At 41.3% G+C, this 142,299-nt stretch overlaps 9 protein-coding genes and 2 long non-coding RNA genes across 16 annotated transcripts in view; 6 read left to right on the plus strand and 5 right to left on the minus strand.

The window, feature by feature from the left end:
- The window catches only part of LOC138583683 (3',5'-cyclic-AMP phosphodiesterase 7B-like), a 12,102-nt gene extending 11,852 nt beyond the window's left edge, over window positions 1-250 (minus strand). Inside the window, exon 1 of the mRNA XM_069655641.1 lies at window positions 1-250. This exon is cut by the window's left edge and continues 72 nt beyond it. Coding sequence (XP_069511742.1) covers window positions 1-250 — 250 coding nt within the window.
- A 10,984-nt stretch (window positions 251-11,234) lies between these two features.
- On the minus strand, window positions 11,235-14,836 carry LOC138585229 (uncharacterized). 3 transcript variants are annotated; one of them, XR_011305588.1, is made up of 6 exons: window positions 14,578-14,836; window positions 13,501-13,535; window positions 13,360-13,397; window positions 12,595-12,636; window positions 11,815-11,909; window positions 11,235-11,511 (listed from the first exon to the last, which is right to left on the minus strand). It is a non-coding gene; the product is annotated as an uncharacterized lncRNA (long non-coding RNA). The 3 variants fall into 3 exon arrangements; XR_011305587.1 differs by having other exon boundaries at window positions 12,595-13,397; XR_011305586.1 differs by having other exon boundaries at window positions 12,595-13,535.
- Window positions 14,837-22,916: 8,080 nt separating this feature from the next.
- On the plus strand, window positions 22,917-26,181 carry LOC138585419 (uncharacterized). 2 transcript variants are annotated; one of them, XR_011305597.1, is made up of 5 exons: window positions 22,917-23,156; window positions 24,151-24,200; window positions 24,307-24,366; window positions 25,348-25,407; window positions 26,093-26,181. It is a non-coding gene; the product is annotated as an uncharacterized lncRNA (long non-coding RNA). The 2 variants fall into 2 exon arrangements; XR_011305598.1 differs by lacking the exon at window positions 24,151-24,200.
- Window positions 26,182-28,628: 2,447 nt separating this feature from the next.
- mtfr2 (mitochondrial fission regulator 2) lies at window positions 28,629-35,421 on the minus strand. Its single transcript, XM_069657611.1, has 8 exons — window positions 35,302-35,421; window positions 33,696-33,878; window positions 33,462-33,566; window positions 32,983-33,107; window positions 31,123-31,331; window positions 30,708-31,005; window positions 30,376-30,559; window positions 28,629-29,066 (listed from the first exon to the last, which is right to left on the minus strand). Exons 2-8 carry the CDS (start codon window positions 33,765-33,767, stop codon window positions 29,022-29,024), a joined length of 1,038 nt encoding a protein of 345 aa, XP_069513712.1. The 5' UTR covers window positions 33,768-33,878; window positions 35,302-35,421; the 3' UTR covers window positions 28,629-29,021.
- Window positions 35,422-36,129: 708 nt separating this feature from the next.
- On the plus strand, window positions 36,130-38,023 carry armc1l (armadillo repeat containing 1, like). The gene is made up of 6 exons (XM_069657372.1): window positions 36,130-36,287; window positions 36,376-36,467; window positions 36,670-36,853; window positions 36,959-37,075; window positions 37,236-37,310; window positions 37,404-38,023. Exons 1-6 carry the CDS (start codon window positions 36,135-36,137, stop codon window positions 37,596-37,598), a joined length of 816 nt encoding a protein of 271 aa, XP_069513473.1. The 5' UTR covers window positions 36,130-36,134; the 3' UTR covers window positions 37,599-38,023.
- A 129-nt stretch (window positions 38,024-38,152) lies between these two features.
- Window positions 38,153-62,424, minus strand: map7b (microtubule-associated protein 7b). Its single transcript, XM_069655964.1, has 19 exons — window positions 62,250-62,424; window positions 52,837-53,007; window positions 52,662-52,739; window positions 51,879-52,042; window positions 49,959-50,076; window positions 48,931-49,041; window positions 46,966-47,061; window positions 45,588-45,707; window positions 43,769-43,941; window positions 42,899-43,038; window positions 42,396-42,625; window positions 42,153-42,303; window positions 41,875-42,043; window positions 41,671-41,775; window positions 41,538-41,588; window positions 41,414-41,447; window positions 41,207-41,321; window positions 40,930-41,114; window positions 38,153-39,941 (listed from the first exon to the last, which is right to left on the minus strand). The coding sequence occupies exons 1-19, from the start codon at window positions 62,422-62,424 to the stop codon at window positions 39,931-39,933; spliced, it is 2,397 nt and encodes a 798-aa protein (XP_069512065.1). The 3' UTR covers window positions 38,153-39,930.
- Window positions 62,425-77,046: 14,622 nt separating this feature from the next.
- On the minus strand, window positions 77,047-100,547 carry ppp1r14c (protein phosphatase 1, regulatory (inhibitor) subunit 14C). Its single transcript, XM_069655927.1, has 4 exons — window positions 100,233-100,547; window positions 81,809-81,892; window positions 81,595-81,627; window positions 77,047-79,558 (listed from the first exon to the last, which is right to left on the minus strand). The coding sequence occupies exons 1-4, from the start codon at window positions 100,464-100,466 to the stop codon at window positions 79,484-79,486; spliced, it is 426 nt and encodes a 141-aa protein (XP_069512028.1). The 5' UTR covers window positions 100,467-100,547; the 3' UTR covers window positions 77,047-79,483.
- A 2,970-nt stretch (window positions 100,548-103,517) lies between these two features.
- Window positions 103,518-105,599, plus strand: iyd (iodotyrosine deiodinase). The gene is made up of 5 exons (XM_069657711.1): window positions 103,518-103,716; window positions 104,548-104,745; window positions 104,866-105,025; window positions 105,169-105,325; window positions 105,417-105,599. The coding sequence occupies exons 1-5, from the start codon at window positions 103,518-103,520 to the stop codon at window positions 105,597-105,599; spliced, it is 897 nt and encodes a 298-aa protein (XP_069513812.1).
- Window positions 105,600-106,424: 825 nt separating this feature from the next.
- sec63 (SEC63 homolog, protein translocation regulator) lies at window positions 106,425-119,785 on the plus strand. Its single transcript, XM_069657398.1, has 20 exons — window positions 106,425-106,634; window positions 107,468-107,567; window positions 108,821-108,935; window positions 109,155-109,267; window positions 109,410-109,471; window positions 109,745-109,803; window positions 109,924-109,974; window positions 110,071-110,179; window positions 111,327-111,421; window positions 111,509-111,641; window positions 112,180-112,272; window positions 113,048-113,193; window positions 113,279-113,426; window positions 113,553-113,635; window positions 113,792-113,860; window positions 113,979-114,134; window positions 114,220-114,393; window positions 114,473-114,673; window positions 115,784-115,888; window positions 117,414-119,785. Exons 1-20 carry the CDS (start codon window positions 106,511-106,513, stop codon window positions 117,549-117,551), a joined length of 2,274 nt encoding a protein of 757 aa, XP_069513499.1. The 5' UTR covers window positions 106,425-106,510; the 3' UTR covers window positions 117,552-119,785.
- A 5,883-nt stretch (window positions 119,786-125,668) lies between these two features.
- scml4 (Scm polycomb group protein like 4) lies at window positions 125,669-138,131 on the plus strand. Of its 3 annotated transcripts, none has more exons than XM_069657225.1 (6): window positions 125,669-125,729; window positions 130,846-131,048; window positions 132,570-132,699; window positions 134,807-135,019; window positions 136,045-136,190; window positions 136,358-138,131. In XM_069657225.1, exons 2-6 carry the CDS (start codon window positions 130,851-130,853, stop codon window positions 136,481-136,483), a joined length of 813 nt encoding a protein of 270 aa, XP_069513326.1. In that variant the 5' UTR covers window positions 125,669-125,729; window positions 130,846-130,850; the 3' UTR covers window positions 136,484-138,131. The 3 variants fall into 3 exon arrangements, with proteins under 3 accessions (XP_069513326.1, XP_069513325.1, XP_069513327.1); XM_069657224.1 differs by lacking the exon at window positions 125,669-125,729 and adding an exon at window positions 129,919-130,051; XM_069657226.1 differs by lacking the exon at window positions 125,669-125,729 and adding an exon at window positions 129,919-130,051 and having other exon boundaries at window positions 134,810-135,019.
- Window positions 138,132-138,979: 848 nt separating this feature from the next.
- LOC138585379 (mitoregulin) lies at window positions 138,980-139,814 on the plus strand. The gene is made up of 2 exons (XM_069657690.1): window positions 138,980-139,247; window positions 139,494-139,814. The coding sequence occupies exon 1, from the start codon at window positions 139,047-139,049 to the stop codon at window positions 139,215-139,217; it is 171 nt and encodes a 56-aa protein (XP_069513791.1). The 5' UTR covers window positions 138,980-139,046; the 3' UTR covers window positions 139,218-139,247; window positions 139,494-139,814.
- The last annotated feature ends 2,485 nt before the right edge of the window (window positions 139,815-142,299 follow it).

The following is a 142,299-nucleotide window of genomic DNA, read 5'->3' on the forward strand; positions in this document are numbered from 1 at the left end:
TCGCCGGAGTCCTCTCAGGACCCAGCGGCCCCCCCCTGCGAGCCCTCCAGGCCGCCCTGAGCTGCCGTATGAGCGCTGGAAGCTCCAGTGCCAGCGACAGACCCCCGCAGGTAACTGGAGGCATCCTGAGAGGACCCCAGACAGGCGAGCGGGGAGCCTCGTCAGGACATACCCCGACTTCAACCCCGACACCGAGACCAGAGTCCCGCATCCTTATATCCGGGCCCCAAAGCCCCTCTAGCACTGGCATCCTCACGCCGAGAGAAAACGGACTGATGACAGTAAAGAGGGGAGAGAAAGCAGAGAAGAGTGGAGGAGGAGAGACGGCGGAAAGGAGAAGCTCACTGTCAGGTAGCCATAGGTGAGGAGGAGGATGAGGAGAGGCAGAGATAGTAGCAAGTGAGATGTAGGACAGAGGAAGAAAGAGGCAGAATCAGTAGCAGGGAGGACAGAGGGATTGAGGGATTGACAGGAAATGGGAGCAGAATGATAAAAGACAGAACGAAAGAAGTGAAAGGAAGAAGAAAAAAGCCAGAAGAAAGAAGTTAGAATCTGTCTCTATCCCTCTCTGGCAGAGCCGGCGGCCACTGACGGTCTGCTCCCTCCTTCTGCCGCATTCTCTCTCCCCGCTACAGTCTCACTCGTTTCAGTGTTGTTGTGGAGTCTAAAAGCCCCTCCCCTCTCCCCTCTCCGCTCTCCGCTCGCTTACACACTCTCTCACTCTGCCTGTATGCCGCTACACTGATGGCACACCAATAGGATGAGTGTGGATGACAAGTTGGTAATGAAACACTGAAATTCATACTGATGTCTCTATATGACCTCCAAAAGACAAACGAGAGGAACAACATTGATAAGTTCTATATAGTGATTTTACTGCCTGTCATGCTGCCACTAGATCGATTACAGACGAAGCGATTTTCAGCACGCTGCCAACATTTACATTTTACATTGTTACGGCGGAGGCAGTGTGATGCGTTGGGCAATGTTCTGCAGGGAAACCTTGGGTCCTACTATTCATGTAGATGTTACTTTGACACGGACCACCTACCTAAACATTGTTGCAGAGCAAGTACACCCCTTCATGGAAACAGTATTCCCAAATGGCAGTGGCCTCTTTCAGCAGGATAATGCACCCTGCCACACTGCAGACATGGTTCAGGAATGGTTTGAGGAACACGATGAGTTCAAGGTGTTGACTTGGCCTCCAAATTCCCCAGATCTCGATCCAATCGAGCATCTGTGGGATGTGCTGGACAAACAAGTCCGATCCATGGAGGCCCCACCTCGCAACTTACAGGACTTAAAGGATCTGCTGCTAACGTCTTGGTGCCACCTCAGCGCGCCTTCAGAGGTCTTGTGGAGTCCATGCCTCAACGGGTCAGGGCTGATTCGGTGGCACACCAATACCAACCTACACAATATTAGGCAGGTGGTCATAATGTTATGGCCGATCACTGTATGACACATTGTGACACGCAGATTGCACAGACACATAACAGTCTGTGCTAAAATTGGTGGCATCATTGTCAGTTGTATCGTACGCCTGTTATAATGTGCTCATATTAGTGTGTGTGTATTTTGCCTGTTAGAGAGTGGCTGTAGTAGACAGAGCTTGGTGAAATCTCAGGCTGGGTTAGCTTGAGCTAAAAGTTTGTGGGTCATGCAGGCCACTAGCAGCAATACAACAAAGCTCCCTGAGGTGAAACAGGCATGGGAGCAATGAGCGTGTCCTCATCTTCTGGTATCACCAGACCACTGGTCATGCTCAAAAGGCATATAAAAATGTCAGGAGATGTGGGGGGAAAATGCCAACTCTCTGTTCCCTGTCCCATCAACAATTTCATTTTACTGAGGTTCTATGAGCAAACGCAAGCAATCCATTTCTGCTGCCTAAAAATAGCAATGTGCCAAGTACCAACAATGTGCATGACCGCAACTCATTTTAGGACCAAAATGTTGATGGGCGTAAAAATGGGTGTCTGGTCATTTTTTCCTAAGCACCAAAGTGCTTGATCTAAAAGATGTCTGCAAAAAACAACAACAAACAAGTCCATCAAATTTTTCCAGAGCCCAAACTAACATCTTCATCTTAAAAACTGCTGAAGTGATCTCTTAATTGTGTAACTGTTTCAGTAAGAACTGTGCTCAAATGTTACTTCACCTCGGGCGAAAACGCCCTTTTACACAAGTGCCTTGTTTCCAAGTACACAGAATAAATAACACAATGTCACAGGAGCAGTGTCTAGAAGAACAGAAAAATAAACCGACTCTGCTTGAAGGTAAAACCAGGAACATGCTGCCAATCAACCTTCAACGAAACTTCACTGCTATAGAAACACTTCAGCCGAGTCGTTTTGATGTATTTGTTCTGAATTCTCCTGCCCAGTCCACTAAACAGCCTTGGGCCGTGGATGTTCAAAGAACAGCCAAAAGGAAAAAATTATGAATGTCAAATTCAGGATGACCATTGCATGGAAACTAACTGTATCCAGAACTAATCCAAACTAAAAAGGCAACTTGTCTTGTCTGGCACCATTTGTGCTCTGCAGAGACGTATTAAAAGAAGAGATTCTGTTGGACTTGAATGAATCAGTTCTAACTCAGAAGAACTAAACATTCATTGGGGATTGAAACACTCTTACTGTTATCCTTAAAAGTCACACACATCTCCAAAGGATTTTCTGTGAACGCTGAAAACCAGATATTAATTAAAATTAAATCAATTAAGTGAATGTAAGTAAATTCGACCCATGTGTTGCTCTTTAAATGACTGTAATCATTAAGGAAGTCGTGCTATATCCATTACACTTTTCCAGGCAAATGTTCCCTTGAGAAACAGTCACATGCAGACACAAAAGTACTGACACACACACACACACACACACACACACACACACACACACACACAGGAGGACGACAGAGACAGGCAAATAGCCTTGAACGTCACATATGACATGCAATAAATGTTGAAAGAAATCAGACAAAGCGAGCGTGAAGATAAAAGATACATGCTGTGACGAACTGTGAGAACAGGAAGTGAGACCTAACGTACAGCAGGGTGTTTCAGTCAAAATGTACAACGGCTTTGTGCTTAATGTAATGAAATGACTTGTTAAAGCTTGGATGACGTGTGCTGTGTCATGGTATTTGGTTTGGTGGTTGAACTTGGTAGTGTTTGGTACCTTTTAGCATTATGGTATTTGGTCATTATTTGGTTGTTTTTGCGTGTTTGGTTTTGTTGGCGTATTTGAGTGTGAAGTGGTAGTTTGTTGTGTTTTGTGTGGTCAGGGAATTTAGTTGTGTTTTTGAATGTGTTTGTGTTTTGGATTTGGTTGTGTTGGATTTTTTCATGCAGTTGTAGTATTTGGTTGTGTTGTGATGGTTAGTCGTGTTGCTGGATTTGGTTGTGTTGTGATGGTTAGTCGTGTTGCGGTATTCGGTCGTGTTGCTGGACTTGGTTGTGTTGTGATGGTTGTGTTGTGGTATTCGGTCGTGTTGTGGTATTTGGTTGTGTTGCTGGATTTTGTTGTGTTATGATGGTTGTGTTGTGGTATTCGGTCGTGTTGCGGTATTTGGTTGTGTTGCTGGATTTTGTTGTGTTATGATGGTTGGCCGTGTTATGATAGTTGGTTGTGTTGTGGTATTTGGTTGTGTTGCTGGATTTTGTCATGCTATGATGGTTGGTCGTGTTGTGGTATTCGGTTGTGTTGCTGGATTTGGTTGTGTTGTGATGGTTGTGTTGTGGTATTTGGTCGTGTTGCTGGATTTTGTCGTGTTATGATGGTTGGTCGTGTTGTGGTATTCAGTCGTGTTGTGGTATTTGGTTGTGTTGCTGATTTGGTTGTGTTGTGGTATTTGGTTGTGTTGTGGTATTTGGTTGTGTTGCTGATTTGGTTGTGTTGTGGTATTTGGTTGTGTTGTGGTGGTTGGTCGTGTTGCTGGATTTTGTCGTGTTATGATGGTTGTGTCGTGTTGTGGTATTCGGTTGTGTTGCTGGACTTGGTTGTGTTGTGATGGTCGTGTTGTGGTATTCGGTTGTGTTGTGGTATTCAGTCGTGTTGTGGTATTCGGTTGTGTTGCTGGACTTGGTTGTGTTGTGATGGTCGTGTTGTGGTATTCGGTCGTGTTGTGGTATTCGGTTGTGTTGCTGGATTTGGTTGAGTTTTGGTTTTTGGTTGGGTCTTTGTATTTTGTTGTTTTGTGGTATTTATCGCTGTTTTGGTAGGTGTGTTGAATGGTGTGTTGGTGTGTGTATGAATTTGGTTTTAATGTTTTTTTATGTTGCAATGTTTTGTGGGATCATGGAATTCTGTTCCGTTGTGGTATTTGGTTATATTGCGGTATCTGGTTGTGTTATTGTATTGGGTTGTGATGTAGTATCTAATTGATTGCAGTCTGTTGAGCTTTCCTAGAAATGTAAACCAAAACAGCCAGGCAGGACAAAATCTGTATCGGAGCTGTAGTACATGGAAATAAAAAGCTGCAAGAGAATAAGAGGGGCAAACAAACCAAACTAGGGTTCATAAGTGTGTGAATGTGTGAAAAGAAGAAACAGTGAAATTATGATAACAGAGGGTACGTGGGCAGTGGGAGCCTGGATGAGTAAATTTGAAGGTCCGCCAGTGGACTCCAAAAGATCTCTCCCTCCCTCTCTAACACACAAACACAGAACAACTGAGAATCCACTCCGTCTCTGCACTTGAGTGTGTGAGTGACTCTTATTTTTGATTCTCTTTAATGATGCCACTGGTCACGTTTTCTGGCGGGTCACTGTAGAGAAGTGGGTCAGCCTTTGACTGAAATGGCCTGCTTAAAAAACAACAACATTGCCAAGTGTTTGTATCTACACTTCTGCCTGCTTGTGTTTGTGTTTGCGTACGTATGCGAATGGGTGCATGACAGTTTTGTGCAACCAGGCCCCCTGAACCTTTTTTTATCTTCTTCAAAGTTGGACATGACGAGGAAACTTTAAAACAACTTTGACAGAAATATGGAAAAAAAAAACTATATTATCACGGTCTGACACTGTTAGGATAAGCAGCTATGTTTTAATGTCTCCGGTCCAGACACTTCTTCTCCGACTTTTTCAGAGTTATGAAACCTACAGTATTGAGCCATTCAGCTGTACAGTGTTGAGCAAACACAGAGATAGCAGAAAAATGCCTCAGTGTTTAACAGAGATTACACTGTGCCAAAGGTTAGTAAAAACTTCAAGCACTTTTACCAAATATTTGGACACCTTTTGCTCCATCCGTTTACAGCTGACTACATAACTAACAACCTTTTGCACTGAGGTATTCAGGTCAGTTAGCTTTCTTACCCAGCATGCGAACTTGTATGGCATTCTGCTCCGACCTTTTAAATGCGACTGCTCCACACCTCTGTGGAAGAGAGAAAGAGAGGGGGAGAGAGAGAGAGAGAGAGAGAGAGAGGATGAGATTAATATTACAACACCCCAAAATACACTCGGCGATCAAAAAAGCATCGATGAACATCGATAATAAATAGAAGCTGTGCGAGAACTGGCCCTCTTTGCAAGGCTTCACACACGGACACCTTTTTTTAACAGTGATGTGTCAAATCTATTCTTGTTAAAAAATGTTCAGACACACTTTCAGACACAAGCAACATTAAACCATAAAAAACAATACGTATTTTAAGATAAAATATGAACAATTCAAAATATGGGACACTAATTATGATTGTATTATCTGTTGTTATGTGACTATTCTTCATCTTGGTGAGTAACAAAAGGGTCTGTGCATTTTAGCGACAGTGTCATCTGCCGTTCCAGTAGCGACATGTCTCTGTGTCTGCCAAGCATTCTGATGAAGTGGGTCAGACAGCATACTGGCATAAACTGGCATCGATTTGCACATTAATGACATGCCTCCACATGGCTGGTCCTCATGGTCAGGGCTCTTAAGTCATCTTCTTAAAAGCAAGCCCCATTTTTTCCCTTTTATAAAAATCTGGTATCTGACATTTGATATTATAAAAACAGGACAGCAGGTCACACTAGGGCAAGAGAATTGCAAAAATAGTCACCGTTATACAAAGTTGGTGAAAAGTGGTTGAGGACCACCTTAACTATGAATTTGAGGGGGGTTAAAACTAACAATTGCTTACAATATTGTCTTTAAAATATTAATTTGGCAATTTCCAAGAGCACTTCTGTTCAAAACACCAAGTATTAAAGGAAAAAATACCCTCCAGTGAAAATCAAGTGTTTAAACTTGTAAACATCTCCATGTTATGTTTCTCATGTGCTACAAGACATATCAGGGACAACATCAGCAGTCATCTCCATGGCTGGGCCTGTCTGCTTTTAAACTTCAGTGTAGCAAGGACAGGCTGAACAACACGTTTTCAGACTGGCAGGTTTGAGACGTCACAAACCTAAGGAGCCAATCCCGTTAATGGGCGAGGTGACGCTATGCATATCATTATGTGTAACCTATGGCAACCACTTCCATGATGCGCGAGCCAGCTGTAACCGTCATCGTAATTTAGCAAACTCACTACTGACTACTGCCACTAAACGATGGCAGAGACGTGTTTTGTTTTCTGCTGTAATTTTACGAAAGGAGGGACGCAGCACATAGTGGGCGGGGCCTATGCAGATTAGGGAGGTTTTAATGAGGGAGAAGGACGAGATGCCTTAGGAGGATTTTTACAAGGTAATTAAACTTATTTTGCAGAAAAAAACATATCAGATAAAAGTTATTATTTCAAGCAGAGCATTTTATATGTTTTAAGACATGACTGGAGCTGCTCTTTAACTATCTCATGACAAATAACAGGAGCAAATCTTCTCGTGAGCTGCTGGAAATGATCACAGTACCTGTAACATCCAACATCATGGCACTACTTTTTGTGCAGCATGAGCAAAGGAATTTTTATATCTTATACAAAGTCAACTTTGAATTAAAATCAGTAGTGTAATGGAGAATCAACACATGAATATTCCTCTGTCCCTTCCAGTTTTTTTTTGAAGAAACCATTAACTTCTTATCAAAATTGTTCCATAATAACTTTTTTGTTTATCTCCAGTAATTGTTACACCTGATTCCCATCAAGCCTCTTTTTGTGAGTCCTGACTTATCAAGACTTCACTAAAAGCCCCGGCGGAGTAATGCGAGCAATGACACACAAAGTATTTTCCATCAAGATCAACACGGTCAATCTCTAACCCATCTCTTCCTGATGCGTCATACTTGATCTAGTACAGCAGCACTGTGGTAAACTGAAGTTGTACGCTGATCTGAGTTCAGTTCCTCGGTCTAATTGCAATTAGAGTGAGAGGGGACTGAGTTCACAAAGCAGCGTTGGTTCAGAGAAACATGAGGACAAAAACATGCAGACATTTAATAGAAACCTGGTACTCCAGCTGACCTGACTCATAAGAAATAATCTTTTGCCTAATATAACACAATGTTCTGGTGTCACCCCTCTGGAGGAAGGCAGTCGTAGAAGTGCACTAAGAGTGGGCGCCGATGTTTACTGGCGGGCAGGAAACAGGTGGATGGAGACAAACCAGAGGCGAAGAGGATTCACTCATCCAGCCCACGAGGTTACAGCATGTTTACAGGATGCTCGATGTCTAATGTTTTTCCATGATGCTTACATCTTTATTCACCTAAACAGGACAGCTCACTATTCAAAAGTTTCTCTCTCTCTTTGCTTATGGCTTCCTGCTGTCAAACTGTTTACATTGGGCAGCTCTGTTCACTGTCTCTTGTGTGCTCTCCGGATTAGATGCAGGAAGTCAAAGTAATTGGAAACCTGAAGAAAATGTGCGTGTAGCACGAACATGTCAACGCCATTTTCTGCAGGATTTACTGTACATTGTGACTGTGATATATTGGAGCAACTGCCCATCATGCTTAATTTCCCATCATGCAATGTATGCGTGCATTATTATTCATCTGTTTACACGCACAAAAAACACACACACACACACACACACACAACGAATGTATACACAGGGTTCCAATTGATTAAAAATGTAAAGAAAAAAGACCCCATTTTAAAGCTCTGCATCTGTTCAGGAGATGAATGTAAACATATTACATAACATTCACTAAGGGGCTAAGCAGAAACGAGGGAACAAACAAGAAAAGAAAAAGGGGAAACTAGCTCTCCAACAGTCAACATGTGTATATTTAAAATTCAGACAGTAGACACAAGTAAACACATCATAGTACACAATACAGTTTGCAACTGAGCCAACCTGAACCCATTTCCTGTACTTTTTTCCGTGTATTAAAATGTCATTTTAAGCAGTCCTAGCAGTTTTTAATTAATGTACTGTAGCATATAACCAAACACAGACCCCTCACCTTCTTAACAATGTAGCCCACTATCATAGCTGAACACCTGCCCCCTGTCTACATGTTATCTGCAGTGTCCTGCAGGCTGGCTGCTGTAAATCTGTCAATACACTGACGTGACACATTGCAATAATACAAGAGGCCTACGTTAACCCATTACTGCAGATAATATGTGAGGCCCCACTGAAGAAGTCTGCACCAAATAAAGTATTCCTAACATAAAAAAATCAAGGTCATGAAAACTCACTTCCTATAAACAAAACATTACCACATTCGTATATAGCATGCTAACAGCACAGAACATGAAAAATAGACTGAAACACGGTCATTGTAAACTCATTGAGCCTTACACTGACTTTAAAGGTTCTTTCATGAACATTATATGAATGTATAGTTGTTTTTGTTAGCTTTTACAGGCCTATTACAAAACAACTCTGTGTGTACAAGCCTGTGAGTCTGTTAAGAAGCTAGCAGCAACGCTGTAAGGTTACAGTCTACATACCTCGACCATTAAACAGGACATTTAACCATCGTGGCCGCTCGTGGACAGCAAGTGTGCGACGGAATCAGGCGCGTGCGGAGTGTTTTCATGTCACGGGAATCGCACGAGCGAGCCGCATACAGCAGGACGAAAGGTGACAGTGCCCTGGCTAACAGCTGTTTAAAATAAACTAACACTTCATCCTCCTCAAGCGGCTGTGTTTGACCTTACTCGTACTGTAAGGAAAGTGTCGGCTTCTTTAAAGGTAAGGTGAAGTTGCCATTTCCCGTACACCGCTACTGTCCGCGTGCCGTTTGTATGACTTCTTGGTTGAGCCGCAGAGAGAGGTGATGGAGGGGGCTGGTTGTAGCAGGAGGGGCGGGACTTGTTGAGATTGCACCAATGAGCGCTGGATAAAAATCACTGATTTGAGTGCAATTGGTTGTCTTATATTAAACAGCGCTTTAATTTGGAATATATTACTGTTCATCAGAGTGTTGGGGATATAGTTTGCAAAGGAGTATGTCCCAAATGAAAAGTTGTTACTGACACGGAAGAAGGGCTGGATCAAACCTCTATGAGGAGGGCAAAAGAGGTATAGGCTCTGTATTAGTTACTTTCCCTTCTGTTATGTTTAAATGAGAGGAGAACGTTTGTCATTATAACTTCCTGCTTAATTAGCTAATAACTCACTGTAATATTGTTTTACTATTATGCAGTCTGTTGTATTTAACCCATTCACTTTATATTTTATATTTCACCTATATTTGAGTTATTTTGTAATACTCTTATTTTGCACTGTAATTTTGTAGCAATGTGCAGGTCTAGTAATCTGCCGAGTCTTTTCCAGGTTCCTCTCCATACCAGACGCAGTCAGGGGCGCCTCCACCTCTGATCCTGTTCGGGAGTAACTTCTCATTGCAGCTCACATAGATTTACCTTGGACATCGATTACTACTGCAGCTAATATCTTACATTTCTTTTTTTTTTGTCTGTCCTTTTGCTTTGTTTGTTTTACATGAACAAAGTGATTTTTTTCCTGTTAAATATCTCTTTGTTGGGAGGCTTGAATGTATATATTATATATTCTTTTTGTTTTTAAAGAAATAATGTCCTTGAACAGGAAGGCTAGCTTGTAGCTGTCTGCCTTAATGTTTCTAAAGCAGGGGTCTCCAACCATTTTTTTTTTTTTACATCTGAAGGCTACTTTGAAAAAATGAAAGTGGTCAAGAGTTACTTGCATTACATCGCTGTAATTGCTGGTGGCGCCCCATGTTGATACTTTTGTCGACTGAAACGCTGGCACCACAGATGAGGCACACACACTTGTCCTTCACATTTGTGAATAAAAACTTTTCCACTCTCCTTCAAAATAGTATGTTTTCTGCTTTTTCTTGGCGTGGCCACCTTCACTGCCCATCACAAATCTGGCGAAACAGGCTAATAGCACCAAACTCCTAACTTTAGCTCAACTAGCACACAGCATAACTGACCCGACCTGTCGATGGAGGTTGCTGCAACATTGTTGTGATTGGTTCGGTTCAGACGATGACAAACTTGCCAGGAGCGTCACCGTTTTTTATTGACAGCTGATATCCTATTATTTTGTATTGGAGGGGGTGGGACATCTGTGTATTTGATTGAATTGAATTGAAATTTATTGTCACCGGATTTTTTGTACAGAGTCTGTGAACCTCCTGGCGAGCTGCTAATATCCAGGCCGCGAGCTACTTCTTGGAGACCCCTGCCCTTAAGTCACTACGTGAAGCCTTAATTCTTACCTCATCCATACAGTCTATGATGCAGACGACTGTATGCGGATGCATAGGGCCCCTATAGCCACTAGGGGGCGCCCCAAGCTGCAATTCAGCCTCAATAAATATGGGGAAAATTAAATTACCTGTCTTTATTTGAAACCAGCCAAGCCCCTCGTGTGGAGCGAATATAATGTAGAATATAATGCACGGGGAGAACATGCAAACTCCACACAGACAGGCCCACTTTGTCCGGGGTTTGAACTCGGAACCTTCTAGCTGTGAGGCAGCAGCACTAACCACTGCAGCCTCATTTTAAAATCATTTTCATGTTTTGGTGTTTACTTCATGGTAGCATTTTACTTCATGTCCCACCTGTCCAGCATTTGTAGGCAGTATACATGCTTTATAACACACTATAATGTAGTTTTATGCAGCTATGAGGACATTTTAAACTGTTTATAAACTGACAAAGTTCTTAAATGAAGTTAATTATATATTATAATGGCTTTGCTTATCATGTTATTAATGGTCAAATTACAAAATACAAATACATAAATAAACACTCGTATCTGTTTACAACTACTTTACACATTGTTATAAACCATTTATTCACTGTATACATTTTGCAAATAAAAGATTCATGTGTGATCAAATGTTTTATTTTTAATAACGGGGGTTAGATCAAACATGACAGCAAATCAATCATCATTTTGCCCCCCAGTCTTCCAAATACACGATGTCAAATAGTAAAAGTCCAGCTTAATGCAGGGGCTTCCATATTAATGCTAACAGTGTTGTATAAGGAGTTGTTATTAATAATCTGGTAACTCTAAAAATGGAATCCAGCAAGTTTGTGGGTGATTTCCTGAAGAATTGCTTCTGTCATGTCTTCACTCTTCCGTGTTAACAGGTAAGGCCGATAAAGATAATCTTCCCCCTTAAAACAAACACATTAAAACACGGTCAATAGTAACCAACAGGTCAAATGAATTCAGAGTCTGCGCAGCAAAACAAAATAACCATTATTAAATTGACAATTCATAATGAAACTAAATGACTAAAACTGTACATTAATACCACTATGGCCGAAATGCACAGCAAAGGTCCTAAAGAAAAGCTGATTTTGGCAGCCTAATGAAGTCGCAGGCACATGGTCATGTTATAACTGTAACAACAACGTATTTCATCCTAAATCCATGCAGGTTACAATCGTATATTACACAAACCTTTGTAGCATTACCTTGCAGCCTCCATGGCCTGAATAAAGGCTAACCATTCCTTCAGTCCACGTCCATTGGAGTCTCCTCCGTTGTGTCAGGTTGGGATGACACATTACTGCAATGAGAATCAATGAGAAATGTATTTATATTACATTTATCATGCATAAAACACAACACACACATACATAACACTTTGACCAAAAGAAATTGTACAAACTCATTGAATTAAAAAGATGTTCAAACATCAGACAGAATGGATTCTGCTCTCTACTGTATCTCTTTATTGTGAAGATCCTGCAGAGTTTTTTTTGCTGCTGTGACTTTAACCACCTTATTTTGTGTATTTTTTGAGTTTGATCTTGTGAGGTTCAAGGTTAGAGGTCTTCATGAAAGTCATATAGCCACCCCAAAGAGCCACAGAGGCCCGAGTGTTTGCGACTCTCAACAACCATTAGCATACTTAAGCTATACATTAGCTTATATTTCTAGCTCCGTCCACGAGTCAGTTCAGAACTGGAGAAGCCTTTTGGATGAGAGGTGAAACATCCTCAACCAAGTCTAGCTGCCTTTTGGATAAGGCTTCGATGTACCATGAACTGGTTGACTGAGAACCTTCACAGACCAGGGGCTAGTATATGTTAAAACCTAATACTGTCATTTTGATGTCATTGTGGAAATAACCTTGTGACATTTTTTCTAAACCAGACAGATTTGACCAATCAATCAGTGTTCACTAACGTTAGTGATCATTGCTAAATTATAACTACACAGTTTCTGACTTAATACATGTAGACTTTTACCTGGTTGTCTCCAAGTCCATCTTAGAGTATTCATCCTCCTGCCTGCAATTTGGACATATATGATCAAATTCTGATTCCAGGGAAAATGGCACACATTGCATATTTAAAAGAGTAGTGCTGATCATAGTGTCAAGATATGGCATTATTGTAAAATAAAAAATAAAACTCATAATATTTGATACAAGTAGTAAATAGTAAATATGAACAACAGGTAGTATTAGTCTTGCATGCTTGATAGAGATCCCAGTAAATGGATTTCCCCAAACCTTGAGCTTAAATAATGTTCACAGTTTTCACAACTTTTTTACATTTTATTTGTTATAACATGTTTCAATGATTTTATATATTTTTGGAAAGTATTAAAAATGAAAAGTTCAGAATGGAAGTCTGTGAGAGCCATTTGTGAACATTACAACTACATGTGTTACAGTATGAAACCCAATCTGAAAGTGCTCATCATATTGAAAAAAGATACCAATAGCAACACCACGTGTTCAGTTATTACATGTTTTTTGTTTTGGCTAATAACTCGAGAACCGTAAGATGGAACAAAACAATATTTGCACAGCGTGTTCCTTGGATGAAGCATCATCTTTGCCACACTGCAAACTGTTCATTTTATTGAATTATACTTAATCCAACTGAATTTTTCCAAACCAGGCAGATTTTAGAGTGCAAATCAATCAGTGTTCACTAATGTTAGCGATCATTGCTAAATTATAACTATAACACACAGTTTCTGACTTAATACATGTAGACTTTTACCTGGTTGTCTCCTAATTCCCCGCAGGGTATTCATCCTCCTGCATGCAATTTGGACATATATGATCAAATTATGATTCCAGGGAAAATGGCACACATTGCATATTCAAAGAGCAGTGCACCTGAAAATAAGGCTATATTTACCCAGGAGGTCCTTTGACAGAGCCGGTCGCCTTGTTCTGGAATAATAGACTAAGTTAGATATAAATCCATCACTACAGACAATCTCAACAGATAGCAACCACTTCAATTACCAAAACACTTTACGGATATCTGCAAAATCCATCAAATACACACTAGTAACTTTTCCAGGGTAAGAAGAATGACTATAAGTGAATGCTAGCCAAGTAAGGCTAACCAACGGCACATCAAGTCAAGTTTTCCACATCAACATTTGCATGGAACATGAACTTCCTCGACTGCTGACAACATTGCATCACTAATATGTGTTATGTTCATACTCAACACTTTTACATTTTTGGTTATGTGTGCTAAAAAGTAAAAACTCATACCTGCTGATTGAACTTCATGTTGTAACAGAAAATGGACGGTCCGTTTTAACTACCTATGTCTACCACGTGTCTTACCTACTAGCTTACTAGCTACCATGTGTCTTACCTACGTGCCTACGTATCTTACCTACGTGCCTACGTATCTTACCTACGTGCCTACGTATCTTACCTACGTGCCTACGTGTCTTACTTCCTTGTCTTACTTCAGTGTCTACTATGTTTCTTTTACCTACGTGACGGTAAGAGACACACAGTACATCCATTTTAGGACACTATTACAAAAAAGTCATTGTGGGGTGTATGAAAATAAAAACATACCAGCTCAAAATGTTTTTGAAGAGGCGCACTGGTTTAGCTCAGTTGGTAGAGCAGGTGCCCCATAGGCCTACACAGAGGCTACAGTCCTCAGCTCACTTTGTGAATTTTTTTAGGTTCTGCAATCTCTATGTGATGTTGTTCTGTTCTGATTTACACATAAACATTAACGTTGTTTTTATTAATACTGATAATCTTTTGTGGTTTTTAAAGGCAAGTTCCTCAGTACTTTACATGTCAGGCAGGTACATTTAACTTAAAAAAACTACATAAATATAAACATAAGGGGAAAAAAAGAATTAGTGACACTTTCTCAGATGGCCACAATATAAAATAACATCACAAAAGCAAGTCTTTTTAAGTGGTAGCAGAAATATCCAGATCATGTACTTACCTTTCAAGTTAAGTAGAAATACCTCCATGAAAGTACAATCTGTTAAAAAGCAGGTATATGAAATAATTGGAATTCAAGTGCCATTGTGGCTCTGCTTTGGCTCCTTTTTAATTCCCCTAAAAAGGGCTTTAAAAATATACGTCTCTCTTTGAAGTTCTTGAACAGAATTGTAATTATTCCGACTTTTCCTTGATTCATGTTGGTTCCTGTTGGTTCACCACCTCTGAGAAGAAAAACAGACACTGTTGTTCATCCTTGTAATTTGAAGAAGAGCTGGAGAAGATGAAGTTACAGTGCTTTTGAAGGGAAGAAATTTACCTGAACAAATGTGATTCCAATCAAGCTCCACCCCTACCACCATCCAAAAGTTTTGTCTGGTTGAGCACAACAAAGCAAACGAAAGCGTTTTCTATCAAATCTGATATGAGCTGAAAAATGTGCTGATTGATTTTAATCAGAAGCTGGAGACACAATGTCTGACCTGTCAATGATATCACATGACAGGCTGAGTGTTGGGTTATGACTTTGGAACTTCAAAACTGAGCGAATGTGTTGTTTGTCATTTTAATGGTGTTTAATTAAAGAAAACTGAGGCATATCACAATCCCAGTACCAATTTTCCATTGGTATTGGTTTCTAACTCCAATACTGTTGGTAGTTGTCATAACACTGGTGTTATGACTGTAGGTCATAATGTGCCCTGCCCACAGACTGTATACAAAGATGGACGACATGACAGCCCCCTTAAAGTGAAGTCAAAACCTCTCTATCGCCCCCTGCTGACTGGCTGCAGTATAGGTCATAAAACCCGCCTCCTCCATGTTATCAGATGGGACATGAGTCAAACTATAAAATCAAAATACACATCAAATTCATTATAGCTAGTTATTATCATGCTGATTTACGTCCAAGTGTTCATTTTTCTGACAAGTTTAGTTTAAATTAGTTATTTGATGCTGTAAAAAGGATGATTGACAGCTCTGTTGACCAATACGGCTCCTGCAGCCGATCTGTTCCTGATTAGCTGAGTACAGGAGGAATGGCGAGAGGAGACATAACTAAAACAATCACTACAATCATTGAAGTTTAAATATCTGAGAACGTTATATATTCTATCTACCAGTCACATTTTCATGATGCTGAGGACAACAGAATTTGACCTTTGACCTCTAACGCAAATGAATGTTAAACAGGGTATAATAATGAATTCATAACTGGAATTAACCAAAGGGTCAATTTCACTGTGATAATGTCCTGGGAAAAAAATATGTCTGGTTGAATGTCCCTACTGGGAATGATGAACTGTAGGTTTAAAGGTTTTTTTCCTTTACAAAGAATCACATTTGAGGTTCAAAGGTTTGCCAGCAGGTTCACATTCAAAGGAATGCGCAGATTTATCATCCTATATGCCGAATATTCAAATATTATACAAGGTCACTCCTGAATAACATTTCACCATATTTGTCAGAGATGTAGTGCATTTTCAGAATCAGAAATACTTTATTTATCCCCAGGGGGAAATTTGGGCGTTACAGTTGCTCTGACACAGAGAAATATATGGCATTAAAAGTTTAGGTAAATGTTTTAAAATATTTTAGGGGAATTAGTTTTACTGCCAGAATTAGATTAAATGGTAAAACCATTGTCCTGTTTATGAATCAGAACATCGCTCACCTGGGAGATGAAGACTTTAAGTTAGCACCAAGACTGGAAACAGGGATTCAGCTGTCCTGGCTCTGTCCAGACGTCCTAACACCAGTCACACATACAAGATTATATCATTTTCATTAATACATTGAAAAACAAAATCTATAGAACCAGGCTTTCAAAAAGACTTTATTAGGTTGTTCTCTGCCTCGTCATCTTCTTTACCCTCCTCCTCAAGACTGTGGGGAAACAACAGAGAAGTTTCACATGGATCAAATAATATCACTGATTTTATAATCACAGGGATTACAATCAATATTCATCATATGTAGCTTATGAAATGTAAAACACCATGAACTGTTTAATAATAAATACATGCAAAATGTATTCAACACTATTATACTATAATATTAATTATGGTAATTAAATGGTAAAGGCTGGAAAAAAACCCATAAACATGAAAATAAATCATTTATAATGACTTGATCAACACTGCTTTTGGACTGACAAGTTGTAAAATACTTAACTGTGTACTGTGAATTTCACTTTTTGGCAATTATTTTGTTAGTAAAAAGTTGAATGTGTAGTATTATCAGATATTAATAGGAGTGTTACTAAAATAATTCCACTTATTGCATGTACCAAGTGTATAATTTAACCTTAACATGATTATAATCCTTCTAAATCATATTCTTCAATGTTCAACGTTTTTGTAGAATCGTCCTGTTGAAGAAAGACGCTATGCAAACACATTAGCCTTGACTCACCTGTAAGATCCTTGTCCATCATCAAAAGCAGTCCACTCCATAGCATCCTGAGCATGCTACAAAACATAAAACATAACACATTGTTGTTACAGCATACAAATGTATTGAAAGTGATTTTGACTGTGCACATACAGCTAAATTTAATAAATATTACTTGTGGAGGAGGAATAGGGATGGTTAGGTCATCATAGACGATAACAGCAGGAAATCCATCAGCATAGTCCACACACTCGGTGGAAATCTGCAATATCAGAAAAAATGTATCAGAAAAAATCATATTCCGATAAAAATTATACCACTTCAAATGGCTTAAAGGGACAGTTCGGATTTTTTGAAGTGGGGTTGTATGAGGTACTTATCAATAGTAAGTGTACTACGTACAGTAGATAACAGTCAGCACGGCCCCTGTTAGGGGAAGCAGGCCGGAGTTCCTACATGGAAGCTAAGCTAAGCAGTCTGCTACAATCTTTTTTATGCAAAACCTAAACACCGAATAATCCAGTTAGACTCTTGCTTTCTCTTCACGATTGAGACAAGAAGATACTTTTATGATCCAGAGAACACAAGGAAGTACTTTTACAAATGAGACTGGCCGGCAGAGAGACAGGGGATAATCTGTTGTTGATTGCTGAGTTGGTTCATTTATTTATTTGTTAGCACTAGCTTTCCTGATGGTTAGGTACAACAGTGCTGATTTGTAAGAGTGAATTATTCTGCACTGGTTTTGCATAAAAATGATAGCTGGCTAAAGTAAGTGGTACTCGCCGGTGCTAATCGTCTTTGTCTGTACCGTAATTTTGGAGCAAAGTGAAACTAGAATTTCCTTCGGGATTAATAAAGTTCTTTCTTATTTTATCTTATTCATTAAGAATCATATAGTGGGGCAGATAACCAAAACAACTGTTCAGTTTGTGATAAAAGCATGACATTTGGTACACTTATAGCCAAAGGCATTCCCAAAAGAACTGGATATGGAGGCATCACAAATTTTCAACATGCCGCCCATAGCAGCCATTTTTCAAAATGGCCGCCAGCAACAACTGTTTTCTTATGAGTGATGGATATAATATGATATTACAGACAAAGTTAGTTGAATTTATTTACCATACATAGTGCTTGGTAATTGTCTCTTGGATAATTGAAAACTGTCATTGAAAATTCAAGATGGCCGCCATTTTTCAAGATGGCAGCCGTAACTGGTATGATGTCTGATATGGGTGATCTCGGTGTCAAATCATTCATTTTTTATGATGCAGAATTCAAATTTGGAACTTTGGAATTGGCCAGAAGCTTCCTTCTACCTCACAATTGAATATGACCACTGTTTCTTTCAAGATGGCAGCCATGGCATGCATCAAAATTGGAATTTGCAATAAAATAGAGCTAGTATCTATTTTATTGGACCTAGAATTTCGATCCAATAAACTCAAAAATCCCTATATCTGCAAAATGAAATCTGAACCATTGTATGAATGGAAATGTAATAAAGTGGATGCGAAGCACAGCCAGGGCACACTGGTGACACCACTGCTGTGAAACTCAGCATGGGGTTCAGTGCCAGCTAAATACACTCTGCTTAATAATGCCATATTTTCTGTAATTAATGTGCTGGTTGTGGTGATAGTTTAGAGGTAGTGTAGTTTAGTTTCCTAAATGCTATCTAATGTTAGCCCCACATCTAGTTAACAGTTTTCATATTTACATGTAGTTAGATAGCCGCACCTGAATGGACAGGATGTGCCAGCTACCTTGATGCACAAACAGAACTAGCCAAATGGTTTGAAACATGGCTGCCATGGGCGCCATGTTGAAAATTCATGATGCCTCCATATTCTTTTGGGAATGCCTTTGGCTATAAGTGTACCAAATGTCATGCTTTTATCACAAAGTGAACAATTCCTTTATATTTTTGAGCTAAGCTGCTCCACCAATAATTTAATCATCGTGGCATTTTTTTTTTTTGCGTTTTGCAGGTCAATTATTGCAATTTAGTCTCCACTGATTGTTGTGACTGTGCGCCATTTAGGCACCAATGTCATTGGGAAAAAAGGTGTCCACATTAGGTGGATGGATGGGTCTAACTACCACAGGACTTCCACCAGATGACCACTGATGCCCCATGGAAACCATGATTAAGTTCCCTTGTTTAAACTTACGCATTTGACTTAAGTCGCATATGTAACGTAATTAAGCTTACAGGCGCATCTAAACCGTCAAAACATATGTACTTAGTTCAACCCCATGTCATGATCTTTGGTTAAGTTTGGTTAAAGTAGTTTTGGTTCCTGCTTTAACCAAACTCAGCAAGTTAAATAGTGTTACTTTAATGACAGCGGTGACTTTGTCCTCACCTGTATGTCCAAAATTTAAAGCAACGGCATTAAATGACATTTGATGACGTCATGTCCGTGCAAGGTTATTTGTGGTATTTACACAGATGTTCATGGAAAGGATTAGCATATCACCTAGATATAAAAATGAACCTGCAATGCACTCCCTTGGACGTAATTTGAACCTTTTAATTTGTGAAGAGAAAAGACTGGGATAAATATAAATAATGGAACATATTGTGAAGTGATAAACCTGCGTTTATTAAGGTGACACCTGGGTTTGGGTCCTGAGATACATCACACAGTGTTAACAGCACCAGCAATCTTCATCTTTTGTGCAGATTTACCTCATAAATATTAAAATACATTTCTGCTGATGTAACTAATACAGAACAAAATGGTTTCCATTCAAATTCTGAATGCATCTTTGTGCATGAAAATGACTTCATCCCTATGAAACGTGTTTACTTCTGAGACCTTTTAACCTCAGCGTAAAGTGTAATCCCTGGTTAGTGCTGTCAGATTATAGTGTCAGGCTGCTCACAACAAAATAAACCCAATGTCACCATCCTGCTTGTGTATGTGTGTGTTTATGGAGATATATGACATTCATGCTTGAGATACTGTCAGTCCATTCCAATTGAACTGCAGGTAGTTGACTAAATGTGTAACTGTATTTTTTTTAACTTTTATGGAACCAGTTAGTGTTGTGGCGTTTGAAAACGATCCGATTCTTTTGAGTGGCTCGTTGCTGCGAACGACGGGAACCGAGGCGTAGGTTTGAGCCACTCTTTGAATACTGCCTGTCTTAAATCCACTCCCCTTTATGCCGAAAAACAACAGGCAGCTTTTCTCAACTGCAACTCCACTATACTAGGTCTTGTGAAGCAGAAGCATGTAGCCACAACATAGTGCGGACGGTGAGCAAATTTATAACCCTCCACCACAGTTGTATCATAAATTATTGGCAAATCAATCACGTTGATTAATTGTTCCTAAATTATTCAGCTGTTTCCTTTTAAATTTTAAAAGCGCAGAATTTTGTGTGTGTGTGTTGACACAGGAGAATAAATGTTCGCGAGTATGACTACTCTCTACCTCGTCGTGTTGTGACGTTCGCGAATGATGAGCCGTTCCTTTGAATGGCCCATGGAAAGGAATGGAGCCTTAAGATCATGCTCCCTTTAAAGAGCTGTAAACTACACTAGAACCAGATGAAAGAGAAATACAAGGAGACTTGACTTGAACTAATGGATGTACAGTGGAATTCAAACTGTATGTCCTGTTATGCAACTGAGTGAGCTTAAGTCCTACAAAGAACTTAAATAATTGGGTGCTGAGTGAACACATTGACTAAAGATGAACAACGCCTTTCCGTAACGTCTCATTTTACAAGAGTGAAGACAAAATACCCTGTTAATGTGTTCTTTGATTTCATAGTTTGACTCATGTTCCATCTGATAACATGGAGGAGGCGGGCTTTATGACCTATACTGCAGCCAGTCAGCAGGAGGTGCTCAAATGTTTTGGCTTCACTTTTAGGGAGCTGTCATGTCGTCCATCTTTTTATATTGTCTATGGGTGAGTGCGTTGCTCTATAGCAGCACCAAAGGAGGAACAAAGAAAGAGAAACAGAATATGAATTGTGCCTTTAAAAAAAAAGAAAGTTGACTTTGATACTTCAGCTTTTGCTTTAATGGGGGGTTTCTGTAAACATGATCATGCCCTGACATGAAGGGAGAGACGCTGATTTAAGGAACGTTTGGAGTGCTCTATGTATAACAGAGATACTTTTCTGGTAGATCTCCTCAGCCACAAAGATGTGTCAGTAGCAACACTAGTTTGCTTTAATAAAAATAGAAACATTGATATGTGATGAAAACGTTTCTTGTATAGAGTCTGTGGTACATAGGCAGAGGCAGAGCTTAGTATAAAATGACAATACAGTAAATGTAGTTTGAAAGTACAACAGTTACCAAAGTTGACCTTTGCATTAGGTCAAGCAAAAAGGTATGTTCTAGGTAAATGTATGCAGAAGAAACACAAACTATGTGATAGTAAGTGATAGTGATTTTTCATGTCCTTCAAACATCTTCACTGAGTTTCATTGTTGGGTGTAGTTCTTTATTTGTGAAACTGGAGCAAATAGTTGCACTGTCCTAGTAGAGTAAATGTATGCATACAGTAAGTAAGTGTATCATTTGTATGTGTTTTGTTTCCAAACAGCTAAATATTACATTAAAGAGATTCACATTTCCATTCACATACAAAGTTACAGACCACAAGTGTTTACGCCTCTACTGACAGAAAAGATGTGGTTTGCAGTGCATGTCATGCAAAGGTCCGAAGGTCTACCTCTACATACACAATAAGAGGCTAATTCAATCAGAAGAGACAAGTAAATAAAGTCAGGATAAATATTTATTATTCACAGATGATATAGTAATTCAGTAAAGTCAGAAAGACTTTGATTCTTAGGAATATAAGTTAATTTAATAGTAAATAATTGCAATTGCATTTCACTTTTACTTTCGCTTCATGTCAGGATCATCAATTCTAAAAAAGCCTTGTGATTTTTTTTGTTGGTCATGTTTGCTTTAATCTGTATGGACTAATTAATAATCCCATCAAAGCCTTTTGTTAAATCACTTTTACAAACATGGATTAAGCTTTACACGAGTTTGTCGTATTTAATCAATCACAAGGGATAATTATGGTTTGATACAGTTGTCCATAACAGTTGTTAGTTAGTTAATAAAAAAGGCCTATTGTATCATACGTATGTTCATATTATACTGGTTAAGTCAATAACCATCCGTTATATGCACTGAAACTTAGCTACGTGTCCACTCCACCTCCAACAAAACCACAATGAGTGAGTGCGTGAGAAAGGAAATTAATAAGCCTTCTCACCAACAGTTCATTTCCAGTCATCAGCAGATTCAAGCAGGTAGGTTAGACGTGGCCTATGGAGGGTTAATCGACATAGACATCTTACCTAAAGCGAAAGGACCAATAAGGACAGATGTTAGTGATTTTTTCTCTTGTTTAGAGATGTTTAGTCAACTTTTACCAACATGAGGAGAAGAAAAGTAACAGCTCAAAAAGGGTCTGAGAGAAAGAGGTATGATTTTTTTTATTTGTGGGTGAAGAAGAGCAATTGTTTGTACTTATTTCAGGTACAAATGTTGAATCAAGTGTCATCAGCATATAGGGAAATGCTTGTTGGAGTTGTGATTTGAATTTTATGTTTTTCTTTGGGTAACAAATCTTGAATCATCTGAAAATCTGTTAATCACAATGCCTGTTTGGAGTGATTTTTTTAAAACGGCTACACTTTTTGTCACTAGATCCTGTTGAGTATTGACTGTTGAGATCCTGTTTGTGATGTTAAAAAAATCTAGTCCTGCCAGGCTGAATACAGATGGAAAACATTGTCATGAAAGATGTTATCTTTCCTGGAATGTGTTTTTGTGGGCACAACCAGACTAAAAAACACGTATGATTGCGGGCCAAGGATGCGGGTAGAGGTGGAGCATGAATTGTATATAAGGATGAACAACAGTGTTTGTTTTTCTCTCAGAAAAAGGTGAACCAAGGAGAACCAACATGGATCAAAGAAAAGTCGGAATAATTTTAATTCTGTTCAAGAACTTCAAAGAGAGAAGAATATTTTTAAAGCCCCTTTTTAGGGGAATTAATAATGAGCCAAGGGTGAGCCACAATGGCACTTTTTTACCTGGTTGATTGGTAATTATTGGAATTACAATTATTTCATATACCTGCTTTGGAACGGATTATACTTTCATGGAGGTATTTCTACTCACATTGTAAGGTAAGCACATGATCTGGATATTTCTTCTACCACTTAAAAAGATTTGCTTTTGTGGACTTTTTTTTTTTAAATGTTCATATTTATGTTGGGTTTTTTTTTGTTTAAGTTACCACCTGCCTCTGACATTTAAAGTACTTTGAAACTAACCTTTAAAAACTACTAAGATGATCAGTATTAATAAAAACAATGTTAAAGATACAATCTCAAAGATTTTAATCTTTGAGATTGAGCGCCTCCCACTGGTGATAATCGGTAATTACGAGAGTACTCTTCCCAATAATTAACCAGACGTCTACGGCTGGCTCCATTTTGACACGGTTCTAATTCTTGATTTTCCTCACTTTCGTTTGTAAACTGTTTGCCTTCATCTGAGCGTCAAATTTGTTTCTTTTTCTTTGGATTTTCACTTATTTTTTAAGTTGTATCTGTAGTCATCGATCTTTTCCTTGTTTGTTCGGCCATAGTAGATTACTGTTTACTCGTAATGTGAGACGCAATGCTTACAGAAACCCGCAAGTGCAGCCACTTAGCTTCGCCTACAGTGTCTGGCAGACCAACCACTGCTGGGTGATTGAAAACGCGTCACTAAGTGGGCGCCGCTTGTGTGTTTTTTTTCCGCGAATGTTGCTACGTCACTTTTTTAGCAAGATGGTAGGGGTATAAGCATATGTTTTTTTTAAATAATTAACAAAAATTTACTGCCGTGAGTACCGACATAGCATGTTTGTGATGCAATGTTGTCAGCAGTCGAGGAAGTTCATGTTTCTACTTGTAATTGTGAAATGTTGACGTGGAAAACTCGACTTGATGTGCCGTTGGTTAGCCTTCCTTGCCTAGCATTCGCTTATAGTCGTTCTTGTTACAATGGAAAAGTTTTGTAGTGTTGTATGTATTTTAATGATTTTGCAGTCAAGTGTGTTGGTAGTATTGCTGTACAATCTGGTGAGATCGTCTGTAGTGATGGATTTATAGCTAACTTAGTCTATTATTCCAGGCACTCGCAGATACCAACAGGGCCACCGCCTCTGTCAAAGGACCTCCTGGGTAAATATAGCCTTACTTCCAGGTGCACTGCTCTTTGAATATGCAATGTGTGACATTTTCACTTGAATCAAATTTTGATGATACACTGTATCCTGTTACTTGTTAGACCATCAGCAAATGCCAATCAGGAGGATGAAGACTATAAGATGGAGTGGGAGACAACAAGGTAAAAGTCTAAATCTATAAAGTCCAAAATTGTGTGTTATAGTCTTTTGATTGCAAAAGCTTTGCGGGACCCTGATGTAAAGCCTGGCTGTGTATTTTTTTTTTTTTTAAAGATTTTTTGGGGGGTTTCTGCCTTTATCTGATAGGACAGCCAAGGTGAGACAGGAATTGTGGGGAGTAGAGAGTGGGGGATGACATGCACCAAATGATCAGCAGAACGGGAGTCGAGCCTGTGATCAGTGCGTCGAGGACTGTAGCCTCTGTAAATGGGGTGCCTGCTCTAACAACTGAGCTAAACCAGTGCCCCATGGCTATGTACTTTTTCCTGAATCATAAATTCAATTGGATTAAGTATTCAATAAAATGAACAGTTTGCAGTGTGGCAAAAATGATGCTTCATCCAAGGAACACGCTGTGCAAATATTGTTTTGTTCCATCTTACGGTTCTCGAGTTATTAGCCAAAACAAAAACATGTAATAACTGATTACGTGGTGTTGCTATTGGTATCTTTTTTCAATATGATGAGCACTTTCAGATTGGGTTTCATACTGTAACACATGTAGTTGTTAAGATATTTTCTTTAAAAAATGAATTCTAAATTTTAATACTTTAAATGAATACATAAAATCACTGAAACACGTTAGAATAAATAAAAAAACTGTTAACAACATTTAAGCTCAAGGTTTGGGGAAATTAATTTACTGGGAAGTCTCTCAAGCATGTAAGGGAATACTACTAGATATTTCTCATATTTACTATTAATAATAAATAATTTAAACACACCAAGGCTGTGGGGTATTGGAGGGGGTGGGGCGGTTGTGTGGGGTGCTGATACCAAATATGAGGTTTCTACTATATTTGAAAGTTATGTATGGGGGTAGAATCAATTGATAAGTTCATTTTTTTTAAATTTTGCAATATGCAATGTGTGACATTTTCCCTTGAATCATAATTTGATCATTATGTCCTGTTACTTGTTAGACCATCAGCAAATGGCAATCAGGAGGATGAAGGCTCTGAGATGGACTGGGAGCCAGCCAGGTAAAAGTCTACATGTATTAAGTCAGAAACTGTGTAGTTATAATTTAGCAATGATCGCTAACATTAGTGAACACTGATTGATTGGTCAAATCTGTCTGGTTTAGAAAAAATGTCACAAGGTTATTTCCACAATGACATCAAAATGACAGTATTAGGTTTTAACATATACTAGCCCCTGGTCTGTGAAGGTTCTCAGTCAACCAGTTCATGGTACATTGAAGCCTTATCCAAAAGGCAGCTAGACTTGGTTGAGGATGTTTCACCTCTCATCCAAAAGGCTTCTCCAGTTCTGAACTGACTCGTGGACGGAGTTAGAAATATAAGCTAATGTATAGCTTAAGTATGCTAAGGGTTGTTGAGAGTCGCAAACACTTGGGCCCCTGTGGCTCTTTGGGGTGGCTATCTGACTTTCATGAAGACCTCTAACCTTGAACCTCACAAGATCAAACTCAAAAAATACACAAAATAAGGTGGTTAAAGTCGCAGCAACAAAACAAACTCTGCAGGATCTTCACAATAAAGAGATATAGTAGAGAGCAGAATCCATTCTGTCTGATGTTTGAACATCTTTTTAATTCAATGAGTTTGTACAATTTCTTTTGGTCAAAGTGTTATGTATGTGTGTGTTGTGTTTTATGCATGATAAATGTAATATAAATACATTTCTCATTGATTGTCATTGCAGTAATGTGGCATCCCAACCTGACACAACGGAGGAGACTCCAATGGACGTGGACTGAAGGAATAGTTAGCCCTTATTCAGGCAATGGAGGCTGCAAGGTAATGCTACAACAGTTACTGTAATATACGATTGTAACCTGCATGGAATTAGGATGAAATACGTTGTTGTTACAGTTATAACATGACCATGTGCCTGCAACTTCATTAGGCTGCCACAATCAGCTTTTCTTTAGGACCTTTGCTGTGCATTTCGACCATAGTGGTATTAATGTACAGTTTTAGTCATTTAGTTTCATTATGAATTGTCAATTTAATAATGGTTATTTTGTTTTGCTGCGCAGACTCTGAATTCATTTGACCTGTTGGTTACTATTGACCATGTTTTAATGTGTTTGTTTTAAGGGGGAAGATTATCTTTATCTGCCTTACCTGTTAACACGGAAGAGTGAAGACATGACAGAAGCAATTCTTCAGGAAATCACCCACAAACTTGCTCGATTCCATTTTTAACAAAGTGATGAAGATAAGATTATAGAAGTGAGCTATATTATATATTTAATTATATATTTAAAACTATGAAATGATCAATTTTAAATGTTTTCATCGATTTGAGTTGACTCCAAGAAAACACTTCCAATTCAAGATCTGCCATCTCCCTTTTGAACACTATGTAAAACATGCAGTGTGGAACCGTCCCGGTGTAGAAGATGTCAAGTATGTTTTGGTCCAGATTAGCTCAAGATGTATCTGTATTACTGGAGCTAATATTCCTGTCTCACCTAATGTATTACTCCTGAATGAAGATTCAGTAATAAGAGTTACCAGAGCTCAGAGAAAACCTCTCCTGTTAGGTTTGACCGGTGCTATAAAGTTATTATTAACAACTCCTTATACAACACTGTTAGCATTAATATGGAAGCCCCTGCATTAAGCTGGACTTTTACTATTTGACATCGTGTCTTTGGAAGACTGGGGGGCAAAATGATGATTGATTTGCTGTCATGTTTGATCTAACCCCCGTTATTAAAAATAAAACATTTGATCACACATGAATCTTTTATTTGCAAAATGTATACAGTGAATAAATGGTTTATAACAATGTGTAAAGTAGTTGTAAACAGATACGAGTGTTTATTTAGGTATTTGTATTTTGTAATTTGACCATTAATAACATGATAAGCAAAGCCATTATAATATATAATTAACTTCATTTAAGAACTTTGTCAGTTTATAAACAGTTTAAAATGTCCACATAGCTGCATAAAACTACATTATAGTGTGTTATAAAGCATGTATACTGCCTACAAATGCTGGACAGGTGGGACATGAAGTAAAATGCTACCATGAAGTAAACACCAAAACATGAAAATGATTTTAAAATGAGGCTGCAGTGGTTAGTGCTGCTGCCTCACAGCTAGAAGGTTCCGAGTTCAAACCCCGGACAAAGTGGGCCTGTCTGTGTGGAGTTTGCATGTTCTCCCCGTGCATGCGTGGGCTTCCTCCCACAGTCCAAAGACATGCTCGTTAGGTTCATTGGTGACTTAATAATAAATAGATTGAGAAGAATAAATTGCCCGGAGGTGTGAATGTGAGCGTGACAGGTTGCCTGTCTCTGTGCGTCAGCCCTGTGATTGACTGGCTGATCAGTCATGGGTGTACCCCGCCTCTCGCCCAATGACAGCTGGGATAGGCTCCAGCCCCCTGTAGTTTTAATATGTTGTTGTTGTCTGTCTCCAGCTGATCACTGATGGCTTCACCTCTGCAGGTAAAAAATGTAATAATTTTCTGGTGTAATGTGAGGACTGATGAGGCAGAAATATGTTTATGTTATGTAACACTTTGATTCTATTACTGAGTTAACATAATAAATGCAGTGTTTTTAGAGCTTGATCCATACTTGCTGAAGTTTCCTTGTAATATCATACGACAGCTATTCACACAAAGCAGCAATGTGAAAAGACATCACTTACATTTTTTTGATTTAGAACTTTTTTTTTTTTTTTTACCTTTTTCTTTTATTGCATAGGACGGTGAACAGAGTTTGGAAATATGTGCAGAGAGAATGGGGATGACGTGCAGCAAAGGGCTGAGAGTTGAACCCAGGGGGCCGCTGCACTGAGGGCTGAGTCTCTGCACGAGTTGAGCTAAACTGGTGCCCCAGAAAGGGTGACTTTTTAATTGTACAAAAAAGCATAAACAATAGAAACCAAATTAAAAAAATTCAAAATAATATATTATCCTTTATAAAGAAGGTTTTACATTTTATTTGTGCTTTTCTGTCCCCCTTATTTTAATGTGATCACCTTTCTTCCCTTCAGTTGACCGGTCCAGGTATAGTCTATGTGTGGAGAACTCTTAAGTGTAACATGGAAGGCAACTCGTGTCCTTCATAACTATTTATTTTATTGTTTAACCGACCGTATTATTCGCCCAAATGTTGTATTGTCTCTGTAACTAATTTCAACTAAAATTTGATTGACACAGATTCTGAAATATAAGACGCATAAAAACAGAACCACCAAATGTTTTTCAGTGCAGTTAAAACATTTTAATAAAATAAAACCTGAAGCAGCAGTTGCATAGAATAGAGGTAAGAATTAAGGCCTCATGTAGCAACTTTAGAGACATTAAGGCAGCATGCTACAAGCTACAATGCCTTCCTCTTTAAACCCATTATTTCTTTAAAAAGAGATCACTGTATAAAAACAATAAAGAACTGTACCAAAACTCTTCTTAAAACAATCGACAAAGTGACAGAAAATATACATTCAAGCCTCCCAACAAAGAGATATTTAACAGAATAAAAAAATCACTTTGTTCATGCAAACAAAACAAAAGAACAGACAACAAAAATAAAATGAAATGTAAGATATTAGTTGCAGTAGTAATCGATGTCCGAGTCAAATCTGTGTGAGCTGCAGTGAGGAGAGGGATCAGAGGTGGAGGCGCCCCTGACTGCGTCTGGTATGGAGAGGAACCTGGAAAAGACCCAGCTGATTAGAAGACCTGCAATCAGCTTCAATCATCTAAATCTAAAAATGGTGTAAATAATTAAAAAAACAATGGGTCAGTTTTAGTTCACAGTATAGGCCTTCACGGTTCCAAAATGTTGTGCCCGAACCCTCAGAGACCCGCAACTGTGCGAACTGGAACCAAACCGGACCTGTCTATTATTTGAAAGCTGGGACCCGAACTGAGTTATGTTGGACCCGATCCCTGCCAGGCGAAACAGACCTGATCAGCACCGACTTCACAGCTGATTAATATTAAGAAGTTACTGTTAGTCAGCTGTCAAAACAAACCTTTTTGTCCTACCTGTGTGACGCAGCCTTCTCCCCTGTGCCTGTCCGTGCATATAATCCATCCTCTGTCAAGACATTTCATAAAACGCATCCAGGTTCTTTGCTATCCATGCCGTGTTGATAAAAACAGCAACGCTAATCCACTAGTTTAGATTAAAAGTCCACTTGTCTCGTTTAGAAGCCACACACGTGTTACTCTTAACTTAGCTTACTTTCTTCTTGTCTTTGTCCACAATTTGCATACATTTGGTTTTACCTCTTTATACTCATTTTCTTTTAGCTTTTTTGTCCCCATAGCGAGGAAGGTATCCATCATTACCGGCTTTGGCTTCAACTTTTCTCTGAACCTGCAGTCATGTGACACGTCACTCAACTCATTGTTGCTCTTTCTTCTGTTTTTTCCCCTCTTTAATTCCCGCACGTTCTCATGGGAATGACACACTGTTGCATGTTAAAATACACGCACAGACGCACACAGCACTTTAATCATGAACCCGTTCTAATCACATCCGGGTCCACTTGGGTATTACACATAATGCTGAACAGACCCAGAAGAGTTATAGAGCAAGTCCCGACCCAGAACTGTTTGACCACGTAATACGTGGACCTGAACACGTCCGTGTCCCGGGTCCTCAGGTTTCGCTAGACCCGTGAAGACCTCTAGTTCCCAGTAAGCCATGAGTGTTACAGTGAGCCAGCAAGCAGAATACCAGGCCCCTGAACTGAACTGAAGCAGCTAAATGGAATCCAGCCACCATCCATTGTACTATTTACACCTGTGCATAAACAGGTCAAAATGTCTGCTGTGAAAAGAGACGACAGGCATTCTGAGCTGGGATGCAATGAAACCCTAACTTGCTGCCCCTTTAAGGACACCTCACTGCTCACTACTGAACTTTTTACATGAGCTTTATTCTGAAAACCCATTGAAATGTTTTTGAATGCAAAGGTGCCTCAGTGTGGGGCGTGCCTGCGGGTAACAAACCTTGTGAGTTTCTGGACTGCCAAATGGTGAGAGCTCAAGCGAATTCTCTTTGTCTGAGGAATTGTTATGGCGATGCTGCGCGAACTTTCTCTTTAGTGCTTCAGCAATAAGAGCAGCCGGGTCGCTAAGCGATGCAGGACCTCCCTTACTGCGTCTCTTTCTGACTGGTGTTCCCCCTGGAGATCTGCAAAGACAATATGGGGAAAAGTATAGTCACGGGGTGATTGTTGTTAGTTCAACACAGAAAAAAATACAATAAGGGAGAAAAAAACAATTATCATATTTCAGGATATTAATACCGGTATAACAATAGATAACAATCTAACGCCTACCTCTCCACTGAGCGCAATTTAACTTGATTTAAGTCCTTGAGAACATCCAGCATGGACGGCATCCCTTTCACTTCTTCCTGGGGCCTCAGCTGACCCTTGTCAAGTTCGTTCTCGTTCGTCCTGCGCTGTCGGATCAGCTCTATTACAGACAAAGAGTCAGAGGAGGAGCTAGGACATGGAGGAGGAGGAGGAGGTGGTGGTGGTGGTGGAGCACCACAGCGAGGTGTGGAGGTAAGAGCTGGCGGAGGGAGAGGAGACATCAAATGCAAAGCTGGTGCATTGTGCGACTCGATGAGACCTGAGAAAATAACGATAGCACAAAAATGTTATTATATTGACTTGTAAAAATCACTGTATAACATGGTGAACATGTTTTGTACCTCATCACAACTTTTTAACACAAAACATTGCGTACCTGTGGCGGGAGAAACAGTAACAATCATGGCTATCTGAGCTCGTAGTTTGAGCAGCTCGCTCTCCAGCACGCTGATCTTCTTCAGGGCGTCTGGATCAGCGGTCGGTCTTACAGATCTGCCTCCTCTCTGGGCTTGCTTTGTGATTGGTCCCGGGTACCTCAGCACATCCCGATTTACAGTACTTCGCTTTTTTGGAGGTAAATGGTTCCTATGTAGACCACACATGACTTTACTGTTCATATAAAACACATCTATGAAGCATTAAAGCAATGTTGTCAGTGTTCATAATTTTTTGGAGCCACTACCAACATTTGACATTCTTCCACCCGTAAGGCTTTGCAGGTACGCCTTTCTAAAGAGAATTAGGTGGTAGTAAGAGTTTCTAAGATAATGTAAACACTATATTTAGATTATATTTACTCAAGGTTGTAATCTCCAAGATTCCAGTTTCTTTCTCTTTGGCGGCACCTATGGCAATAAACAGTAATTGCGGGAGCACACTTCCCAGATACCCAAACAGTGTCGCATGTGTGACGTCCACGGTTGTCTCCGGTTGTAACTCTTGATTTTCCTCGCTGACAGTCGCTTTCCTTTTTAGACTGTTTGCCTTCATCTGAGCGTCGAATTTGTTTCTTTTTCTTTGGGTTTTCACTTATTTTTGAAGTTGTATCTGTAGTCATCCATCTTTTCTTTGTTTGTTCAGGCATAGTAGATTACTGTTTACTCGCAACACTTGCAGAGACCAGTGTGCATCAAGAAGAGTGCAGATTTTGCCTAGCCTTGCAAAATTCTATCAATGTTTTCTTTATATAGATCAGAGCTCTCCTGCTCAGACTGGCTGCCTACACTAGAGCCCGGCCTGTATGGGATTTAAGAGGAAACATGTATGGTGACCAATACAATTAATTTTTGTTTTATGTGGACTGATATGTCGATGAAAAGGTGCTCAGAGGCTGCCTTCTTAAAGAAACATCGTGAATAGTCAACATTATTATACATTTTCAACTAATTCTGAAGTGGATCCAGGTCTGCTCAGCTGTGATGTTCTGCTCCATGTGCTGCAGACAGTGCTGAGAATACTGTAAACTACTGAGTTGGAGCGAGCTCTGTTGGGCAACTATATAATGCTTAGTATGTTGACTGCATTATATGTTCTGGTCCAAAAGAGTTTATTCTGTGCATATCAGACAACATAAACTGTGACACTGATATATCTTCAACGTAGTCCCATATCGGCCCGATAATGTCGATGGACTGACATATCAGTCAGGCTCAGATATTAGACCCTGCCTACAGAAAGCAAGCCGTTCTGCTTGCTTAAAAAATACTTTGTTTTGTAACTTTACTTACGTATTAATTAATTCACTTAGCAGCTAAACTCACCATGTTTATTACAGCATTCGAAAATTATACACTATACACACTTATACACAAAATTGTACATAAGTATCATGCTAGCCGTGTACAGCTAACACAAAGATAAACTGACAGAAACACTCACTGAGTCATCTATTGCCCTGCTGTTCCTCTGTGTAGACACTGTTTCACACACTCCTTCACTCCCTCTGTGCTGTCCAAGATCGAACTCAGAGCAGCAAAGCACTTGCTGGTTTCCCTAAGTCTTTATTGCCTTAGCTACTCTAGCAAGAAATACTGAGCAACTAGAGCATCACCCTGAGCTTCTCTTTGTTCTAAAGGACTCGGACTATTAAATGCTCTCTTTGACAATAACTTTTTTATAAAAGTTACTCAAAGATTTCTTCTGATAAACAGCCAATATGGTTTCACTTTGTAGTAAGTCTTCACTGTAAACTTGCATTACTTTGATCATGTTAGTACTGGTCCATATGTGTTCTTACCTTGTCCTGGCAAAGCTCTCCCCCTCGTCCTCAAACACCCACAGAACGTCAGCGAATGAGGGGATGGTAGGTGTTTCCACAGTGTTATCATCATTACTATGGGGCCTACAGGCGAGCAGAGGGACCTAAGGATAAAACATGCACAAGGAGGGATTACAAACAGTGACAATAACTAGAACATGACCAAAATAATGGACTGTTATAAATTATAAAAGCATTAATCTCTCTTCTTTAACAATAGGTTAAATTTAGTCAAAATATGAACATGATTCTGCAGAAGAAGGAATGTTTGAAAGGAGTTTGCATTAAAGGAAAAAAAAAGGTTTACACATTACAAAAGGCTAAAATAAGTAAAATATATAAGACAAATATGTGATTTAATGACATACAAATCTTTAGTTATATAATGTACACAGTAAGCTAGACAGATTTTGAGCTATTCTCTTCATTCTGTTAGAAAACACAAGAAAAACAGGTACCTGAAAGTGGACACGTGGTGTCGGTGCCAGTGAGAGATTGGTCCCAATCATCCGTACAATGCTGCGATACTGGCCACACAGCTGACTGTCCCACACCGGAACCAGCTACAGGCAAACACACACAAAAAACTAATTGGGTTAAAAAGGGTCTTTCTTACAAATTCACTACTTTACTTTAAGGGAGTCATAAAAAACAAATAATACTCGTTGCTGAATTAGTAAGAGTATACTCACCATGTCCGGAGGTACTCCAAAGTACTCGAGGACGATGCGCAGCACATCCACAAAATCCTCTACTAGGGACATTGGAAGGACTTTTTCCTGCACCAGCTGAAGACTGCAAAGCTCCTTCTACTGCTGACTGACTTGAGAAGACTCCAACACAGAATGAGAGCCACTAAGTCACATACTTTACACCTGAAACAGAAGAAAACAAGAAATGAAGGTCTTGACAGTAAGAGAGAACAACTAAAGGGTGTTTATTATGCTAAGGTTCTGTAATAGCAGCTTTGCAGGTCTCTGTGCAAAATGGATGCGACAGTTGCAGCTGACTAAGAATGCAACTGTTAGAAAAAACAGACCACATCAGTCCAGCTCTAAACGCATTGAAATGGCTTTCTGTGTGTCACTGAATTGACTTTCTAAAATACAACAGTTGGATCATAGAGAATTGGTTTTATGGCTACAAAACAGACCATCTAAAATCTGCTATGTTAGGAACCTCCAGGTCAGATTGTCTGAGACAGGTCTGTCCCCAGGTCCGCATTACAATACAATAGAGATGCACGATATTGGATTTTTTGCTGATATCCAATATATTTTCCAACCCTTTTTGCAGGTTGCCGATTTCAATACCAATATATTAGGCTGTTTTTTTTCCTTCTAATTGCAGAGGGCAATATAAGAAAAGTACTTAAACTTTAGTGCCATATTTATTTGTATGTAACATTTTCTTTCAAATAAAACTGCAATATTCATAGAATTTAGACAGGCTTGGATTATGAGATTTGGCCCCTCCTCGAATGACCAAACTGAGAGGCGTGTCGCACGCAGTGCGTATGCACACTCACGCCGAGTTATTGTCGTAGCATTACGTCAAAAATGACATATGTGCTGATATTTCATTTTCAAACCTAATAATCTGCAGATACCAATAACGTCCCGATAATATCGTGCATCCCTGCACAACAACAGTATTTATGTAAAACTGTGCATTTTTAATTGCGGTTTTTGGCTGTGGGCATTCTTTTTATTATATATTGCTTAATATCATATTAATATGTTTTTATTTAAGCCTTTTAAAGCCTAGAAACACTTTAAACTACTTTGTTGTCACAAGTTGTTATAGGCTACATATTAACTTCCCTTTTCTATAAAGTTAAAGCAGCTTTATCCCGAAGTAGGTTGCAGGAATTCAAATGCCAGTAAGGCCATTGTGGTTTCCCCTGGATATTAAGAACTAGAGGTAATACATTCTAATAAAAGTGCTTTGGCTGTCATATCTAAAATACAAATCCTCGCAGTCCCTGAAGTCCACTTTGCTGTAACTGTCAAAGTATCACCTGGTGGCATCACACACTGATGCTCAAAGAGGAAGATGTCTAAGCCTGTACCGTTGGAAGCTTTTCCGGCTGTGAAATCAAGTAGACTTGGCACAAAAGCCAGTTTATAGTGGTTTTAGTTTTGACCTAAAAAGAGTAACCTTGTTTTGAGCAGTGCAGGTAGCCCGTACTAGCACCGCAGTGTGTCCCTGTGTAAAACTGCATCGATCATCAAAAGTAAAATGCTCGACGTCAGGAAACATGCGGGATAAGCGTTAATATGCGAGTAAGTTACTTACCGTTGAATCGTTTTCTTGTCAAAACGGGCATTAGGAGCTGTTTTTGTCCGATAATTTCATAATAACTTATGATATAAACTGCTACTAAAGAGAAATACTAGCAACTTACAGCTTCCCCCTGGCTCGTGCATCCAGGCTGCACTCTCTGTGAATCAAATAAAGCCGCAGCAGCAAAACCTCCTCTGATTGGCTGTAAATTCAGAAAAAGTATGACGAGCCAATGGGAGCGGGCGACCGTGCGGCGTAGGCAACGGCTGCTTGACCAATTGCGTATCACGAAAACCTTGCACCAAATTTGTATTTTTGTGCACGAGCTGCTTGTTCTCAAAGGTAAGAAACATCGCAAAACTTTACATCTCTATATTTATCGCACTTTTAAGTCATTTATTTTGTTATACGTTTTTAGAACAATTATAAAAATGCCCGTTCAAACGGTGCATCGAAACAAACGAAAATGCCTTTGATAAAGTTGGCCAACTCCTTCACGTTTCAAATTAGCAGAAGTTAGCCCCTTTAGCCAGCTAGCAACGTTGACGTTAGCGCCAGCGCTGTGGCTTGACGGGATAGCTTGAGCGCTAATAAACAAGCCTCGTCCCTTCAGGTTTTCTACTTTGTAATACCCACTTGTGACCACAACGGTGCCTATAATCTCTACTTTATATTTTACATAACTTACTCAAAACTCTTAACTTAACGTTAGTTCAAATTTGTCACTATTAAATGTAGTCCACCATGGCTTTAACAGTCAACGTTAACCCTGAATCAGGCTTAATTCACACTAAGGTAATGTTGCCTGCCTCTCGCAGTTTTCAGGTCTGTTTACGTTATTAAAGATGATGGATGCATTGTCGGTGGTGAGTCAGCTTCGAGATCTGGCTTCTGAGCCGCAGAACCGAGAGGTGATAGTCCAGGATCAGGGCTGTCTCCCCGGCCTGGTTCTTTTCCTCGACCACAAGAACCCAGAGGTGCTACTTGCTACTCTTCAGGTGGGTGATGTACACATTAAACGAACCTACCATAGTTGCCCCAGTACAGTAAATAATTAATCCCTTCCCTGTCTTCCTTTATCCTCAGACCCTCCGCTACTTGGCTGAATTGTCCCCCAACATTCCCATCATGAAGAATGAACTGGGTATGATGGTGAGCTTGGAGAATCTAATCGTAAGGTGAGGCACTGTTTTTATATATATATATATGTGTGTGTGTATATATACTATTGTGTACTATAGTAGTCTACAGAGTATTTTCCTTCATGTTTATGTGTTCATACTTGAAATTTAAACTCTAAATGCTGATCAAACGCTGATGTGGGTGACACTTGAGAGGTCTGGAAACAGGCTTCATTAAATATCATATTTCTCCTTATAGGGAGGGTCTGTCTGTTGACATCACAGCCTTGGCCCAGGAGGTGTTTGACATCCTGAGTGCACCTGCTAATCCTGTGCCACGCATACCTGAGAGGGAGAAGAAAAAGAAATCCCAGTTCTTTATTAACTACACAAACAAGAAGGCTAAGTCTGTCACTCTGCACATCCAGGGCCTGGACAGCACGGTGAGTAGGCTCACTGAAAGCACGCACGCAGACTTGTATGCATGACAGTAGGGACTGTTATTATAAAAAGTAATTCAACTAATACAGCCTCTCTCTCTTATCAAGGACCAGCGAGGCTTGTGTGAGGAGGCTCTCCTGAAGGTCAAAGGAGTGATCAGCTTCACCTTCCAGATGGCTTCCAGGAGATGCACCGTGCGCATCCGCTCAGACCTGCCCACTGAGGTAACACAGAAAACACAAAGACATTATTTTAATGTCAGACGCTGCTTAAAATGACACTGACCTTTGTGTAGTTATTGAATTATTAAGGCCACTGATGTGGTGCAGAAGCTGATGCTTTTCACTTCCAGTAACCTTCTCTTTGATTCCGTCTAATTTGTAGAGTCTGGCATCCGCCATCGCTGCCACTAAGGTGTTGTCAGCCCAACAGGTGGTGAAGAATGAGGCCGGAGAAGAGGTAAGTATTAGTCACAGAGGCCACATTTATCTGAAGACTCAAAAATATCCATGATTAACTTTAAACTTCTTCTTAATACATTTATTTTTCCAGGTTTTCATCCCTCTGAATCCATCTGGAGAGGAGGTGCAGCAGAACTCAGCTCTCCCAGACTACCTCCCAGAGGAGGAGGAGAGTCCGGAGAGGGAGGTCGACCGAGCGATTTCCCGCACCACAGCTAAGGAAGACCCTAACGGAAGCTGGCTCAGCTCTGCCGCCAGTTTTCTTACCAAAACTTTCTACTGGTAAAACTTGACCTATCTGATTCCTTTGGGGGAAAAAATAGGCTAAAAGACTACTATGGCTGTTTGTGACTATGTTGGACTTAACTGGAAGTTTGCACGCCACAGGCAAACATCCTGGCCGTGTTTGCATGGTCTGACTTATCAACTGTTGTGGGGGAAAAATAGTTATGAACAGGTCTCAGAGCACTTCTCATTTAACCTCTGTTCCGCTCACTTCGTTGAATGGATGCACACACTTGAAAAAACATTCGTCTCTGGACTTGCCTGATGCTGTTAATTCCAGTACTCTCATAAAATGTAAATATTTTCTGTCTGACTTTCCAACTGACACGTTTTCTTTCTACATGCAAAAAAACCCCAAATTCTTTTGCTACTTTTCCAGACAGCTGGAGAAGTACTTCTCTATGTATCATACTGTGTTTTTTGGGAGTGGCGTCAGTTTATACTGAATAAATCTACAACACATTACATGTTTAACTATTTACCCACCATTACTCTGTTTTGGATCAGAAGGGAGAACAATGAAGAATAATAAGAAACACATCAGTGAATATGTAATCAATTCAAAAAGTTTTATTTACCTGCCAAACAGTTCGGCTCCAACAAGTTGTACAATGATTTCAGTTTTACGGTAGCTCAAAGATTTCATCCCACAGCCGCTCCTTCAAAGTGAAGGGCTTGTTGGTTTTCAAAGCTTTGTGGTCAGTCTTAGTAAAATATATCAACTTTTACACATAATTCATTAGATATCTATGAATATTGTTACTTACAAGTGATTCTGCTTCTGTGAAAAAGAAGCTCAGTCAAGGTGGCATGTTGAAAAACAGCCATCGATGTACTACAAGCAGAAACCAGCCCTACATAAGACAGACATGGGTAATCTTTCTGAAGTTTCCTTTCATTTTGGTTGTACTGCAACACTCGGACAAAGAGAACAGACTAAGCGACAGGGTTCTGAACAAAGTGCTCAGAGAGCAGCATTAGTGGGAGATGAACGTTAAAGCTGGGAGTTTAATACCAAAGGAGTGTTGTGTTTTTGTCCCTCTTGTCTGCAGTCAAACTCTTCATGAAAGACCCATTATTTGACATTATAGCTCATCATAATCAGATTTTCTTTTTAAACATAAATCAAGAAAAGAAAGCCACTGGAGATTTCAGGCATATAGCCCGAAATGCCAGAGTTCATACTGGGAATGCATACCTTCATTCTTTCTGCGCTGCGGTAAGGCAAAGACACATCAACATTAGCAGCATCTCTTATTAAATCCTTCATCAAAAAAGATCAAATTTCAAAATTATATTTTTTTTTTTTTACTCGCCTGGCCCAAAGAAAAGTTAACTTCCAACACTGCTCAAATAACATTGTGACAGGATGCAGCATTTGTAGGGGAAATATAAAGGGTAAACAAATTAAAGGGGCGGTACTTTTTTCAATTTGAACAAAAAGTGAAGACAGGAAGAGGACAAAAACAAAGAATCATTTTATCTGTACAGCAATTAAATAAACTAAAAAATCAGTAGTTTACACCCTAATTCTCTGAGAACAGTATTTTCATTTTGTCATTATTTAACTTAAACTCCCATCATGCTCCGACACAGCAGCTGCACCCCATAATAACCTCTAGTCTGAAACACTGTAGACACAGAAAATATATTACATGACACGTTCCAGTAGTCTTAATACAACTTCATGCACTGTTACCATTCCTATATCGCCTCTCGTCTGACACATTTCAATAGAAATGTTAAATTGTGAGAATTAAGAGGTTCCAGTTAAAGAGAGCAACACGTTCATGAAACCTTGTAATTCCGAGTGCCAGTTTTAACGTCACATTGTTTTTATGTTCAGATTACAGTCTGTTCTACAGCAACAAAAAATCTCTTCAAGTATCATGGCTGAAGACTTTACAGCTGATCTCAGTTTACATTATTATCATTCTCTCATTTACACACTCACGCAAACATTACCGGAGTCACAAAATAGAAGAGGCATTCAATGCCTTCCTGGGATTTCAGGACATTCAGAAAGACGAGTGGTTTGGGCTGTGACAGAACATTATAACTGAATGTAATCGTGGTCAGAGATGATGACGGAGAGATCATCTGTTCCCCAGAGGAACAAGAAACTTCTCTCTAAGGGAGATCTTTGGAGACACCATCTTTGGGAAATGGCTGCGGTGCCCTCCTGACGGGTGAGAAAGTAAACCTCTGGAAGGGTCTGGCTGTGTTGCTACTAGTCCTTCCTTTGGTTCAGTCCAGCAGCTCTGTGGTTCCTCTCTCTGACCGCCTCACTTCCTGTCTCTCTGGGTGTGGATTCTTCTCGGTCTAACAGGGCATCAGGCCACATCTAAAAACCAAACAAACAATAGAAAACTTCAGTTGCTATAATGACTATAGTTATCAAAAAAACAGACCTCTTCAGAAATGATCCAGATCGTCTCTTCATTAACACGTGATTTATCTTGTAGTTGTGCCACCTGGTACAAATGTTCTGCAGTAAGCTGTGGTTAAACAAGTTAGTGCAGGATATGGATGTCATGTACCCCGCACAACTTCTTGTATTACTGAATTGCCGGGATGATTTGATTACTGCATAATGTCTGTTTAACAACAGGGTTGATGGGGTTAACATAATATTAACAGTATTAATCTTCTATAACAGAGGAAAAGAAGAAGAAAGAAAAAGAGCAGAAAGACACAAAAATATATTAAAAATAAGGCCACAAACTGAGAAAACAGGGGATGGGGGATAAACCTGCTATTATCTTTAAGTATAGTTTATTGTGCCTGTGGATTATGCATGCTACAAGTGTAGACCTGGATAAAACAAAGACCTCCGTCTCTTTTCCCCTCCATTGTCAAAGATCTTAAGCAAATTTCCGGGTACTTTCAACTCTGTCATCACTTATTAGTGCTTCACAAAGCAGTTGAAGAAATACTCCAATGGTTACATATTTAGTGGACGAGTAACTGTACATGTATGAGTAAACATGTAAAAAGTCCTGTTAGCAAGGTTAGACGCCTCACAAAAGAGGTAACGGCGCACAGCCTGACGTCACGAGCTAAAAACACTGTTTACCACGTCTCTCACGTCTTTGGAAAGCTACAATTAGAGCCACATGAAACAGAATGCAATTTGGAATTTGCAATTTTGGTTTTCAGAGGCTCAGTAACGCGCCGTGTAACTTTATCAGATTATATTTATAATGTTACATGATCCCACCAGAAGCTAACCACAGTGAGCGGCGTCCTCTGTAACTACATCATGAGAATAAAATGAGGCTGATTAGAAACGAAAGCAGCCAGAGCGAAGCGGAAAGTCGATGCTTACTGACCTGGTCCCTGCTGGGCTGAGATATCCTCCATCCCGCTGAGAGGCTTTAGGAGACCGTTCTCCCGGAAGGCTATGACAGGAACTCTCTCCTCCTCCTCCTGCTGCTGCTGCTGCTCCTCTCCCTCAGGAGGAGACAACCTGGAATGTGAAGGCAGTACGATCACCTCCTCAAACTCCCCGTTCTCCCTGGAAAAACAGGATGGAAAGAAGACTGTTTAATATGTTATCCTAACTACAGTCTCCATTTAAATCAATATAACGATTAACATGACAGTTACCCCTGGTCAGGTTGGCTTAGCGGGGTGGTGTTTTGGTTGGAGTCAGGTTGTTGACCATTGCTACTGTGCGTCAGTGACACGGTCACTGTAGATGGACCCGGAGAGGAAGGGGTCACTGGTGATGAGAGACAACAAACAAGATAGTATTTTAATACTCATTTTCTTTAAGAAATAATAAAATAATGTACACAAAATAATTAAAGTTACCTGCATTGTCTCCATTCCTGTTAGGAACGACTTTCTAGAGATGAGACAGATTTAAAAAAGAATGAACGTTCAGGAACAACAAAGATATTTTATGGTTTTGTACCACACGTCTTTTAGCTGTTACCTTGTCTGCTGTGTCAGAGCGCCTCGTTCTCTTCATGATCTCCTCCAGACGCTGGTGGAAAAAAGAGCGTTTAAATAAATTGCACATGAGGAATATTGTTTAAATATTACATGTGTGTGAGAACATGTGTCACCTTTTTTCTCTCCAGGCGTTCAGCCTCTTCTTTCTGGAAGTGTTTCTCTCTCTCCTGCCTTAGTCGCTCCGACTCCTCTCTCTGGCGTGACTCTTCCTCCTCTTTCTAACACACACACACACACACACAGAGTTTTATTTCATGATACGATCGACTGACTTGACTGGGTCTGCAAAGTTTAGTCTTCAGTTTGATTCCTCTCACCTGTTTCTGGAGTTTCTCTGCCTCCTCTCTCTCTTTCTCGAGTCTCTCTTCCTCCATCTTTCTCTCCTCCTCTTCCTTCCTTCTCATCTCCTCTGCCTGACGCTGAGCCTCCTCCTCTCTCTTTGCTCTCTCCTCGGCCTTACGGCGAGCAATTTCCTCCCTCGCTAACCTGTATGGCAAATGAACCGCAGTCAATCATGCAGATAAACACAAACACAGTAACACACACACCCCGCCCTTGCAATGTCACACACATATTTACACGCAGCACAGCTTACCTCGCCTGCTCCTCTTGTTGTTTGCGCTCCTCTTCCTCCTTCTCCCTTTGCTCTCGGGCCAGCCGACGATTCTCAGCCAGGATGCGACTCGCCTCCTCTCGGTCTGTGGTGCCTGCGGAGGGCCTGTGAGCTGGAGGACTGCTTACCTTCTCTACAAGAAAAAAAATTTAATTATGAAAGTAAAAGCCAATTACGGTGTCATGATCATTTGAGTGTGAGAAGGACATCACGGAGCTAACTGACCGCTGACTGCTGGTGGTGACTGCTCACTGCTGCTCTTGTTCTGACCCAGCGGCTGAGGTCGAGGCTGCAGAGGACTGAGGACCTGTTCTTCTTCCTCCTCTTCTTGCGCTCTGGTGGGTTCAGGGCTCTCGGGTGTTATCCTGAAAGGACGAAGGTTTCCAGGGTCATCTGGCCCTGGAGACTTAAGCAGCTTGGGGGTCGGGGGCCGCTCTCCCGGCTTTTGAGGTTGTCTGTGTGTGTGGGGGGAAAAAAGCAGCATTTGGCTACAAAGTACTGGCCAAATTATGACTCGACAAGTTACTTTCATCTGGCCATTTGAGCTTTTTTCGTGGAACCTAATTTACTGATACTCAGAAATCCTAAGAGCCCTCCCAGTAATACTTGTCCAAAACCTTTCAAGGCTGTCACGACCTCTTCCTGCCCCCAGTAATCCATAACTCCAATCTGTCACAAATCTCCTTATGTACCTCATTTTGTCAACTGTCATGGTTATGTTCGCCTACCTGCCAGGAGAGGGCGCTGTCCCTCTGCTGGTCTTCTTGCCTAAGGAAGAGGAGCGCTTGTTGGGGGGTAATGTCAGTATGGGAGCCAATGGGAGTGACAGGTTGCTCCATGACTTCCTGACATTGTCACGGTCCTTATGCTAGTGATCGACAAGACAAAGAGAAATTAGCGTTCAACATAGTGTCAACAAAGTGTTTCTTACATGTTAAAATAATATAATGCTTCACAAGTTGTCCTCTGCAACAGAGTTATCAGGCGTCACAGTAGGTCCCAAGAGTCAGGTTGCCCGACTGACGGCAGCAGAAGATGATCAGAAACCGGATTAGACTCAGACAGCCTTCCTGTGGCTGTACATAACCTCTGGCATCAAGCCATGACAACAACATTAAAATCTAACCCTAGTTGATGCCATCTCTCATGTTATCATTCCCTGCTTGTGAACTTATATGTGATTATAGTAAAGAGTATACTGTATGACTGGATTATTTATTTGTTTGTATACATGTAGGGTCAATGAATATGTTCCAGCTCACTGTGAGGAATACAAAGAACAGAAGACGCTGTGCTTTTAAGACCTTAATGGTTTAAGCTGTGACTCTGTGGCAGCAGACAGATGGACACTGGGTACAGTGTGTGTCTGTGTGTGTGTGTGCGTGTGTGAGAAGCACGTCTACACAGATAATGTGATGCATTGTAACTGACTGATCTGGGACATCCTCAACATGAAAATATGAACAAGAGGAGGATGAGGAGTAAAAAGCAATGAATCACTTATGAGTGTGAGCCAAAAAACACCCCAAAAAATACATGATTATTATATAGTCTAGATATTCAGTCTAACACAGATGCTGGTTGATGACATGACCCACCTGTGTGGTGCCGGTGGTCCTCCTACGAACCGTCTTGGTGGAAGACGTGGCCGTCTCCCTGCTGAGGCTCCTGTCGTGGCTGCGGCAGTGAGGAAGAGGCTGGGCCTGCAGGGCCTTGAAGGACATGGAGCCCATAGGGTGGCAGGACACTGAGCGAGGACACACAGGCATGGCTAAAGTGATGTACGAGGTGGGAGTGTTTTAAGGAAGGTATGGATCAGGGCAGTGTGCGGAGTTATGGAACATCATCAAGGGTTTGAATAACAGGAGCACAGAGCGAGAAAGGAGAGAAAGGTGTGAAAAGGGTGAAATAAATTAGAGGAAGAGGTGAGTTTGGGAAGAGCAGCCAAGGTTTGAGAGGAATGAAAAGATGTTTGGTGGAAAGAGAAAAGAAGAAAAAGAAGACATTAGTGCTACTGAAAGAGCAACTACTCACACACTACAGCTATCACTAGGGAAGTAAAAGACATGAACGTTATGTGTTTAAGAACAGGGTTTAGTAGAAGCGATTGGCCAGGTTAGAGATCAAGAGAAACTAACAGCTTTTAAAACACACCACATGGTGGACAAAGGTCCCTCTCACTTTGTGCTTTTACACTTTAAGGCTTCTACAAAGGAGCGGTTTTGGCAAACCAATCCCTGCTTTAAAAAGTGTCTTTAAAAGGTGAAGCACTTCTATGTGAGGCTGTCATCCAGAGAGAATAAACTACCGACTATGAACACATTAGACCCAACACCACGTAGAATAAGTGAACACGCAGCAAACTACACATAAAACAAGCAACAATCACGCACTGTAGAAAATGTTATAACCAAGTGTGAGTAGCGGAAAGTGAAAGAAGATACAGTGTGTAAATGTGAGCGAGTTCTTGTGTGTGTCAGAGTAACAGTTAACCTACCTAACTTTATCCTTGGCCAACATAGCGGTTAGCTAGCTAACATCACCATTAGCTATGAATTTACTCCTTTCCTACAGTAAAGTGTATACGTTAAATATTCTATATAGGGGAGCCCCCTAAGATATAAGAATGAACTCACCATATTCACATGGCGGCCATTTTCCTTTGACTTCACACTCAGGGGGAAAGCTCAAATGCTGTAATAATGTCGTACCGCTGCGTTCAAGGTTCATCAGTTATATAGTTATTTTCATCATTCATAAAGGGCCATATTTCAACTTAAACAACATATTTGATAACTCAGTAGCGTCAACTACTCCTTAGCTAAAACAACCATTTGATAGTGTAACACAATACAATCGAAAAGCTAACAGTAATGTTAGCTAGCAAGCAGTATTGTTAGCTAACGGTTATGTTAGCCTGAGATTAGCTGAATGGTGTTAGCTTTTGTACATTGGGTTATCAAATGCTATCCATTGTATTTTCAGTTTTTGAGAAGCGCTGAAATTATATCTACTTTTTAGATACTGTACATTTTGCACAATTTACAACCTGAACTACAAAGGTACGATGTAACAGCATTTGAGCTTCCCGCACAGAGCGTGATGTCAGAGGAAAATAGCCACCATGGGTCCAAAGTTTTACGCTCTGCTCCTGTCAATATGAGAAAACATCCGAAACAGCTCACTTGTTTACTGTACGTGTGTGTGCATAGGTGCAAGCTTTGGGTGCCTGACACAGACTGGTGATGGGAAGTTTCAGACGGTGTAATGCTTTAAGTCTGGCCAAATCTGATTAACATCCGAACAGACCAAAATATAACCAACATGAATACTTTTAGCACTATGACCTGCAACTTTCACCTGCTACTGTACACAAGAGCCAGGGGGCGTCTTTCATGTAGGATGTGAGTATGTTACCCGTTTGGTCTCCAGACAGACTCATTGCACTGCGGCTACGAGCCAAGTAGGAGTGCGTTGGCTGCTGCAGGCGGTTCACCACATTGCTCTCCCATGGCGTCAAAGGAAGACGGCGCAGGCCTGAACACACACATGTAACAATTGAGGTTTCATAACAACTAAAACTATTAACAGCCCACTGATTAGCCAAAGCAGATTATAAATTATGCATGATTCTTGTATTTGTTTCATTTTCTTCCCTAGCACTCCACAGCAGCGTAGACAAGGGCTAAAATAATGTCGTTAACATGCACAGGCTGCTCTGTTACACCTGCATGCACCGGTTTGGTAATGATGAGGGGAAGCAAACAGCCTGGAGAGAAGCGCAAATCAAGAGCAAACACATGCAGGAGAGTAAACAGAAAAAAGGGACCTATTGCACCTGCATTTTAAGACAATTGTCTTTTAAACCTGCTTAAAGAAATATACAAATCAAGCATGAAAATTAATCAAAAAGTATTGATGGTTTTTATGCAAGTAAATTACAATAATTGGCCATGCAGAGTCTTGGTACCTGGGTAAGGATGTTGGACAAATATTGTAGCTAACCATGAGTGGACAATTGATCAGTTAATTATTCTTCATGATAACCTCATTTGCCACTTACAGGAGACAAAGGACAGTTTATCAGGCAAAACATGCAGCATTGCTTGCTCGGATAATGAAGCAGAGTTCAAGGTTGCAGGTTTTAGAGTGAGGGGCAAAGATACAACTGGGCTGGTAACTGAGCAAAGAAAGCAGAGTCTCTTCTTATCGTCAACATTTTCAGGTTTCGTGTTACACTTCTATGTGTGATGCTTCTCACAGTGTCCGTTCAAGGGTACGCAGAGTTTGTCTTGGCAGAAATTTCATTTCTATAATAATGTGTGCGTCCCATTGATGAAAAGTGGGTGTTCAGTTTTCAGCTGGGATAAAAACAGCACAAGTGTTCCCACAAAAACAAAAAGATTATCCTGCAGAGGATTAGAGAAAGGGGTCACGCTAGAGGGGGGAAAAAAATCTTGATCCCTCTGGTAAAACACACAAACACATCCACATTTATTGTACATTATAAGCTGTGTGGACACTGGATTTGATCATTATATTGTAAATATTGCCAAACATATCATACACTAAAGTATTACTTCCAAATTCTTTACTCAGACAAAATGTTTAAAAAAAAAACAAACAAGCTAGGATTATCTCTATCAAAGAACCATCAATGATCTATGAACACATGCGAGGTAATCACAATGTCTTTTTGAATTGAACAGTTACCAGCCCATGATCTTGTGTAGCTTCGCAGCATAGTGTCTACCATATATGAGGGACCAAACTGCAAAAAATTCCCATTAGAAACCTGTGTTTTTGTGTTGGGGCGTCTTCCCCTGGTGTAGGCGGGATTTGGACTGAGCTTTGCTAATGACAGGAGAGGAGGCTGTTCTCAAGTGTAAGCCTGTCAGCAACATATGAACATCAAAGAATACGTTATCTAATCAGCAATTAATTAGCACTTTAACAATGTATATACTTCGTAGATTAGATTGACAGTCTAAGAAAATATTGCTCATTCGCTTTCTTGCCAAGATTGGATGAGAAATAAAAACTACTCTGTCCAAATATGAAGAAACAGCTAGCAGCCTGTTAGCTTAGCATTTGGACTGAAGTACAGTTTGCTTAGTTCAGTCCAAAAGTAACAAAATAAACCAACCAGTACCTCTAAAATCCATGTATTAGGCAAGGGATAATGTATATTGAGCAGCTTGTTATCGAGGGATGGAACCCCGGCAAGGTGAGCAGGACCCCGACGCGATTATCCTATTACCCCGCTTATTACACGGCTTTATACTTATTACACGGCTATGTACTTATGACATTAATTATTTGACACAAAATATTGATTTGGAAATTATTTTAATAATTTAAAAATGCTTATATTTCTGTTTTCCGTTTACTCACTCACAGTGAGAGCTGCATCCATAGCAAAGGTTAACTCTAGCCCTCTTAAAATGAGCTAAGCGAGCTGTTACTACTCACATTAAAATTAGCTAAGCTAGCTGTTATTACTCACATTTAAATGAGATAAGCTAGCTCTTCTTATTACTCACATTTAAATGAGCTAAGCGAGCTGTTACTACTCACATTAAAATGACCTAAGCTAGCTCTTATTACTCACATTTAAATGAGCTAAGCTAGCTGTTCTTATTACTCACATTAAAATGAGCTGAGCTAGCTGTTCTTATTACTCACATTAAAATGAGCTGAGCTAGCTGTTCTTATTACTCACATTAAAATGAGGTACGCTAGCTGTTATTAATCACATTAAATGAAAACACTTCTACTGATGTCTGTTGACATTTTCTTTCCACTCACCGTCTTCAAACACCGCCGTATCCCGTACTGTGTTCTGTTTAATGTTTACTTCATGTGCCGTCTTCAGTTTTGCAGATCTCTCTGTCGTAGCCTACAGTTTTTCGTTTTCTTTAACCTTTAAGGTTTTTTCTCTGCTGTTTGTCTCTTTTCTTTTTCTCCACTGTACACAGACCGACATCAAATTTACCGGACTTGTAACTGACTACTGATTGTATGATTAGAGCCGAATCCTTAGCAAAAGTCTGTTCTTCATGGCAATGGTCCGTTATCAAAAAATAGCAGACCTCAGAATGCCATAATTAACATCAGAATCTAGTATTTAACACAGCTGTGTAATAAGCCATTATATCTTGTTTGTTGAATCAGTACAAAAGCTCAGGAGTAAAAGTGATAGGTAGGTTAATAGGTAGGTAATGGTTTTAACAAGGTCATGTGCTAGATTATAATATATCTTCATTGTCTGAAAACCTCACGACAAGACTCCAAAAGCAGAAGTTATTATTGCTAAGCTTTGTTTTTGGCAGAATAAATAAACAAGATTTAATGACAAAAGCTGATAAATAAAGTACTGAGCTTTACAGGCGCTAGTAGAGTCTCTCATTTCCATTTTTTATGCTAGGTGAAGCTAAGCTAACCATGTGCTTCATCTGAACCGTCCAGACATGAGAGTGCTACCGATGTTTTCATCTAATTGTCAGCAAGAAAGCGAATAAGCGTAGCTCCCAAAACATTTTTCTACTTCTACTTTTCACATATGATACTGTTTTGTATATATTGTTGCCACTGTAACCCCAAATCTTATTTAGTACATAAAAGAAAACAACATGCACTTAGATGTTTACAAAGCTTAAAACACACAAATACTTAAGATGCAGCCAAAGGCAGACCATCAAACGTTGATACTGTGATGAATAATGTTGGTTTTTATTTCATTATATCTATTAGTTATTACCTCGGTCCGGTGAGTGGAGGAGTGTGGCAGAGGAGGCGGAGAGACGCTTTGAAATAACAGGGTCCGTATGTTTGGATAAATTCATCGTGGACACTGACCGCCTGTCAGCGTCTGGAAACAAAGAAGAGACATGAAAAAGAAAATGTTTATTAAATGGCTGGACTTAAGAAAGAGGAGGTGGAGGCACCAATCTTAAAGGGTTATTCTAGTCTATTTTAGTTAAACCAGGTTAGAAAAACTACCAACTTGTTGCTAAAGGGGCAAAAACATTAGAAGATGAATTAGTGCTAAATGTCATCTAAAAATGGTTTGAATGAATTATCCTGTCTTTGGGATATAAGTTATAGAAAGTGGATCGCTACACAGAGCACTAATCATGCCTTTAATGTTGGCCTACATCCACACTATTGCCTGTGTGCGTACATATACAGTGCTAGAACCAGCGGTCTAACACTGGCTGTCTAACTGACACAGCGCTATCATATTCACATTGAGAGGTCATTCCGTATCTGCGGTAGAGACTGAGAGCACCCTGCATGTGCTCCAGTCCAGCAAGGTCGAGTGGACAGAGGAAAATCGACTCGACAAAACCTGGACCAGGAAGGGGGGGGGGGGGGGGGAGGACAATGGCAGAGAGACACAGAGCAGAGAGGAGGAAGAGGAAGATCCGAGAGTGAGAGTGAGAAAGAGAGAGGGAGAGGCAGAGCAGGGTGTGAGTCAGCAGTAACAACAGAGGGCAGGGGATCTGAAAAGTTCAAATGCAAACATGGCAGAACAATATTGACACGCAGAGGCAGGCAGACATATTTACACAAGAGACACACAGGCCGACATCAGGGAGATGAGATATCAAAAAGTATTCAATACACCTGAAAGCACTGATACTTTCAGGAGGAGAAGTGTTTTAACAATGCAACAAAAAGAAGACTGAAAAGCAGTACAGTGTGTGTCAACATACTGTAATGACTGTGGGGGAGTGTTGTGAGTGTTGCAGGTATTGTGTGTTAATGTGTGATGTGTAAAAGTACCGGCTGGTGTGCTGGTAGTGTTTGGGTGCAGCGTTCCTCCCCAAGACCAGCGATTGGACTTCTGTCTGGTTCTCTGGCTCCGCTCCAACGTCCGACGAATCACCGCCTCATGACGAGCCTTCAGTCACAAAAACAACAACAATGACAACGTCGTCACTTAATCAGCCTTAAAAAACAACCCAGACATGCAGATAATTCTGCAAGAACAGACGATCTGTTTTTTGCTTTGAATAGACACTAGCAGCCAAGTGTGTTATGTTTAGTCTACTGTCATGAAGCAGATAAAATCAAACCTGTGATAATGCCGCATGCATTCTGTTTATCTCAGTGTTGTGCTGGGAATTTGTGGTTGCCAGGAAAACGCATTTACCTCTACCTCTTCTAAAAATGTCAGAGAGAACAGTTCAATCAAAGCCTGGTTCTGGACACTGTGGCTACAACATCACCAGTTCAGTTCCTAACATGGGCCCAAGTTGCAAAGGCAACAACTAAGTGGGTACCTTTCACGTTTGTTGCATGTCCTGCCACTGCATTCCCTTTCAACCATGAAGGCAAAATGCAAGTCACAAACAAACAGTAACAAACCTGTTCCAAACTTGTTACTACACGACATATGAGTTTAAGATTTCTTTAAAGGAGCAATTTCCCCTGGAAAAAGTCAGTCAAAGCTGGTGTTCTCTGTAATCAACAGAAGCAATAATATCTGAAATTGGTGCCATAGCTGTGGAGAAAGTTGTACAAACAGCTCGTGGTTTCGCCCATTCTACATTCCTACAACACCCAGCATGCATTGCGCCCCTCCCTCTGAAAGGAACGACCCAGCGAGAGACGCTGAATTGAAATACTACCGTTTTACATTCAAGGACATTGATCGCTGCAGGCGATGGCTCAGAGCGGTAAAGAATCCGAATACGACGAGAATATACCGGTGGATTGTCTAATAAACCTTCAGGTCTGCAGTCTACATTTCAAACCTCACGATTTTGAACAAGACATGAGATCGGAGGCGGGCGTCCTAGATAGATAAAAGTTTAGCAAGCTCCCTGGCCTCCGCCAGATGACGCGCTTTACGTAGTCTGATGGAGGTTTTGCAGGGCCCATTGGAGAAGCGGATAGCGTCCTCCAAAGGCACAGAACAAGTGCATTTTTATGGCATCATCATAATGGCATTAGCTCCCCATAATAGCATGATAGGACTGAGGTTGAATATCAGCGAACTGGCCCTTTAATGCTGATAGTTTTTTTTACCCTCTGCAAAGACATTATGTTATTACAAAGTCATCAACATGTGTTTCCTCAGAATCATAATGTGAGTCTTTGACTTATTAGTGTCCCAATACTAAATCAATTTCCTAATAAGAGCCAGAAATACTTCTCACTACTAAGTAATTCATTAACTACTCAACAGGAAACCTGCTGCTGCTCATTTAAAAGGGAAACTGCACATCTATTGGCTCAAACACACCTCTGACTAACATCTCATTTGCAAAGAAACAACTCTGCTGCGTAAATAGCTGCAGTGAGAATTAATGAGAAATCTGCTTGATGGAAAGAAGCATAAGTCTATTAAATTCAGCCATGGTGGTGGTCATGTGCTCTTTTCATCTCAATTCCAACCAGTCCAGGATTTCCTATTAATAGCTTATTTATAACATCCTGTAAGAAATGGCATCACAGAAACTCCATACATGTTTCCCTAAGGTCTATTATGAGGTGTGCAGAGAAGAGCTGGCAATAAAGTTCAAACTCCACCTGACAAAAGAGGGACAGGGCATGGAGCGTGTAAATGGTTCACTAAAACAGATATTAGCCTGTTAATGAGAGGGAGAACTATGTTGTTGTAGTGAAGGGGTGCATGCACGTGTGTTTGTCAAAAGATGATAATGCACATGTGTGTACAGACGGCGCTGTGTGTCAGACCTTGTCTTCCTCCAGTTTCTGCCGTCGTTTCTCCTCCACGGCGGCCCGTCTCCTGTCCTCCTTCATCCTCTGCTCCTCCAGCTTTCTCTTCCTCTCCTCCAGGAGCTTCTCATAGTGCTGCTTGGCCCGCTCCTCTCGTGCCTGCCACTGGGCCTCCTTTACGGCTGATGCACACACACACACACATAATAATGACTTGATGCACATAGATTAGTGTGTTTGCATGTGCAGAAGAGAAGACATAAAAGTGTGCATAATCATAAGCACAAACACATGCCACATGGACACACACACAGGCTTATAGCAGCAGTGTGATGGGTCAGCTGTAGATCATGTGACTCGGCTTTAGCTCTCAACACAAAGCAAATCCCTCAGCCCCTCTCAGCTGGGGCCAGAGGTATGACCACTGTACTACAATATGAACACAAATACGCTTCAACAATGAAAACATACCAACACACACACAGACCACGACTCTGTTAAACCCATCTGTTGTGTTATGTCGCTCACAAACTACTACAAAAACACGCTTTCAAAACAGTAGCCTCCCTTCACCCTGTCCCATGGCCGGACCCATTATGTAACATTGGTGCCATGGCAATGGGGGTGCCTGGCTTTGGCCTAGACTTTTATGTAACAACCAGAGAAACAAGCTCTTCACCACCGACCAAGCTCAGCCGTGATGTGTTCGGGGTAGCACAATAAAGAAAGTGAGGGGAGCATTTAAAGCCCTTTAATGTATAGTCTACTCACACACACACACACACTTTAAGAAGTACACACCGTTCTGTTTCTCACGCTCCCCGCGGCGCTCACGGGCTAACCTCTGTCTCTCGTCAATCTTGTTGAAAAGCAACGAGTCTGCAACAAAAACAATCGTTAATAAAAGAGTCATTTCTGTCTCGCGTATCCTTTTAATATTTCTTAACATATTTTCCAATATTTTGGTGAGACTTGCCTGTTTTGGTGGCAGCATAGTTGCTGGGGCTGTTGCTGGTTGTGGTGTGAGTTAGCGTGGGGGTTGTGTTGGGGGTCAGGGTGGGAGTGTAGGCTTGTCCGGAGCCCGCGGAGCTGGGGCGGGTGGTGGAAGACCCTCTGCCATCCTCAGATTTATACTGGGAGAAGGACGCTGGAGACAAACACAAACAAGACATGTGTTACAGAAACATTAAAGAATAACAATAAGTGCGAGAACGAGAGATAGACCGAATGAAATGTACATGAGGAAGACACAACAAAGACAGTTTTAATTCAGAAATTTGCATAATCGAGTACGACTTAGTAAAACTCATCAATTCAGAAGCAACTTTTTAAGACTTAATTTATATGAGGATTATAAAGGATAAGTGCTGTGGCGTGTCCATTATAGACTCAACTATAAAGAAAACATGTCAGACACCCAAGTCTTGAATGCTTTATAAAATCAACTCCCTATGATAGGCGCCAAGACCGGCTGAGAACATTTTTTCCCCCCATGTTGTACATTTACACCAATAAAAATGTTTGCAATCCCCTTTACCAACAAAGTGACAAATAAACTAGAGCTTAAACTAGGGATGCACGATATTGGATTTTTTGCCGATATCTGATATGCCGATATTTTACAACTCATTTAGCCGATTACCGATACCGATATTTTTTTCCCGCACACCTAATTGCAGAGATCATCAACTCTCTTCTGTATTGGAATTAGCGTGCAGTATAATGGTGATACTCTTATCACATTTGTTACAACGGTCGGGGTGACGGGTCTTGAGATGGTTAATGAAGTTTGCAGTGTTGAAAGACTTTGCCTTGGCTCTTCCTCGCATCACCGAAGCTGAGCAGTCATTACAAATAGCAGTTTTGCTATCTATTTCGGACACATACAGAATAGAAACTTCCACATCAATTTTGGCTTCTAACTCTCTCATGCTGCAGGTAGACACACGTGACGTCATCATGCTGCGCCGCGCAGGTCTTCTTCGCGCCGGGGACACTGCGCTGAGGTCGGGCATTTAATCAAGTATGCAGCAGCCCATTATTTTATCGGTTAATTATATCGGCGGATATCAGCGTGTGGGCCGATATCCGATAGTTCATTTTTAAGCCAATATTGGCCGATACCGATAACGTGCCAATAATATCGTGCATCCCTAGCTTAAACTAAACAGTCAATGTAGCAAGTACATAACAACATGACAGACTCACAAGATACATCATCAAGTTTATATCTTCAGTAAAGCATGATTTATATGTAGAACATTTTGCCAGCACTATTCATATCTTTCTCCCTAATACATGACTCTAAGATCTATTTCTTGCTAGCACATGATTTCACAAATAACTGCCATACAAATACAAGTGTTACTGTTGTCCAGTCACCTCTGGCGTTAACATTATATTTTAATAAAAAGAACACAGAGACTGGATTAACCTCCTGTCTTGGTTTAACTTTTTCTTTCAATATCAACACATGCAAAAATACCCATTTACTAATGGGCTGCCGTCTTTCATAAAGGGTCATGATTTTCTGACTTTGACATGTGCGGTGCCAAAGGTTAATTCAAGGTCATTAGGTTATGATCAGAAACAAGAGTATCAGATCTAACCAAAGAAAAGCTGTAAGCGTGATGTACAAATAAAAACCAAGAGGCAACCTCTGAAAAATGAAGCCAGTATCGAAGTGCCACAAACTGCAGTTCCTCGAGTGGCCACTTGAAGCAGGCTCCAAAGGTGAGTCAATCCCCATTAGGCTCTATAATAAAGTGCCAAACTTTACAGTAGAATTAACATGTTTACAATCTAGTACAAAAAACAGTTTCGCTCTCTATATCAGTTCTTTTTCAAGACAACTGTACAGGGGAGGAAGTTTTATATGACTCACCCTTTTGATTTCCATTAATTATAAAAGTTACGCCTAATTAGGGGTGTGGTGGCTGTTGACAGGGGAGTGGTGCTAGCTGTTCTCTCGAGATCAACTCGGCTAATTCAGTCACTAAACTTAACCTCTCAGCCGTGTTTGTATTGCTGGTGCCTTTTGGGGATCTTTCATTCATAAACTGGAAAAATAAAATGGCTTTCTGTGCAGAATATTTTACTAACAGACCATCCGAGAAGTCTGTGCTCCAGCTTTTTAGTGAGGGAAAATCTGGTTTTAAGTTATTTAAATGTAAGCAGCAATTAGCTGGTATCAGTGTCTGTGCTCACTGTACCTGGCTTGCTAGCTTGTAAGTGTTTGCCATACATGGATGTATTTATGAGCTTTTGTTTTTTCCCCCCACAGAGAATACAGCAGGCAGTAGTGATGAGATACCAGTTACCTGGTAGTGTCATTGACCTGTTGCTGTCATTAGTCTGATAGTTAGCGATGGTCAGCCACTACCACAATTCATTCTGGTAACTAGCCTATTCGCCAGCTAAGGAATTAGCCACAGGCAAAGTCTGTATGGCTTTGATAACTTGAGTGGCGGTGGCCCATTCTTTATACATTCTATGATGAAAGCAAGCAAGAGAGACAAAAACAGTATGCAAGTGAAAGTGAAACAGAACATGGCAAGCTATGAGTGATAAAGCTTCATTAATAATCAGGGGTTAAAGTACACCAACTTCAATGTGACAGTCGGCATACATTCTCTAGCTTACATTCTGGATGCATGCAGGGCTTCTGCAGTGTAGGCAACACAATACAGTGTTCCCTGTATTCTTGAACACTTACAGTGTAGCAGTGTTTCCACTCAGCTCAGAGCTAGGCTGTTGATTAATGACACTACCAGGCCACGGGTGACTCAGCACTTTCACTTTGGACTCCTGCTCAAAGACACAGAGCTCAACATTGAGCCATGTGTAGAAACAGACGACCCTGCTCTAAAATGATACACACTTTTTATTACACACTTGCTTTGGATTGGAAAAGAAAGGAGAAAGAATTGTATTAGTGGGAGTGAACACTAAACATTCACACTTTCTTTCTGTGTGAGTTTGATGATGAGTGAGAGTTTAGTGTCCACAGAGACCAATCTGTCCCAGAAAGTTAAAGACTAAAATAAATCCTGTCCTCCTGACCCAGACTAAATTGCAGCACATGGACTCTACCTGAAATAGCACAAGCTACACACACTCTTCTGAATCGTTCTACATGGTTTCCTTATCACTTAGCTTTAGCGGCATGTAAGCTCAGTCAGGTAACCAACGATGCTGGTGGAAGAGAGGAGCAAAGTGCAAGATTCATATCCACTGTTAGCTCTCTTACGCTGGCCATGGACAAGCTCAAATGTACTTTGCATCTAAATGTTGCAACCAAAACTTTACCTGCTTCCTCCCTTTTTTTTGCACATTTCAATATGACTTTCCTCCTGCAGCTGAGTTTTGTTTGATCAGAAAAGCCAGTGTGATATTTATGCCTTTAACTACGATGTTAAAGTCTTATCTGGCACACAGGACTGAGAACTACTGTACCACACGTGTGAGCCTGTATACCATGTCTGTTAAAACAGCATTCTATGAGTCATACACTGATAAGCCACAACATTATGACCATGTGCCTAATATTTTGAAGGACCCCCTTTTGCTGCCAAAACAACCTTGACCCTTTGAGGCATGGACTATGGCATCCACTAGACCTCTGAAGCTGAGGTATCTGGCACCTGTATGTTGTGAGGTGGGGCCTCCATGGATCGGACTTGTTTGTCCAGCACATCCCACAGGTGCTCGATTGGATGGAGAATTTGGAGGCCAAGTCGACACCTTGAACTCGTCATCGTGTTCCTCAAACCATTCCTGAACCATGTCTGCAGTGTGGCAGGGCGCATCATCCTGCTGACAGAGGCCACTGCCATTAGGGAATACCGTTTCCATGAAGGGGTGTACTTGGTCTGCAACAATGTTTAGGTAGGTGGTATGTGTCAAAATAACATCCACATGAAGGCAGGACCCAAGGTTTCCCAGCAGAACATTGCCCAAAGCATCACACTGCATCTGCCAGCTTGCCTTCTTCCCATAGTGCATCCTGGTGCCATGTCATCCCCAGGTAAGTGACGCACACGCACCCGGCCATCCACATGATGTAAAAGAAAACATGATTCATCAGACCAGGCCACCTTTATCCATTGCTCCGCGGTCCAGTTCTGATGCTCACGTGTCCATTGTAGGCTCTTTTGGATGTGTGTTCTGACACCTTTCTATCAGAACCAGCTTTAACTTTTTCAGCAGTTTGAGCTTCAGTAGCTCTTCTGTTGGATGGGATCACACAGGCCAGCCTTCGATCACCAGTTGCATCAATGAGCCTTTGCTGCCAGTGAGTCTGTCGCCAGTCCACCTGTTTTCCTTCCTTGGACCACTTTTGGTAGGTCCTGAACGTCCCCACAAGAGCTGCAGTTTTGGAGATGCTCTGCCCCAGTCGTCTAGCCATCACAATTTGGCTCTTGTCAAAGTCGCTCACAACCTTATGCTTGCCCATTTTTCCTGCTTCCAACACATTAAGGACAAAACATTCACTTGCTGCCTAACATATCCCACCCACTGACAGAGGCCATTGTAACGAGATAATCAATGTTATTCACTTCAACTGTCAGTACAGTTGAATGATTTTAAAAATGAAGCCAGGGATGAGCCCCAACAGTTGGGTAAAGCATTTTCAACACTCTTAACTCATGTTACAATTACTCACTTTTTACTTGATTTCACTGCCTTTATGTTTTTCTTTCCTGGACTTTGGTGCCTCTGCAACCGACAAAAAGGTCCACTGATTTTGACACTTTATGGTTTGTGATGCAGAAAAATCGAAACCACCAATTCTGCCTCAACCCTTACACAATGACGTGGTTCTGTGGTGGAAAAAGACATGAGGTCATAGCTGAAGAGGTATCACATGTCTCTGTCACTGTAAGGGACATCTACAGATGTGTGTGCACAAGTACTAACAGGTCTCCTCAGGCCTCAGGTGCTTTATAACGGCTATTGTTGTAACAGGAAAGGCTGGGTCGGGCCGGGATAAAATAATGTCTAGTCAACATATTCCTTCTCTTACAATCGTTTTCCTTCAACAAAAGATTGATTCATTGAGGGAGAGCTATATTGTGCCGCGGTAAAATACTACACCGGACATTTGTGAACCGACCGGGCAAAGAACCAGGACCGAGACAAAGAAATATATATCCGGGGGCTTTTTAAAAATCAACACCCACAAAAGATCACATGACCATAAACTTGCATTATAGAGACACATTCTTGTACAAATTTTATTCAAGTTAACCTCTTGAGGGTGATGAAGTGGACCTCCTGACAAGCTGAGTGGGCCTCGACACAGTTAGCCAAAGTAAACTTTATGACTTGAACTTGAACATCATCAGTCTAATATTCTACCAAAGCTATTTGAATAAAAAGGCAGATGTCCACTTATCCTGCACACATGATACATTACACGCTATATTCTCTGATCAGGTAGAAACCACAAGGGCAGTTAATGGATGTCGAATAACATCAGAGCTGTGTGCGACATCTCATTTACAACCCTGAAGCCATTCTTGCTCTGCTCTCAAGTGTACCTAGTTTTTCCCAGTACTTCCTGATATAACAAAGCCGGATGCAGTGATAGTCTGCTTAGGCCGGGTCAAAGGTCATCCTGTTGCTTTGCAATTTTTGCTCAGGCTGGGTGCACATCTGGGCATCACAGGTTTGACTATACGACTAACTAAATGAAGCGTCATGCAGGGACAGAAAGGACAAAGTATTCAGCGATGAATGCTCTGGATGAGGGATTAGATTTGGACTAATGGATAATGAAACTAATGTACTTACAGTTCACGTCGGCTATTTTACTCATCATGTCACTGTTAACCCCCACACTTTGAAAAATAATCTCTAACCTACATCCACTCGTCCCCTCCTACGACATGTTTCTGCAGGCAAAATGGTGGATTTAAAACCACAACAGATTCGATTGCTACAACTAAACTTCTATACAATATCGGTATAATCGTCTTGCTTTAAAAGAATAATGCCGTGAGCTTGATTCCTCCTGCAGCATCTAACAGCCCCGTCCATCTGTCGTTGAGGTCATTAAACAAACCTCAAAGAGCAGCGAGCATATTTGTTTCTGCGTATTAGACAGTCATTAAACCACCTTTGCAAACACATGACGACATTTTTATTTGAGGCAAAGTGTTAACTCCCCGTGATAAATGCACACCAGAGAACCTCCACACCCTTAATACCTTACACCACAGTTGCACATGACAGTACCTCCATTTATTGCATGTAGTGAATGGGGTGAAAAAGTAAAGATGCTTGTACTTCTACAGCAGAGTCAAGTTTAATCTCAAATCAAATGGGATGGAGTGCAGAGCCAAAACAAAGCTGTCCTGAGCAGACATCCTGGGAACAAACCACAAGTCTTTACCTGGATTTTGGTTCATGATTCCAAGGGTGGCAATCCCAGGATGGGACCTGTTTAACCCCTGGCTAGCGTCCCACTCCGACTAGTCAGATTGGAGGGCCAGAATCAACGTTCCTACTTCCTGACAACATCCTACGCAGCGGAAGATAAGCCTGAATCCAAAGTCCATCGTGCAGTGAGTGGGACGGGGAAAAAAATAACAAAATCCCAAACAAGAGAAAAATTGGAACACCCAAAGCTCAACTTTTTGGGGGGTGAAAGGGAAAGCAGGAAGCAAGAAAGCGAGAGGGGTCAGCTTTGGTCGGTGTCACTGTCGTTGAGAGCCGGCTGAGTGTGAGACAGGTTGTGGCGACTCTCCAACCCCCATCCTTTTGTCCATAACTGTGTGTGTGTATATGTGTGTGTAACAGAGACAGAGAGTGAGACATAGGGAGAGTGACTGTTTAATCTGCCCCTCCCTTCCCTAATGCTGTTTGTGTGTGCGTGCTCCCTACCCACCCCCCACCCCCCATCTATCTGCATTCATTTGCGGTCAGATTAAATGGTCAGAGTTAGCGATTAATGCTGCGCTGACCGGGCCAGTGTGTAGCAGGCGAGCGCGCTGTGTGGCTCCTGCCTCCCCTGCAGCCTGAGAGGATTAGCCGCTGCTAATGCTAAGCTAAACGCTAAGCTCCAGCCAACGGGGAGGCAAAGAGGGCAAGGGGTGGGAGTCTTCCTCTCTAGCCCGAGTACAGGCACTCGGGCCCGGATTGCAGGCGCCCGAGAGGAGGGTGGTACTGCATCCGCTGCAAATGACAGTCAAAAGTTTCAGCACAGATGATAGGAGGCATGTCTGGAGTCGCCCTATTGCTTACATACTAGAAAGTCCTGTTGTTCCCTATACAAGATGTTTTTGCGAGGCTGTGATGCTGAAAGAACTTGTCATTGATATTAGCTTGATTGATATGATATGACAAAGTCAGAGATTAAGAACCAATAAATAGTAATTTTCCTCAACCAATTTTCCTGACTCAATGCTACTGACACGATTTACCACACTATACCTGATTAAATAAAAAGGTAGGCTGAGCTTGAACTCAACACAACCATCTCACATATAAGTGTACGAGCTATTTAGCCTATTCCATTTACACACATGACATAAGGGTAGCATCACAACATGACATGTCATTTTAAAATGAAATGCCAAACAGCTTAGCAGTAACCTGATAGCTGGAGATCAGCTCACTGCAAGAGCTCGCAGTCATCTCTTCGTTCCCCCCTCTCCTCTCAGCATATTCTCCTCTATTATTTATGGTTTAAGTGAGTTGTGCATGGATGTTTGCCCTATTGGGAGTACAAAACCCTTAGTATAAGAATTCTGTAACCCACTGAAAGGAAAGGAAATTATTTAGGAGACTGCTCCTTTTATATTTTAAAGCTGGTGCAGAAACAAATTATTTAGTTGCATGGAGGCAGATTAACTCAGAGCTGAGTAAGACTGCGTGTGAAAGTTATATATGTGATCACTGTTTCATTTTCCAGAGTCAAAGAACAAACTCTTCCTCCATCAGTGGGCCTCATGCAAGAAGCAATATACAAACACATTTTCTCTTATTTTTTATCTTACCCACGATTTTTTCTTATTTTGTTCTTAACCATTGGTTTCCAGGATTCACCAGTGTTTTCTTATTTTTTCTTGTCTCGTAAGATTGGTGGAGAGCACTCTTACCAAGATAAGAAAAAACTAAAAAAATCTGGTTTTCACAGTCCACAAATTGTTTGTCCAATGCACAAAGTTTTAAAGGTGAGAAACATAAAAAAAATGCATCATATAATCAATTTTCTGTTCTTCTTCTTCTTACAACTCCTTTTTTCGGTGGCATTTCTTCTCCTTGTGCCCGATTTGCACACGGCACAACATGCACCTGCCCTTATATAGTGTTTAAGGGACCTATGCCAACTACAAAAAATTAACAGTGTGCCTCGAATTTGAGATCAAGTTGGATTCATCATTCAGCTCTCCTGGGTAAGAGCAGATTGGGATGGTTAAGAACGTTTGGTACATCCGGCGTTGAATTCTCTTGAGATTTAAGAGACTGTTGCTGCAAGTGATAAAAGAGTTAAACCTTTAAATAGCACTTAAACTAACCCTTTGAAAATAATCTTTAAAGTAGAATGAATGAACATTAAATACTAAACATTACAAACTGACTAACTTACTAACTAATTGTATTTTCTGGTAAGGGCAGCAGCATGCTGCAGATTCAGAGTAGTTCACTACTCTTGGGACCCTCATTCTGAGCCAGACAAAAGTAGGTTACCTGAAAATATGGCACAACAGCAGTTCTCGACAACACTACATGAGAAAGAAGGTGTGGGATAAATCATTTAATTAATACCTGAATGAAAAACATACACCTATGCTGTTTTCAGATGATTTTGAGGTTCAGCCAGTTGCTGTGGCTGCAGCAACATGCTGCCCTGTTGACTGACCGCTCTGCTTACTGGTGCATTATAACCTCAAGTGTCAAGTGGAACTGCACCTTCACTCTCATCTGCTGTCCTTGTGATGACCCAACCTTGCCTTGTCAGCTGGTTGACTGACACACACACACACACTGCTTTCTCATCAGGCTTGTCAGCTACGCGTCTCCAGATTACTGAGCTTGATGGGTTAAGAGGACTTTTCCTCTCCAAGAACAAACAGTACACAAACGCATACGCTGATGTACATCACTTTAACAACTACTTTTTGTTGTCCAAGCTCCGACACATTCATCGTTTACATCCTCCAAACAAACACATGCCTTTACTGCTTGAAAATTTCAGGTCTATATTTGAAATTTGTCTTCTCCTGTGACTCTCCAGCGAGTTGTAGTTAAACATCTCTCTGCCCCAGATATTAACCCCTCCCTCACTTTCACACACAAACTGAGTTAGTGTAAATAAAGCAGCAGAGTACCAGAGCATGCACACTCATAGTGCTCTCCACTCATGTTCCTTTCCCTCCATACCTTTTTTCTTCTTTCTGCAAGCATCTTTCCGCCTCTGTCCCTCCTCTTCCTCAGTAATGGTGAAGAGTGCGGGGATGGCTGAGCGGCTGCCTCCCTTCCTCAGCTTCCTCTTGCCCCTCGAGCACCCATCGCCTCCTCCACCTCCTCCTCGTCCTCGTGCTTTACTTTCTGGCATCTCCTGCCCTGTTGCTAACCCTCGAGCCCCCGGCTACCTCACCCAGCCCCTGCCCATCCCACCCTGCAGAGGAAGGTGGGGAGGGGGGGGCAAGTCAGTGGCGGACGCCAGAGGATGGAGATGGACGAGGTCACCCCTAAAAGCCTTCTTCTTAGGGAGGACGTAGATGGCTAACAGCTAAGGCTAAAAGCTAACCCCTCTGGCTGCACATTGCTGCTCTGTGTGTGAGACAGCAGAAGGAAGCGAGAGAGGAAGAGAGGAGGATGAGGACAGAGGAAACAGAGCAGGAGAGATGGAGGAAATGAGATTATGAAATGTGGCAGATAAGAGAGAAAGGACAGAGTAGTAGGAGTAAAGTGAAGAGGGATGATGAGGGAAGAGTGAAAGTGAAAGACATAAAAACAGAGCTGCTCACTGTGCCACGTCCATTCAGCCTGCGATGGCACAGAGACAGAGAGTGCGACAGTCTGAGCTCTTGTAGTCTGGCTTAGAGAAGAAGACTTAATCCACAAGACTGGCTCGGATGAGGGCTGGAAAAACTGCACTTCACTTCCTTACTCTTCAAGTGATGCTGCTGCTGCTGCCACTAATGCAGGCCCCCTTTCCCTCCTCGCCTCGCTGTTGCTACGCCTATTCTAGAAATGCAAACTTGTCAGAAGAATCACATCACACAGGCAGTGGCTGTGCAGCACTCACACACACACACACACTCTGGCCTGCAAACACACCGGGTAACAGAGGGCATCAGGGCCGTTAAAATATTCAGTGCGGATCCAGCGGTGGAATGTGAGCCGGTACCGGTGAAGGGTTTCCCTGACAACAGCAGCACATGGACCAATGACGCAGTGGCAGAGTGGGCCGGCACACTTTAATGTAATGTACTCTCTCACGCACACAGACAACTTGGATGCATGCCTAAGCCCACACCAAACCAAACAATGCAGCACTAGAGCTGCCTGTGTGGAAGGGGTGTGTCTATAGAGCACATGGTATATAGCCCCGCCCCTTTCCTCTACTTAAAGAGCCATCAGCTGTTAGACATACCACAGAGCAGTACAGTAAATATGGAGATCTTTCCATTCATCTCCTGCTGGCTCTTTACAGGAAGAGAAGTAACAGTATGCAGTAAATCAATACTCATGTCTGAGGAGTTTGGTTGCAGATTCACTGCAGATATAGATCTTAAGGTGTGGCTCCTTTCCATTTTATACACTTACACTGCATATGCAGAAACACCACAGACGAAAGAGCAGGACATAAAAGGACATGTGCTGAGTCTTTGAACCTGGCAGAGACAGGTGCCATGAAGGCAGAGAGGAATGATGTGGCAATAAAGTTATTACAGCTATCACAGGACACATCATTGGAGGCCTGTCCAATAACGAGTGCAAACATCGGCCTGAACAGCCATGAGGCATGCACACGCTTATCTCACATCTTCCAGCGCAAATACACACAGAGATCAAACAACCAGCACGAGAGACACCTGGACACCTAGACACCTGGGCTGAAACCCATTACAGGTGGACATCTTCTTGTAGATTGCGTTACATTGACATATATGTTGGCTGTAAAAGTAGCCTAATATGGACCATGTTAGAGTATTTACTAAACAACACATCCAATATGTATGATGTAAAGGAATTCAAGACAAAAACCTGCTGCCTCATCTCCTCAGGGAACACATGCTATTCATGAAAGAGCAATCTGATCTTTGTCCCTGCAGGATAGAGTACTGCTGTAATCCTACACTCAGACTTGAACCGGATAGGCTGGGCTACACACCCTTCTCACACCTATTGACTATAGGAGAGACACAGACACGGGAACAGAATGAAATATTACCACAGGTACATTCGGCCATTTATTTATACAAAGTGTTACTTTTAATTCAAATGACGAACAGCTATTTTAGTGAGTGCACACAGGCTGAACTTTTAGCTCAAACATAATAATGAAGTACATCTTGTTTTCTTGTTGCCCAGAACACAACAGGATCTTTTCATCAATGTCAGCAAAATCATGAATGCAAATGTTTAAGTCTGACAATTTTCAGGATTTGTACATGATAATCAGTTTGATTTGAAGCAAGCTAAAGCTAAAAGCTAATCGTTTCCTATGCAGGGTCCCTCACAGACAGGAGGTTTGTCTCCATTGTAGCTGTAATACAAACAGGCCTAACTAATAGTGACGAAGTCACTGACCAAACAACTCAGTATCATTTGATTTTGCAAATGATGATACCTCAAACCCTACATTTCACACAATCAAACAAAAAGAATATCATGCCAGTGCTGCAGGTGAATCAGGGCCTGTGTGGACAATACTGCTGTGAGTACATAGAGTACAGAGCTCAGTATAGGCTAAAGGTCAACACATCAGCATAATGCAAATAAGTGTCCTTTAATTAAAAGGTAAATAGAGGGAAAGACTCTGCCTTTAACTACAAGTATAGAGCTGAATTTCAACACATTCACACCTGGTAACATGACCAAGCTCTGAGGTGTCTCACACAAGCGACCCGTAAAAGATCGACTGGTCAGCTGATATCGTAAGAGATATTACGACTGGTTTTACTGCAGTGGGAAAAAGGTTTAAGCAGCAGTTTTGTGCAGGCATAATGTGGGTCAATTATTTCGATAGTTATATGGCAGATTTGAGATACAGCTGGACACAACACCAGAGCCCGCTTCACTGTTATGATCTGAGGTGCATTGGATTGTGTATGTTACATAAAATAACACAACAGGAAGCTGTGCATGGACAGCTACTAAGCTTGTAAGCATCATTTGATACACTAACTTAGGAAGGGATTTGTGGGAAAGCTGAAAGAAGATGAGAATGGCAAAGCTGTATGGTTTATAGTTAGTCCTTTTATTCAACAATTTGTAGGTTAATCAGCAATTCTATTAACAACTGAACTGGGCTTCCTGAATAAATGCTAGCACTAAAAACACTGATGTCATCCCGTAGCTTTACAACTGTGTTTACACTGTGTATTACAAAAGTCTCTTCAACACATATTTTCTTCATTCTTAACCTTTGATCCCAGACTCTTAACTATAGTCTGTGTTTGTGTAGCTTAACTACGGAGCAAACTTATCCTGATTAGACTAACCACACATGTCACACTATATGGCAGATTTACAGCTAGCACATTTCTCAAACATGTTTGGATAGCTAATAACCACGCAGAATTTGGAAGCTGAATTCATAAGGGCTAAGCTCAAAATTCACCATTTTGTGTACCAACAATATTGTGAAAAAAAGTGGGATACGTATTTAAAAGTAAAATAAACTGAAACAAACCAACAACTGAAAAAAATGTCAATCAATAGTTTAAATATTCCCTTTTCCCCCCAAATTCTGCATGCCAAAACCTCAGCAGCAAACTGTAGAGCATATAGGGGCAAGTGTGTGAGGTATCATCAGCCCCCAATTCACAGGAGAAAGCTGCTATGATAGAAGTAGTTCAGGAAATAATGACTCTGTCACACAGCTGACAACATCCAATCAGTGATGTCACAGCAGCCATTAACAGCTAATACAAAGCACCTGCTGTGTCATTCCTTATTGAAGGATAGCCAGAGGTACAACACAGGCTTTAACAACATAATTTGCAGCAGACACATCAGTATTGAATTACAATAAGGAGATTATCCACAATATGGTTGTGTCTTTGATTTTAGCGACACCACTGGCGATAAGAGGCCTTTTGTTTGATGTTTCCGCTGAACAGCAAATAATTAGACTGACAGCAGTTCAAACACAGCCGAGCACCATTTTATTCTCAGTTTAGTCTTATACAGTATAACATATATAAATTAAAACGTCATAACACCAGACAAAAGTTAACAAATGTTGCTAAAAAAATGTTATGTTGTGAAGCTATGAGTGGCCATTTTCAGTCCTCAAGTTACTCTTAAAAATGACACCTTAAATGAACAGTTTAGGTCACAGGTGTGCGGCAGTCAGGTGTTCGAGAAAAGTTTAGGGAATTACCAAACCAGCCCAAACTGCAGACAGATATAAATGCTTAACGACTCCAGTTAAAGCGAGAAATTGAGAAACTTTTAGCCTGAAGACACATAATAAAGCTCGCTCCTTCTCTACCGTCTGCTCGCGTCCATTAATTCACCTGTCACGTCTGCTGGAGGAGCATTTCGACGAGTTGACGAAATGTCAGCAACAGGTGTCTGTCCCCGCATGAGGAGCTAAAAATGTCTTTGAACAACAGTAACAAAGGTAAAACTGAAAACACTCGTGTACTTTATAACACAGGTGGTGTTTAGAAAACGTAAAGCAACCGGTTGGGTGAGTCGGTTGATAGTTAATCCCACTCCCGTGACCGACCCGGCTCCCAGTAGTTCTTGAGAATTCAGCGTTAAAACACCGACAACAACCGAAGCTTATCCACCGAGCAGTAACTAATAGGTTGAATGACAACTCGTCCGTGATAAAAGTTTGTTAAAGTAAACTTTTCAGTCGGTATAAACTCACCTTGGGACTCTGGAGGAGATGCGTCGCTGCCATCCTGGTCCGCCATTTCTCCTGACGTCAGCTGAGAGGGATCAACTGCAGGAGCTCGAGGGACCTGATTCTGAGCCAGACCGGGCACCCTCCCACGGACAGGTGGGGGACGACACGGGCTAATACCTATTATCAGAAGTACAATAATCTGAAAATAGTGCTCGTTATTCACACACTAAGGAAAGAATAAACGTTTCACACTCTAGTCTCAGTCCGTCAGACTTGATTTTGCCCTGAAGTGCACCCTAAAATCCTTGCCTGTTATCATGTAGCTTTGGTTGGTTTGCCTACCTGGCCAAGAAAGCTGCTGCTAGCTTGTTAAACTCTGACTGACAAATAATATTCGTAGTCCTACTACCTGAAGAAGATTTCCTAAATAAACATGAGTTAGGGAAAGGTGTGCAAGTGCAATGTCTGAGGTCTGTTTTGAGTATTATGCTGACATCTATTGGCAATACGGGTATCAGTAGGCTAATGAAATGATTGCTATGGTAATTTGTTGCACTTGATGGCTATGCAAGTTCATTCAACTGTCATACATTAGCCTACATCACATTTATTAACCAATTTATTTTGTTTAATGCCCAAAAAGAGGAATCACAACTCTCACATTTTAAATCAAATATTAAAATCATGCAGTAGGCCTTTGCATTCATAACACACACATATGCTGCTGTCCAGGAAAAGAAAGGAGAAGCTGAATATTTTAAATAGAAAAGGCCTCAAATGAAGACAAAAACAAAAATTAACGAACTATGTTTTACTAGAGGTTTAAGAAAGGCATCCCAAGGCTTTTAAAAATTCGGGAATTTAGCTTTTCCGGCAAATCCTACAAGAATTATATGATAGCCTACTTTTTAGCTCAGCAAAGTTCTGGCATTTCAAATAAACAGTAGAAATTAAAATTATTCGTACTTTAAGCTCAAATATTTTAATCGCTGTATATTACATCTCGAAGATAAAAAAATATCAAATTAGAGTTGTTGAAATGTTCCTCATTCATATTCACATTTTAGACTATAAAATACTATACTATAAAAGCATATTCACCATAGGATATAACACAAACTTTAACACTTCATACAGTTATTGAAGCAGTTGTTTCATTTCTTTTGTCATTTCATAAGTGCAGAAAAACCTCTTGCAGTGTTATAACATACAGTACCCTTGATGTCAGAACCAGTTCTAGATTTAAAAAGGAATTCATGTTTTAAATTGCACACAATTCATGTGTGTACATGTACATACCTTAAAGGACCTCACAGGTGTTTTCAGCAGACATTTTGACTTGTAATCATTGAAAAAGCCAGAACCCTTAAACTAAAGCCGCTTAATAAAGACATTGGAACCTTTATTGTTTAGCCTATATCTGTGCTTTTCCTACTGTGGCCTTTGATAATGACATTAATATTCCAGGCCTACTCCTTGAGGAAACAAGGAGAACGTGAAAGTGGGAGAGCGACACAGTGTTGGCTGACACATGCGAAGGCTTTTTAATACATTAAATTCTTATTTTTCAGCATAAAACTACTTAATTAGGATACCTGTGGTTCTACCAGACATCCATTATAGAATGAAAAATAATAATAATTAAAAAAAAAACTTGCAACCGACCAATGATAAGCCAGTTTTGTTGTAGGTATTGCAGTTACCCCGCATGACCAGCAGGGGGAGCGCTCTTCTTACATTACTATATTTTGACTCATCAAAACTACACTCATTCCATTTATGGGGGTTAGTGTCTCATTAGTATTCATTGATACATCAATATGATATTTAATTCACAAGATTCAGCTAATTGCAGAAGTGTTATAAATTAATGAGGTATTGTTTTGTGCCTGGAATATTTCTGCATGAGTAACAGTAGCTTTTATGTATCCGTTATTACCACTAATTCACAAGCGACTAACATATGGTGTTCGTAACCAAAATGCCAATAAATAAAAGAGCGTTTTTACCCTCTTAACAGCGAAGCATTTCAATTAGACAAAGTGAGACATGATATTATAAAACAGACCATTATTTGAAGTAACCCAGTGATATTTGAGTAAGGATTTACTGTTCCTGGCTGAATTTATGCTAATCTCCCCCTCATATCGCTGCTGTTTGCCAGACTGTGCAGGCTCACCCCCCTCTGGACCCCCAGTAAAAATGGCTACTGATTGGCGCGCAGAAACCTGCAACCATGGCAACCAGCTGTTTGGCAATTCCTCTGATGGAGGAGGTGGAGGGAGGAAGTGTTGGCCCGCAGGTATGCACACCCAGACTTACACACCATGACAGTGAAATAAACACACACTTCTGGGTATCTCTGTGGTGACATGGTGGGAGATAGAAAGGATGGGGAAAAATGCTGATTGCAAACAGGGAACTTTCCTCATTCAGCCTGTTTAACCAAAGCCCCTCATCCCCCTGACTTATTTTTCAGATTAAACCCCTCCAGACAAAGACACCCCCTGCTCCTCCTCTGTAATAGTCTGTTTTTGTGCCTGCACTTGATGTCTGGGTTTTCTTTTCTGTTTGGCTGCTTGTGTCCGAAGCCTAGAAGGGTTGGTCATGAGGTAGGGGGTGTTCAAGCCTGGGGTAATGTTCAGGGTCATGTGTGTTTGACCACGTTCACATGTGCATGATGAAAGCTGGTCTGAACTGTCTGTAATTGGTTCCCAAGGGAGAGGGATGTTGAGATTCTCCCCACACAGGGATAAATCCACACAGTGGACAGTGGAAGAGTATTAACCAGCTGAAAGGCAGAGAGAGTGTGTGTGTGTGTGTGTGTGTGTTTTTTCCTTTACCTAAAATGCACAAGATTTAAAGAGAATGCATGTCAGACATTTGCATTTAACTTTCAGGACTCTGCACGTGAGATCAGCTAAGACTGGGGGTGGGCGGCCACAGAATAAGCAGATCGAGGAACTGATTGATTTTGAGATGAAGCGGCCTCTATGCCCCCTCTGCGATTTATTTGGATTAGTTTGTGTTCTCGTGTGTTTGCGTGTGCTGGTACAGGATTCAGAGCATGGGCCGGGGAAAAATCTGGCTGAAGTTTCTAGATTAAGCGAGCTGGTTTAACAAGCACGATCGACAATCCAGTGACAAACTGCAGCTATTTATATCCAGAGGAACATGGAATTAAATCCCCCAAAATTCGGTTTCCTTCCTTCCTTCCTTTAAATCTTTTTCTGCAATATTCATGACTTAAAGAGCAGCTGCAGTCATGTTTTAAGACATATAAAATGCTCTGCTTGAAATAATAAATTGTCTGATATGTTTTTTCTGCAAAATACATTTAATTGCCTTGTAAAAATCCTCCCAATGCATCTCCTCTTCTCCCTCATTAAAAATTCCTGAATCTGCACAGGCCCTGCCCTCTATACAAATTTCCAACCGCCACCTCTGTTGCAAAAACAACACACGTCTCTGCCATCGTGTAGTGGCAACTTGTTGAGACTTAGCTAGCTTGAAATGTAGTAATTAGTAGTAATGTTAACGTTAGTAGTCAATAGTGACTTCGATGACGGTTACAACTGGCTCGCGCAACGCTGAAGTCGTTGCCATAAGTTGCACATAATGATATGCATAGTGTCATCCCGTCCTTTAACGGGATTGGCTCCTTAGGTTTGTGACGTCGCAAACCTGCCAATCTGAAAACGTGTTGTTCAGCCTGTCCTTGGTACACAGCAGTTTAAAAGCAGACAGGCCCAGCCATGGAGATGACTGCTGATGTTGTCCCTGATATGTCTTGTAGCACATGAAGAACACCACATGGAGATGTTTTCAAGGTTAAACACTTGATTTTCATTGGAGGGGGTCTTTGAGAAGCAACAATGAGTTTCAGTTTTGTTAGTTAATATTCAACAATTTTATTCAAAACCCTAACACCCTGCCAAAAAAGAAATCTGCTTCTTTAGGACTGTGTACTTTCTTTTTTTTTAAATCAAATTTGATTGACAGTCTCTGGCTAAATGAGTAAACAACTCCTCAAATGTAATTCACCTGTAATTGCAATATTTCTGACTGCTACTGAAGGCACGGCAGCTAATTAAAAAGTGCTGAGCAAGTGTAGAAAATGAAAGAGATAATGAGGTAAACAATGCATAGGCTTCAGAAATTAATCACGAACCCGCTTGCAGAGACATGCTGCTGTGCTGACGATAGTAACGCACTGACACCTACAAAACACTCATCTTATCAACAGGACACACACACAAGCAGATGTCAGTGTGGTGGTGAGAGATGTTCACAGCTTAGCTGCAAATTTTCACGACTGAAAACATGAATTTTTATTCAGTTTTGCAGATGTTTTGCAGATGTTCTCAGGATGGTAAAATCACACAAACTCTGGTAATTAATTAATTGTATTTTCATAGATTAAAGCAGACGATTAAGAGACAATGCCATGACCTTACAACACAGTTCAGCTTAATCTGTATCCTGGACTTGTTTTTCCCTTCCTTTATCTCATCACTTTTCCTTTAAGGCAGGCTCTGTCTGGCTTTTCGCCTCTGTCTCTACTTCTGTCTCGGTCGCCCCGTGTCTTTATCCTCATGTTACCTTTTAGGCAGCAGACAGACGGGACCTACTCTCCATAGCAACAAATCAGTCGTTTCATTGGCTTAAATTATGAGCAGCTTCTTAAGCCTAATCGTAATTTTTGCTGATAAAAAAAGACATTTAGAATAGCAGATGCTGATAGATAGATGGATATATTCAATGATTTGTTATTGGTCATTGTTATGTAGAGGTGAATTAAGGCCATGTTGTTCCTGGGATAAGTTCTTAATGGGATGAGATCTTTTGTGTATGGTTTAAATAAGACCACACTGTTTGTACTTCTAACTTGTTTATCTCCTGTTACACATTCCTGTTGTTTGAACACATGTAAGGGCACTAAGCCCGGCTGTATTGTTCTGGTAGCATAGTGCTAATAGGCTCTTTAATTATCTGTCTCTACATAATTCACTAGAAACAGATGGCATAAAGGAGAATGATCTGAACTCACCCCCTGCAGATAGACAGATCCCCCCCGTGTTGTCTAAATAGACTTGCCCTGCCTTGAGCTCACACACACACACACACACACACACACACACACACACACACACACACACACACAGACAGACACAGACACAGACACACACACACTCACACACACACACACTCAGCTGTACACTGCATGCTGTATTTAGATATGAGATCATTTTCAGCAGACCAATCTCATCCCTCTGAGTAGAAAGAAAGAGCCAATCGCAACAAAGAAAACAAACCCCAAAAAACGAGAAGCTCGCACACAAACAGGCCAGCAGACATATGGCTGTGCGACCCGAGTAAATGGTGCTATTAATTCTAAATCCTTGCTATTAATCCCTCGGGTGGTCGCAGGGGTATTGTCTACATTATGTTTATAACAGCAGTGCTCACTGTCCGTAAATCCAGGCATTTATCGTGTTGTGTAGGCCTGCTGCTGAACCATAAAGCATTAAATACACAACATCTACAGTGGGCCATGAATGCATCCCTGAGGAACTAACAATCTGCTTTCATGATTTTAAATGATAGAATAAACACAAATGAGCACTAATGATGTCTTTAAACTGTTGACATCTTAAGAACTTACCGGTATATAGTCACTATATTATTATATACTGTATATATGTACAACCATAGTGTCTAATAACCCCACAAAGGACTGTTTTTCGCTCCTGTGAGGAACCTTTGGGTTTGTGTTGATTTTGGCGCCCCCTGTGGACAAAGCCATATCGCTTATCTCCTTGCTGATTTTGTCCTGTACATGCTTAAGTGGTGGTTTTTAACATAAAATTAACAGTCGTATCACTCACTTTAAATTTTTGCCCTGGAAAATGTAAACAAAGGCATCATGCAGTTAACTGCTTCGTCTGAGACCTACTACCCCCCGCCAGCGGTTTCAGGCATTCAAAATAACTATATAGAAAGAATCAATTTTGTCGGTGATGGTCTGGTTTGCTTTTGTGGGTCATATAGAGGCATCAGAATTAATTTCAGTCTGTTTCATAACCAGCAAAAAACTCCTCACAGGGGCTTACACCTGTATCCTGTACTGTGTTCCATTTACTGTTTACTTCATGTGCCGTCCTTAGTTTTGCAGTTCCCCCTCTGTAAACAAACCAAAGTCAAATTTACCAGACTTCTTTCGGCGCATTAATATGATTGCAGTCAGTCCTCCAGATTGTGTGATTAGAGCCGCATCCATAGCAACAGCCTATAGTCTTCATAACAACGGTCTGTTATCAAGAAATAACAGACCTCGGAATGCCATAATTCGAACCAAGTATTTAACACAGCTGTGTAATAAATGTGTCTAATGACATGCTGTGAAACCCATGTTATGAATGGATTGTTGGCATTGTGATCCAGTTGAATTCAGAATTGATTAGTACGACATAATATAACAGTAGCTAAGAACAATGACTCACACTCAGTATTGAGGCACTTTTAGTTTTTTTAATTTTACACTACTTTATAGTTTTTGTACAACAATTTGAAATGCACTTTTTTGTTAACCTTGTTTGTCTGGTAGATTTATATAAGTAAAGTACAGAAATCTTCCACCTCTATACATTAAACATGTCCGACCAATCCTCTACCACCAGTGTCGGCATCACTGTATCACATGCTGTGGTTGATATGAGATAAAAGGCCTTAAACCTCATCTTCCTGAAAGTGCTCGCGCCTGCACTGAAGTAATTCCCATTTATTCAGCCAAACGTTCTGCGTGTGTTCACCTCCAGCAGCAGCAGCAGCAGCAGCAGCAGTAAAAGTAGAACTGGTCAATGTTGGCAACAAAGTCTGTGTTGTTGTACACGCCTACATCTTTTTTATGCTTGGAGAGCAGGAGTTGTAACATTTTTGTCTACAGAGCTGGAAAATTGAATGGACTCAGTGTAGTGAAATTAAACAGATTTCCCACGAGATGCACTGCAGGTTTTCACACAAACACACACACATGCAAACTGTAAGTAGAGCATGTGCATGTGTATTATGTAGTATTTATAAAGTGAAGACAGGAGGTTGTTCCCTGGGATTTAGTTGTACTTAAGCTTGAAGTAGAATCAAATATTCAGTAAGAGTCCAAAACACATAATCAGGCTGGAAACTACTCACTTCTGCTGGCAGTGCACTCTATTTGTTTCTACTACTGTTTCTGTCATACAGGATTTTAGCTCTCCTTACCCACAATGCAGCAGGTAAACACAGCTCTGTGTCTTGGAGGTGACAGAAGAAAACACACCCCTTCTTCTCTTTCTCTCTCTGTCAGTAATGAGTGATGCTGTATGGCTGGATTGCCTGTCATGTGAATGAACGAGCAGGCCACAACACCGTGACACGTCGCCCCGGCATTTGTCTCGTGTAGCCGTGAAGATGAGATGGGATCTCTCTCCCAGTCCCAACTGAAGGCGGCAGGGGGGGGATGCACGCCCCGTGTGTCACGCTATCGCTCATCTCTCTCTTTACCGCCCTGGTCATATAACAGTGTCTATCTTTTCTAGTCTCAATTTCTTCCCATTTTCTCCTCTCTGTCTCTGAAGTATTGGCGTGATGAATCGTCCACAAGGGAGAAGAGAGAGTGAAGGAGAAGCAGAGATGAAGGGGGGGTGGAGGGGAATATATAGGATCATGAGAGAGAATGGAAAAATGAAGAGGGGGATGGGAAGACATAAAATTTACAGTAGGGTCTGCTCTGCTTTTTCACATTAAGAGGTATGATTTACTGCTATAATGTTCCTTGAAGATAAACAGAGGCTTCAACTGTATAAGCTAATAACAGCTAATAAAAAAAGGCCCCTCCCTCTTCCTGCCAGTCTAATTTCATTACACATACATTCAATTTCAGCCTGTCTCCACTCACTCCAGTGTTTATATTCTGAGACACCATGACCAACAGCGGCTGGAGGACACTGCTGGTGTGAGATCTGCTAGTGTGCAGCCAGCTGACTGAACCCCGGCACGCTGGCTATCGGGGGAGGAGGGGAAGCTCCCGTCCTTAACTATTCTCCTCACATTCACCTTGCAGTCCCAATTATTCAAGGCAGCGTGCACGAGCGCTCGCTGCCAGCCAGCCAGCCATCAAGCCCCAGCTGTGAAAAGTGGGTCATGGAATTTAAAGGCACACGCCGCCTCTCGCTGGCACCGCTTTGGCTTTCTGTTCCTCAACGCAGCAGCAGCAGCAGAAGTGTGTGTGTGTGTGTGTAATGCTGTCTCCCTGCAGTGAAATCCACAAGGCTGTTTGGGAATGTGTGTCAGTGAATCAGAAGACCTTCATTATCACGTTCTCCGCGGGAATAAAAGCTGTGGCACGTTCGCAGAATGTGTCTCTCTCTGTCTGTCTCTACTATAAACTGGCCTATATTCTTCCACATGACTTCCCTTCAGACGTAAAAGTATACAAGCTTTGATTTCAAGTGTAGTTGACTGTTTTCCCTTTACAGATCAAGCAACTTCAACCCTCACGGAGAGTATTCTTTCTTAGCACCCTCACCATCTCTACAGCTCTTAAATAACAGTCTTAAATCTGTCTCAGAGATCAGTGATCACTTTCTACCTAGCAACAGTGTACAGTAGGCCAGTAGGGGAGTCCATATGGGCCTGGACACGCTGCAGAGAAAGGCTACTCATGCGCACATTGAGCAATAATGTCATACCCTGATGAGCGCTTTACAGAATCAGACAGCGCACAGGACTGTCCTACTAAACTGCTGCCATGCTGTGTGGCTCTGAGAAGGAACACATTGGCAACCACAATGCTCTAATGTGGCCCGACGCAGCAACACAAGCATGTGAAAGCACACACAAACACACACATGCAAATCTCAGCATATTTGTATGAAATGGCTTAAAGCACCTTTTAAAGGCACAAATCATTACAAATATCAACATATTTCAGGAAATGAGCTTAGTCACCTTTTTTAAATTAGTACAATTAGCTTAGCTTAGCATAAAGAATGGAAATAAAGGAAAACAGATTTTTCTTTGTATAAATGATGTAACCTGTAACTAGTGAGCTTGTTTTTGTCAACATTTAACTGGAGGATCAATACCACTCTCACATCTAACCTTTTATGTGTCGATACCTTAGCTTAGCATAAAAACTGAAAAAAGAATAGAAGAGAGACTTTTAATAAAATTTTACAATCTGTAACTGGTGAGCTTGTTTTTGACAAGTAATTAACTGGAAGATTAAAACCACTCTCACATCTGCCTTTTTAAGAACCCTTAGCTTAGCTTAGCATAAAGGCTGGAAAAAAAGAATACCAAAAACTTACATTTTACATTTCTTGTCAAGAAATAATACAATCTGTAATTAATGAGCGTGTTTTTGTCTAGCATTAAGCTGAAGGATCAATACAACCAAAATCAGCCTCTTTAAGAACCCTTAGCTTAGCTTAGCTTAAATACTGAAAAAAAGAGAACAGAAACTTTAATTTTACATTCCTTGTCTAAAAATAATACAACCTGTAATTAATTAACTTGTTTTTGTCGAAAAATTAAACTGGAATATCAATACCACTCTACATTTTTCCCTTGTAAGCTTAGCTTAGCATAAATGTGGGGGGAAAGGGGAAAAACTAGAAACTACTTTAATTTATCATTTTTTTAATATAAAAATCATATAACCTGTAATAAGTAAGCTTTTTTGTCAAGAGTTAAACTGGGGGATCAATACCACTCTCACATCAACATTTTTTAGAACTGTTAGCTTAGCTTAGCTTAGCTTAGCATAAATACTGGGGAAAAAAGAGGAAAACACAAACTTTAATTTTCATATTTCTTGAATAAAAATGATTTTTAAAAAGTGTAAACTTGTGAGCTTGCAGGCTTGCTGTCCCTTGTTTCCAGTGTTTATGCTAGGCTAAGTAAATTGGCTGCTGGCTGTTATTATATATTATTTATGTATTTTTACATATATATATATTTTTTTTTTTCACAAGACAGAAATGGGAGTGTTGTTCTTTTCTAACTCTCAGCATAAAAGCAGCTCAAGCATATGCCAAAGTATCAAACTAACGCTGTAGATAAAGAGGTAAAGATGCACACCACAAGTACGCACAGAAGACGTCCTTTTAAACAGTAAAGAGTCCTTCTGCATTTTTATTATCAGCAAAAACAAACCACACACCACATTACATTTTAAAAACAAGAACGCTTATTGTGGATGTACAGAAAAACAAAACTGCAGCAGAAAACTGAATATTTTAGTCTCAATAATTATAATAATAAAAGGTATAAAAAGGAAAGTGTTTTATTTAGTGAAATAAAAACCTTTGGGCCAACAAAATGTTCCCCTCTTCATGCAAATTTTAAAAATACATGCAAACGTAAAGCTTTCTAGTATGGACACTTTTAAAATACTCTCCATGTGAAATCCCATAAATTATAAAATATCAGCCTATTGCCCCTGAACTGTTTCTTTACAGAGAAAATCTGGAGTACCTCGTCATGAATCCTGGGTGCATCTCAGATGCCTATAATGGCTTCCCCTTTTAACTTTTCCTTCCAATGCACTGAGCCGGAAAACACACAATCTTTTTCAACCGGCTGAATGTGGTGACACCATCCAGCCGAGTCCAAACTGAGGAAAAGAAAAGAGGAAGCCACTTTAGACTGTATGCACCCAATCTATATAGACGTACACATCCTGCCGACACATTTCTCTGGCATCCCTCGACAGTGAAAATGTGTTTCATACAACCAAAACCTGGGAAGAACATCAAAAACAGCACCATTTTTTAATTTTCCTGGATTCTCTCCAACGTGACGTCACGTTGTTTCAACACACAAAAAAAAGAGATCTACAAAGTCAGACATGGTAGCTAAGTCAAAAAAGTGTTTTTGCTTGATTATAATTCATAATATCTGTATTCTTTATTAGTGTTTTTTCTCTGTTCATTAGCATGCAAGACGGGTGCTTTGCAAGTGTTAAAATCAAACATTGCCCTGCTTTTGTCTTTGGCAGCTGAGGGTTTCTATCACATGGCAGGTTTAGGTCTGCTCCATTCCTGTTGGCTCAAGATTGGCTGCTCGGAAGTGAAACTGGGCCCAACCCCGTACGAGAGTCATGATTGTACCAGAGCTTACAGGTTTCTTTTTGAGTGTGTTGGTGCACAGAAGGTCATTAACAACAATAAATAACTAAATCCACCTCTAAAACTTCCTGGGATTAAGCAACTACAACATATTTTCTGCAACCCGGAAGAGTCTTTAAACGTATTTAAAATTCTGATGTTTCATAAATTTAACAATCTGTGTGGAAATGCTGTGTCACACAAATGCCTCCATGACGTATGACATTTAGGATGTAATACTCCCAGTTTTGGCACACCTTCTCCATACAGGACCTGACAGGTTTAAGTTTCAAGTTGTCCTCGGGTTCTGACTCAACCTTATTTAGTCACTAGGTTGTCAGTAGTTAAGGTTCAGTGCTGAGAATAGGGTGAACTGATCCTGAATATCCTTAAAGGCAACATCAGCCACTATTAGAGAGGCGAGTTAGCAGAGTTAAGTGAACCAGAATGTGAGGACAAACTAAAGTTTGGGCTTTGTGCTTAAACCGAAATTACCGACTTACTGATATGTTTTCTGATGAGGGACAGCAATGGAAAACACGGCATAACATGATAAGTGAAAGGCTGCCAATCATACAGGTTTTATAGTCTCATGCAGAGAACTGCAAAACCCATCATGCCTTGCTGTGGTTAAAAGTGTACTAGAAAAGTGGGTAGAAAGCAAAACACTATTTTAGTCTCTTTGCTAAAGCGTCCCCACTATTCCCAGAGTTTACACATCACAAAATGACAGAACTGATGTATTAGCGCCTTGTGCTTAAAATAAAACTACAGAGCTCCCTTATATTAGCGAGCGCTGACGGAGTGAGGACGAGGAGGGTTGACTTTAAAGTAGCAAAACAATTGTTGAAGACCACATTTCAATCACATGAACAATAAATGGCAACATACAGTACATTTTGTAAAAAGAAGTAACAGCAGAACACTTCAGTAAAAAAAACTGAAAATCATGAAGCACTTTGTTTACACAGTGCTACAGCTAATGTCACACCTACCGCAGTACAAACATGTTTTACCACCTCCCTTTTTGAGATTTGTGTTTTAGTCTGTATGGCTGTTTGCGAGTACAGCGCCGGCTTGTAACATGGCTCTGAAATGTGGAATTAGGTGGCGTTGGTGTTGAAGCACAGCGTTTAGCGACTTTTTATTGTGGCTGAATGCTATTGAACCAATTTTGGCTCCGTTTTGCTTAAGTACCTTTCAACAGTCAAATATTATTATAATACACCTTGTTATTCTATGTGATGGTGAAATGAATGAATAGTGCTATATGCATGGAGTTCATGGTGCATGTTTGCAGGTTGCAGAATAGTTACTAATGCTGTAATGTTTAGATAAGTTATTCTTCATGATGAGAGTCCATGTTGAGTGGGTTAAGTAGGTGGAGCTGAGATGACGTAGTGGTTGATTGGCGGTTGACATTACAGCCATTATAGGCCCTTCTTGGATGGCGCACTGAGTTTCCTCATTCCTCTTATCCTGCCCAGCAACTCACGGACAAAGTCCTGCAACAAAGAGGAAAGAATGGGTTAGACGGTTCTTTTGAGGATATAAAAGATATTAAATATAATTATTAAATCATAACTATGTGATGTTTTAATTGTGACCTGCCAAGGGGCTGCAGAAGAAAAGTAGCTTTAAGCTAACTCTGGTACAATGCATTGAATGGTAACATTCATGTTTAATATTGTACATGGACCCTTTTAAAATAAATAAAATCAATAAATAAATGCTCCCAGTAAAAAAAGACCAAACCTAAATCTCCAAATATCCAAAATCCAGCTTTAGCTTTTGTTTGATTTCACAAACTGAAGCAGGCATAAGTGTTATCTGTGGAATGTGAGCCTGGCCAATCTTAAACAAACCAGATATAGGTGTTAGTTTGTAAGACGAAGAGGTGCTTTTAGGCAGACTTTTTTGCCATGCAGAACCAGACACAATTGTTGTCTGTTTAGTTAAGCCAACAATCTGGTGCTTCAAAATTAGCCTACAGACATGAAGCTAGTGGTATTAATCTTAACCAGCTGGCTTCTCAAATAACTGCTAGCGAGCTTAGCTTGGCATAAAAACTGAAAGCAGGGAGAAACAGCTAGCTTGGTCAATTTTAACAAACCAGATATAACGTGTTAGTTTGTAAGCCTAAGAGGTGCAGGTAGGCAGATTGTTTTACCAGACAAAACTAGACTGGCTTTTGTCCATTTAGTTTAGCTAACCATACGGTGCTTCAAAATTAGCCTACGTGAAACTAGTGGTATCAATCTTCACAACCGTTTTTTTGTAGCAATATTAGCATCTAATGCAGCATTGCAACATTTGACTTTTGGCATATCATGGTGACAACCAACTCAACTTTTATCTTGATTTAAGCTGAATGCAAGACAAAAAATAAGGGAATAATAAATAGTGATTAAAGTAAAACTAATATTCTCCCTTTTAATGGAGGTAATAAAATGCTGGATTATGAAACAGCTAAGTCAGAAAGGAAGGACAACGAGGCCCACATCTTGGGTTTAAAGAAGAGGTTGTTCCGAGGTCCATGACTGCGGGGGAGAAAATGCTGGAATATAATCCTCCTCATTTTACCAGGGGTGACACTGCTCATGACCTAATTACTGATGACTCCCCCTCCTCTATCTCCCTCTGTACCTCTCCTCCTCCTCTCTCCCTTATACTCTGTCTTTCTCCCTCTAGCCATCTTTTCACATATCCCTCTCCTCCTCTCTCTTTGTAATACCTCCCTTACTTCCGTCCCTTCGTCGCCTGCTATTTTCCCAGCGTACCTTTTTTTTTTCTAACAGTGATCTCATTCCTTCTTTTCATCCTCCCTACCTTTGTCACAACCACCTTTTCTCTCCATCCCTTCTGTCTTTCACTGTTTATCCCCCAGCTGATGCCTTCTTTGTGGGATTGTGTTCAAAATGGCATCTGTGCTGCTCCATTCTCAGGAGATTACAACGCGCGTTTGTGTGTGTATGAGTGTGTGTAGGTGTGACGCGTATCAGCGGCTGTCAACCAGGTTGGACTGTTATGTAGCTTTGGATATCTGCGACCTTGAAGTGGTTGTTACAGGTTGACCTAATGCCACACACACACTTACACACTCACAAATGACAGATGGGAGTCCAGGCTGGACGTTTGTAGAGGTAATGTGATTGGTCCGTTGTACTTTTAATCACCAAGATAGCTTAACTCTACCTTACCCGAACCCAAATACTAACACTCACACACGCACCTTTACCCATTCGCATGCTAACTATTAACAAATCCTTTAACTAGTAAACAAACTGAGCATGTGTGTTGCTAGCAGTTTTTATTTAGGTCACACTGACAGTTGAAAGAGAAAATGACTGCGTGTGAGTGTCACCAGACTTTCATTAACCACGCACACACACATCTAGGGCACTGATGCTTCGACATACAGCGCTCTATACGCTGACAGATCGAGCAGCACACGTGAGCATCGATAATGTCCGTCTGCACACAACCTGCTAGGTCATTGATATTAGGCGTTTTATTGCATATAGATTACAGACACACTCACCTCTGTTGGTTTGTAGCAGTCTGTTAGTGATTCCTGTGTTAAAAAAAAGGAAAACGGACAAAAGAAATTCACAATATTGAACGTCTTATACTCATACAAATCACCTTTACACCACCTTTTCTTTGAACCATGTATTATTTATTCCAATGGGGTTTGCTAAAGATAAATGTAGGTTCAGTGACAGACACACAAACATTCCCATGAGTATGTTTACCTGCAGTTTGCTGGCTCTCTCGTCGTCACTGTTGACCTCCAGCAGGTCATCTATGTCTATCTCTACCTCTGGCATCTCTTCCTCCTGAAAAACAGAGACACACTTGGTGAGTGGGCTGCCGAAAATAGGCATGTAAAGGTCAGAATAGCATGCAAACTAGCAAGAGAGGAAAAGGTAAACAGGAAAAGAGTCACGTTGTAATGATTTTTCAAACACAAACCCCTAACCCAACAACTCTCTTATGCTTTCAGTTCCTTCATTTCACCTCTCTGTGTAAATCCAAGTCGGTATTCAAAACACTGTTTCCACATCTCTGCACTAAACAGCCTGAACACGCAGCATATTTGAATATTAGGAGCAGCCATCGTATGGAAATGTCATCGTGCTACGCCGCGCTGCCGGGGCCGGGCCGTTTAGTGGCTCGGTGGTTAGAGGCTGTGTTCTCCTCCGCACCACTTCAAAGGTCCTGTTTTCCCCCCTGCTTCACTTGATTTCACCACAAGGCTTGTGCAAAAGAGGCATAAAGAAGGGAGGATCAACCTTTCCATCGCAGCTACCACATGATGTATATTCCAAACTCTTCCTTCAGGGAATTAAAGCCAAAGAAACCAGTGCACAAGTGCAGCTTCGTCATCCAAGTAGTGGCCTTCACCAGCTGCTCGGCAGAGTCCACTTTGCTGCAACGCTGCAGTATGTTGTTAGAGATGTTCCAATACCAACACCAGTATCAGTTTAGGCCTCCGATACTGCCTCAAATGTGGTGTATCGGCAACTCTTAGTAGTAAACATTTTTGCAATGGATTTTTTTTTTAAAACATTGATACTGAAGTTGCTCTGGAGTTTTGCAGAACCGCCCAATATCATCACTTCTGTCAGGCTTGTCAACATCTTTCAACTGCATCCCAGTACAACACTCTCAAACTAACTCAGGTTCCAATTAAGAAGGTGGAAAAACTGAGGTACTCTTCTGAAAAAGAATAGAAAGCCTTTATTCAATTTCATCATGAAAATGCTACAAATTAGAGCCGTGTCCAAACTTGTTTTATAATAACTTCTGCTGTTTTGAGAATCGACACTCGGCTCTATTTGAAGCACTCAGTTGCTTTCAGCTCATTGCTTTGGTGATTTGGTTAAATCATAATCACTCTCACTAATGCCTGACCCCATTTAAGCCACGGTAAGCTGTTTTTAGCAAACGAATTCACACAAGCTGACCAAATATCAGGAGTGCAGGTTGTAAAGGTTGCCCTTGATCATTAAAAGTGTGTTCAATGGTTCTTAAAAAAGCTCTAATAAAACGCTTATGCTTTATGGTCTTATGCAGAAAAAGTACGCAAGCTAGCAGTATGCTTAACCTACACTAAAATATATTGTGCTAACAAAACTGACTCCCTTTACCCAGAATGCTCCAACACTATAACTGTGTCCACTTTTAAACTGTGACGTGTTTATGTGCGTGATAATGTGTGTGTTGATGTCTCTCAGAGGACTCCTGGTGTGTGTTTGCCTGCAGCCTGCGCTGGTATTCAGACACAGAAACACGGTAGGTGGAAGGATGATTTGATTGTAGCTCTCAGCATTAAAGCTCAGTCATTGTGATTTCAGTTTTGCGTTGGTGGACTGATGTGCACAGAATACAATTAGCTCACAATTATACCTTTTTTGAAATTACAATAAGACATTTGGCAAGTGTGGTACATCGGGTTGTCTAGTTTTTGAGAGTGTGACTACAGATGACTGACCATATAAAACAGGCATGTACCTGTTTCAGGTAAGAAATTAACATAGAGACTGAACTTCATGGCTGTTTACACAGTTAAAAATCCCACTTGACATCAGTGACAATTACACCTGGCTTAAACATATCTCATTTACATTTGCTCACACACACACTCGCACATAAGGCTAACCCACATTCATCCTTATTCCTGAGCCGCTAAGAGGCATTTACACAACCAGCATTTTAAGCACCTCGTCCCCTTCGACCTCGTTCTCTGAAATCTCTCTCGGCGTCTTAGCGAGGGGGTCTCGCTCTGAAATCCCGCCTCGTTAAAGAAACAGAGAAAGAGAGGAGGAGAAATGAGGGAACGTGGCGGAACGTATCAAAGCCCGTCATCTATTAGTTTAGAAGTGAGCGCGCTGTGGAACCAAAGGACTGAGGTTATATGCAAATTAAAAACATCAGAGCAGAGACGAGTTATTTCAAACTGAGGAGGAGATAAAGGGATGGAGAGAGAAGCGGAGTGTAGTTGTGGTAAAGGGTGACAAGAAAAAACTGAATATGCAGCTGTCGCCATTTCAGATTCTCATATTGTCAGTTTCTGTGTTTCATTTCATCGTGCTTCCCTGTACTGTCTTACAAGCCAAAGACATCTGGCATTAGCATCTTTTATTAGACTGCACTTTTTCAAAGCTAGCTCCTGATGCAACTCTGGTTTTAAAGAATCAATTTCTAACCTCAAACATTTCAATTCATGTTATTATACCACATTTATAAGAAAGGAAATGTAATCTTATCCAAACATAATAGATTAGATTAAAAAGAATCACCAGGAAGCCTAAACTGCTCCTGCTTAAAACTTAGCAGAGTTGCATCAACTGCTGTCTCTTTCCAGCCCCTGACTCAGGTGTAATTCATCTGAGTTGGTGGTTAAGCTAACGCTACGTTAAATAACATATAACATATTAAATAAGGATCAATTAATTGAACATGTTAGGGATTTTCCTGGGAGAGGAGAGTGTCTGGTTTTGGGACCTCAGAATTTCCTCTCTGCTTTTTGCAGATGATGTGGTTCTGTTGGCTTCATCAAGCTGTGACCTCCAGCAGGCACTGGGCGCGGTTTGCAGCCAAGTGTGAAGCAGCTGGGATCAGAGTCAGTGCCTCCAAGTATGACAACATGGTTCTCTAATGGAAAACGGTGGATTGCTCTGCCTCAAGTGAAGGAGTTCAAGTATCTCGGGGTCAAGTGGATCGTGAGATTGACAACAGGTGGGCTGGTGCAGCATCAGCAGTAATGCAGGCGTTGTACCAGACCATTGTGGTGAAGAGGGAGCTGAGCCAAAGCCAAAGTCGAGCTACGTTCCAACCCTCACCTTTGGTCATGAGCTTTGTATAGTGACCGAAAGAATGAGATTGCTGATACAAGCGGCTGAAATGAGTTTCCTTCGGAGGGTGTCTGGGCTCAACCTTAGAGAAATGGGAAGGAGCTCGGACATCCGGAAGGAGCCCAGAGAAGAGCCGTTACTCCTTCGCATTGAAAGGAGCCAGTTCAGGTGGTTCAGCTACCTGATTAGGATGCCTCCTGGGTGCCTCCCTTTGAGGGTATTCCGGGCACGTCCAACTGGGAGAAGACCCCGGGGCAGAACCAGAGCTAGCTGCAGGGATTATATATCCCGTCTGGCCTGGGAACGCCTCGGAATCCCCCAGGAGGAGCTGGAAAATGTTGCTGGGGAGAGGGACATCTAGGTCACCTTGCTTAGCCTGCTGCCACCACGACCTGACCCCGGATAAGTGGAAGAAGAGGTTGGATGGATGGATGTAATTAAACATGAACTTAAGAAACAAAAACCCGTTTTCTTCGTAGATACTACACTTTTTCCGTAGTGAAGTATCTACACTGTTTTAGGTTTAGTCTAAAAGACTGTTATAGGCTTAAAGGGGCTTTAAATTAAGATTTAATAACTTATGTATCAGAGTCTTTAAAGCCGTCAGTGTTTCTGTCGTTTCTACTCTCATATAATCTGTTGAAAACAGCACTCATTATTTGTGTAGCTTAAAAGTAAAACTCAAGATGGTCTTTCAGTTCCAAAAAGGTTGACATGCGAATTTAAAGGAGGTTCCACGCCCTTAGGACAGATGACACCCATTAAAGATCCAAACTAGAATTGCAAGAGGGCTCTATTTTTCTTTCATAAGGCGATCACTCAGATTGACTGCTGTGTGTGTGTGTGTGTGTGTGTGTCCGACTCTTCCCCTGTCAGCAAGCAGTCCGTCACCCTCTGTCACTGTGATTGGTGATGACTAGGGCAAGCACAGCCTGTGTGTGAAGCATGACTGCAGGCAATAGCCAGCGACATGCAAATCTCCACACACACACACACACACACACAGGAAACATTTTTGCCACTATCAATCTCCTGAAGAGAAACGCTCACCACAGGGCTTTGGCTTTCTGTTGAGATTGTGAAAAAGTACCTGAGCGTGTTAAATATACTGCCTGCAATGACAAGAATGGAAACACTCACACACACTTAACATGCAGATAAACACTGAACTCGTTGTCCAGCTGGTGATTGAGAGCCTGAAATAGTCGAGGTCACACCCACTGGCCTAGGGGAAAATAACCTTCCATCTTGCCAGCACTTGAGGGTGACAAAATGACAGCGAGCAATGCCAAGAGACAGAAATGGACATGCAAGACACACACAGGAACACATCCAAATAATGCCAAAGCAAGGTCAGATTTTATGCAGATTTTGTAAGGCAGTGGGTAGAGTTGCAGGTTGAAAAGGCACCATACCAAACCTCATCCTAAAAATACACTTTTTATTGGAGATATAGTGAGGATTTATTTCACCGTGTGTAACAACAGGAGATGTTTTTGTTGCTTTGAAATGATCACACGCATCAGAGACAACTACGGAAATAAAAAAACAACTTGACAGCAAAGAAGTGAACAAGACAACAGAGGCTGTCGGCTACATACAAATTTGTGCTGTGTTTGAATTTGAGGGGAATTCACACAGCTAAAAGCAACATGGAAAATGTCCTGAAAAATGCTGGCATGCAGATGAAAGATGACATCATTTTTTAGTGCGGTGTTGAGGGAGACTATTGGCCAAGAATACAGAAACGAGGAGGCTATTCACAGGTGGAAAAAATGAGGAATGTGTTGCCAACCTGTTCATGAAACAAAGACTTAGAAACATAATCAAATTGTTAGCAATATGTTAATGTGAAAGTGTGATCTATTGTGTATTAAGTCCCAAAATAGTGCACTGGCAACATTAGTGTGTATTTTGTTTGTGTGAAACTGTGAGAAATACAGAAAATATGTTTGTATGTATTGGAAAAGAATAAAAGCAGCATTTGTTGCCAATGAGGGCAATCTAAAAGAAAAAGTGATGAAAGTGTGCATCGTATGTGTAGACGTTAGCGTGTACACGAGAGATAACAAGGAGTAAAGTGTTTGTTGTAATGAAGGCAGCTTTGACTCGACTCTGTGCGAGAGCCAGCGGGCAAAAAAGGTTTGATGGAGAAACGGAGAGGAAGACCGGCAGCCGGCGTGTTCTGCATGTGTGTCAGACTTGTTTTCAGGAAAGCCGAGCAGCCGGGAGCGTTTTCAGTCTGGTTCGTCTGTGATGAGGTGAATCAAAGCTAACGCAAGCGGCCCGACCCCGTGACTCACCACAAACTATTCACCTCTATTCAGAGTCTATTCAAACACTCTCCATGAACAATAAGTGTAACTCCTTCTGACAGGAAATTGCTTCACTCTGCCAAGTGATTCATGATTATTCCTATTTATAGCCTGATATACGAACTACATCTACCAGTTGTATTGAAAAGCGATTAAGACTCCCTGAAAAGATAATTGCTAAAGGGCTTTTGCTAAGGCCAGTCATGGAAAAATAATTATGTTAGGTAATTAAAAAAAAAGTTTTAAGTGTGCCATGCCCACAATCTGCAATAAATGATTAGGTAGCTAGCAGCTAACAAGTGCTTAAAACACTATCGCTATAAACTCCTAGCTAACGCCACATGTGCCATTGGTGGCAGCTGGTGGTTTCCTATAAAAATTAGCGCTGTTCTATGGCAAAGGACAAAAAACTTGTCCAACTAACCTGTCACTTGTTTTTTGTCTTTAACATCTTTTTTTAGTTTTGAAAGAGCTGTGATTCAAATGTTATCAATGCAAAGATGTTCAAATCTAACAACAACTCTAGCTAAGGAACCTCCCTCAAAAGTAGAGTAGGTAAAGGGTTTATGTACCCCTTTTAAATATTCAGACAAAGATAGCTTCTTTTTATTAACAGTTTTATACTAATTGTTCTATAATAACATTTTCTTTCAGATGTTTCAATGTGTGGTTTAGCTGGTCGGAGTAAGACTAAACCATTCAGAGCATCTGATAGAAGAAGTGTCTTAAGAGGAAACGGCTAAATGATTTTGTAGTAAAAATACTTATTATTTATTATTATTTTTATGTATGAATCTCTAATGACCTAATCTGCAGCATAAAAATGCATTAAACACCATAGTCAAACCTACAGCTAGCATAGTTTATTGAAGATACCACTGTTTTACTAGCTTAAACAATTGGCAGCAAACTTGCTAGCAGATTAGCACGCTAGTGATAGTGCTAGTTGGCTACATCTTACAGTTATGGAATCTAGCAGGAATTACTTTATGTTTAATTTTTGTTTAAATTTTTACTTTATATTTAATACTTTGTGGCTAATTATTGATGTAGCTTGGTTTTAAGTGTTAAGTTTGAAGACTGTTTATTAAGTGAGCTATCATACCGTTGATCGCGTTAGCACTAGCTTAACTGGGGACCAAGAAGTTGTGTGATGCTACTTTAGCTAACGGATTTTCATATGGACAATCATGGCGGCTGTCAGCCTTAAGCTGTCTATCAGTTTTTATTCTCTCTCTGGTCATTTTCAGTGTGTGTGTGTGTGTGTGTGTGTGTTGTGCAGAGACACACACAGACACAGACAGTGTGTGGTTATGTTCCTGTGGCGCAAAGAGCACAGGAACATCCAGTCTCAGCCTGTAACGACATATTGAAACTGAACGTCACAGTAATACACACAGAATGTGGCTGACATTGACAAATCCCCCACATAACTGAGATAATATTGAACACACACACGCACACACAACTTATCAGTTAAATTTGATAACCACGCTTCTTTAATCTCAGCACTGTATGCAAGTAATAAAGATAAGAGAGAAAAACAAGAAACAGAGACAAAGAACGACCAAGGAAGAAATGATCAGATGATATTGTAAACAAGGAAAAGTCATTAAAGAAGAAGGAAAGGAAAGATTTAATAAGGCAAACAAGGAAATAACACTGTATGGTTGTTAAATTAGGGGCTGTGCAGAAATTAGAGGTGAAAAAAGACAGCAAAGGGAAGTGAAAATAAATGAGTAAAGGCGCGTATAAGAGCCGTAATTAGAATGCATAAGAGGAGAAAATGAGATGCTGCGAGATGGGGAGCGCACAGATAAGTGGGTCACTGTGATGATGAGGCAGAGGGGAAGGAAGAGGAGGATTGTGCAACACAGTCAAACCTCACAGCTCAGCTTTCTTCCTCTCTCGCTACGCTGCCATGCTGTGTCACATCAAAGCCAGGAGGAGCTCAAGGTGGGATGAATTTATCTTTTGAGACCGTGCGAGATGAGGGAGGGGAAAGTGAGGACTGCGCAGCAAGGGATGGAGGGAGAGGACGGGACAAGTGGAAATAGCTAAGAGGCCTATAGGATGTAAGAGATAAAGCGGCAGCAGAGAGTTTGCCAGGTTTCCATATCTCAAAAATAGAGTAAAACAAAAACACTAAAATATAAGAAGGCGCAATGCTAGAAGGAAGTTTTCACACATCCCACCCTCCTCCAGCATCGAGCACCTCCCTCTTCCCCCTCCGGCGATGCAATTTGCTGAAACCATACAGCACGGATGATGTGACTTCACTGGATAAAGTTAGCTGCTGCATGCAGCAAAAGCTTTCCCACGCTGATTCAGCTGTACTCTAGAGGACATCGTATATCAGAGAGGAGAACTGGTAGGAAAGAAAAGGAGGGCTGGGGGGAGGAATATAACCTCAAAGGAGAACTTCAGCCAAAAATAACAACGATCTGCATGCTGAATTTCTGAATCTAATTGTGATATTAATGTCTTCATTATCCATGCAGCCCTAATTGTGGTGGTTGATTCTCCACAGTAGAGTTGTAGTAGTTATTTTAGGTGTTGGTATCCAGTGTTTTGGACAACAATAAGGCTTCTACTTATCTGTCCGAAACTTTAGACCAAGATATTAAAGCCTTTTCTTGTGGCTCACTGCACCTCGATAGTTTTGTCATATTCTTTAAAAAGAAAATAACTGCTCTTCGTTTGTCAATTTCTCATCATTTTGTATTGAAGACAAGCACCTTTTCTGGGTGGGAAAGCCCTAAGTTCAGCATTAAGCTAAGGCATGGACTGCAAGGCATTTATGGCCTTCCCACAATACATCTTTGACCATCACAGAAAGCGCTGGATTTCATGGGTGATCAGACTGTATCATACAAATGTATGTAGGCTACACAAGGAAACGTTGCTTCCTTAGATATGTTTCTAATACCTTATGAAACCTTTCCAAAGTCAGATCAGGGTGGTTGCAATTTCTGTAACATTCGATGGAATGGAGGATAGGATAATCCTACATCCAACTCGTTTTATGCCCTGATTGTTCGGCTGTGCAGGAGTAAGAAAGATCTCTCAAGCTCTGTTTCTTTCAACTATTTCTGTCACTTTCAATGTAAAAAACCAAAGGCAACACTACTAATGCCTTCCAGGTGAGACTGTCTAAAAATGTACGCTACAAACATCTCCAAAAAAGACTTCTGATTGAGAACAACCAGACCCTTGCTTGGAACCTTGACTGCATCGAGCTAACTTGATTATTTTCCTTGTGAAAACTTCCCTGTTTACTTTCATTCCTTCATTGTAAGTGGGAGAACACAAGCAGCCAAACATGACCAAAGTTGTGAGAAAGAGTTGCACAGAAGCTTTTGCTAGCCTACAGAATAGCATTAGCAGCTACATGCTAGGCTCCAAAGATTTATTCCCGACTCTTCTGTAGAGAAGTTTTCCTCTATCTGATCACTTTTGACATTAACTGCATAGAATTAAAATGAAAACCATGCACATAAAACACAGTATCATCTGCAAATGGTGAGATGCCACTTCACTGTAACCTAACTATGTACTCTCCCTGACCTCAGAAGCAGCTTGATATACATAAACAGTAGATCTGAGAAGAGGCTTTCTTATTTCAACCAACAATTCATTCTTAAAGCTCTGTGTACGCAAGGACAAACTCCATTAGTTTAACTGATCTGAAACACAAACTTTGTATAGATGTGACTTCAACCATGAAAACGCCTGCATCTGTCTTCTTGTGACTCTATTTAGTTTTGTGATCTGAGAGCGCGTGACTCATTGAAGTGTATTTACCAGACATGCAGTTCCTCCCTGAGGCTAATATATTGACAGCTGGGGCACATTTGGACCTTTGCTCTCAGCGCCAAGCACAGCTTCAAGCCAAACTTGACTTAAAAAACGTCAATAGCACCAGGGTCATAAGACGCTGGCCAGTCAAATTAATGGATTTATTCAAATTCAGAGGTGATTAGGAAAGCCTTTGTTGTGAAGAGATAGAGCACAGGCAGTGATGTAGCAGCAATAAACCAACTAACAACTATTTTCTACACATTTAATGGATAAAAGTGCAAAAAAAAATGTATTCCAAATGTGCAGCGTCATTCAGCACATTACACACAAACATGTAAAACACACACCCACATGAACACACCCGTTGACTTTGAAAGTCAAAACAACAATCTTCCTCCTCGCCTTATTTCCCTCCTCCTCTCCTCCTCTTCCTTCAGTCTCCCTCTCTCAGGCACGTGTGAACGACGGCAGTGTTTTGCATCTGCTCGCAGTGCCAACCAACCGCAGAGCGTGAGTCAGTGTTAGTACACAAGCCAGTTTATAAAATGCGCCGGGCGGCTCACAATGAAACCCAGTGATTAAGTGGATCATCTCGGGATGGGAGGAGACGTCAGAGGCAGACAGGAAAGTCAGTGTGAGAGTGTGAAAAGTCAACATGTCTTCCTTCCATGAACGCTCTCAACGACTGCCCATCTTTATGACTCTTACATCCAGATCTTCCTGTATTTGCAAGACCTGTAATTTTATCTAATAACCTGCAGCCATTTTGCTCTTTGAAAATAGTTTTATTTTCACCTCATCCATCTTTATTTTGCTTCTTTGCAGCGGGCAGACCAATACGCCTCCCAAGGGTTGGTAGAAATAGATAAAAAAGCCACCATGACTGCGTTATAGGATCACAGCTAAGCCCATAAGCACAGCATACAGGGTTAGTAAAACGGGAAACCATAAAGGACAGGGAGTGAAATTCATTACACAGCCAGAAATAAGACGAAAACTAGCTTAGATCACTTCCTTTAATCAAAATCATTGTTGTTGTTTACCTATGACTACCTTCTTCCCTTTGTTCTGCATGATTGCTTGTCACATGCTAATAGGATTTTGCTTCATGTTGGGGTAATGATGTGTTTCAGCGCTAAGTACTGCTGCGGCACACATCTTTCTTGGCAAGGTTATCACATTACCGGTGTAGCAATTAAACCTTTTCGTACGCTCGCAAGGTGTATGTGATTAACAGTACCAACCAGAGAGATAAAATGGCTAATCTGCATGTATGCGAAAGCCACAGGGATGACAGCAGAACAAAATGCTCAAAGGAATATCACTGAGAGGACGAGGCGGAGGAGGATGAAAAAACTGGTAGGTGCGTGGGTGTCCCGGTGGGTCATGAGAAGAGACGAGAGAGAGGAGTTAAGAGAGTGGCAGCAGCATATAGAGATGACAGGAAGGGGAACAAACACATTGTGACCTTTTGTTTTGCTTTTAAGATATTCGACACCTTTCTGCTGCGTGTGTGTTTCAACAGCTGGTGGCTATCTGCCCGCTAAAAGGCCCGATCCTTTCAACACGTCTGATTTGTTTGGCAGCATGTGTCTGCAGGTGCGACATGAAATGTGTCAACACGCGCTCGGACACAGACGCTAAACGAGTGTTTATTTTGGGTGCAATTTAAATGGAGGAGAGATGAATGTCTGGTTGAAAGAATGGACGACAAACACAACAATGACCTTCCCAGACAGATCCATAAACACATCAGGGTCAACCAGTAAAACAAACACAATTGACTGGCTTAATCTCCCAATGGGTGGATTTGTCTGGCTGGCTGTAATCGTTAAATTAATTATGACCATTATGGATCCAAATTTGTTATTTTTCTTTGTCTTTTTTGGACCTTTTGTACCCCTTTTTTTGTATTTGACCTTTGGGCACATTATAACGCACGTTGGATTGGTGTAAAATGGACACAGAGCTGGAAGACTTTCAAAATAAAGAGGTAATTAAAGGAGAAATTCGCCCCTTGAAAAAGCCACTGTCAGTCAAAGCTGCTGTTCTCTGTAACCGATAGAAGCAAGAATATTTGAAATTGGCACCATAGCTGTGGAGAAAGTTGTACAAACAGCTCATGATTTCGCCCATTCTAAATTCCTACAACACCCAGCGTGCATTGCGCCCCTCCATCTGAAATGAACGGCCCAGCGAGAGACGCTGGAATTAAATACTACCGCTTTCCAGTCAAGGACATTGATCACTGCAGGCAATGGCTCAGAGCGGTACAGAATCCGAAATATGACAAGAATATACTAGTGGTCTAAAAAATCTTCAGGTCTGCAGTCTACATTTCAAACCTGACGATTTTGAACGAGACATGACATCGGAGGCGGGCGCCCTAGATTAAGGAATTGTAGTTTAGTAAGCTCCCTGGCCTCCACCACATATGTTTTACGTAGTCTGGTGGAGGTTTTCCAGGGCCCATTAGAGAAGCGGATAGCGTCCTCCAAAGGCACAGAGCCAAATTGTATTTTTTTCCTACCATAATGACATTAGCTTCTCATAATAGCATGATAGGACTGAGGTTGAAAATCGGCGAACTGGCCCTTTAAGCTTCACTTCCTGTCTTCAATCAAAGTGAGATGTGCAAGTGATCACTAAGCTGAATCTCATCCATCAACTGTCACAAATGATGGATGTACTTTCAAAGTGGCCTTTAGAAGAAGATGATGAAGACACCTTTTATGTACCTGCAGCTTTACTCTATTTTAAGTCATACAATATTGTCTGTCAACATCTGAACAAACAGTAACATTTTTACTTTGAGTGTCAATATGTGCGTGCTATTCCAAGACCTATTGAACGTTGCTAATGACTTGTCTTGAATTGCACTGTTTACTCCTACGAGGTTCACATGATACATGGTGGCTCTCCTTCCCAGCAGGAGAACGGTGAAAGGCGAGCAAAGTGGAACGTTATTGACAAGGTCACTGGAAAAACAAGCAGGGGGATGGGGGGGGGATAATAATGCCGACAGAAAGAGATTAGGATGTTCATGTTTTTTTCCACCTACAGTGGAAAGGGAGCTCAGTAACAAAAGCAAGATTCCTCCGTCATTGGAATACACACACATACACAAATATCGCCTTGAGATAGCTTTCCTCCTACACAAAATAGCGGAAAATAACCCCCCCCTTTTAATATGATGGTTATCTTGAAAGAAAGGGAGCAGAGGACAGAGGAGTGAGTATTATCTATGAGAAGATGCCCCATCTTGTTCTCCTTGCTCTATTTGGCCCAATATGTACACTGACCTGTGTGTGCTACAGTTGAGCCAATGCTCATCCATTCATAGTAATGTACCCATGACTGCCCGCCACCCCAAATCCGCCAAAGAGCAACCCCTCACAAAAGAAACATGTAGGGCCTATCACACACATCCCTACGAACACGTAGACATAAACACACACACACAGGGCCCGAGGGCAGAGCGCTGTATGTCTGCAGTGTCTGTGCTTGTACACATGAATAAGCTTCATTGAGTGGGGCTCTATTGACGCCCAGCCATGAAAAAGTAGGGCAGTCTTCTCCCTTCCCTCATTCTGCAGCATGCACCCCAACAACACACGCGCAGAACTGCAGAGTGTGCAGACCTACAACAGATTTACCACTCCATCAGTCTCTGTCACTCCGTTACTCTCCTACACACACACAAACACACACACACAGAGTAAAGGTCTTTTCCCAAACAGGCTCCATTGATCGTGTTGGGGTGCTCTCAGACGGACAGACTCATCACCGTGCTGACACATTCAGACTTTTAATCACCCAGACTTGACCTCAGCATTAATCCAATACAGTCTGGTTCAGTCTCTCACAGTGGGCTATTTAATGAATGACTTTGAGAGTATTCTTTTTTTTTTATTTCCAGAGGTTTGGATGAACCTGAGCAAAGGTTTATGCTGCAGTTTATTACCCATGTGTAGTTCAAAAAAGAATAGTAACATAATTACATGTCATTACATGTTACATAATTATATGTCCTTCAAAGAGCGAGTATAAATCGGCTTTAAGATGAAAGCGGATAATGCCTAAAATGCAGCATCGGGTATCTGCGAGTACGCAAGTCAATCAACAGATCCTATACCATCATTTATTAGCCCCTCAGAAAACATGTTTTTTTTTCTTATCTAAAACATTAGCGTACACAGCAATAACATTTAGAGCTACAAACAACTAGTGTTTATGAGCAGCGTAGAGAACAGACTAACAGAGCTAGCTAGCACTGCTAGCAGAGAGTATAATGTTAGTCAAAGCTAGCTTAATGTCACTGTATTCCAAAAACACATTTTAAGGCTGTACTTTGTGTTCTTAATATAAAGTTAAGATAATGTGAACAGTTAAAAACACAAAATAAAACATTTCATGTTAAAAAGATTAGTCAGGGGTACACAGGAGAGGAGCGGCTGCAAGCTAGCTGCTGCTTCCATTAGCTAGTCTTGTGTTTTGGTCAGGGTTGCTTTGAGGTACTGAGCCAAGGCATACAACAATGACAGCTGTTGAATAAAAATATGTACATACTGTATTTCTTGTCACTTTAGTATAAGAAGGGTAAGTCTAGGTATCTGAATTGGTAGCCTATTGGGAAATGAAAAATGGCTGAGGAATATCTCTATAAACAAGTACAAATGTATACCAAATATTATTTGTTTCCAGCTTTTTGTTGCCTTTCTTTGTCCTCTGTGATACTGAACCACATATTATTGGATTTTGAACCGGTGGTTGGATAATAAGCACAATTTGATAGCATCCCTTGAGCTTCAGGACAGTCGTACAGGCATCTTGCACTCCTTTCTTACATCTCTTAGACCAAAGAACAGATCAGTTGAAAAAGAAAAAAATCACAGAATCAATAATGTATAATAAAAATTACCTGTAATATGTATTGATTAACTCGCTGTGACTGATTATCAGTCATAATGATACATGGTAGACCCAGACATAGTCATTGAGGAAAAGTAATGACTGTAAATGACTTGAGAGGAAACACAGCAACACCTTATTTATAGAGTAATACAATTGTGAGCAGTGGCTCTGACAGACAACGACATAGCAGAAAATAACAAGGAGGGAATAGGATGTTGTCGTCGAGGCCTCCGCTGTACTAAGAGCTGTACAGGGAGCACTCCGGTCTCCCCTCCTCTCTCCTCTTTCTCCTCTCTGTCCTTTGAACAGCAATATGAACAGAGGCAACATTTCCCAGGAGAACAGAGTGAAATCCATCTCTGACAGATCTCACCTTCTGTTATCCTATCACCCAGAGAGCCGGAGGAAGAGAGACACAGAGGCTGAGGGCAAATCAAACCAGTGTTGGGCAAAAACATTCATTGAGGATTGGTGTTTTTTTTAAGTAAAGTCTGAGGATAAAGTTAAGGATAAAGTAATAGTTAGATATTTTTCGCTAATATGCTTTGCTATTAGCTTTTTTTTTAGTTAGATGAGAAATTGATACAGCTCTAATATTGGTATGCTAAATAAGAAGCTACAACTAGGAGACAGTTAGCTTAGCTTTGTATAACACTGGAAACAGGCCACAACAGCTAGCCTTGGTTTGCCTTAGCTAGACTTTCTACGTAACTACGCAAGTTATCATTTACACTATTTTTGAACGATATAAAAATCAATAACAATTTTGTTACAGTTGAAAAGGGCCAGGGAAGCTCTTTCCACAGTTATGCTAATCTTAAGCCACTTTCCCACTGGTCCAAAAAACCCACTATCACCCGCTAACACTCGGCCTTTTTACTTAGTGGGAAAAGTTACAATTAGCATTCAGACCTGGGTCAAATGACTCTGCAGTAGTCTCGGGTAATTATCGCCTTGTGACGTCAGGCGGTGACGCAGCAGAAACCGACAATGGGAAATGAGACAATCGGCATTTATTAGCGGGTCTTCCCCGGTCTGAAAAACCCACGTCAACGCACTCATTTTGGTGGGAAAGGGGTATTAGCTAACCGGCTGCTAGCTGTAGCTTTATATGTACTCCATTGACATGAGACTGTTATAATCTTCTTGTCTAACTTCCGGCAAGAAAACATGCAATTCCTTAATTGTCATGAAGATAAAATATCAGTAGAGAATAAGATTTACTCGTTAGCTTACGGCGATGTCTTAAGCTAGTATGTTAGCATTTTCGTTAACCGTTCAATTCTGTTGATAACTGATACTAATCTCTTGATAGCAGGGTTTTCTTTGTTCCATATTTAAATTTCGTAAGGTACATGAAGCCTTCCTGGCATTTTGAAATATTATGTAAAGTCTAATTAGCTTTTCCTGGCTTTTTTTCAACCTACCACCTGAGGCATCATGAGGACAAGAGAAGCTGGATAAGCAAACTCTCTTTGATCTGTTATTGAAAACAAAATTCAATTTAATTCGAGTTAAACCTTTTAATACTGCATAATGTTCAAACATCAGCACACACAGACACTATGTGATGTCCTTTTAGTATCTGATTCTTCTATGAAACTGATACAGAGGCTGACCTTTTAGCCAGACCGGCACAGCCAAATCAGCAGTCTCTCCCTCTCTCTAACACACACACAAACACACACAGTCACCACAAAACATAGAGGTGTTAGCGGCCATTTAGGGAGTGTAACTTCCTGCTCACAGTCATGTGACAAAAACATCGGCAAAGCATTTAGTTGCACCTGCTTAAACACTGCCATCATCTATCTATGTATTCATGGATGAGCGGACTGAAAGTAAGCCCTAACAATGCACCAAAGTGACAACGTGTCAAAATAATGATGCACTGGCTTCATTATGTTCTGTCCTCTAAAGCCTGCTAGCTTCTATGTCTTTCTACCAGCAGTCAACACTGTGCTTATTCCAGCTGCCAGCTTGATATCAGACATGCCAGGGGATTATCATGTGATATTATCCCATTCGCTGTGTGAAAGATATAATATGAGGAGGTGTAATGCTGCTGGGAATCGCTGCACTGAAATCTGGACTGCAAGGTGCCATCTTAAGATTGAAGTCAAGGAAATTGGGAGTCAAATCTTTTTCCAGCAGCAGTGGAATCGTGAAATTACAGATTGGCTGCATCCTGTGGTTTGCTGCGTAACTATTAGGCTAAATATACATTTGCATTAAACAAAGTAGCAGTTGAAGGAGAAAAGGAAAACACTGCATGACCGTGAAGTGACTCCCTGAGATCGACGCTCGCCCGGTGCCCTCCAACCTTCATCCAAACATCAAATAACTGAGTCGATTCGCGTAGGGGGGAGCATCACACGAGTTGTAGATCAAGCGCACCTGCTGAAGGCAGACTGACACACAGCCAAGAGCTCAGCCGGCTTTGAAATGTAAACCAGACCACTCTCGGGCAGGCGATCCAGCGCTTTTCAACTTTCGCGAGAACCACAGCAGGACCATAAAAAGAGGGAGGAAGCTTGCAAACAAGATGACAGCCATAAAAAAAAACAGCAGCTTACAGCTACAGAAAAGATTGGCTTTGGGAAATGTTTTAGTGGATTGAAGCAGCGTGGAGCCACAGGAAGTGAGAATGGATTCACAAAAGACTATTTGCCTTCAGTGTGGGGAAGAAATATTTGCATTGCGATGCTCTGTCAGCAGAGGGACAAGCTGAGACAGACCATCATGCTTTTGATGTTGACATTCATAGTCCTGCTGTGATTTGTGCAGGTGTTTCTCTTCTGCACATGCGCACAAACTGCCGTCAATCTTAGTAACCGTCAGAGATGCAGCATAGCCTATTACATAAATGAATAACCACACATATGCACACACACACACAACATCCACACGTCTTCATCTTTTAATAAAAAACCCTCAGTGTGGTCTGACAGGTTCAATCGTGCGCGCACGTGTGGCTGCACGCTCACACCGTTTGCTTCATCCCTGATTGGCTGAGAAAGGTGGCAGACATACTGTATGCCTGCGTGTGTGTGTGTGTGTAGGTGCAGACACTCTGTTGCAAGGAAGGGGGTCAGAGCCAGGGGAGGTGATTGGCTGGTGAGGAGAGTCACAGCATCAGCACATCCTTAACCCACTGCCCTTCTTTCCTCTGCACCCCCCCTCCAGTGTATCCCCTCCCCCCTCTGGGCTCTGCATGGCAGCATACTGTGTGTGGCAGTGGGCACAAACACACAGATGCACACACACTGAGGCACTTGCACATCACTTATGGAGTATCTCTTTGTATCTGCACCCCCGTCTCTCTCTCTTTCTCCACGCACACTTTAGTCTGCACGCACGCACGCACGCAACCCCCCTTTGGCACTTACCCCTTTTAAAAGTTAAAGAATGCGACTTGTGGACGTGAGAGCGCAGAATAATGGGTCAGTCAATATCGTCTGGCGACAGATGCTCCCTCGAAAGGTGGGAAGGGTTTAAAAGGTCAGACATTTAACAGAAACGCGCGAGGAATTGATTCAAACACGTAGAACATGTCTTTTACACAATCCGAGAAACACTGGCAAGGTTCCTTGTGGTTAACACTTTAAATTAATATCATATGTAGCGAATAAAATGAGAAGGGGGGGGGGGGGGGGGGGGGGCTGGTGCGTAAAAGGCGCAGCCGTGCGGTTTCTCTCGCCATCTCCTTCTCAGCTTCGTTAAAACAGCCAGCTCTCTCTGGGGCTCGTTCTGTTTCTGAACGACAGACAGGGTGGCAGAGGAGACGACACATCGCGTCAAAGTCAGAGTGAACAGCAGCCCAGCAAACAGCCACGTTATTACAGCAGACAGCTTTTGTGTCTCTCAGACAGCCCTGCTGCTATTCTCGTATATCAGCCAGAACCCAGCAGGTATCAGAGCTGCAGAGGACAAAGAGACGTCAATAAAGCTGAAGGCTCTGACGGTTTAGAGGAGGATGATTGGGTTCTCCATGCAATATTCTGTCGCTTTTGTAAATGGAAGATGATTGGAGCGTCTAAAAGCAAAGATGAGCTGCAGTTCTGGATCCAGATGATGCAACTCAAGGCACAACTCGGTCAAACAGAGCAGGGACTCACCAGGGATGATGAAATTGAATAAATGTACAATATTTGGTTTTAGCCTTTCAAACTTATACAGCAGGTAAAGAGGACACGTCTCCCCTGTGGCTCATTCACTAGGCTTCACTTGTCATTGTCCACCGTCTCCATACATGCCCATATGTGTCAAGTGCGCGCGTGTCCACTCACCTCACAGTCGTACAACTCGCTGAGCTGCTCGATGATCCACTCCTCCAGCACGAGTCTTTTCCGCAGCTCTTTCCTGTCGTACTTGACCGTCACTTTGCCCTGCTTCTTCTGCACCGGGTCGTCCCCGGTGATGGGGCCGGACCCCACGCAACCCACGCCGGTCGCCGCCTGGAAGAAGACGCGGCTGCCGGCGGTGGGCAGCGGGGCGCTGGTCTCGGTGCTGGCGGCCGACATTGCGGGATGTGAAGGCTGCTTATTGAAGAAATGTGTGAATGAGTGGGGGCTGCTGCGGGGCTGAATGCTGCACGGCGGACAGGAGGATGGTGAGGAGCTTTTAAACAGCTGCTATTTAAAGCGCAGCGCCGGAGACAGCCGAGAGGCGGAGCGAACACTGCAAGAAATGAGCGACGCAGGCGCTCGTCTCGCGATAAAATATAATCTGATGTTTCCCTTTAAAAACAAAAACAACCTCTTACAGTGAAGCGATATGACGCTATAGCTTTCCAACACATTTATTTTTATTTTTTGCCACAAGTGATCCTTATGGTACAACATGACCAACCTAATATTGCTAAAAATGTCTGAAAATATTGAAGGACGTTCTGGATTATTTTAATTTAAAACACTAGAAATGACTCCTAAATAAGCCAGCAACACATTTTCAACATTCAAGATTTCAAAGGAGTGATATCATAACCAACGTGGTTACTTTTTTTGCAGTGTGCCAGCCAGAATTCCCTCAATGGTGCTCGTCTGCGTACAAGAGCGCACTGGAGAGAGAGAGAGAGATGCTCGAGAGCTTCAGCAGAGGGTCTTTCCCAATTCTATTCACGATCTTCTGCCAGCTTATGTGATTATTTATTTATTGACCCATAACGAATGAGTGTTATATGTATTTGTGTTTTACAGAGATGTGCAGAAAAGGCTATATGCACACCTGATATGATTGAGAAGACTACAGCCTTGCACAGGAGAGCTTTCTGCGCCACCTGTCGGTCAAATTTATATTATTTGTTCCACATAAATACTGTAATAAACTGGCCAACATATGCTTGATCATATGGTTACAGTATCTACATTAATTGGCCATTCCAATGTGAAGTTTGCTAAACATTATGCTGCGCAATAACTGATTCAATTTGGTGTTTTGATCATTCTTCCGGTGATGACACACTTAATGATTGCACAGGGTGTCCCAAAGTCCAACACTGCACAGCTGGTCCTACACACAAAAATGCTGGATTAAAAAATAACCCAACTATGGGACAGAACACGCGCTGGGCAGGTTTGACCCAAGCGCCGGGTTTAGTCGTTTAAACCAGAATGCTGTATAAGAGAAGCAGAGTTGCCAGAGTTGGTAAATCTGGGGCTAATAGGCCTACAGCTAACATTAAAGCTGTTGTAACAGTTAGCTTACTTAGGCCTATCTAGTAAAAAATACTAGCTAGTTAGCTAACTTTATAAATGTCACAATAAAAACCACTAACCCCCTAATGATCCCAGATTGTATTTGATCATGCTATCACCAAAATTATTAAAAATACATGTAAAAAAATGTATATTAACTTAGCATGAAAGCCTAGCGTGTGTCAGGTTAGCTTCTGACAGGAGTGTATTGGTAGCTTTAGGGTGTATAAATAATAATAATAACAATAATTTTATTTGTATAGCACTTTTCAATACAGGTAACAAAGTGCGTCACAACCGACAATAAAAGCAGACAAATACAATTCATGATAAAAAAGATAAAATATAATAAAAGACAAAAATATTAAAAATCACATCACAGAGTAAAAGCTTTTTTGTCAAGGTATGTCTTTAGTAGTGAGACGAAACAAGGGACTGACTCCGCAAGTCTGATCTCCTCTGGTAGGTTGTTCCAAAGTCTGGGGGCTCTGACAGCAAAAGCTCTGTCACCTTTCGTTTTCTACCTAGACCTTGGAATGGCCAGCAAAGCACTACCAGAGGATCTCAGACTCCATACTGGCTCATAGGGGGATAAGGCGTCAGGGAGGGGCTAGCCCGTGTCTGGCCTTAAATGTGATTGGACTGTCTGTAGGCGGTAGATGGACTGTTTCTATATTTGACTGGTCACCAGGTCTAATCGGAATATAAAGTTGTGTGTTGACAGCGTAGCAATGTTAAAGAACATTATATTAACGGATGATGTTACCCAGAGGGAGCATGTAAATGGAAAGTAGAGTTGGACCCAGAACTGAACCTTGTGGGAGGCCGTGGGATAAACTTGCCATTGATGATGCTGAGCCAGCCATTGACACTGAAAAACATCTGTTATTTAGGTAAGACCTGCACCAATTTAAAGCCACATCACTGATTCCTGCCCACTACTCCAGTCTGTCAACAAGTATATCATGATCTACTGTTTCAAATGGAGCGCTGAGGTTCAGAAGAGCTAAGACGGAGCAGTCACCAGCATCTTCAGCTAAGAAAAGGTCTTTTAAAACTTTAAGAAGAGCTGTGCTGTTAAGAGATTTAAAGCCAGATTGGAATACTTAGAATAGTTTAACATGATATATTATAATCTATTATATTTATTATAAAGATAAATTTAACAAATTTCTGATCAGCAAATGAATTGAATTGAATTGAATTGAATGCTTTATTGTCATTATACACACACAGTGTACAACGAAATTAATAGACAACTCTTGTGGTGCAAAAAAAAGAAATAAAAGTAAGAATAAGAAAGATATACAGTAGAAATAAATATAAGCACACAAACGGTAGAGATAAATATATTGCACACTGAACATAATACAATAGTTTCAGTATCCTGAACAAGGATTTATTCAGGACACTGAAACTACCGTTTGTTCAGTAACCGTAAATGACCTCTATATTTGTCTACATGTTCAGGGGGAAAAGGGAAATCCCTGAAGACATCAAATTAAGTTCAGTAAAACTGTATGAGAAATACAGAGTGAAGTAATTGACTATGAACCTTACACCCAATGTGACAACTCATTAACACAGGAAGATGTGATATATTAACTTATAAGTCCTTTATAATGGACCAGGTATGATCTGTTTTTATTCTTGTGTTATTGGATCATTGGTCATTAACCAACCAAAGACTTCTCTGCAGAAAACTACAATGCTTACCAAGTTCAGACATTAAAGAGGAGCAGTCAAGTGTAACTCAACGTATAGACTGTAGATTGTACAGTCATCAGATCCAATAAAGATAAGGGTACTTGTGTTTCATAACAGCAGGTCTGCGGTTAGCTCAGTGCAGGTGCTCGTGCTCGCTTCTCTCCAGCTATCATGGCTCTCCTGTCCGTCCTCACGCCGGTCCTGGCCGTGGTCTTGTGTTTAGTGCTGGGCTATATGTTGCTCAAACCAAGAGAGACAGAGACCACCGCGAGAAAAACTGAAGGGGCGTCAAAATCAAAGAACTTTAGACCGTGGGTGGACCAGGACTTACAGGACGATACAGAAAACACAGCAAGAGAAGGCGGTAAGAGCTGAACACAAACTTTACTTTTACTCGGCAGCTTTAGTTCTCGGTTCAGTAGTAGATTGACAGCTTAATCCCAAGTACCACTCGGGTACTCATGTGTCTGACTCTGGGAATATTTTCTAGACTTTCTTTCTAGGCTTTTGGCGTCAAAGAGACGTGCATGCGCTTGGCGGGAGCGCGCGCAGCGAACACTAGACTGTTTATTGATTTCTGGGAATTGTGTTTTTTTTTAACATAATGTAATCAGTTGGAGCTGGGTTAATCAATTACCTCGAATAGCCTGTAGCATATTGACAGATGAGTATTTTTTCCTTCCTATATGAAAGACAGCACAATAATGGAATTAAATATTTTTTAAATGTTAGTAGGCCTGTTAAACAGCAGGCCTAAATTAACACAGTATACTCGTTTCTACCTGTTCTCAAATGACTATGTTGATACTTAGTTTAGAATAGATAACATTCCTGCATTACTTTCAACCAAATCAGTGGTGGAACTAAGTAGGCTACATTTTCTGAAGTACTTGTAGGCCTACTTCACTTGAGTAGCCTGTTTGTGTCTTCTGTTACTCCTTTCTTTTACTCCCCTAGAGGTAAATTATTATTTTTTTAATTTATTATTATTACAAAGCAAACTGTCCCATGGACCATTTTTGTGAACATTATTCTTATGACTAATTAAATAAATCCCACCAACTACAAAGAAGCTGAGTTTTGCATGTCTGCCATGCATTGCTACACAAATGTAGCAGTTTACTTTCACAATGTCATTAATTTGGCCAATTTTGAATTTCATACCAGAGGTTTCTAACTGTTTTGCCTTCCCTTCTTCTAGAGGATGATGACTGGGTGGACAGCAACGAGGAGGAAGACTGTCCACATGTCCCCTACTCACCAACACGTTACCCTGTGGACACGATGCTGCAGAGATCCGAGGACTTCTACGCTCTTTTAAACCAGCGCAGGTCTCTCCGATTCATCAGCCCAGAGCCGGTCCCAAGAGAAGTCATCGATAATGTCATCCGCACTGCAGGCATGTGCAATTTAAACACAACTGGACCACTCTTAATCTGCTATGAAAAAATAAAAATTAAGCAATGTTTTTGTCTGCCTTATTTTTTCTATCTGCTCCACCTCTTCTTCCTCTGGACAGGGACGGCCCCGAGTGGAGCTCACACTGAGCCCTGGACGTTTGTTGTGGTGTCAGACCTGGAGATGAAGCACCAGATCAGACAGATAGTGGAAGCAGAGGAAGAGGTCAACTACCGTCAGAGGATGGGGGACAAGTGGGTCAATGATTTGGCCAAAATAAGGTGAGCACCCTGTTTTACTCCAAACATAACATTTTATGTCTAACAAGTACCTGTAACTACAGTTACAGCAGTACTTCCTGACCAATCTTGTTTTCTAATTTCACATGTCTCTGCCTCTTTTCACATCTTTCCTCCTCTTTCAGCACAAACTGGATTAAGGAATACTTGGATGTTGCTCCGTACCTGGTCCTCATTTTCAAACAGACCTACGGGATTCTACCAAACGGCAAGAAAAAGACACATTACTACAATGAAATCAGTGTCTCCATATCCTGTGGAATCCTGCTGGCTGCATTACAGGTAAAGGTTACAGCAAGTCTTTAAAATATGGATCATTCAGTCCAAGGTTTCTCCTTATAAATGCTATTATTTCTGTTCATTTGTCAATCAGAACGTGGGTCTTGTGACTGTCACGTCGACACCTCTGAACTGCGGCCCCCAGCTCAGGGTCCTCCTCAAGCGGCCGACCAATGAGAAGCTGTTGATGTTGCTTCCTGTAGGTTATCCTGCTTCTGATGCCACGGTGCCCAATTTGAAACGCAAGCCTCTGGATGACATCATCGTGCACATATGAAAGAATTCATCTGCAGAGAAAATAAAATACAAAAAGTGAAAATACTTTTCTCTTTACTATCTTCATTGACTGCAAAAAACAACACCAAAGTGTTTATCTAATGTTTCTCTGTTTTAGTAGTGCTTGCAAGCTAGCTGAAGCTATTTTTAAACAAGAAATAAATAGAGGGAACAGAGAGCAAAGCAGCTTTGTAAGCATGTTAATGAGTGTAACTCATCAGATAGACAAGGAAAAATGTATATTAACTTAGACTTCAAAATAAACCCCTTACAGACCACCATATCATAATATGCTAGTACTTTTATTTTGAAGAAAAATAGCCCTACAGTTTGCTCCTGCTACATCTAGTGGATAGTTAACGAAGGCACTGACCTCAACAAAAACAGAAAAACTCGTATTAAATTACTGACTTTAGATCTCCAGCACAGTTACCAAAATAAAATGGTATATGAAAATGAGTTTAGTTAGTAGTTGAGTGTTTAGTTTTTTGTTGTAGAGGGGCTACAAAAATCACAATCACCTGTTTTGCTATATTAAAAAGCAATTTGTCTGTTTTTTGTGGGACCAGCTACCTAAAATTGTTATGTCCCTACACCCCACAGTCACAAAGTATTTTTCATCTTTTTTTTTGTTTCCCTACTTTATTCTCTCTAAAAGCCATTCACACTCCTCTGTCCTACCTCCATGTCACCTCTAGGGGTCAGTAGCGGCCAGGAAAAGCGCTGAATCACCTACTGCAGAAGAAGAAAACAGGGCCTCATTGCGCCGGCGTACACCACGTACACCGATGATCAGAGCTGCTTTGGCTGGATGCTAGCTGGCTAGCTAACGCTCTGTCAAGTCGCACACATTGGGCTAGAAGGGGGAAGCGCAGCGGTGGAGAAGAAGGGCCACCCAAGCGCCGCTACGAAATGGCCGGGCAACAGTTCCAGTACGATGACAGCGGCAATACTTTTTTCTATTTCCTCACGTCCTTCGTCGGACTTATTGTGATCCCGGCCACATATTACCTCTGGCCCCGGGATCAGAATGCTGGTAAGGCCCGATGTCTGGCTCAGTGCTAACTTAGCTAACTCACCAACCTCAGAGAGAAGTGTTCAGACAGCATCCTGGCTCGTACACGCTCACTAGTGTGCAGTCTGTTAATCTGGTTAGCTTCTAATAGACATAAATGTTTTACAACTAAACCTAACGTTATATTAACTTGTATTTGTAAGCTAGTAAACGTTACAAAGGTGGTGTTCACGTCTCTTTCACTGTTGTACAAGTCAGTCAGTGTTAACACAGTTACCTCACGAGCCTTACTCATTACCTGCCTATTAGTTATCCACCTGTTTTAACGTAACACATCTAGCTGGTACTGCCTGTTCTGGTCGGTAAACATGAAGCTAATTGCTGACTAGTTAAGCTAAAGCTTTCATCTTGCAGGTTCTATACCACATCTCAATATATCCATATCTTTGTTGAGCTATCTGTTTGTCAACAGTAGAGCATATCTAACGCTGATGATGCAACATATGCAAGCAAACTTTACCCAGCTGGTCTACTGGGTCATGAGTTAAAGATGTTGCTAACAGTTCTAATATTGATAACGCGATGTAAGAAAAATGTTGTATGCTAGCTATTAGCTAAATCTTGTGTTCAAAGTTCAATATAATAAAGTAATCCAACATTTTTTAATGAATTTAAAGCTGACTGATGTAAACGCATGCCTCTACCTGCTTGGCCAACACAATATAAATATAATTCCTTTTTAAAGCAGTAATTCTGCTCAAATATACATAAAACATGGCATTGTTATTATTGATTGACTAGTTTTATGGTACTATCATGTCAGTAATGTTTCCTTCTGTCTGTCCTATTCCCAGAACAACTGCGTCTGAAGAGCCTGAGGAGGGTACATGGCAGGTGTCTGTGGTACCGGCTCAGGCTGATGAAGTCACAGCAGAGCATTGTTCCAACACTAAAGTGAGTCCAATGATTTGTGTTTGTAGTTCTTTGAAGGCGATTGGCAGATCTACCAGGCCCTCCCTTTGTAGGAAATTATTCGATAACACCTGGAAAGATGATCTCGTCTGTTGCCGTCAATGATCTGATTATACTTCTGAATTATTCAGTGTTCGTAGTTATTTATGGAACCATGTTACGCTTAATCCTTCCTTTGTTTTATTTGGATTACTCATATAAATCTCACTACAACTGATAGGACATAATTTTCTTTCAAGTATGACAGGTTTACTCCCCTCTCTTTTGTTGTTAAATTTGCTCTCCGGGTGTGACCTGCCTGAGCTGTCTGTATCGTCAAAGCTCAGTCATCTTCCCACTTCTCCTGATGGTTCACTGGTTCACTAAGTGTACTTACAGCTGGACGGAGATGTTGTCACTGTTGCCTGAAGATGCTGTAATGGCCAGGCTGAGCAGGCTGAGTACTTGCTGGCACAAGTTTGGCTTATGTTGAATTCATGTGTAAACCTCTCATTTGCAGCTGGTGTAAACATGAAGCTGCACTGTTTCTCTTAACGTGGTTAATAGAGAGACGGGTGTTCAGGTGTCTCACTCCTTTCCCTCCTTGCCACAGCGTTTATCTCTTCCTTCTGTTTCTCCCCTCTTAGATGTCTGTCTTTATACTTCCACTCTCCACTCCACTTCTGTCACCAGACCTACATCCTGTTTTTAGCCTTAAAATCCATAAATTCTTTATCTGCCTGGTTGCTTATGTGTCTGAAGCTGGTGAAAGCTTTCACATATTTATCAAACGGAACAGATCGATCTCTAAAAAAACTCACTCGCATCTTTCTCCTCGACTCACCTGTGTATTTGCGATGCTGTTTATTATAAACATCTAGCATGTTTTTTTATTTCTGGTCGTGCCACTCGGACAACTCGGGGCTTTCAAGCGGTTGTCATGGCAACAGATGCTGCAGAGCAGGCCATAGGGTTTTGCCATTGTCATGGAAACAAGTTCAACTTCAATGCATAAATACCAAACAACAACAATGTCAGATACATGTGTGCAATAAATTAAGATTAGCTTCCCGTAGCCCGTCATATTAAACCCTACTGTAATCTCTGTAGCTTTATATGCTAAAGCTAGTTTCGGTTGATTTCAAACACTATTATTATTACAAGCAACAGTGTGAAAATGAGACAGGCTGAATGTCGTCCTCACAGAACGATTTTTCTAAGTGATTTTTCTCCCTGTTTGTGTGTCCTATTTTCAGGAAAGCAGCCTTGTTATTCGGCTGGGCTGTGTTCCTGCTGCTGGCATACAAGGTGTCCAAACTGGACAGAGAGTACCAGGAGTACAATCCATATGAAGTACTCAACTTGGACCCGGTAAGCACACAAAATACACACACACTCTTCTGTATTCTACTCAGCCTCTGACGTCCCTTAAGACGCTTTTTTCTTTCAGTTTGCACAAGATATTAAAGCCATAACTTCTGTAAGATTAAAAAACGGGAGAGAAATATCTTCTGTCACGACTTTTGAGACTACACAGGACTCTCTATTTTTGGTGATTATCTGATGATGTAAATACACTTCTGTCTCCAGGGTGCGTCGCTGTCAGAGATCAAGAAGCAGTACCGTGTTCTGTCGCTCAAGTACCATCCTGACAAAGGTGGTGATGAGGCTACATTCATGAGGATTGCCAAAGCTTATGCTGCGTAAGTATCGATCAGGTGGTGACTTCATTATCCAGAAAGCAAGACGATATCTGCATCTGTGAAATAGATACAAATCAGATCAGTAATGAAAGCAATGATCTCATGATAAAGTCATCATTTTACTTGTGTATTTTTTCCACAGTCTGACCAATGAACAGTCGCGACAAAACTGGGAAAACTACGGAAACCCGGATGGTCCAGGAGGTGAGTGACGCTACCTTTTGCTTCTCTTCTGTGTTGACATACTGTCTGAGCTCGTTGCTGGCGAGTGACTCAGCCTCTTGTACTCATAAATGTGTCAAACAATGGAAGATGAAAACGTGACAGCTCATTCATTTTTACACCCCGAGCCTGTGATGCACAAGTGTCTCGCTGTTTCACAGACACGTCTGCTGTGGGTGCTGAGTAATGCACGGGGCGTCAGAAATAAACCTGTTTATACAGCTTCTAAAAATGGTCTTATGTCTCCCTCTTCAGCAACCAGCTTTGGTATCGCCCTGCCTGCCTGGATTGTTGACCAGAAGAACTCAATGCTGGTATTTATTATTATGTTAATGTATTTTAATTGATAAGCCAAATATTATACCGGATCAGTCATTCACAGACGACGTGTGCTATGTTGTCATACTTTTCAACTTACATTTTTTAATCTGTAGGTGCTGTTAGTTTACGGACTAGCCTTCATGGTCATCCTTCCTGTTGTTGTGGTAAGTCCTTTACATGATTTAAAAGGTGCAATCGTTTCTTTTTGTTGCCCTCTTGGATGTCTCACTTTTCCTTTCCTTTGTCTCTCTACATCACAGGGCACGTGGTGGTACCGCTCCATACGATACAGCGGAGACCAAATCCTCATCAACACTACGCAGCTCTTCATGCATTTCATGTACAAGACGCCCAACATGAACATGAAGAGTGAGTGTTTATATCTGTTCCCTGCATACACCGATCAGCCATAACATTATGACCGCCTGCCTAATAATGTGTAGGACGCCCAAACAGCCCTTACCCGTCGAGGCATGGACTCCACTAGACCTCTGAAGGTGTGCTGAGGTATACCAAGAGGTTAGCAGCAGATCCTTTAAGTCCTGTAAATTGCGAGGTGGGGTCTCCATGGTCCGGCAGATGCTCGATTGGATTGAGATCTGGGGAATTTGGAGGCCAAGTTGACACCTTGAACTCGTTCCTGAATAATGTCTGCAGTGTGGCAGGGCGCATCATCCTGCTGAAAGAGGCCACTGCCATTAGGGAAAACCGTTTCAATGAAGGTTTGTACTTGGTCTTCAGACAATGTTTAGGTAGGTGGTCTGTGTCAAAGTAACATCCACATGAATAGCAGGACCCAAGGTTTCCCAGCAGAAGATTGCCCAAAGCATCACACTACCTGTGCTGGCTTGCCTTCTTCCCATAATGCATCCTGGTGCCATGTCTTCCCCAGGTAAGAGACGTACCACATGATGTAAAAGAAAACATGATTCATCAGACCAGGCCTCCTTCTTCCATTGCTCCCAGTTCTAATGCTCACGTTCCCATTGTAGGTCCCATACGCAACAAACTGCGATGCACTGTGTGTTCTGACACCTTTCTATCAGAACCAGCTTTAACTTTTTCAGCAGTTTGAGCTTCAGTAGCTCTTCTGTTGGATCCGATCACATGGGCCGGCCTTCAGTCACCACTTGCATCATTGAGCCTTTGCTGCCCATGAGCCTGTCGCCGGTCCACCTGTTTTCCTTCCTGGGACCACTTTTGGTAGGTACTGACCGCTGCAGACCGGGAACACCCCCACAAGAGCTGCAGTGTTGGAGATGCTCTGACCCAGTCGTCTAGCCATCAAGTCGCTCACATTCTTACACTTCCACATTTTTCCGGCTTCCAACACATCAACTTAGAGGACGAAGGATTTACTTGGCGCCTAACATATCCCACCCACTGACAGGTGCCATTGTGGTCGTAATGTTATGGCTGATCGGTGTATATATTTATATGTTCAAGCCAACAAGCTCGTAAGAAAACAGATTTATTTATCTCCCTTTCTTGTTGTCTCTCTGATTCTGCCTTGCAGGGTTAGCCATGGTGCTGACAGCAGCTTTCGAGTTTGACCCTCGCAGCAATAAGGAAGCCACCATACGGCCGACAGACAACATCGAAGTGCCACAGGTAACAGCAAACGTTGCAATGACAATGTGCTTCGGACAAGCATGTGTGAAACTTGTGTCCTAAACAACAATGCTCTGCGTTTTTCAGTTGATCCGTGAGCTGGGGAACATCAACGTGAAGAAGAAGGAGCCTCCATTCTGTTATCCTTACAGTCTGAAGGCCAGGGTGTTGGTGCTCGCTCACCTGGCACGCATGGACGTATCGGAGGAGTTGGAGGAAGGTAGGGCGGAAATCTGAAACAATTGGAATTATACTTCTCCATAGACACAGTGCTTGTGTATCATTTATCTACAGTGTGTTAGAGAACTAGCTTGTGTATCTCCATGTCAGGCTTTTCCACAACCACATAAATCCTTTCAAAGTACCAAAAATGGGAACAAAAACAGCTGCACAAGCTGTTCAGAGTGAAGTTGTCCAGTCACAAGATTTTGTAATGAATACACAACCTTACCCAGTTTATATGTTTACGCTCCTGCACAGCAGTGAAGCTGCATACTTAACTAGGACAAGCTGTTTAGAGGAGTTTTATGACTCTTTAAGCAAGCTGTTTTAAATTGCACCTGCAGCGGGAGAAACTTCAGTGTTTTAACAGACAGGGGGGGATAAATAATGAGTCATTTCAAGTTGATTGAAAGACGGAGGAAAGGTTAATATTTGAGTTAGAGGACGTTATTCTACCAGTATCTACACAATAATGTTGTCTTTTGCTAAGATTTCAAAGCATGATATGTGTGTGTGTGTGTGTGTTTCTGTTCCAGATCAGAGGTTTGTGACGAGGAAGAGTCCAGCTCTCCTCCAGGAGATGATCAACGTGGGCTGTCAGCTGACCATGATGGCAAACAGCAGAGGAGGTATACAAACACATGTCAAATTTAATAGGAGCAGGAGCTTATTAGTAACCCCCATACACTATATTTATTATATTTTGTGTTAAAGGGCCAGTTCGCTGATCTTCAACCTCAGTCCTATCATGCTATTATGTGGCGCTAATGCCATTATGTTCGACATTTCTGTCTGTGCCTTTGGAGGACGCTATCCGCTTCTCCAATGGGCCCTGGAAAACCTCCGCCAGACTACGTGAAACGCGTCATCTGGTGGAGGCCAGGGAGCTCGCTAAACTATACTTCCTCAATCTAGGACGCCCGCCTCCGATGTCATGTCTCGTTCAAAATCGTCAGGTTTGAAATGTAGACTGCAGACCTGAAGATCTTTTAGAAAATCCAGCGGTATGTTCATTTTCGGATTCTGTACCACTCTGAGCCATTGCCTGCAGCGATCAATGTCCTTGACTGGAAGACGGTAGTATTTCACTCCAGCGTCTCTCGCTGGGTCGTTCCTTTCAGAGGGAGGGGCGCAATGCACGCTGGGTGTTGTAGGAATGTGGAATGGGCGAAACCGCGAGCTGTTTGAACAACTTTCTCCACAGCTATGGCGCCAATTTCAAACATTAATGCTTCTATTGATTACAGAGAACACCAGCTTTGACTGACAGCGGCCAACTGCTCCTTTAATGTTATTTTTACTGTAATTTTTTAGCCATCTAGAATTTCCTTTGGGATTAACCATATTCTTTCTTACCTTACTTCTTGAATCGTTTTGGTAAATGTCGTGTGTGTGTGTCTGCAGGGTTCCATGCTCCTCGACTGGTGACCATCGAGAACTGCATGAAGCTGACCCAAATGATAGTGCAGGGTCTGCAGGAGTCCAAGTCCCCGTTGTTGCAGCTGCCCCACTTTGAGGAGGAGCACCTCCGCTACTGCATCTCTAAGAAGGTAACTGTGCATGCACACACACAATATACATGATGATAAAGTAGAGACTCAACGGCTCAGTGGATCATTCGTCCTCTTCTTGTAGTATAAAGTTCGGAGCCTCCAGGACCTGGTGAGCCTCAAGGACTCTGACAGACGCAGCATGCTGCGATTCCTCGGGGAGGAGAAGTACGACGAGGTCATGGCTGTGCTGGGCAGCTTCCCTCACATCACCATGGATACCAAACTGCAGGGTCAGTCCTCAAATACACACATACGAACATAGTCGGTTTAAAGTAGTTATGCATTATGTTTCTGTACAGATTTATAGTTGTTTGTCAGACTTTTGGTTATTAAAGTCTCTCCGTGTGTCTTTGCAGTCCTTGATGATGAAGACAGCAATAACATCACAGCAGGATCTATTGTCACAGTAACCGTCACCTTAACCAGAAAACGGATGGCGGTAAGGAATTACACTGACATAATGACACTTTATCAGTAAGAAAGCAACCTCTTTTTTTGGAGCTGCACTTCCAAACATGACCACTAGATTGTGCTGTTGACTGAATGTAATGTTGAAAAGCACGAGTTAACTGTGTCTGTGTCTGCGTGTGTGTAGGAGGTGTTTGAAAAGGAGCAGGAGTCGACGCCGTGCCCTGCAGAGGAGGCTGCCACTACAGAGGATGCAGTAAGGAGAACACGCACACACAGCTTACTCAGACTCATTCGTACCACACATTCACTCAGTCGGGGTCAGATTTCGTCTTGTGTTTTCACTGAGCTGTATTTTGTCTGTGTGTAAAAAGACAGGAGACACGAGTAAAGCCAAAACAAAAGTGTGGCAGAACAAGAGTAAAGGGGCGAAGAAGACGGCCAAGTCCAAGAAGAAAAAATTAACCAAGAAGAAGGCCACGCCTGCGCCGGCCAAAACCAAGCAGGCCAACGGGAACGTGGCAGGAAATGTATGTTTCCAACACGGCTCCATTCATGTAACATCATGAGTGAATATGTATATCATCATTGTTGTTGTTGTTGATGATGTCACAGGAAGTTGTAGCAGCATCCGCAGCAGCTGCGAAGGAGGAAGAAGACGAGGCCTCAGATAAGGGCAGCGACTCTGAAGAGGGCGAAGCCAACAAGGACTCTCCCAGCGAGAGGGACGAAGATAGCGACAAACAGAGCGACACAGAGGTGGACGAGATCGGCGGCGACGACGAAGAGGTCAGAGAGATTTAAAATGAGTATGTAGAAACCCTGTGCACCTATCCCTTACCTAACCTCATCATCCTCTCTCCGCCAGGAGTGGGAAGCGTTGCAGCAGAGCATCCAGCGGCGAGAGCGGGCCCTGCTGGAGACCAAGTCGAAGGTGACGCACCCCGTCTACAGCCTCTACTTCCCCGAGGAGAAGCAGGAGTGGTGGTGGCTCTACATCGCCGACCGCAGAGATCAGACCCTCGTCTCCATGCCGTACCACGTGTGCACACTAAAAGACACAGAAGAGGTGAGCCTGTGTGTGTGTGCTTCTGGACATATAGGCAAATATACCTTGTGTGGTGGTCATATGTACAATTATGTCCTAAAAAACAGACCAACACCAAAATATGTTTATAAAAAAGCAGAAAATCTTATTTTACAAGCAGCACAATCTGTGTTATATTACAACAGTTTGAGGTTAAATTGTGGCTTATGCTTTAATCCGTCTGGACTAAAAAAGGCCTCAATAAGTCAAGAGTGCTTCTTGTTTCCTGTGCACATCCTGTTGCTAGGCAACCCTTTGCACTTGTCATTATTTCCTCAGAGGAGTGTGCGTGTGTGTTTATTTAGCACAACTTGCACCTTTTGATCCTGGTGTTCTTCAGCCACAATAAGGATTGACGGGCGAGCTAAAAGCTTAACGAGGCCTGCGTCGCGCTCCGACCGGCACGAGGTGACCCGCCCGCGCGTAACGCTTCACTGTCTGGCAATCAATTAGTGCGTCGCTTCAACAAATCCTTCTGTTGTTTGTGTTGTGCGAACGCGTGTTTGACAGACGCGAGGGCAGGGCAGAGGGGCTGCTTCCATCAACGAGGCAGGGCAGGAAACCGTCGCTGTGTTGGCGGCTCGTTCTCCGCTAACACGCTGAATAATAATTAGCCTCATTGTGCCGATAATTAGATGTTTGCCGTATGTAATTGCACGACATGGTAATCACAGCCTGAGGTAATGCTGCTCTCATATTTACAGTTGGACCCCATCATCGCGCAGCGGTCCAATTGTGATTACCTACCGCGCGCCGTGTCCCTCTGAGGCTCCTGTAGATGATCGAGCGTCATCAGTAGCAGCAGATTGTCTTTTTCAGTTTGTGTTATGCAGCAGTGTTTGTCCTCCTTCTATTAATGTGTCTGTTTGGTGTGTGGAAAAAAGAGGATCATCTTCTAAACTGCAGATGAGAGTCACCTCGTTTCTTTATGTGCTGCCAATTTTACTCTGCGCCTGGTTACAATACAGCCGCATCCTAGATTTGCCAAATGCTTTACTGTAACACTACATTTAATAAACCGAACAATCATGCCCTCTGAGTGCTCCTGTGATTGGATTTGACAGCTGTGTGTGTGTGTGTGTTGTTCTCCAGGTGGAGCTGAAGTTCCCAGCCCCCTCCAAAACAGGAAACTACCAATACTCTGTCATCCTCCGCTCTGATTCCTACCTGGGACTGGACCAGATCAAACCACTCAAGGTAACAAGAAGGCTGTGTGATGTGTGTTTGTGTGTGATTGCTTGGAGGATGCCAGCTTCTAGCTTAAACAGTTCACAGAGCTGCAACAATCACACCCTCCAGAAGCTCACAGAACAATGGTGTTAATTGCTGCCAAGCCGATGGGAATAAGAGGATCTGTTACAGCCAGACTGTCGTAACAGCTGATAGACTTTCAGCTAACATGTGATATGATGTTGCTGCAGCATACCTCAAAACGCTGTTAGTTCTTAATGTGCTGTTAAAAGCAAAGTACTTTAGAGTTGGGGATGTTGAAACAACAGGCTGTTTTTAAATTGATCTGTCTCAGGATGGGCTGCTTTTTCTGACCATCTTTTAATTTATTTAATTAATTCAGACACGGTATATACATGGTTTGCCATGCAGTTTGCAGTTCAAAATTCTGTTATTAAACCTAATTTAAATGTAAAACTGTTCAAATAAGTAATTCTGCCCGCCAATAAAATACCAGATTCTTTATTCTTTATTTATTGCAGAAAACATTTACCGTAAAATTCAGTTATAAGATGCACTTTTAATAAATTTTTGCGTCCTATATATTGATGCGACCAATATAGCAGCATAAAATGCGGAGAGGTCTTTTATTGTATAACCGTATTTTACCACGACGATGGCGCTATAATCTAGCTAAAGCTTCGCCACGGACGTCATGATCACAACAACAGCAAACTATCAGCAGTCAGAAAGGCATTCATGTTGATCCTTTGAGAATATTTAACTGAATAAAAGAAACATCTGTAAAAATGTTAATAAATAACTACAAAAGTGATTAACTAAATGTTGTCACATACGGATAAATAATTTCAAACTTTATTTAATACTTCTTCAATATACGAACATTTGTTTACATTTAGTACGGGGCTGGAAAATCACGTTTGTATACGTCACCAAGTTAGCTATGAACTCTGGGTAACTACCAAAGGAAAGCCTGCAGATATCACTCACAGAAAGTCCGCAATTTGGGGTTGAAAAGTCCGCATCAGAGCACTCACACACTTACCGGGAACGTGCCTCAAAGTCCGTGAGTCCACGAGTGTGGAGATTAGGATTTAGCCAATCAACGTTACCGTAGCCTGCGTTCAACTGCAGCACTGGTAGCTAGCATTACAAACTCGACATGGCAAAAACAGATGGTAGGCTAAAGATGTGTTTTTAATTTGTTTCAAATGAAAATTAAAAAACAAATATAATATTTGTCTTAAAAATTGGTGTAAAAATGGTTCACATCAAACTCTGGGCTGGTTCAGTCAAACGATTTGGCGCAGTTATTCCATTTAATTTTGCTAGACTCTAGTGTTGCTCCGTACTATTGTAAAAGATAAGCAGAGACATGACCCTGGTCTGAACTAACAGTGTATCTTATTTACAGGAGTGAAAACACCCTGAGAATCCAGAGTCTCTTAATTTGCTAAAATTGATGAATACTGAAAAGACAACACACAGGACTTCCACGTGCTAAACTTTGTGTGTAAATTCTTTCCCCCAGCTGGAGGTCCACGAGGCCAAGGCCATGCTGGACAACCACCCGCAGTGGGACATCCCCGACACAGAGGAGGAGGACGAGGAGCAGGAGGACAGCGACGGCATCGAGGAGAGCGAAGAGGACGACGAGGACAACGACTGAACGCGGACACACACAAACACACACATGCTCAGCCACACCCTTCCCCACCCCACCCCCATGGACCGCCCACCCAGACGCCCACCCACCCACTTCTGACCCTACAGCAGCACTCGAGCAGAGAACGACGAGCGCGAGACACACACACACACACACACACACACACACACAGAATCACCAGGGACAGTTTCTACACCATTTTATCTTTACAGTGACACGGACTGTGGCCCCGCCCTTCCACTTCCTGTTTTCTACAAAGACTTGTTCATTACGACTTCTGCTGCTGACGCGGAGGAGAATTCTGTGAATACTTACCCAGGCCCGCGTGTGAGAGTGGATGCGTATGTGAGAGTGCGTGTGTGCTACAATATGGGCAAATGGTGCGTGTGTGTTTGTAACCTTGTATGTGTTTGTACAGGTATGAAATATTGACACACTGTGGACTGGAGGACCTATTGTTTGGGCTCTTTTCTTTAAAGGGGGGGAGGGTGTGTATAACAGCTAATTCTGCAAAAATTAACACACAGTGATCTCCATGTGGAAGTCATGACCGCTCTCGCTCCTAATTTTAAAATCACTCGGCATCGATGTTTTCCACACCAATGATACTTTCTATTGTACACTCAAAACTGCAGAAGTGCGAGCTTTAGCCCTACATCCACTTCAACCATTGGGATCTTTGCACTTTTCAGTTGAATCTCTTTTTATTTTTCTGCTGTTACATTAGCCGGTCACTTGTCTGTAGTTGTACTCACTGTATGTTGAAGGAGACGCACGATGTCGGTCGAAATCCGGTGGATTTTATGACCTCGACCTAAAATTGCAGTGTTAAGATTTGAGTACTCTTGTAGTCCATGTAACACATACAAGTTGTGAGTTTTCAGTCTTTAAAGGGGCTCAGATACTGATATATATATAGATATAAACATACTCGCAGCTTTCTAGAGAAGTGACGTCCTCTCTCTTCATTTTTTTTTTTTTTTTTTACAATTGTAGCACATTCCAGTGTAAACTCATTGTCCAAAAAGGCCTTATAAATACAACTGAAATACCACAACATACACGTCTGTGGGTGCTATGCACCAGTGATTCTTGGGAGAGCAGAAAAAAAGTTTTTTTTGTCTGTAAAAATCGAGTGTTTCTCTTTTTGTTTCAGCTTAGAGTTAGTCTCTTCATTGTGATCTTTAGCGACTCAGTCTTGGATACATATCACCGATGTTGTCACGGCAACTCCTCTAGTAAGTACACTTTTGCTTCCCGATAGAGGATGTGCAGCGACACGTGACTGACCCTGTCTTTAAGGAGTGTGAGGCCCCCCCGACACACGCAGCACTCATGACCTGAAAAGGGTGTCGAACTAAAATCTGTTGAACTTTAAGTGTAAGACTAAGCAAACTCTGTCCAGCGCCTTTTCTCTGTAGCCAGTTATTCAGAACTAGCTTAGCTTAGTGGGTAAAACTGCCATTACAGATGGGATTTAATTTCTTCTCCAGCAAACTTCAGGAGGGTTTTTTTTTTAATGTTCTTGTCTGAGGAAACAGAGTACCCCTTTCATTTAAATCATGTTTCTTTTTTTGTTCCAGTTAGTGCTAACAAATGTGTCATGTCTTGTTTTGTTCCATTCTAACTTCGTTTTTGTTTTTACATCCGTTAAGACTCATGAGTGCAAAAAAAAAAGAAATACCAGGGCTTTAATGTATGGCTCTTCAGGCTCTAGCTCTATGTCGACAACTTGGCAGTTTTTTTTCTTTCTTTTTTTTTTAAAGGAATCTTCACCGTAAATATCCACACTTTTTTTAATGATATATATTACTGTATTATGTCGGTGAGGGAGAGATAACAGTATGAATTTCTGTGGGCATGCTCACCCGACACCACATACACACGGTCACACAAACTCACACATGCACACTATACTCCCCTGTAATTGTGTTGAAGGCAGGTGTATGCTAACAGGTTATATTGTATTCTGAGTATTTATCGCTCTGCAATAGAATGTAGCATCAGTGATTTACGCTGTGTGGAAAAAAACAAACAAACTGCAGTGAGGTTAAATACGACACCATCTCTCCCATGACAGATCTGGTCCAGGCGACTGGCCGGCAGGCCGCCTCAGTTTGGACAAACTACCCAATGACTATCTATCTGCCACTTTTGTTTACAAAGGAACTGTCATTGTAAATGGAAAAATATATTATTTGTATTTAAAATCATTTCAAATAAAAACTTTTAAATGAGATGCTGCCATTTTCTCCTCCCACAGTGTACTCACAGAGAGGCCTATAATAGATGTTCTCAGAGACGATGTGTGTACTGCTATTTTTATTGTAATCATTAAGTTGCAGTAAATTACATTAAGTGCTCTCTCTGTTAAAAGCAGTCAACAATATCAGACCTCCGAGGCCTTCCTGTCCTGACCCCTGTGAGGGGCTAACGGGGTTTCAAAAGCAGACGACCCGTTTCCTCCTCATCTGGGAATTCCCTGTAAGTAAGGTTTGCAAATTTTGGTCAGTTTCCCCAGATAACATGATGATTAGGCTTCTATCTTTCAGAGTACCGCATGGAAGTTTTATGTTGGGAGAGCAACGCTTTCTCTTTCGGCTCCCCCAGAGTTGATGAGATAAGATTTATAGAGATTTATGGACTTTATAGAGGGAGGATGGTTAACTGAACTCCTTGCCCTTGCACTTAACAAGTAGAACCTAACTAAGGGACCATCAATAAATTAATGTTAAATGGACATAAAACATAAAAGATGTTTTTATAATACGTCCATGACTTGGCCCATATATAAATTAGGAATTCAAAAATACAACTAAATTGGGAACGTGTTGCCCACTAATTTTAAATGCTGAAGTGTAATTCATTTATTTTCTATAAATGTTTTTTTTTTATGAAGAATAAGAGCTTTTTTTTGCCAAGAATTAAAACTTAATTGGACAAATAATACATACCTCGTTAAATTGGATTTTTTTGCTGCTAATATTTTATATTTATATTTTTTAATAAAGATAAATGATTTTTCCCCAATAGTTTCCAATAGTGGGCAACACGTACACAATTTAGTTTAGTTTTAATCCTAATTTTTTATGTGGACAAGTCATGGACGTGTTATAAAAACATCAGTTTTGTGTCTAGTCAACAGTAATTTATTGATGGTCCCGAAATCCGGTTCTGCCTGTTCAGTGAGAGGGCTTGTGAAAGAGTTCAACTAACCGTCGATTATTAGCATATCTGTCATATAGGCCGAAAGCTATACCTTTGTAACTAGGTGAGGTGCACAATAAATAAAAATAGTAATATAGGAATTTTAATAATTAACGTCTGCCAAAGAGTGTTTTTGTGTCATCAAAAGGGGGCAGAACCTCTTATTTACTGTGCTACCTCTTCCTCTCTGTCTACTGAACCAGCGCAGGTAAATGAGGTGCAGCTTTAGAGGCAGATAGGAAAATTTATCAACGCTATCATCCTCCTATTGACGACCAAGTCACACTGTTTTTTCCCCTCCAACTTGCAGACCTTACAACTCCTGTCAAAATCTCCGGACGTCGTCGGGAAGGTCAAACTGCGGCTTTGACTCCAGACCAGCCCGCGGTACACGCTCGCTTCCCCGCCGCAGCAGCAGAGGTGGAACCCGTACTGACCGGAGCCGAGGTTCCGCCGGTGTTTCTGCCGCGTCTGCTGCTCCATGCTCCGGCTTGGTGTGTGTGCGCGCAGTCAACCTGCTGTGTAGCGATGGATCTCCGCCGCTGAATCGACCCCATCGAGATAGGTAAATTTATGCATGCAACGAACTTAAAGCCATCTCTTATTCTTACATTTCAAGATTATTCATTGATAGAATACATTTATTCCAAATTATTAATGCTGACTATACATTGGTAGTTAACCTACAAGGTCACTATAAAGTCACTGTTCCTGTAGAAGAGTAAAGAGGTAATTTCAGAGGCCATATGCTGCCTCTTAATACAATGCTAGTTCAGACTTGTACGTAGCCTTATAACCAATTTCCAACACATCATAAATAACCAAACTTGTCTTTGATTCTACATGCTTCCTGTTAGTCTATGTTGCCTAATGCACAAAAATCTGCCAAGGAAGTTTGACCTCCACGTGTGTCTATCTACAGTGTTTCTGGCAACAACACACACACTCCCTTCTCTCCTCTTCTCTTTATGGGTCTAATTTGAATTTACTGACAGTTAACCGTTGACTCTCCTGTAGCCAGACTAAATTAGTTTGAGGCATTAGCATGGAGTGTAATATTGCATCGGTGGTGGTAGTGTGTGGTTGAGTGTGTGTGTGTGTGTCTGTGTGTTGGAGGAGTAGTTGAAGTGAGTGATTGAGAAAAGATGCAAATAGTTAAAAATACACACGACCATTCACACTTGTGTGAAACTGTGAAACTGGGGTTTAAAGCAAGGTCAGCCATTTAAATAAGGCCCAATGAAAAAAGTTTAAATCATCTTTTTTTGAAGCCAGTTGTGACCCTATTTGGATGAAAGCGTGGGATTAGCTAGCTAGCTAGCTAAGTGCTAGCTTGGTTAGCAAAGCAATTTTTTCATTCACAAAAATGTGATATTAGGCTTATTGGGGTACTCAAATTGGCTAATAAAAAACAGGCTTTAAAAAAATGTAATGTTACACAAATATGAACAGCGAACCCATTTTAGTCCAGCAAAGAGCTGAGGAAAGCAGCTTCCAGGTAGCTGTGTTAGCAACTTGTCAATCACAGCATAGCAGAGATACCACTTGTCCACACTTGTCCACAGTGGACGCCAAAATCAACTTCCACATAGTAGCTTAAAGGTCTAATCTCGAAGATTTCAGTTGCGTTCTCTTTGGCGGTACCTTTGGACGATAAACGGTAACTGCGTGAGTACACTTCCCAATTGAACCAGATGTCCACGGTTGGCTCCGGTCGTAACTCATGATTTTCCTCGCTGACGGTCGCTTTGCTTTTTAGACTGTTTGCTTTCATCTGATCGTTGAATTTGTTTATTTTTCTTTGGATTTTCACTCATTTTTGAAGTTGTATCTGTAGTCATCGATCTTTCTCGTTTGTTCAGCCATAGGCTCAATCACCATTGTGTTACCTCATTCCGCGATCAATAGTGACTTAACAGACATTTAATTACAAGAAATTCTTGGAGATTATACCTTTAAACAACTGTATTTTTTTATGAACACAATAATTGCAGAGTAGCCTAATGTTGTTGCTTTTGTGGCACACCACAAGAAAATCTCACAGTTAGCTTTGGGCGTCCTTTTCCTTGTATTCAATGTGTGAAAAAAGCTTTTTAATAAAGAAAAGAAGGGCAGCACTAAATTGCAGAGGGGCATTGCTTCAGGGTTGTACATTATTGTTCATTTCACAGTAAACGTTTAAAACCAAGAGAGGAGGCTTTCACACTTAACAAACAAGCATGGCACTGTGCAGATGAAGGTCAGTGCTCACAATGAGAAACAGCTTCATGACTGAAAGAGGAATGATGGGTTACTTTGTGCCAGGTCCACTTTTGACCCCAAATATGTCGTACATGATGGTATTTTTAGTCCTGCAGTCGAGATGTCGCAAATGTTCTGCAATAATTCTGGTAATTAAAAGTTGAAGTCAGCATTTTGTGTTTCAGACAGCTGTGATACTGAAAATGTCAACATCGTTCCCTATGAAAATTGGGTTGACCATTTGCAGGACGAAACCAGTGACTGTATACAAAGATGGACGACGCGTCTCCATCTCTTCGTATTGTAGAAAAGTGAAGTGAGGCCGTCTTGCACATTTGGAGCTAGAATCTGCGCAGTAGAGATCGGCTGGTGGAGCCACGGTACTGACGTCCCGCCTCTTCCCACTACCCAAAACGCACATTTAACTCACCTAATAAACAGGGATCCCTCATGTCAGCTCAGTCAACAGCTGAGCAGCTTCTTGTGTTGGTCTGAAGCATAATAATAATAACTATTAAAAATAAACTTATCAGAAAATGAAAACTTACATAAATCATAATGACATAAATCAGCATGATAAGAACTAACTATAACTAACTGTATTTTGATTTTATAGTTGTCATAGTTGTTATAGTTGTTGTAGACTCATGTCCCATCTGTTAACATGGCTGGAGGCGGGCTTTATGACCTATACGGCAGCCAGTCAGCAGGGGGCGATAGAGATGTTTTGGCTTCACTTTTAGGGAGCTGTAATGTTGTCCATCTTTCTAAACAATCCATGGACTAAACTAATAAATTATGAAAAAAAAAGAAATCTTGTAAAATAAAAAGATAATAATGTAAAATAGTGATTCAGTATGGAACCAGACACTGTGCAAAAAAAACTGGCCAGTGCCACCTTGCTATTAGCTGGTAAAAGAAAAGTCTAGACATTTAAGAGTTAACTTAGCGTCCTCTGTCTAAAGGGGAAAAAAACACAGCTGTGTGTGTGTGTGTGTGTGTGTGTGTGCGTGTGTGTGCGTGTGTGTGTGATTTTGTTAAAGAAATCTGCTATACTCCTGGCGGGGCTCCAAGCCACAAGCATTTTGTTAGAGTGGCACGATAAAGTCGTTTTCTGCTCTCATGGGACAGAGAGCTTTTAGATAGAAACAGAAGCATCCCTCTGAGTGTTTGTGTGTGTGTGTGTGTGTGTGTGTGTGTGTGTGTGTGTGTGTGTGTGTGTGTGTGTGTGTTTGTGTGCTGGTGTGCGTTTGTGTGTGTGCTGGCGTGGTTGCACTGTGTTTCATCAAACCCTTTCAAAACTTTCTTCATATCGGTTGTTCCACGGTGCTACAGACAGATGCTGTGTGTGTGTGTATGTGTGTGTGTGTGTGTGTGTGTGTGTTAAGAACCCTCCTCTTTTTTTTTTTTTTTTTACGTTCCCTCTTTGATGTTTTTGAAAAATCTGAATTTTGGGACTGAGGGTGAATTTTTCATCTCCTACCTGATCTGAGCGGACATTTCAGCCCTAAAAATGTTTTCATTGTGAATGTTTCTTTTTGTGTTTTTCTTTTGTTTGAGTCATTTTTTTGTTCATAAAGTAGTACTTAAACATTTACATGTTTTAAATCAGCATATTTGAATCTTCCTTCTTTGTCATCTGCCATCCTCTGCAGCCCCTTTCACACATGCACTGTACTCCTGAAAATGTCCTGTCATTTTCTGCGTATCCTGCATGTGTGGACGCAAACGTCCGAATTTTTCACCCCAACTTTTTCCTGCCAGCCTCCTGGTCAAATGTTAACAAGAGGTGTAGGTGAGCCGATGCGTGAATGCAGCAGGTCATAGTAACAGGACGGGGTGATGACGTTTATAAAATGCGACTGGTGTGAAACCAGAAGAGCGACGCATAACAGGATGAAGAAGGCTGAAGAAGAAGGAACATTTACAAGATGTCAAGAGCAAAGATGTCTGCAATTTGGAGAGATGAAGAGGTTCTAATTCAAATCCATCCTGAAAGCTAAGTTAATGTTAATCAGTAAGTCCAGCCCCCTGGAGCACAAATTGCATTCATTTCACAGCACAATAGATCCATTTCCCCAAATACTTTTATCATCAGCAAAGCCTTATTCTCCCATTATAGCCACCCATTTATGTCTTTGACCTCTGAACACACACAACCGGTAATTACACAACCCCCTCCCACTATTTTGTTCTCCTTCTGACGCCTTGTTCCCTCCCCATCTCACCTTCAGTCCTCCACTTTTTATTGTTTTCTCTCATTTTGTCCGAGAATTGAGAGGCTGAAATTAATTTGCAGAGGAAAAGATTAATGTTGTGTGATGGAATATTGGAGCACTTTATCATGAGCAAAGGCTGATTAGTAGAACTCGGATTGAATAAAAAATGATGACTGATGGACCGGTTTGACTCTTCACCTCACAGATTAATGTTTAATGTACTTTTTGTTTCTCCAGTGTGATGTATCTCTCCTTCCCCCGGCGGGCTGCGAGGGCATGAGACTGCGACGAGGACTGGATTTAAACCCTGACTCCCACCTGAAACTGCCCGCTCCTTCTCCTCCCCCTCCGCCTGTTTCCTGGTTACCCGGCGTCCTCAGCAAGGGTGTGCGCCTTCGTCTACGCCTGGATCGCCGTGACGACAGAGGGCGGGGCTGCTGGCAGCTGGTTGATTTGGAGGCAGAGCCAGTCAGGCGGAGACTGAGGAGGCGTGTGAGTGACACCTGTGCTCAAAGTAAGACATTTAAAAGGGGGTATAATGCTGTTACACATTTTAACACACACACATATATAATGTTACAATGTTGGATGTCCAGATTAAACGTGGGTGAAGTTTCAAATCTATAGGTAAAGTATGGAGTTGTGTTGGAGTGATCCCCAGGTTTCTCAGCTCAGTCTGTAGGCTGCTGTGAATGCCAGGTTTCACACAATTTTTTGTAAATGCTGCACTTTGTGACATCACAAAGTTTAGCCTCAGCAGGCTTCGGAGAGCTGGCCAATCAGAAGAAAGTGGGCTTGTAGGGGCGGGGTTTCTTAAAGGGACAGAGCTGACTGAGTCGTTTCAGGCAGGGGCTGTATGAGGGCCTGCACAGAGCACCAGTGTGAGAAAAATTATGATTTTTTTTTAACTGTAAATGATGCTAAACTAATCCACAGGTATCAGAGTGAAATATGAAGCTTGAAATGAGCATAATATCCCCCCCCAAGCTTAAAGAGTGATTCTTAGAACTTTATTTTGAAAGGGCCTTGACTTTAATGATCTGTTATGTGTTTTGTATTTAATTAAAAGTCAAGTCTGTAAAGTTATTAATACCACTACTTTTCACACGTTCCAACAGATGGTCACACAAAACGGCCACTTTAATATCGTTCGGCTTCCTGTTTACTTTAGAATGTATTTTATAATTTTGCTGCTCACTTATAGATCTCTACATGTTCAGGCCTCACAATATATTGCGAAGCTTCTGCACCCCCACATCACAAGGCGTGATCTTAGGTCTTCAACCCAGGGTCTTTTAGGTGTACGTAGGACATGTTTTAAAGACAAGGAGATCTCGCCGTCGAGTCAGTAGCTCCTAAGCTTTGGAATAGACTCCCAGTAAGCATGAGGTCTCTTGACTCAGCTAAAAGTCTAGCAGCTAAAAACCTGTTAGTTGGTTAATGTAGCGTGGTGAGCTATTTTTGTATATTTGATCTTATCTTTTTTAACAAATTGTATTTTAAATGCCTTCTTTTATTTGACTGGGAAGCACTTAATGACTAGGGTCTGTGAAAGATGAAAAACACTTTGCTTGCTTGTCTACGGCAGCTAAAAATTGTTAAAGGCAAATTCAATGCAGTTGTTAGTGAGTATAAGGTACTGGAAATTTAAAAACTTCAGTAAAATGCCCCAATATTCCCTAAAAAATAACTTCAGTGCAGTAGGCTACTAAGGAAAATGTAGTAATTCATCTGCACTTTGCTCATTAACATAGAGAAAAAGAGAAATTCACGATGTCAATTTTAAACCTGTGTGGGTGTGTGTCAGGGTTTGGAATTAAACAAAAGGTTGAGGACCCAGGTGCAGACTAAGGAGATTTATTTAGACAAAAGCAAAAGGCAGATGACTAAGGCTTACTGTGAGGGATCCAGATAAAAAGAAATAATCCAAAAGAAAAAGGTCCATAAAATAAATCTTGGGGGGAAAACACAGGAAACTTCAAGAAGGTATCACAATGGTTACACGATAAAAGACGATAATTCCACAGGTAAACATGACAATGAACCAGCACAGGGACATGGGAAGACTAAACTGGGGAGGTGAGGCTAATCAGACACAGGTGAGACAATCAAGGGGCAGGGCACATAATCAAACAAGAGGGAAACACAAAGGCAGGAAGCTGACCAACACAAGTAAAACAGGAAATGATCTAACCAATGAAACAAATGAAATACTAACTAAACAAGACTAAATCGTGACAAGAACACAGAATAAACTAAAAAACGAGAACGAATGACAACAGGAGACAAAGTGACAGAGCACAGCAGGAAACAAGATCTGATCACCGAAACACAAATCTGAAACTCAACAAAGCTAGAATAACCCATGACAGTGTGTGTGTGTGTGTGTGTGTGTGTGTGTGTGTGTGTGTGTGAAAGAGAGCGAGACACACAGAGGCAGAAAAAGAGAGAGAGACAGAAACCCCTGACCCATAACTGGTACTCTTCACCCTCCCTGTCTCCCTGAGTGTGTTGTGTTATGAGGGGGGGTCAGTGGAGATAAGGAGGGGTAGTGTGTGTGTGTGTGTGTGTGTGTGTGTGTGTGTGTGTACATAGGTGTGTGTGAGCGCTCCTATTTAATACACTTATTGTTGTTTATGCGTTTATTTATTCACACCTTATCACATGACTCTGGCGCAGGATCCCATTTCACTGTCTGTTACCATGGTGACAGCCCTGCCTGGGCTGTAAATAAATTCAGGGGGTTTGTTACACTGTAACATTGATTAAAACACACACACACACACACACACACACACACGCAATCTTCTACTATGTGAGGGCTTAAAGTTAAAATGCATTATTTTATGCATGGGATTTGGTGTGTGTGTGTGTGTGTGTGTGTCACAGTGTTAGACTGTTTATGTGTGTGTGTTGGTGCGTGGTTTAGCGAGGCATTAGCATATCTCACTTCATTGCAGTTTCCCCTTCGCATAAGTGAAAACAGATACAAATCTCCATCCCCTGAAGCCGGTGATTAAGTTATGCTAATCATTGCTGATCATTGCAGCATTACTGCGGCCGTAACAGCGAGCTCTGACAGCTTTCGAATGCCTCCCTCTCACATTCGGCCTCCAAACGGAGACATTTAACCGTAGTCGGAGAGTAGAATTGGGCGTAGGGGTTCACTGATCTCCTAATTGCCTAATTAGCCATAAACAAATTAGGCGTCGGTCCCAAATGTATTGTGATAGGATGCAGCGCAGCGGTGCAAATCTTCCCCCCTCGCCTCCAAAATATGGTGTTGTGTCATATTGTGCTCCCGTGCTAATGCGTCCCCCCCTCCTTATATTCAATTCCTGTTAAGTAAAAGATGATTATCTGTTCTCTCTCAGTCTGTCTCTGTAATGTGATGCGCCGTAATGGGACAGGACTGATTGAGGAGGGACATCAGGATTAATCTCACTGTGTAATTACTTTTATGATTTATGGTTCCCTTTCCTACACACACACACACAGGCCTCCCAATGAAGTGTGTGGACCAGCCCTCAGCTCCACCACCTTATTGTCCTGACCTTGCTGTTTATTGTCTTTTTTATGACCATGTACGGGCTTCAGGTAATGAAACACTGCAATTTGTCCGAGCTGTCACACTCAGTGTTAAAACACCTCGTGAGCGCCCGCTTTACAGCCGACTCCTGACAAATCCCCTCACACGCCGGGAGCAGTTGCGTGTGCGAGCGAGGCCACGCCGGCGTTTGATCCTCCCCTGCGAGAGGTTAACCTGATTTTGATTGAGTGTTTAAACCCACCGATGTGGCTTCTTTGACCGCGAACGGGAATCAGCATAGCAGCCTGAGCGTAACCAATCGATATGTGGTGTCGAAGGGGGAAAAACCTGAGTTGTAGCCAATAAGAGCAAGAGAAGCACTCTGGAGCATCTTCTAACGCCTGCACCTGAGCGGGTAAAACGCACACACCTTTGCCTTCGGCTGGCCTTTTTTTCTTTCAATGTGTGGATTTTTTATTATAGATAAAACAACAGCAGCGTACATGAGCTGACACGAGGGCAGAGGGAGTCTATAAATAAGAGGGCTGTGATCTTTCATCACAAACAAAAGCAGAAGAGTAATCCTGCAGGGATTCTGCTCGAGCCTTTTGATGTTTACAGAAAAATCAATTTCCTTACCTGAAAGCCAGCTCGAATAAGAAAAGTTCAAGCACTTAAACACTGATTCAATTACGCCATATTTTGGTCTTTTTTTTGGAGACTGGACCCTTTAAGAGAACCTGCTTCCTGTGCAGAAACTTGAATTTCTTCAGAGATAATTTAAAGGACAGATTACAGTTTGTAACCCTTGACGCTTGTAGCACCAAACACAGCGCAGCGTGAATCCCTTGTCACCCGCTTTGAGCCTTTATTTGAAGCCAGGAAAGAAAAACCCTGAGCTGCGGCAACTGTAATTACATTACAGTCCTACACAGCCACACACACACACTTAAGCACACACACACACACACACACACAGACATCGTTTTGAGCTCAGCACGTCTGCCGGCTGCCGCGGGATGTTAGAGGCGTGTTGCCATGACGACTGAAAGGGGACACAGAGGAAGGGGTGAAGGGAGGAGGGGGTTGTTTCGGAGGATGGAGATTGAGGAAGAGAGAAAGAGAGAGAGAGACACACACACAGGGGCGCACGCACACAGAGTTGCCGGTGTCTTGACAGTGTGTAGCGAGCAGCCGAGAACAGTGGAGGCAGACTGAGTTGGAGATCCATCAGGGGAATATTCACAAACCTGCTGCTGGAGCAGAAGCGTCACACAGGCAGAGATCAGCAGGCGGCTGCGTGCATGGTAGGAAACGCTCAGAATGATAATTTCGTGCACATTTCGATGCTTTATTTTGAATGAGATTTGGTCGGAGAGGAAGAGGATAGAAGGCGTGATGCACATTCACGTGCTCTATCTGTGTCTGTTCCTGCTTTGGACAAACAGTTTGTCATCACAGGAAGAAGATTTTATTCCGTTAAAGTCGTCAACTTCTGCATGTTATTTAGCCGACAGAAATAAAGCAGTAATAAGTAATATGTGACAGCTAATACGCAGAGCATAAGCGTCTGTTAGAGCACAGCCTCACATTTAAAGGCCATGTCAGGTAAGAGAATGTGCTGCATGAATGAAATGATGGAGATCGATTGAGAGAAAGGTGTACAGTTAAAGCCAATTGGATCAATGGTACCAAGAAAAACACTTGAAAGCACTGCTGTGAGTGTGTGTTTGTGTGTGTTTGTGTGTGTGTGCACTTGATTCATTGTTTGATTATGTGGGTGTTGTGGGTATGTGCTGTGCTTTCACTTCCTGTGTGTGTGTCTGTTTGTCTTTGTCTCTGTCTGTGCAGTAATGATATTTATTGCAATCTTTGCAGTTGGAGAGGGGGAGGGGTGAGGTGCAGTACAAAGCTTTATGTGGCTTTGTTTTATTTTCTATAGTTTCTCTGTCTGTGTGTGTTTGCATTGAGGGGGGTAGCCTGACGTGCACATCTGAGCTTCCGCTCCAGTTTGAGGCTGAGGCAGCGGCGCGTGTAGTTTAAAGCAGCCATTTCCTGTTGCTTTTTTTTTCTAATAACTAGACCTTTCTTTCCCTCTCAGGTCTGATGAGTACTTTGTCTGCCGGCTCAGAGATGCAGACTCCCGCTCTCGGCCCACAGTTCATCGCGGGGCCACCGGGTAAGGTACCCGGCAGGAAGAGGGGGCGGCCTCCTATCCGAAAGCCGGAGTTCCAGAGTCTCTATGTGGAGCCTCTGTCGCCTCTGAAGGTCCCGAAGAAGAGAGGCAGGAAACCTGGATTTAAGGTCACTTTTCATTTTGTTTTGATAACATGTCTTAGCTTCAGTGTGAGAGTTAACAATCTGGTTTACAGAGTTTGACATAGTATCTATTTTTAAAGCTAACCTGTTAGTCTTGTATTGGGTGTGCCCACGTGACTAAGGGGTCTATAGCATTTCCTTCCTTCCTTCCTGGTTAAATGTTTTCTATCACAATTTATGACTACATTAAAACCTTCATTGTTGACATGAACATTTACAGAGCTAGCATTCCTCGTCTTCCGTGACATTTGCTGTTGCGTTGCTGAGTTTATTGGCACGATGCTGCCACCAAGAGTCAATCAGTGAAATAGCATGATAAAACATTGCTCAGTAGCGCCTCTAGTGGTATTTATACTGCTACTTGCTTGATAAATTAGTATGGGTGTTATATTTGTGATATATTGATTTTGTTACTTGTGCGTTTATTATTATTAAGCAGCATACAGCGCAGGTTAAAAAAAAGAGTTTATGACATTGAACACAGGTCCTCTGCCACAATTGAAGGGCATGTTGATGTTGGTATTTACTGGGCCACTGGACGTCTTTTTGATCATCATATTGGCACTGGTATTGGTCAGCATCAACTTCTAGAAATGGCTTGCCTTTAATATTGCTATTGACAAAACAAGTGGAATAACTGATGAAGGCAGGTAAAAGTAAAAGGCAGAGTTTAATGTCCGGTCCAGGTTCAGTACAGAAGTAATCACAAGCAATAATCCAAAAGGGGCAGGCACAAAGGCAAAGAAATCAGGCTACGGTCACACACTAAAAATTACTGGAGCGAGGCGACACGAAGGAACACACAACAAACTGGCAACGAGAAGGAAGACACACAGGGTATATATACACAGGTAATCAAGGGGAAATCAGACACAGGCTGTGTTCCAAATCGCATACTATATACTGTACTACATGCTAGCCTACATAGTGCATACTGTGTTCGGCGGTATTTTGTAGTATGCTACGCCAGGAGCCAATTTCCGGTTTTAGAAACGGAAGTAAACAATAGCCCACCAAAAGCAAACCCCCATTTTCTTAACTATAGCGCCTCCTTCTGCTCGAATGCTGCTGCCGTCCGCCAAGCGCTTTGCATTGTGGGATACAGTAGGTGAGGTCGACTGGTCCGATGCATACTGGAGATTTTTTTAGAATCACATCCTGGTATTCTTTTGGATACTGTACATTTTGCTTTTGTTTGCACACTGCATACTACATGTTGGCCAAAACAGGACATACTGCGAGTATAGTATGCAATTTTAAACACAGCCAGACACAAGAGTGAGTTTCAGAGTAAAACAGGAAATGACAATATTAATCAAAGAAAAAGAAAAACATCGTGAACTTGACGGACTGTGTCAGGTATGGTGGTAATGGTGGTAGTAAATCCAATAATTCTGTTGTCTGATATGGGTCCGCCTTCATCCTTATGTGTCCTTTATTTAGTTTGTTTTTAAACCACAGAAACCTTGTTGATTTCAATGTGTTTGCTCTTGTGTTCATGTGCAGCTGAAGCCCAGGATGGTGATGTCCCCACTGGCTAACTGTCCTCCCAGCAGCACACCAGAGCCTGAGATGGGCTCCATCCCACAGGACGCTGCTATCGTCCCCCACTCTGCCACACCGCAAGTCCTGACAGGTAAAATTGCACATGGACACACAGAGACATATTAGCCTTTATAAGCTTTTCTCTTTACATGGTCATAAGGCTAATTTTCTTCACAAATTGTAAACAGGAAATGTAAGAAAACAGAAAAGATGAGACCTTGAGTCATGCAGTATGAGGACGGTGGTCCTGATATTCTAACACTTATTATACACTCACAGCTCGACTTAGTGGTGAAACATTAGCGGTATGAAACACGCCCTTCCTTCCTCTCTTTTTTTCTATCTTATCTTTTCATCCCTGCTCTGACTGGGATTTAAATTCTGTGCTAAGATACCCGCTTTTGTGTCAGTGTGATGTCTGTCGTCTTTGTTCTCTAAATACACAGAGGACTTTTTCTCTGTGATTACATATGAGTAAAGATGTAAAACATTACGCTCTGGTGCATGTCTGCATGTAGAATCAAAAGCAGCACTAGGATCTATGGGTTTCTCAGTCAATGTTTACATACTTTAAAATAAGAAACACACGCCTTCAAACATAACCCCAACATATCTCATTATTTATTCCTTGTCTGGCTTTGCTTTCCCGCGTAGGCTCTGGAGAAAATCAGACAATTCTTCCACAAAAGAAAACACATTTCATGCAGCCATCCTGTTCTGTCTCTTTCATATTTTATCTTCTTTTTTCCCTCATGGTCTGTCCTGCTCTGAATAAGCAAATATTTAAAGACTTTTAGGTGGGAATGTGAGTCTCATGTGTCAAGGACCAGCGCTTTGCTCTTTGTTCTTGCAAAAAATGAGAAGTGTTTGATGTCTGACTGTAGACTTACAGAAGCAAAGCGCGCGCGCACACACACACACACACACGCATAAACTACAAACCAGTGTGCTCCCTGTGGTGCCATCCAGACACATATGTAAATCATTTCTTTGGAGAAATGGGGAAGTATTTTAAAAATAGTCCGTGTGTTTTATTGTTCCTTTTTAGCTACTGCTGAAGCAGCACAGTAACATTCCTTTTAGAGATCTGATGGCTTTTTTCTAATAACAGATTTTTAAAATTATTCTATTTTTAAAAGGCATTATTTTGTCATCATTTATAAGAGATAGTGCTTATATTAAATATGAACCAATACAAACAGCTGTCTGTCAAGTCTTACAATACTAAGCATTGCTCACATTTGAAGGCAGTTCTGTCCTCTGTGTGTGTGTGTGTGTGTGTCTGTGTGTGTGCGAATCTATAAGCCTCCGAACTCACACACGCGGATCTTATCACATAATTGATTTTTCAGAGTACAATACAAAACATTTGACCTTTGTGTGAGCACAATGTAGAGGTAATTCAGACTCATCTCAGTGGACTATTTCAGTCTTGTAAATCTGTCATCAGGTAAATCCATAACCGCCCAGCTCTGGCATAACCAGCAGGCATCTACATTATTGACAGCCCGGAAAACGTTGGGCACAGAGGGAGCAGATTCAGAGGAATTACTGTCTACCTTTCAGCTGTTTCACATCCATACAGCTGCAGTTATTGTATATGTAACAGCTGTCAAAATGTGCAGACGTTATATCGGAATGAAAGCAAAGTAAAATGTAAAATAGTAAATGTTGTGAGCTTTTATTTTAGTCTTAAATGAGAGGTTTGTCTTCCTGCTTGTATACCTAGCCTAGCAACCTAGCTAGCAGCTCTTAAAGGCTCTTCCAAGGCACACCAAGTGCTTTGAGCTAAATGCTAACATCTTAGCATGGTCACAAGGACAAGGCTAACATTATGACATTTAGCTGGTATAGCCTCATGTCAACCATGTCATCCATCTTTGTTAACTGTGCTAGCATGTTTGCTGACTAGCACTAAATACAGCTGAGGCTGATGGGAAGGTCAATCTTTATTCATATACCAAAGTATTGGACAAATTGCAGTGTTAGAGAACGCTAGAGAAAAAGTCATTAAATCACTCAGGGTATATCCTGTACGAACCGTTTGAAAAGTTTTGTCCTATTTCATGTTGTCATAAGTTTGATGTATTTCACAGGAGAAGTAAAAACTTTGCTGACAGACATATTTCACTCCCAAAAACTCATTATCCAGATAAGCTACACTTTAATGATGCCATTTACTTTCTTCCCTCTCCCAGCAGAGACGTCAATGCCTGATGACTACTTATGTGACCCACCGGTCGACTCGAAGCGCTACGCCGTGGATCCCAGCGACTCTGCCTTCAACCTCATGGCATCTCAGTACCCACAAAAACACTCCTACGGTTATCGTGGCAGCAGTTGTTCTGCTCCAATGGGATTGTGCAGACAAGCGTCGAGCCCAGCAAGCTTCCAGGATGGAAATAGAAATGGTGAGGCTGTTTTTCATAGTGAGATGTCCCAGCATTTAGTCAACATGAAATGATATTAAGAGAGATTTAACAGTAATGAAACTAGCCAAAAATCTCTTGAAGAGCTGCTCCTTTTCTAATGGTCTTTTTTTGCAAGATTAGCATACACCAATGTTAATGCTGCCCAACCAAGCATGACAGAACTCTGGTTGCTTATACTTCATCTAACATCATCACTAAACATCATCATAACAACCCTTTGTTTTTCGTAAGAGATAAACAGACAACTCACAAAGTGGTAATGACTTAGTTTTATCGGTGGTTTAAAGAGGGGGTATTATGCTGTTTCACATTTTAAGACATATATATAATGTTACAATGTTGGATGTCAAGACTAAACGTGGGTGAAGTTTCAAATCTGTAGGTAAAAATATGTTGGAGTAATCCCCAGGCTTCTCAGCTCAGTCTGCAGGCTGCTGTGAACGCCATGTTTCACACCGTTTTTTCAACACAGCAGCCTCAGCAGGCTTCGGCGAGCTAGCCAATCAGAAGAAAGTGGGTTTGTAGGGGCGGGGTTTCTTAAAGGGACAGCGCTGACTGAGTCGTTTCAGGCAGAGGCTGTATGAGGGCCTGCACAGAGCACCGGAGTGGGAAAAATGATGATTTTTTTTAACCGTAAATTATGCGAAGCTACTCCACAGGTATCACAGAGTGAAATTTGAAGCTTGAAATTAGCATATTACCTCCCCATAAAATATTTTAGCATTCCTACGATGCTACACTAGCTGTTTCCTTATCGTATCCTGTCTGTATGCTAAGCTAACTAACTCCTGGGTCACACTAAATGGACAGATAGGAGAAAATGGATCCTCTCATCTAACTCTCAGTAAAAAAGGTAACAACTACATTCCCCAAAATGTTTTTCTGTTAAGTTAAGTTTAAATTATCTGCTGTGAAACAAAGGTCTTGTCATGTGACACTATTTATATTTCCATTAAGTTAAGCATTTTACCATCTCTTCTCCCCTTGTCCCCCTGTGCTCCTAGCTTACAGTCCAATGCCAGACAGCGGAGAGTGCAAGCGTCCTGCTGGTAAAGACCCCTCGAGCTGGGGAGTGGAGGAGGTCATTTGGTTCATCAAAGATGCTGACCCCCAAGCTCTGGGACCCCACGCTGAGGCATTCAGGAAGCAAGTGAGTACAAGCTGCCATATAGTGTAGACCTTGTCTGTAATACTAACTAACCTTTATAACCCAGCATGCCTTGGGGCATTGCGAGAGGGAGGGTAGACGTTAACCTAAAAAACACAAAATGTGTCATATTATAAACTTTATTGTCATGGTTTTGTGATGTGTTTCAGGAGATAGACGGAGACGCCCTGCTGTTACTGAAAAGCGAGATGATGATGAAGTATCTGGGACTGAAGCTGGGACCTGCTCTCAAACTGTGTTACCACATCGACAGGCTTAAACAGAATCGGTTGTGATTTCTTTGATCACCTTTCACAAAAAAAACTGCACCGGTACAGATTCAGCCAAACTGTCACAACCATCAGCAATACATCATGAACGCCTTTGGATCCTTGGTGGCTTTGACTGCATCTGCAACACATTTTGTTCACCAATTGGACATGTTGGCTGTACAAAGTAAGACTATCTAAGGCTGAAGCAATTATTTCCTTTCCACCATTGTTTACTAGGTAGCTGAGTGGCTGGCTTTAGATTGTAAATAGCCTGGCTCTCTGTGGTTTGTGCACAGCTCACTGCATCTGACTCTCAACAGCACGAGAGCAATCATGCATATTCTATCAACACATCTGAAGACCTACAGAGACAGGAAGCCAAACAAACATATAAGGTGCTTTTACTCAATATCATATTAAACCTTACTGAACCTACTGGGTTAAGGCACAGTGCTGCTGCAGTTCTTAAATAACAGTTGTGTGAGCTAGTTTGGTTGCAATCTGTTGCTAATGCTGACCCTAGGTAACTGCAGCTTGTGTGTGTCGCTCTGGAGTCAGTCAAACCAAGAGTAATAATTACATTGAGAATAATCAAGACTTTAAACTTTTTATAATCCATTTAAGTCTTTACCTCATTATTAGAATACAACTGCATCGGAAACAATGGGTGTTTCTCACACTCTAGAAAAGTGAAACTAACTTATCTGCTAATGTGAACATTTTACCACAAACCACAGCACAACAGTGAAGTGTTACGGTGCTACACCAACCATTGGTGCATATTCACACAGCACTCTTAATGACAGGAAGAGCAGGAGACATAGACAGACACTGGGGGTATTTTCACTGTGTTCTCATGAATTGTATTTCATGTAAAAAAAAACATATTGAGTAGCAGCAACTTCGCAACCGACCTACCTACCGAACTAATACAACTTGGTGCTCATTGAAACCATTACTGCCACTACAACCACAACACATTGAAATATATTCTCCTCATATTCTTCATCACACTCCAAATAAAGCTACAGTTTACATTCTACTCATGCAATACCTCTCCTTTGAATACAAAGCCTCTGAGTCAGGGGGCTCTTCATTATGATATAAAGCAGCTTAGCATCCTCGAACTGTAAAAAGTAACAAACTATTAAATACAATCTCATGAGCATTAGCAACAATGTTTGCAACTACCAAATACATTATTATCATATAAAACTGCAGTCTGTGACAAACTTGAATTACTTGTGGTTCAACACATTTTTTGTAACTCACTGTACAGTTCTTGTTACTCACTTTAAAACTTTGTTTGATGTGTTTTTGTTTTTTAATCTGTTAAAGTCAGTGTGACACAGACTCATGCGAGTACAGCATGTATGTGGATGTATGATTCTGTATCCTAATTAGCGACGAGCTGCATAATACTTTCGCATTTTATTGTCCAATTTAGCTCTTTCAATCTGATGACTAACTGATTACAATCTGATAACTAAGAAATGAAGCAATTGTGTTGCACAGGAGCTTTTTCCACAAAGTAGAAATGTCCAAATGTTTGCCAAAAAATTTGACCATCCTGCATTTAATCCATTTTGAATTTTTAATAACCTTCCATTTTGTTTGAATATGATGTTTTTAAAGCATACTTTTTTCCACACAAAATAAAGCTTCTTGTCCAATTGAATCTGAATAATTATTACTTGTCGTAGTAGTATATTCTACTTTAAATTGTATTTATTCTGAGTCAAACATTTACAGTTACGTTCATTTTGTTATTTTAAAGGGAACATGTTTTAGCTATGCAATCAATTTCCTATTATTCTAATGTGTTTTTGAATCACGTTGGTAATGCTAGTTTCGTTTTAATAATTGTTTACATTTTTTAATTCAATTGTTTTTCGGAGCCTCTCCTTCCTCCTGAAACGAACAAGCCGTTTGAGTATACTAGTGAGCCATTCTGCAATTCAAAGACCTTAGCCACGATTGGCTGACAGTATTTTGAGTGACCACATAGCCCCTTGGAGCGGCCGCACTGCACTGTCACTCCAAAGTTGTAGAAAACATGGCTGCTCTATGATCGGTTATTCGGCCTTATATATACGAGCCAGAATCACCAGGAGGTATTGGAATGGTAAGTTGGAATCTGGACAGCCACTTGACCACAAGCTAGTGGACAGCTTGAGGTGAATGATGGTGAATGACGATTGGTCGATTTCAGCAAAAGCAAGGTTCTACATAAAAACCTGCAGCTGTTCTGAACGGCCCATTTCAGAGGCGACATTTTTAAAAATGTAATTCTGGAAAAATACACTATTATTATGTTTTTTCACTTTTTCACTGTGAACAATAAACACTCAAACATGTGAAACCCATGCAACATATGAGAATATCCATTTAAAAGATATGGCCCCTTTAACACTGGACAAGAGCCATGACCTCGAAAGTTATTTCCAGACCTTTATTTTGAAGAGTGCGAGATTAACGTTCCTGTAGTATCGCGTGAGTATAAACGAATCACTTCCTGTATTCGCATTCCTCCAGTGATATTCATGCGGCTTACACAAATGTGTGCATCTGTCAGCCAGAGGTGAACATGGCTGAGGTCTCGGAGAGGACACTACAAGTCGCAGTCGTGGTTTCTTTCGCTGCCGGGTTTGTGGCGGGCTGGCAGGCGAACAGAATGAGGAGGAAGTTTCTGGACTGGAGGAAGAAGCGGCTGCAAGACAAACTGTCCGAAACTCAGAAGAAACTGGATTTGGCTTGAATGGAAAGCTGTCTCGCTACATTGTTTTGTGTGAGTGTATCTTATGCACGTTACTTGATTAGTTTGTTTCTAAAATTGTTGGAAAATTACTTAAATAATGGCCTCGCATGAACATAAAGTTCGACCTAACTGCTGTGTTCCATTCATTGGCAGGCCCAATTATGTAAGACAAGACGTCTGCCAGTGTCATCACGTGTTAAATAGTTTCACACTCCGTTATGATCATGGTGCTTAAAATGTTACCTTGCTTTTTTTGTATTCTTCTGTATTTACCAGGTTTGGGGCTCTCTGGTCTAAAGGAATGCTCGTCTTTGTAAAGCTGCTGGATCCTGGATTTCTGTGGAAAAGAGACTTCAAGATGTCCTACCTGTGTCTGCCATACCCACATTTTACCACCACACCTTTTTAAAACAATGCTGATTTTGGCATATACAGCTGTCTGTGGAAATTCAATCATTATCTACACACAGGAGTTTATTCTGTGACGTCAGACACTAACAGTGAAGAAGTTGTACCTTCAGTGTTATTTCTCCTCGTTCCAGGTTGTCTGAGTTTCTATCTGTTTCACATCTGGACAAATAAATTATTTTCTTTTTCCTTTTTCTTCAATGTGTTGTTTTTGTACATTGGGAAAAACAATCTTTAAAACTGAGGATACAGCTCTCATTGATTTGGGTTTATTGGCTCTGGTCTTGGTTGCATTTTCCTAAATCATACTGCAACATCTTCATCAGTGACACATATTTGAGATGCCTCAACATTGCACTGCCCAAATAGTTTACAACATATAACACCATGTAAATGATGTGTATTTTTACAACTCTTAGGGCTAGTACTAGTTAAATCATCTAAATGCTTTGACATTAGAAGTTAATGCACCGTAAATACAGTCCATTTACCCACAAAAAATTAGCATAATTAGTCTTGATTACAGGTGAATCTGAACCTGAACTAAAGCACTATCATTAATATAAAAAGCTCACTCATTAATATCAGACTCGACAATTTTTCCTCTGAGTTGTGGCTCCATCTGCTGGATGAAAGTGGGGATCACAGCTTAATCATTAGCTGTGTGGAAGTTGTAATCGTATATTAAAGCTACACTAAAAGGATTTACATAATTTTTAGGAGTGAAAAAAAATCTACATAGATGCCAAGTAAAAGTGTTTTAAGGGAATGCGACAGGATATTTTCAAAATAAAAGATCCACTGTATGTATGATGAATTATCAACCTAAGAAATTAAACAGGATTAGAGAAATAATCTTAACAAAAGCAACGTTCTAGTCTTTATTTGCTTAATTTATTTGTTTTTATTTTAAGTTTTCAACCACATCTTACTCCACGGCCTTGCAGATTATTTTATTAGACTTCTGTATTCAATTTCAAGGGTTGACTTTTTTTTCAACCTAATTAATGTTTTTATTATTATTATTTTGTGCTTATTTATGCTTATTCAAATGCCTTATTGGCTTCAAGCTTTGCACATACACAATCTGTCTATAGGTGGTGCTAGTGCACTTTAAGTTTGTGTGCCAACAAAACAAGTGTTTGCCTCCAGCATTCTAGTCATCGGCTCTGAAATTAGATCTTGAGAGCAGATCTGTCTTTTTCATCCTCGCCAGTCTAGGAGGCCTATTACCACCTCTCGACAAGCTTTTGACAAGGCCTTAAGAAGCCCCTCTCCCTGCAGCACTCCATCAGCGGCTTGATGAGAAGTAAGGTGGAAATGGTTCTTGAGAGGTAGCAGGGGACATTAAGATGCCAGACTAATACAATAAGTCCCTTTTGAGCTCCATCTCTCTGAGTAATGTACAATTTGCATTTATCAGTATATTTAGATTAAGAGCAGGAGGGGGGGAAAAGCCACATGTGGTGTAGCTGTCAGTGCCCAAAAACACATTTATTTAAGGACATTTGAAGAGATGTTCCAGTACTCTGTATAATAGAGAGGTTTAATAAACATGAAAAAACTTTTTATTAACTTTTAATAGTTGCCTTTACTTACATATGCATGAATGTGAAATGTAATTTCAAGGCACTCTACACTAGAAGTATCATTCGGGTCAGAATAAATTCAGTTAATTGGAAGGTATAACGTTAACTCTCATTATAAAACTGCATGGTGACTGCTGATGTATTGCACACGCATAGGTGCCTTTCAGATATTAACGCTCTCCCTGTAAACTGAATTTTTTGACACGTTCACTGGGCCTCACTGTGAAAAAAGTTCATCGCATATAAGGCCTGGGACACACAAATAACCTAAGTTGCACTCATACCATTGCCTATAGGTTTAGTCATAAACCTCGTCACAAAAACGGCGATCAAGAGAGCTTAATCGAAATGAAAAACTGATTATGACTACACTTTGTAATCTAGTCCTATAATACATGGATTATATTCTCTCTGGGATTTCTCAGTTTCAGTGACTTTCTCTTTAAACTCACTTGAATGGCATAGCCTAGATTTTAAGGAGGAAAAAAGAGAGCTTAGCAGGAATTAAAAAGTTCGAGAGAGTGTGTTGACAAATGAAGGGGAAAATGAGTGTCATGGGAGGAGAAGTGTGTAGCTGTTTGTGTTTCGGCAGGGATTCGAGAGCGGGTGTTATTGTCCCTCAAAGTCTAATGCTTTGGCTAAATTGTGATGAATAGCTTGCTGGAGTTTGGTGTGTGTGTGTGTGCGCGTGCCTATAGACAGCGTCTGTCTATTCCCTGTTTATTTTGTAACAAGCTGAGCATGATTGTGTGCAACAGCAGTGCTGGAGCGTGTAGCTGAGAAGTAATTTGGACGTGGAAGAGAGGGATGGTGACTAGTTGAGATAATGTGCAAGAGAAGCAAAAAGAAAAAAGGAGGAAAAACAAAGAGAGGGAGAGTGAGGGAGAGTTTGACTGCCATGATTGATCAGATTTTTCTAATTGGCACGTAGACCTCAGAGCCCATGTCCTTCGCCTACACTGAGTGTGCTCAGTGAGTGTCATGTTTAATAAGCTTCCTGACTGGCTTTCTGCTCGTGTGATTGTGCCCTCTGGCTATAGGGTGACTGCAAAGCGGGGAGGGGAGAGAAGAGAGGAGGAGAGGAG

The sequence above is a fragment of the Semicossyphus pulcher genome, unplaced genomic scaffold, assembly GCF_022749685.1.
Source record: "Semicossyphus pulcher isolate SPU_LCO1_2020_fin unplaced genomic scaffold, fSemPul1.0.p SCAF_11, whole genome shotgun sequence".
NCBI classification, from domain to species: domain Eukaryota; kingdom Metazoa; phylum Chordata; class Actinopteri; order Labriformes; family Labridae; genus Semicossyphus; species Semicossyphus pulcher.

Excerpts from the sequence above, each read along its gene's own strand:
- mtfr2 (XM_069657611.1), bottom strand. The coding sequence starts at position 33,767 with ATGTCCCTAGTAGAGGATTTTGTGGATGTGCTGCGCATCGTCCTCGAG. Across the intron at positions 31,332-32,982 it reads GAGAGCTTTGCCAGGACAAG|GAACCATTTACCTCCAAAAA; the intron begins GTAAGAACACAT and ends TGGTCTACATAG. Across the intron at positions 31,006-31,122 it reads TACTGTTTCTCCCGCCACAG|GTCTCATCGAGTCGCACAAT; the intron begins GTACGCAATGTT and ends TTATTTTCTCAG.
- armc1l (XM_069657372.1), top strand. The coding sequence starts at position 36,135 with ATGATGGATGCATTGTCGGTGGTGAGTCAGCTTCGAGATCTGGCTTCT. Across the intron at positions 36,468-36,669 it reads TTGGAGAATCTAATCGTAAG|GGAGGGTCTGTCTGTTGACA; the intron begins GTGAGGCACTGT and ends TTCTCCTTATAG. Across the intron at positions 37,076-37,235 it reads GCTCAGACCTGCCCACTGAG|AGTCTGGCATCCGCCATCGC; the intron begins GTAACACAGAAA and ends TCTAATTTGTAG.
- map7b (XM_069655964.1), bottom strand. The coding sequence starts at position 62,424 with ATGCCAGAAAGTAAAGCACGAGGACGAGGAGGAGGTGGAGGAGGCGAT. Across the intron at positions 52,740-52,836 it reads CTATGCTGCCACCAAAACAG|ACTCGTTGCTTTTCAACAAG; the intron begins GCAAGTCTCACC and ends TTTTTGTTGCAG. Across the intron at positions 41,322-41,413 it reads CAGGAATGGAGACAATGCAG|TGACCCCTTCCTCTCCGGGT; the intron begins GTAACTTTAATT and ends TCTCATCACCAG.
- ppp1r14c (XM_069655927.1), bottom strand. The coding sequence starts at position 100,466 with ATGTCGGCCGCCAGCACCGAGACCAGCGCCCCGCTGCCCACCGCCGGC. Across the intron at positions 81,893-100,232 it reads GCGAGTTGTACGACTGTGAG|GAGGAAGAGATGCCAGAGGT; the intron begins GTGAGTGGACAC and ends TCTGTTTTTCAG. Across the intron at positions 81,628-81,808 it reads AGAGAGCCAGCAAACTGCAG|GAATCACTAACAGACTGCTA; the intron begins GTAAACATACTC and ends TTTTTAACACAG.
- iyd (XM_069657711.1), top strand. The coding sequence starts at position 103,518 with ATGGCTCTCCTGTCCGTCCTCACGCCGGTCCTGGCCGTGGTCTTGTGT. Across the intron at positions 105,026-105,168 it reads AATGATTTGGCCAAAATAAG|CACAAACTGGATTAAGGAAT; the intron begins GTGAGCACCCTG and ends CTCCTCTTTCAG. Across the intron at positions 105,326-105,416 it reads TCCTGCTGGCTGCATTACAG|AACGTGGGTCTTGTGACTGT; the intron begins GTAAAGGTTACA and ends TTTGTCAATCAG.
- sec63 (XM_069657398.1), top strand. The coding sequence starts at position 106,511 with ATGGCCGGGCAACAGTTCCAGTACGATGACAGCGGCAATACTTTTTTC. Across the intron at positions 109,804-109,923 it reads ACCAGAAGAACTCAATGCTG|GTGCTGTTAGTTTACGGACT; the intron begins GTATTTATTATT and ends TTTAATCTGTAG. Across the intron at positions 113,861-113,978 it reads CTGCCACTACAGAGGATGCA|ACAGGAGACACGAGTAAAGC; the intron begins GTAAGGAGAACA and ends GTGTGTAAAAAG.
- scml4 (XM_069657225.1), top strand. The coding sequence starts at position 130,851 with ATGAGTACTTTGTCTGCCGGCTCAGAGATGCAGACTCCCGCTCTCGGC. Across the intron at positions 131,049-132,569 it reads GCAGGAAACCTGGATTTAAG|CTGAAGCCCAGGATGGTGAT; the intron begins GTCACTTTTCAT and ends GTTCATGTGCAG. Across the intron at positions 132,700-134,806 it reads CACACCGCAAGTCCTGACAG|CAGAGACGTCAATGCCTGAT; the intron begins GTAAAATTGCAC and ends TCCCTCTCCCAG.
- LOC138585379 (XM_069657690.1), top strand. The coding sequence starts at position 139,047 with ATGGCTGAGGTCTCGGAGAGGACACTACAAGTCGCAGTCGTGGTTTCT.